The 144,179-nt window shown below is 41.5% G+C and overlaps 1 protein-coding gene across 1 annotated transcript; it reads left to right on the top strand.

Annotated features, from left to right (window-relative positions):
• The first annotated feature begins 40,686 nt into the window (after positions 1–40,686).
• On the top strand, positions 40,687–141,859 carry ZNF438 (zinc finger protein 438). The gene is made up of 6 exons (XM_065400143.1): positions 40,687–40,755; positions 44,242–44,326; positions 44,838–44,907; positions 110,863–110,919; positions 137,962–139,834; positions 141,250–141,859. Exons 4-6 carry the CDS (start codon positions 110,892–110,894, stop codon positions 141,857–141,859), a joined length of 2,511 nt encoding a protein of 836 aa, XP_065256215.1. The 5' UTR covers positions 40,687–40,755; positions 44,242–44,326; positions 44,838–44,907; positions 110,863–110,891.
• Positions 141,860–144,179: the final 2,320 nt, after the last annotated feature.

Below are 144,179 nucleotides of genomic sequence, written 5' to 3'. Positions count from 1 at the left end.
GAGTTGGAGTCCCTACATCATGTGACCAACTAGCCATCTGTGGACTGCTAACGAGTGAGCCCTGGACCATTGTTTGGGAACTGCTGAACTACAGTAAGGAGTAGAGAGATGCATGATATTCATAACTTATCATCTCTCAAGTTTAGAGGAGTTTGGATCTTGGGTTTAGCCTGCTTGCTCTAGATACAGGATCGTGCCTCAAAGTTTCCATCCAGCTTTCAACTTCTCCAAAGTTCAGAGGGCTATTCTGAGCCAGGGGAGTTTACAGCAAGGAAACTCAAAGTTGAGGCTGACACACTAGCCTTAAGCTACCACACTGGACCAGGGTATCTTACCAACCTGATACCATACACAGAAAAGTTCTCAGATCACTGTGTTATTTAGGAATAATGGCAGTTCAGTTTTAACTGCATTATCTTCTGCATGCAGAAAGTGAAACTGACGAGTGCTGTCCGGGATGGCTGACGGGGTGGGGGGGGGGGTAATCTAAATGACTGATCCAATGGAAAATCGTTCTTTGTTTTTGCAAAAAACTTTCCCTTGGAAAACTTCGATTTTGGGGGAGGAAAAGTGTATTTTTGTCAGGAAACAGACATTGTCAGAAAATCCCCCAGCCAACTCTGAGGACCTCCAGAAGGTAGGGATAGCTCTATAGGAAAGCCCATGGGAGCTAGGCTCTTGGCCTCAGGGGCAATGCTGAGGAAATAACTTTTGAATATACTGCCCTGGCTGCTAGTGGATCCCTTGTGATCCATAAGTACCATGGGGAGCAGTCAAACAAGAAAGTGAAAATATCAAAAACAGGGAGCTCCCGACCTTATTGCAGCTTTGGAGAGCCACTTCTCAAGGCCACAAACTATATTAGAATATATAATAATGCATGCTGTGATTTATCCTACTTCATAATTTTCTGTCTTCCTTCTTTGAACCAAGTCCATTTTGGAACTTGACTCTCTACCCAGATCAGCTGGAGCTTAGTGACTAACGCGCTATCTCCATGATGCTCCAAATTAACCATTGGTGTGAGGAATCAACATTTCAGGAATGAACTCCGGCTCAGCTCCTCACATGGCAGTAAAATGCATGACGACTAGGCTGCTGAGTCAGGCTTCCTTTCTGTTTTTAGAAAGAAAAATTCCCCAGAGAAGTTGATAGATGGACATGATAGAGCATTTGCGAATCTCAGTAACTGAGACATTTGAGCTGACAGTGCTCCAGGTTTCATCTGGAGGTCTGCTGGTACAGTGTTTTTGTTGTTGTTTTTGTTGGGTTTTTTTTGGGTGGGGGGGGGAAGGGCCCCTGGCCCGGGAACTTGCTTCATTGACTAACAGGCCAAGTCTGTTAACTTGCTTGTCACCCTGCAAGGCCTCATGCTTTTGAGAAAAGGGATGGGGCTAGGGAAGGTATATGTGAGGTATTTGTTCATTCCACTTCAGTGAGTGAGGAGAGTTCGTGATTTGTTACTGGAATAATTCATTGTCTGGAATACTTCCTAATGCTCATAATGTACATGCACATAGAAGGACAGGCACACACTTCTGGAAATTTAAATAAACAGACACTGATTGTGCATGGAGCACTCATACTGATTTCAGTGAGACTATTTGTGTGAAACAGGTGAGCATGATATACACTTTACATACACAAAAACTACATTAAAAGAATACTAGTAAGGTTGTTCAGTCAAGCAAGTTGAGCCTCTCACAGCTACTAGTGCTGAGCCAAGCAACTGAGCTTGCCCCACCCACAGCTATGGGGTGAAGCTGGACTTCCCCTGTAAAGCTTGCTCTGGACCAAAGTGGGGACAGGGAGCCTGTCTCTCCTGTGTTCCCAGTGACACCCCTGCTGGTGCCCAAGAAGCATGGAGGAGGAAGCCATCTAACTTGAATGCAGAGGGGAAAAAAATACATGGCTTATGTTATGCAGGAGGGCAGTTTAGACTATCTCAGTGGTTCCTTTTTAGCCTTAATGAAGGGTTAAGGATTAAGCCAGACTAGGGGAAAGGAGTAGATTGGGACAAAGAGTCTTGTGGAATGGGAGGGGATGGTCAGGGAGACTTAGACTGAAACCAGTGAAGGAAATAGGGGCTGGGAGCCAGTTGACGGAGGGAGTAACACTGAGATCAGAGAAGGAACTGAAGAGTTGGGGGGAGGGAGAACTGGGCCTGCCTGGGCAAAGAGACTGGGGGCAATGAGCAAGGGAAGGGGGAGACTAGGGCAAGGAGCTGAGGCTATGAAAAAAATAGTATGTGTTCCTAAAATTAGACTATCAAAATGCATATGCACAAGGGGGCCAAATTAAGGATCCACAGATAACCCTAATCTGGCATTCCTTAACTTCTGAGCGCTTGGTTTTGCAACCTTCATGTTCTTTTAACACAGTGGGGTGTGTGTGTGAGAGAGAGAGAGAGAGAGAGATTTTCTAGGTTTTAAAAAACCAAACTGAAAAAGTAGAAATGCTATCATGTAGCATCATATTACCACATACATGGCTTATCAGTGGGGTGGAGCCTTTAGATCTACCACCCAGCCCTCTGCTGCTTGAGCTAATGGAGTAACAAATTTCAGTAGTAGGTTTTCACCCTCTGTGTGGACCAGCACTACAGAGAATTAAGACACACATTTTGCCAGTGGGTTTCACAGATATTTGCTGACAGAATGGGAATGTTGAGACTCAGAATCCTGAGCTCTATTCCAGACTCTGGAGAGGAATGTGCTCTAGAGGGTACAAATTCTTCTGCCCATTTCCCCCAAGCATGACCCCATTCTGTCCCATCCCTGGTTACTTGTCCCAGGACCATTCTCCTTGTTCACCTAGTCCTAGGCTCCATTTCTCAGGCTTCTCACCCCAGTCTCCTTCCCTAGCTAGTCCCCATTTCCCCACTTCCAGTTCCTTCTCCTAGTCTTCCATCCAGTCTCACTCTCCCCGTGATTAGACTTTTGTCCCCTCTGCATTTAAATCAGACAGCTTCCTCCTCCACATTGCCTGGGTGCCAGCAGAGGCCCATTGAGAGCATGGGAGAGACAGGCTCCCTGTTTTCAGTTCTAGTGTCCTGAGCATGCCTGGCCCAGAGCAACTGGGAGCAGCCATTCCAGGAGAAGTCTGGCTTCAATCCTGCATCACTGGGCTAGAGCATTCTCAGTTGCTCTGTGAGGAATGGTGCATGCACAGTCCCATTCTATCACACATAGGTGCTGTAATAGGAAGGAGCATACTCAGCCATTCTGTGGGGATAGCACATGCATAGTCTGCTCAGCACAGCAGGAGGTGAGTAAGGACAGAAGCAAAATCAAAGCATGTGTGAATTAAAAATTTTCAAAGGTTTATAACTTGGCCAGATTTTTATTAGGATGGCAAAAGGCACATCTCTGACACAAAGGCCACACCCCAAATTTCAGGGCCCTGCTCAAAAACATGGAGGAGTAGGGGCGAGGGTTAGACCTTTGCTACTAAAGGTTACCAGAATTTTAACCTGGGCAAAGTAACATTTTTTCCTAGCCTTGTTTTTGGAAACCACTGAACCATTTTGGCTGAAATTGTCCAAAAAACTGCAGCCTAAGGCAGACACCTGGCATTTAAAATTTCAGCCTGGATAGTTAAATTTTGACAATGTTATAAGCAACTGAAAGAGTCTTGTAATAGGACTGGTAGTGCTATTTAACATTAAGGTTGCCCAACACTTCCTATCTATAATTATTTTTCCTATGCATAGCAAAAAGATTAATGTAAACTAGGATTTGCAGATGTAGTTACTATTTACCAACATGAAGTAGCTCAGTCATTATCACTTTTTTGACAATTACCAAGTGCAATTAGACCATGTTAGTAGAATAATCTCTTGAATAATTTAAATAAAAGCTTGTTTTGAATTATGCTAAAGGAAAATGCATCTTCAAATTAACTTATTTCCATTTTATTATCTAGATACTGGTTGGAAACAACTGAACTGACTTTTTATTTTTAATTGTGAAAAATTCACTCCCAGGCTGAGCTCTTCTGTGCCAAGTTACACTTCTGAGCACATTTTTACAGTCTAGTTATAAACCCTAGAAAAACATGTTTATAGGAAATGTTGACACAACCTTAACTAAAGTGGTGCTAGCTGACACCTCTATATTTCCAATATGGGGATTTCTACTGGGAAAATATAAATGCTAATGCACTAAAGGATGCCAACTATAATAAAAAGCATGTAGTATTCCTATTCACTACAAGGAGACCTACTTCAAAAAAGTACCAATTCAGACTAGAGATGAGTTGAAGTTAACTGTTTTCCTCTAAGGGCACTAAAAATCCCCTGCAGGTAGTTCAGTCTTGCAGTTACCTGCAAGACTTCAGTTTGGTCAAAATCAATGACTCCTTTGAATAGCTACTAAATTCCCCCCCAAAAGAAAGTGAGAGCATGTATGGTTTAGGGTGCTTGCCAACGTATATCCCTCCTAGCACAAAATTAAAAAAAGTGAGGGTGGGGTGGGGACAGGGGAGTAGGTTTTATAGAGTCTAGTGAAATAATTTTAAGAACAGACAGGGGACACATATAAAGATAGAGGGTGAAAGGCAAAACTGACTTTACTTGTATCTTTCAAGTTTGAATCTACCTAGAATGCATTCAAGCAGTTGTGTGTGTGGCCTCATCTCTTGTTCTTCAAAAAGTATAAAATAGAGACTAGTCCTAACAACAAGAAATGCATTTAACTAATTGCTACGCTATTTGGTTAGGAGATTGTATACATCCAGCATCCTCCTTCACAGAAAATGTAACAGAGCACTGAAACAACTACTGATACAGTGCTCTGCTCACTGAAACAAGTAGTTGCTCTGATAAGGAAAAATAACAGGAGTACTTGTGGCACCTTAGAGACTAACAAATTTATTAGAGCATAAGCTTTCGTGGGCTACAACCCACTTCTTCGGATGCATAAAGAGTGAACCATATATGCATCTTTATGCATCCGAAGAAGTGGGTTGTAGCCCACGAAAGCTTATGCTCTAATAAATTTGTTAGTCTCTAAGGTGCCACAAGTACTCCTGTTATTTTTGCGGATACAGACTAACACGGCTGCTACTCTGAAATCTGATAAGGAAGTAGCCCTGATTAGAAAGAGCTGTGCCTAATTGGTGGAATGGGATGGGCTGAGGAGAGCCCCAAAGGCTAATTAGTCCATTACCAAAGAGGTAGAAAAGGCACAGGAAGGAAGTGCTTAGGGTCAGAAAGAGATAGATTAGCAGGTTTTTTTTTTTCTTCCCAGCGTTAGGAAAGTACTTTCACTAGGAAGATGTCTTTTTCCTCTTTAGCTAAGAATTGCATGATGTTGTAAATACAGAGCTGTGAGAGTCTGTCTAGGTGGTAGGGAGAATACATTGAAATGAACCATGTGGTGTTTGGCTAAAAGAAGGTCTCCAAGAGGCTTGTTTCTTGAAAAGAGGGTGGGGTCCTACTCCTGTCTATCACAGATGGTATGTCTACACAGCAAGTAAACATGTGTGGTGAGCTCAGGCTTCAGGGCTGTAAAATTGCTGTGTAGATGTTTGGGCTCAGGCTGCAGCCTGAGCTCTGGGAGTCTGTGAGGGTCCAGGAGGCTGGGCTTCACTGAAGCCCAAACATCTACACAGCAATTTTTAGCCCTGTAAGCCTGAGCCAACTGACCTGGGTCAGCTGTGGCCATGCCATGGAGCTTTTATTCCAACATAGACTTACACAGAGGGATTAGCTTGGAGTCAAGGCTGTGGTTATGGATGGCTCCCTAAGCGAGTTTCTGAAGCCTGATGGGAGAGCCCTAAGAAAGTTTGGGGACAATGCCTATTGGGCCTGCCTCAAGAGTGAGAAAGCATCAGAGCAGTAGTACTGTTGGGGGGGAAAGCTGTTTTATTTATGTATGTATTAGATCAGCCCTAATCTTTCTTGCCAGACTACAGGTGGAAAATAGGTGTGTCACTGTTAGGCTGGGAGTGTGAGCTGATAAAACACTGCTTTGCAGATTGACTAACGGTACGTCTATACTTACCTCCGGGTCCGGCGGTAAGCAGTCGATCTTCTGGGATCGATCCCGGAAGTGCTCGCCATCGACACCGGTACTCCTGCTCCGCGAGAGGAGTACACGGAGTCGACGGGGGAGCCTGCCTGCCGCGTGTGGACCTGCAGTAAGTTCGAACTAAGATACTTCGACTTCAGCTACGTTATTCACGTATCTTAGTTTGAAGTGGGGGGTTAGTGTGGACCAGCCCTGAGTGGTGTTAGTGCTGAAAGGGGAGCAGAATAAGCTAGGCCACCCCAGGAGCTCTGAGAAGGAGCATTAAATAACAATAACTAGTTATGTGCTGTTAATCAATTACTCTGATTCAGCATTTCAGTAGCTGGGGGAACCAAGATTTCTGAACCTATTCTCCTTCTGTCACTTGCTTACGGAGGGGATAGGATGGTAGTGCTCAGATAATACTCTGAGTAGCTACATGTTGGGTTTTAGATGCCATTTAAATTATTGCCAATGTGAGTCATCTTGTTTGGAAATAATGAATTTGGTGGAAATGAAAGTGCTGAATACCCACCCACTATCTGAAAGTCAGGCCCCTTTAAGGTGTCTCAAGGAAGATGCCCAAAATCACTAGTGACTTCTGAAAAAATGTTGTCCAGGATTTTTCCTTCTTCAGCTCGTACCTATTCTGTACCTGTTTAGAGACCAAAATTAGTCAGCAGAGAACTACACCAATAATAACAATAATACTACTTAACTCTTCTACAGTAGATTTCAAAGTTCTTTAGAAAGGGAGGTATCTTTTAGTAAAGAGTTGCAAACCATTTTCACTTTGTTCTAAATCAGCAAATCGCTCCCTTATATATTTGTAACCCTCTTTATTTCAGGGAGCTTACAAACTTTAGAGCTCTGATTCAGTCAGGCATTGGCTGCCTGCACCATCACTTTTGTGTTTAAGTCCACCAGTCCATTAAGAAAGTCATTTATATTATACCCCTATTATTGTCAGATATACCTAACTTAAAGGTCCCTTGTGAATTGGAGAAGGTTAGGTATCTCTGTGAGCAGAAAGTGCTTTGAATTCTCCCCCACCCACCCCCGATTTTCAGCTTTGCTGGCAGCAATTTCTCATTTCCCCCTTCCCCCCCAAAACAAACAAACACAAAAAAAACCTTTCACAAGATATCTCTGTAATTCTGGCAAAAAATATCCAGTCTCCTTTAAGGTTAATGCTAAACTTCTGTAGGACATTATTTTTAAGGTTCAATAGAAAGCTAGTAACTTTCAGTATGTACCTGTCAGTACAAAATGATTGTTCATTTCCTGTGAAATGAGAATAAAGTAATAACATACATCTGGTGAACTAAGACATGTTGCTTATTGTTTTTCATCCATGAGTTGTATCCTTTACCAGCTGTGAAATGTTATCATACAAACTCTTTGAATAACTTTAAGGAAAATTAAAACATTGTAGATGTCAACAATAGATCTGGTGGTCTTATCTAAGCATGTTTGGGAGCATGTTTCATGAACAAAACTGCAAACGTGGGAGATCTTAATCAGCCCAGCGAATCAGGTACAGCCCAATCCCGGACCACATAAAACCCCAAGTCAATGGGTGTTTTGGTAAGGAATAGGGGATCAGGCATTTACTGCTGGATGAAGGTAATTTGATAATCCTTCTAAAATTAAATGTCCAAAGGCTCTAGATAATTACTAAAATTATGAAAATATCCTAACACTAGGGAAACTTTTTAAATTAATGCCACCATATATTAAAAATTGCTGTAATTCGGAAAGAACAAAATGCTAGGAACCAATCTTGCTCCCATTGAAGACAATAGGAATTTTACCATTAACTTCATTGGGAACAGGATTGGGCCCTTATGACCAAAATCAAGAGGGTGTTGAAACTGGTGTAACATAAAACCTTCAAGCTCCTACAATATGTAGGTTACACCAATATAGATTCTATTGTTAAATTGAATGTTGCCTACTCTCATGATTTTTATCATGTCTTAATATTTGATGGTTGTTGGTTTTTTTACAGCTCCAGCTCCAAGAGTGATGTGATTTTTTGACTCATCTTTCACTGAAAAGGTGGGGGGGGGGGGGAGGAAGAGGTAAGGGTGAAATCCAAACTCCTATTTACTTCAAAGGGGCCAGGATTTCGCCCTAAGTTTCTAGCCTTTGCAGTTGCAGAGAAGTTTGAAAATGTGAATCCAAAAACCAGAACGCAAATAAAAAGAAACCAAAATTATATTTTAAAAAATTATGATTTTTAACCAGATTTCATGATTTGAGGTCTGACTCGTTATTTTTGAATATTTAGTTGGCAATACTGCCGATTCTTCTTTGTTACACCAATGTACATCTAGCTGCAATAACTGATTTCCATGTAGTTACTCTGGTGTCATTTTATCCACTGTATATCAGAGTAGAATTTGGTATATTGGGCCTAATTCTCCATTGACTTGCACCTTGTGCACTCAATTAAACCCGCACAAAGCGAGTATAAAATGTTACCACTGATATGGCTGCATCCTACACCTACTTTGCACAGATGTAAATGACTGAACATGTTGCAAGAAGCAGAAAATCAGGGTACTTGGATTTCCGTTACATCTATTTACTGAGGGGTAACATGCACACCCTTATACAGCGCCTCTGAACTTGGCTGTTAGAGTGTAAATGAAAAATGTTGTCAGCCGAATCTAACTGCAATGTTTCACTGTAATTAAAAATCACATTTTATAACATTATGGGCTAGTTCTAAGCTGGTGTAAATCGCTATAACTCTATTGACTTTGATGAAGCTATGCCAGTTTACAACAGATTAAAAATCTGGCCCTATGTGTTTGTTGAGTTGGGGGGAAGCTGCTAATACTGGTTTGTCTATTTATTGGTGTTTTCTGATTTGCCGCCATTCCAAATTCATTTGGAAGAAGAAGAGAGGAAGAAGCATGCACATTTTTACCTTGTGTTCTCTTTCTTGAGTCTAATCTTGTTCTTAATGAAATTTTGCTGTTAACCCTCTTATGCCAGTGAACCATTCATTTGGCAACGTCCTTGGCCCCTACGCTTGGTGATCTGCACTGCTCTGGCAGCACAAAGCAGCTGAAAAGTGGTTTAACCTGCTACCTGGGGATTCCCAATTGTGTACAGCCTGCATAGGTAGCTCCTATGCCTCCCTTCTCCCTTGCCCTGCCGTAGGTGATGTGTGGGTGTGGCTGAGAGGAAAAAAGAGTGTTGCACTCTGGCTGCCATACTGGCCCCTCAATACCCATAGCCAGCTAGTATCAGTTAGGGCAATCTGAAGTTTTGAGAATAGTGGATGGAAAAGAGGGGATCCTGTGATGTTTCCCATCCAAGTTCATGGCAAAAGGGGATAAAGTTTGATTCTCCAGTTGGCTCAAGTTACCAATGCTATAGAGCTCATACTCTGCACCATGAGGTATTGGACTCAAACCACACTAGCATTTGAACAGGTCTGTGATGGACTGGCAACTCTCCATGAACCAGGAGCCCCATGCCATGGAACTGGACTTACTGGGGATAAGATTTTACCCAACGGCAAGTTTTGGTACATATACATTACCTATTGCTTTATTATTATTTGCTAGGCATCAACAATCTGCTCAGTGCTGCACCAAACAGAAGACGACATTCTAAATGGACAAACCATGTAAAATGCACAGGGTATTCAGAGGAAGATTCAATCACAGATTCCCCACCCCTCCCATTGCCTCCTTAATGTGATCATTTGAAAGGTTAGAGGCTTATGGGCTTTGCAGAACAGTTGGATCTTGATGATGGATTTTAAAGAGAGGATGGGGGCCTAGTGCACTAGATTAAAGAAGGAGGTTCAGGTATGGAGAGAACACCAATGGAAGCACAAAGACAGGAATGGAAGGGAAAAAAGAGAGGGGAGAAATAGGATTTATTGATGGAACAGAATGGATGTTAGGCAGGGCCGGTGCAAGGATATTTTGCGCCCTAGGCGAAACTTTCACCTTGCGCCCCCCCCCCCAATAAATCACATACATTATACACAATACACGGTCACAGAGAAACATGTTATAATTTAGAATTTATGTTTCCGCGCTTTAAGTTTAGCAAATTTAGAAACAAGTTCCTCCAAGTCAATGATGTGAGCAATGTCAAGTTCCAGGGCCTCCCAGAGGATTCAGGGGGCCTGTGGCAAAGCAATTTCGGGGGCCCCTTCCATAAAAAAAAGTTGCAATACTATAGTAACATGTATTTGGAAATGTAAAAAATAACTAGTGAAATACATTCAAAAATTAATTTGTAATAATTTGAAAATACACTAAATACATTATTTAAAAACATTAAAAGCTGTAATCGTATGTATACATTTGCAATTACATAATGGGCTGTTGCTGGGTGATGGTGATGGTTGGTACCAATGGGCTGTCGCTGCCTGGGGGTGGTGCTGCTGTTGCCCAGGGCTGGGTGGGGAGCTGGGCTCTGGGTTCGGGGGTGCCCGGCTCACAGGGGCTGGGCTTGGAGCTGGGGGTCAGGGCTGTGGGGGGGATGGGGTCGGGGGGTTTCCAGCTCAGAGGGGCTGGGCTCGGAGCTGGGGGTCAGGGCTGTGGGGAGGATGGGGTTGGGGGGGTTCCGGCTCAGAGGGGCTGGGCTCGGAGCTGGGGGTCAGGGCTGTGGGGGGGATGGGGTTGGGGGGGTTCCGGCTCAGAGGGGCTGGGCTCAGAGCTGGGGGTCAGGGCTGTGGGGGATGGTGTCGGGGGATGCCCGGCCCCAGCCCCTTACCATGCCGCTTACCCCCTCTCCCAGGAGCCTCCGACATACTCATGGGGCAGGGGGAGCCTCCGACATACTCGTGGGAGCCCTGAACTCAGATACTGGGCATGACAGAGGCTGGAGCAGAGAGAGGGGGGCACTGGGGCAGCTCAACTCTGCAGGCTGCCGTCCTCTCCAGCCGCCCATGCACAAGGGGAGCAGGAGCAGGGACCAGCCAAGGACCAAGGGGGCAGGAGCACAGGCACCTGAGGCCGAGCTGTGGGGAAGCGCTTACTTTGCCCAAGGCACGGGCGTCGGGGTCCTCTTTCTTCCTTTGCTCCACCAGACCGCCGCCCGAGGCTCTTTTCTTCTCCGTGCTCCCTGCTGGGGCTGAGCCAGGAGGCAGCCGCCCCTTTCCTCCAGAAGCCCTGCTGTCGCGCCCGTCACCGGGCTCGTGCCACGTGCACTAAGCAGAGCTGCGGAGCTCTGCCCAGCCGCCGGCGCCCCCGCCGGCAATGAGAAGAATTGCATGGGATGGAGCGGCCGCTGCGCTGGGAGGGAGAGGGAGTCTGAGCCTGCCGGCGGCTCAGACTCCCTCTCCCTCCCAGCGCAGCGGCCGCTCCATCCCATGCAATTCTTCTCATTGCCGGCGGGGGCGCCGGCGGCTGGGCAGAGCTGACATGGTGTGCGGCTCAGACTCCCTCTCCTTCCCAGCGCAGCGGCCGCTGGAACGCTGTAAAAAAAATTGGGGGGCGCCGCTTTTTGGTGCCCCCAAATCTTGGCGCCCTAGGCAACCGCCTAGTTGGCCTAAATGGTAGCACCGGCCCTGATGTTAGGGGAAATGATTAGTAATTATCCATTAAACTCACATCATATCTTGCTGTTCTCCAAGTAAGAAAAAGACACTATTAGGATAACACACATTATTTATATATATAACAAATGTCAACCTGTGGTATTGCTAATAATGCATTACATTTTAAAATTGCCAGGATGTTAAGTCTATTTTACTTTTCAACATTTGTACGGTTTTATTTTTTGCATGTCACTAAGTTAGGACAATGTAATTAGAATGGTTGGTGGAGAGAAGGGGGACTCTCGTACTCTCTTCCACACACACCCTTCTTCTCAGGTCAGGTATAATTTAATGTAAGTTTTAATTTTACATTCCCATTCTCCATATTTGAAGCTTGACCTGGATAAAGTGCTGGGTGGTGGGAGGAAACAAAACAAAGCAGCATATTGATTGAATGTTCCTGTGTGACATTTTATAGAATAGAGTTTAAAATGTCTACATTGCTTACAATATTAAATGTCAAATTTCTTCAGATTTTTGCAGTGGTTCAGAAAATAGGAGTCTCTCTGCAGGATTCCCGTTAGCACTGAGCTGTGTCTCGGTCTCATCATTGTCATTCATTAGCACTGCATGCCCAGTAAACATTATCATTTTTTTCTGGTAATAATGATTCTCGTGGGCAAGTAGTTCTTTCCCAGCCCCAGCATGTAATATTCGTAAGGACAAGATTGTAACTTGAATCATTAAATTAACATTAAGGTTGAACATTCAGAGAAAAGCGGAATGGGGATGGCTCTGCTGGAATAAATATAATGTTACTGTTGGACAAAATGGGAGACCTTGCAGGAGTATGGGAGGTTTTCGCACCTGCACAATAAATTCCCAAATGGAACAAGTGCTGGTTTGCTCATTTTGCTCTTTATAAAGAATGGCATGTTCATAATCATATTCCAGTGCAGTTATGTTAGCTAAGCCCTTAGTGCTCATTCTGCCTTTTGGAGTTCTTAAGCAAATGTAAGGTCTCTTTACTTGCAGATTTCTGTGGGTTTTTTGGATGTGTTTTTTCATCCACATTCTGCTGACTGTACTGATTAATGCCCAGATTCCCATGAACTTCAATGGGACTTAAGCCCATGTTAAAGTGCTTTCTTGAAGTAGGGTTGCCAACCCTCCCAGATTGGCCAGGAGTCTTCTGGAATCGGCCTCAATCTCCCAGTGGCTATTGAAAGCAATCCAGGAGATTTTAATAGGCTGCTAAAAGTCCAGTCAGCAGCACAGCAGGGCTAAGGCAGGCTCCCTACCTGCCCAGGCTTTGTGTGGCTCCCGGAAACAACCGGAATGATGGGCTCCTAGGTGCAGAGGCAGCTTAGGGATCTCTGCATGCTGCCTCCACCCCAAGCACCAACTCCACAGCTCCCATTGGCCGGGAACCATGGCCAATGGGAGCTGCAGGGGCGGTGGCTGCAGGCAGGGGCAGCGTGCAGAGCCGCCTGGCTGCCCCTGAGCCTAGGAGCTGGACATGCCGGTCGCTTCCAGGAGCTGCCTGAGGTAAGCACCGCCTAGCCAGAGTCCACACCCCTCCCTCCCTCCTGCACCCCTGCCCCAGGCCTCAGCCCCCTCCTGCACCCCAATCCCCTGTCCCAGGCTCAGCCTGGAGCCTCCTCCCACACTCCGAACCCCTTGGCCCCACGCCCTAGCCCTGAGACCTCTCCCGCACACAAACTCCCTCCCAGAACCCACACCCCCTCCTGCACCACAACCCCCTGCCCCAGCCCAGTGAAAGTGAGTGAAGGTGGGGGAGAGCAAGCGATGGATGGAGGGGGGATGGAGTGAGCAGGGGAGGGACCTCAGAGAAGGGGCAGGGAATGGCCTCAGGGAAGGGTCATGGCATGGGGTGGGGCAAGAGTGTTTGGGTTTGTGCAATTAGACAGTTGGCAATCCTATCTTGAAGTTGGGGCCTAAATGTGCTTACTTAAGGAGAGCGTCTAGAGATCCAAAAATTTGTCCAGTCAGTCCAGCGTAGTCAGTGAACACTGACAGCACTTTCCTCGATACTTTACTCATTTCATATTGTTAGGGGTTAATACCCAGGTGCAGTTTCAACCCTCATGCAAAAGAAGCTATGAATCTTGAACAGGACCTCCTTTTGGTGGAAAAATAGACCTAATGAAATTGGAATAGGGAAAGGAAGAGAGGGCAGGATACTGTACAGTAGGTTCATGTTTCCTGCCTGCCATGGAGTACAGTCCCTTGGGGTTCTCTGTGCCCCTGAGCTGAAAGGGTCTTGGGAGTGGACGAATGGATCCATGACCATGCAGACCTGCTGGCCAAATGTGCATGGGTTTGGGCAGGATGAGGAGGCACAACAGCAGCAGGGACCTCTGTAGTTTTCATGGGAAAATATATTAGTGTTCATGGGTGAATATTTAAATTACACACGCACACATTTTGTAATGGCCTGTATCAACCAAAGCCCTAGAAATGTCAGCACATACCTGAAGGAAGAATCAGAATTTCCACCATTGTTGTAGCTTGTGACACTTGATCTGTGGAGGAAGGATCCTTTTTTCTCTTATGTCCTTGATGTTTTTTCCCTCCCCTTATGACTAGGCGACTTCAGCTTAGAAAAATAGCATTGTTTTCTTTGGGAGAACTGGATCCCTTTTTCTTCTTCTGGGGTCCTGCACTTTGTTTTCCCTTCTCTGCCAGTTGCTCTCAGTGGTCTGGTCTGCAGCCTCAGCCTGAGAGGCCAAGAGAAGGCTATCTGGCTGCAGCCAAAGACCCAGCCCTAGCCCCACCTGCCTCCTACATTTTCTTCCTTACCTCAGCAAAATCACATTCATAGCTTTTCCTTACACATGTGCAGTAAGCAAAGTTAGGCAGAAAGTTTGAATTTCACATTTTCTACCGTGATTTTACAGCTTTCATAGCAAACAGTCAATTTAACATATTCAGTGAAATCCATGTGAGTCTGAAAGTAATACAGCCTTAACTATAGTAGATGGAAAAGACCTACTAGATCATTGAGTCTATCCCTTTGCATGTGCAGGATATGTATCCCAGAGATAGAATATTTCACTGGTACTTTAAAAAATATTGGTGATTAAAAGGATTAAGTAGATTAATGGAGAGTACATCTAAATTTTTTAAGGAGGCATGGGTGGTCCTTTAAGGTACTGTATGCAGAGGAGAGGAATGATTAGTGGAAAGAAAGACATAGGAGCACATGGCTTGAATGTAAATTAAAGCAATAGTAAATTTAATGCATCCTTGAAATTTTTACTACAGTAAATTGCAAGGTAGAAGAGGAGAATTGGAAGAACCTGATTATTGGGCCCAGTTCCTCTTCTTTCTTGTAATTTTTTTTTTTTTGTTGGTAGTCCATGTCTGTAGATTTTGACTTGTGCTTAGTTTTTCGTAGTGGCAGAGTTTTGCTCTCTTGTGTAAATTTACACAAGAGAGCAAATTTAACCATGAAAACCTAAGGTGAGAGCTTATCCGAGGGCAGAATAGGGTTCTTATTCACTTTGTACAAGTGTAGTCTTGAGAGTACAGTTTGATTAGCTCTAAACATGTCACGGTGATGTGTCAGCTTAATTCTAACAATTAAGAAGTGACCAAAAAAGGCATTCATTCCATTAACTGTTTATATTCTGCATGTATTCTTGTTAGATGGGGACATCACATAAACCACGCATGGTAAAACGTTTATTTTTTCCACAGTTTTTTAGTCCTCTGATACTTAGAAATGCTAGTAGCACATTTACATGATACATAATTATATTTAAGAGATAGAACAGATTGGATTTTGTCTGTATTAGGATAAAATATACATAGTAATGTTACATGTTGATTCTCTATTATTATCTACACTATAAGATTATTACTTGTTACTTATAGGCTCGTGCAAATATTGCTCAAGACACTGATGCTGTCTTTTTCATAGTATGAAGGTATCGGTACTGAAAATGGCCCATAACCATCTCAGTCAAGTTATTTGATAAGAAAAACTTAACATGTCTGTTTGGCATCAAATATTAAATTTGTATTGACATATGACTTGATTCTTCTCTCATACCTGTTCTACATCAGTGTAGCTCCAGTAACTGTATCAGGTTACTCATGATTTACTGCTGTGAGAGGAGCGTTAAGCCCTATAACAGGATGGCCTGCCCCTTTAAAGGCCAGGGGAGCAGTGGAGCAGCTGTTCCTGTTCTGGAGAGGAGCCCAGAAGGCAGGTGCTGGGAATCATCTGACCTAGCTGGGCAGCATTTAGTGATTGGGACAGATGAGTCCCAGGTTGGGGATATAAACGAGGGCCCCAAGAGCATTCAGCTAGCTAGAACCAAGAGAGGGCTGGGCGTGTACCCTCCTGGCTGCAGCAGTAGGCTGTAAGAGGGAAGACAAGCTGGTGAAGATCCTGTCCATTTTTCTATTGGAGGCAAGAGGACCCCACAATCTCAATTAACAAAAAAAGCAGCAGTTCTGTTGTCATTATTCTAGTTTTTTGTGGCAATGAATAATCAGAGCCCCCAGGAAAAGGCAACAAACTGAACTTAGTGTGGTTGTTTGTTTGTTTGTCCCAGGCTGGTGAATGGGTCCATCAGTCTACATACCCATAATTATTTCCTTTAGCCCAGGCCTTTGTAACTAATTCAAGTTTTCAGGACAGATCTCAGAAGGTGTAAATCAGCCTAGCTCTGTTAACTTCAGGGCAGTTATACTGATTTATGTCATGAGGAGCTGGTTCTTCATTTTTTAAAGTCCATTTTAATATAACATTTGTCATTATGTTTTTTTCTACTGTACCTACATTTCTGATTCCTTTCCAGGTCTAATGGACATCCACAAGATTTGCTGAAACTATTTCATTGATATTATGGGTCTGATTTTTCAAGGCAGGCCCTCAGAAAAATAAAGCACCCAAAACAACTTTCGGCCACTTTTGAGAAACTTTGGTTATTTGGTTTTTGTGATATGATGTGATGACTTACTGTAGTACTGATAGTTTATATTGATAGTTACCCAACAGGGTGGTAACACTGCTATATCATGCAGTGAGAAATCTGTTCTGTTATACCTCTCCACTAACTTGTGATTTAGGAAGACAGGAGAGCAGATTTTTGCCTGGCTCAGCCTTCAGCAATGTGGCAAACAGATCTCCAGGTGTGTGAGGAGAGTGATAAAGTGTGCAACTGTCACCATTTTACAATAGCTCACAATTTAAAGTTAGAGAGACAAGGTGGGTGAGGTAATATCTTTTATTGGACCAACTTCTGTTGGTGAGAGAGACAAGTTTTCGAGTTTGAACAGTTAGTCAGCAGCAGAGACAGGAAGAGACAGGTCACAAGAGGACAGAGTCCATTGCCAGCATCAGGTTTCAGAGTAAGGACTATAAGGGAGAAAATAAGGAACATTTGGAGCTAATTAGGCCACTAATCAGAAAATAAGGAACAGTTGGTTCCTGTAGATATTGGATGATGTAGGCAGATTTGGATCATTGTAATAGTGCTTTGTAATGGTTTCTGCTACTGAGAACAAGGAAGAAAGATGGTGGTAGAAAATGATTCTGTGGGTCCTGGGTCTAACCGATTGTTTTGCTATAGTAGCACCTCTAACCGAGCCTGGTGGCAGGGGTCAGGGGAGGATTTGCATTGCTGTTAGAGCTCTGCTTCTCTAAAGAGGGTGGGTTTTTTAATGATTTAAATACATATTTTACATATTTCTGTTGGAAATATCATTTTAGATTCCATGTAGAGTATTCAGCTGGGACAGGGAAGATGGTTTTGTAGTTAAAACCCAAAATGTAGCAGATGAATAATGTATGAGACGAGATAAAGTCACCAGATAAGAACATGTTTGCTAATGTCTATTTCCCAGAGATCAAATGTTGAGGAGGACCTGAATGCATGCACAAGATGCATGAAAGATCATCAGATGCTGGAGCACATTCAGTCCCCAAAGAGGCCACTTTTAAGGCTGGCCACACTACAGCTCTAACTATATCACTGCATGGGTGTCTGGTTTAATTATAGGTCTCTGTATTAGAACACTGTTTTTGTTACTAGCATGGATGGGACAACACAGCTATAGAATCAAGTTAGGGAAATATTTATAATCTATATCCAGGCCATATTTCAAACAGAAAAGCCATATTAGAACAACTACACTCCTTGCCATGCTGCAGAGCTGCTTAACATGGTGCTGTTTAACATGGCTGGATGAGATAGCATCTCTTATTAGAAGCTGACTGTATTGTATGCATGCATATGGGGTTACTGAATAAATAGGTGCCACAGCTAGATTTTGAAGGGATATACCACTATACTGTAAAAAAAAAACCTAGTGATTGTGTAATCCACGTACTTAAGATGCAGTGTTATTTATGTAAGCCCAAAAAGAGTGAAACAGGGGAGGAGACATGAACTTTAGCTGAATCCTCTGTCCGCACACCTGTGTGGAAAGCAGGGCAGCTTAGTTGGAAGGGCCTAGAGTAGTGGTGGGCAACCTGCAGCCCATGGAGGCCACTGGGAGCTGTGGGGGGCCATGCCTGCGGATGGTCAACATCAGCAAAATGTCTCCCAGCCTGCAATTGGATTACCCTGCTGGGCCGCATGTGGGCTGTGGGTTGCCCACCACTGGCCTAGAGACATCTAGGTGAGGTGTGTGGTAGATGAGATGTGCTCAGTAGCTGTTTCTGAAGATGTACAGAAAGTTTCTACTAAGGGGAATCAGTCCTCACATTCACTATCTGAGACCTGTGCCAACTGGAGATCAGGAGGGAAAAGTTACAAACATGGGAGTTGGAGACCTCCCTATGGGCTCGGTGGTTGGTTGATGCAGGACCAAGAGATGTGACTGCTGTAAAGGCTGCATCCCAATATCTGAAGCACTTTGGGAATCTGATGCCTGTATTCAATCTTGCTAGAAACCAAGGAAACAATCAGCTGTTAGTTCAGGGACTAAAATGTGCTGCTGGTTATAAGGATCTTTGGACTATATCTTTCCTGAGGAGATTATGAAGGGTTTGGAAGGGAATTAAGAGACTGCCATTCTCTTCAAGCTCTGGAGAATCCACGTGGCACTCATGTAAATTTTTAAGGTCAAACTATAAGGACTGAGGCCTGGATCCACAAAGGGACTCAGCATTACAATGCTCAGTGTTGCAGCACCTCACTTTTAGGTGCCTAGAAAATTACAGGAGCAACACTATGGTGCATAAAGCCTGAGTGAGGTTCTAGGCTCCCTGTACAATGCAGGGGGAGAGATAGGCACCTAAGTAGGCGATCCACAAAAGCCAGCGTGCTAGGCAGAGAGCAGCCTACACTAACCAATGGGAGATGCTAATAAGAGGGGTGTGTCCTGAGCCCTGCCCTTCTCATGGAGATAGGCTCCAGGGAGGTGCCTGGACTTAGTCACCTATCTCCGCTTGTTGTCCATAACCAGGAACCACTCTCCCGGAGTCAGGTGGCTTAGGCATCTAAGTTGTTTCTTGTAAGAAGGAGTGAGGTGCCTACCTCAGCTGCAAAAAGACAGTGGGGGTGCCCACCTTGTAACTTTTAGCCCAGTTGTTAGGGCACTCACCTGGGATGTGGAGACCCAGGTTCAATCCCCTTTCCCACGAGAGGGGGGAGAAAGGATTTGAACAGGTGTCTCCCACCTCTCCTACCACTGCTGAAATTTATAATGTGGGCACCACTACCACTTCCTTCTCTGGCCAGATTTTGAATGGGGCCTGATCTGGTAGGCATCCTTTCAACTAACTTGCCCCTTTCAATGTGGTAGTCATCTCTGAACATGCATCTCACCAGTTTCCCTTTGAGCAGGTAGGGATTGATATATTGGCCTTCTGGAGAAGAGCGCCTGAGGTCACAAGTTTATTTTGGTACTTGTGAACTATGCCACCTAATATCCAGAGACAATTCCCTTACAAAAGACCTTTGCCTCCACCCTCGTGTGAGAGCTACTCCAAGTGTTTTATGGGGTTGGCCCTCCATCAACAGTCATCACATATTTCATGTCCTGGATGCTCCAACAAGCGTAGGCACTGCTGAAAGTACAACCACTCCAGACCTCAGTCTACCATCCCCAGATGGATTGTCTGGTGGAGCAGTTCAATAAGACCCTCAAGAGTATGTTTAAAAAGTTTATGGGAACAGAGGCCAAAGACTGGGACCAGCTGCTTCCATATCTTTGTAGTGCAGGGTGTCCTGCAGGCCTCTGTGGACTCCTCCCCTTTCAAACTTCTTTATGGGAGATGGCCTCTAGGCATGTTATATTTGGTTAGGGAATTTTGGGAAGCTCACCTCACCCGCTCTACATCTCTACATCTTTCAATATGTCATTCAAATGAGGGAAATGTTAGAACACTTGGGCCACTTTGCCTGAAATAACCTCTCTCAGGACCAACAGACCCCCAGGCAACAATATAATAAAGGGGCAACTGGCAGACCAAGTGCTCCTACTCATTCCCAGCTCGGAGAGCAAGCAACTGGCCAAATGGCAGGGCCCATATGAAGTGCTCCATCAAGTGGGGCCAGTAGATTATGAAATTCAGTGCCTGGATCAGTGAAAATAAAAGCAGATTTATCATGTAAATCTGCTTAAAATGAAGGTACAGGAAAGCCTCTTCATCCACCCAGAGGAGAGAAAAGAGGATCTGGGGCCTCAGCCGGCCAAAGTTGGAATAGAAAAGATGCCACTTGGGGAGGGGCAGTCTAATAGGCAGAGAAGTCAAATAAACAACTGCTGAGAATTTACAAGGAGGGGGTCTCCCCACTACCAGGACAAACCTCCTTGGCGACTCACCACATCCTCACAGGGCCAAGCCCACCCAGAAGTGATATCAAAACCCCTGTTAGTTCAGGAAGTACAGGAAATGTTAAGATTGGGAGTAATCTAGGAATTCAGTAGCCCCTGATGTATTCCATTGGTTTTGGTACCAAAGCCAGATGGGACTGTCTGATTTTGTGTAGATTTCTATCAGATAATTGCCATTTCTGAATTTGATGCATATCTGATGCTCCAAGTCAATAATCTTCTGGATTGCCTCTGTCAAGCCTGCTTTATTACAACATTAGATCTAACTAAAGGCTATTGAAAAATTCCCCTTACTTCTGATGGGAACCCCTCCCCCCCCCCCCCCACAAACACACACCTTTTCTACTCCAGTGAGCCTATTCCAATTGTTACCATGCTTTTTGGATTGCATGAGACCTTGGCCACCTTTCAAAGGCTGATGGACCAGGTGTTATGGCGCCACCATCGCTATGCCACAGCCTATCTAGATGATGTAGTAGTCTACAGTGGGGACTGGCCCAAACCTTCAGAACCTAGCAGCCATCCTTCAAGCCCTACAAGAGGCCCATTTAACAGCAAAACCAAAGAAGCACAAAGTGGGAAAACGGGAAATGAAATATTTGGGGTATTTATTAGGGAATGGTAAGATACAACCCCTAGTGGACAAAGCTGAGGTCCTAGCAAAAAACCCCATACCAAAAACTAAAAAGCAGGTCCAGGCCTTCCTGTACCTAGCAGGGTACTATAGAAGATTTGTGCCCAATTTTGCCTTATTGGCTGCATTTTTTACTGACGTTAAAAAAAAATCAACCTCTTAACAAGTCACATGGTCATCCTTCACACCCCCACCACCCCAGTGTGATCAAGGATTTCAGAAAATTAAACAGATTATATGCAGTAAGCCATTACTGCACAGTCCTGAGTTCTCTCAAGAATTCATTCTACAGATGCCTTTCACCGTGCTGCGGTGCTATCCCAAACCGTCATGGACAAAAGCACCCTATCTTCTATATAGGTAGAAAATTCCTAGACTGGGAAACCTGATACTCTGTCCTCATGAAAGAATGCATGGCCATACACGAGGCCACAAAGGCACTGACCTACTATCTGTTTGATACACCCTTTGTCTAGGTCACTAGCCATGCAGCACTCTGGTGGCTCCAAACCATGAAGGGCTCAAATGCCCATGTGATATGTTGGTACTTAGCCTTACAGCCTTTTCGATTTTGAATAGAATATTAGCCCAGGAAGGACCATTGGAATGCAAACTTTCTTTCAAGAACCAAAGAAGATGGGACCCTGCAGTGAATGCCCTGACAGGCTCACTCAAGTTAGGGTGGTATGTGAAGATGTAAAGGATGCCATTCCTCTGAGGTCAGAGGCCAGCAGCTGCCAGAGTAGCCCTGCCCACTGCACCTGGGAAAAAGAGCTGGAACTTAACTGGCTGACCCTCATAAAAGAAGGCAGCAGGAAATTAAGGGGGGAAGACTGCAATACCCTCCAGAAAGCTGAGAGGCTAGTGGCTGTGTACCCAATGGACTGCTGCTAGAGCAACTGCAGAGAGGAATTATTCCAGAAACCAAATGGACAGAAGATAGTAATACCCTCCAGAAAGCTGAGGGGCCAGTGGCTGTGTGCCCTAGGGATTGCTGCTGGAGCAACTGCAGAGAGGAATTGCTCCAGAAACCAAATGGAGAGAAGTGTGGAGTCCTTTTATTACTGAGGCTCTGAGGTAAGAGCCAGGAAATTTTGGGTTGCTGAACTTACTCGTGTGAGGGACAGACTTGGGGAAGAGTCTCAATCAGCACAGACTTTGAGGGAAGAGTCTGTGAGGTTTTGATTTGTTTTGTTAAGAAGGCTTAAAATAAAAACAACTAACCTGCTTGAAACTGCTTCTCTGGATTCTGTGAGAGAGCTTCAGACAGAATTACCCCACGGAGTGAGCTGGCTCAGCAAGAGCAAAACCTGGTCTGGTAGAAGGAGTGCGCTATAAGATAGGCACCAATCCTTTCCCAGGCCAAATTCACAGGTATGCATAGGTGTGGGAACTAGGGGTGCTGCACAGTCCTGAGTTCTTCAGCCCTCTGGCTTGAAGTGGTTTCCATCATATACAGGATTTACACTTTGGTTCAATGGCTCTCAGCACCCCCACTCTACAAATTGTTCCAGCAGCCCTGCAGGTATGTGTAAAGGGATGTAAGCTACACATTGAAAAGAGGGTCTGAGTGTAAGGGAATTGGAGTCTAATTTACACACTGAGGGGCAGGGCTGCCCAGAGGGGGAGCAAGTGGGGCAATTTGCCCCAGGCCCCGGGCCCCACAGGGGCCCCCATGAGAATATAGTATTCTATAGTATTGCAACTTTTTTTATGGAAGGGGCCCCTGAAATTGCTTTGCCCCAGGCCCCCTGAATCCTCTGGTCGGACCTGCTGAGGGGGCCAGAAGACACTAGCTTAACATCCTCTGTAAGTTTGGTTCTGAATGTCACACAAGAGATATGTAAAACATCACTATTACTTGATATCGATACACTTTGCATGGATTTCAGGTCTTTAACTGGAAATGAAACTGGCATATTTTTATTGCGTTATACTGTGTTAATTTGGTAAATAAGCTGATTTTTATGAACAGACCAATAAAAAAAATTCAGCACATTGTGGCATCTTTTTCAATAAACGTGCTGTAGCACCTTCCAATAAAGGGGAAAGTGGCACAGATTTAATTGCCATGTTGCTTTCCGGGCCCTATTAAATACGAGGCTTTGAGAATTCACTAATGTTTCTGAAGCATGGAGATGACAGTAATGATTTTATGAACAATGTTATGTTTTAGACTTGGAAATATCTGCGTGATTGTACTGAACTTAAAGTACTTTAAAACTAGCTTTGGCTTCCTAACAGGATCCAAACATTGAAGTTTAGTAACTATAATTGATGATTATAAGTCTTGTGCTTCTGTGCATATGGTTCATGGAGCCAAACAAAGCTGCACAAGAAAAAACAGTCACTGGAATGGGAACATTAATTTAGGTGGATTGTCCTGCTCAACTGCAGCATATAACCAAATATAATATTTCCTCCTATGTGAAGAGGGCATATGTGTCTTGGAACTTATGAAAGTCAAAGTTGTAGATGTCAGGACATTCTGGTTCTGTATTGCACAAGTCAATTATTATATTTTTATTATAATAAAACCTTTTTCCTCAGTGACATACAATGTGGTGAAACACAGTTACTACAAGAGCCGCTCCAAAAGTAGGTAAACAGCTTGATGAGGAAAATGCTAGGTTAGCCATCACTTTTTTTTTTTAACTAAGGGCTTGTCTACATAGGAAGTTAGTACACTGAAATCTAGGATGTGAATTTACAATATACAGTCCTAGCTACTCCACACTAACTCCCCATGTAGACATGCTTACTGTGCATTAAAATTGCCCAAAGCAGATTGAATCGCCATGTTGCTTTTTGGGCCCTATTAAATATGAGGCATTTAGTGTGCACACATTTCCACATGGGGGAATTACTGTGGAGTAGCTTGTGTGCCATAAAGTTACATCCTAGATTCCTGCACACTAACTTACCCTGCAGACAAGCCTTGGAAGTAGTCAGAAAGAAGAATGAGAACAGCAGGAAACGGATGGAGGGAGGGATATGGGATTAGCACTTGGAGACTCCTGTAGGAAATTTAGGATTAAAGGATCTGGCACTTTCTTAGGTGACTCTTGCAATTACAGCTATGTTCTGTGGTCAGACTTGAAAATTTTCAAGACTTGCCTTAGATAACTAGATAAAGTTTTCTCTAGCTATATTCAGTATAAGGAAGTACTACATTGGGAATATTAATTAGTGTTATCTAAGGTAAAAAAAATTCAAGGGTAATCAGGTAAAACCAGCAATGGTTATTATGGAAGCATTTTCTATATTAATGGTGAAATCAGAGCACTGTATTTGTTCAGAGTACATATGCTGTGATGTGTTTGGGCATGGTCATAGGCATGATAATTATCTGGCACCTAACATTTGTAAGGCTTGTAAGGGTGCTGGGGAAAAGAGGGTAAAAGGAACTTTTCTTCATCCCTCTTGCATACGCATGCAGGCCCCAAGCAAACTGCTGCTGCTAGCACTTCAAGACCTAGGGTGGGGCAGCTAGCATGCCTGGTGGCATCCCAGGTGGGCATGGTATCTCGGTTAGTGGAGAGCCAGTCAGTGCCACATTCCTTCCCCTTCCTAGCATGACTTCTGGAAGTAGGCACGGGGTAAACATGTGGCCAATTCTAAAGTAGCAGCAAGAAAGACTGCTCCAGATCCTGCGCAGGCAGAATAGCTGAGAGCCTCCCATTGGCCATGATAGATCTATTCTTTCTCCCCACATCCTTACTCAGCTGTAAATAAGAATCTTCGGTTTCTAATTTTCTGCTTTAAGAGAGACATTGGTCCACATTCTGATCTCAGTTACACCAGTGTAAATCAGGAGTCTTCTTAATGGATGTGAAACTTGCCAAGCCAATTTGCAGCAGCCTCATCAGCAAAGTGCACAGCCCTCAGACCACCATAAAATTTGGTCAGAGGAAAGCCAGCACAGTGATGTGTGACATTCTGTCTTTGTCCACAACTGCATATCGGATCCTTTTGTTGGCCCAACATGTGAAGGCTGGCTGCACATTGACCCTGACCTGTTCAGAATTGGTTCAAAAGGGCATATGAATGGTGTGGCAAATCAAAGCTGGGTACATGCATGTAGTATCAGTTGTAAGAGACTGGTTTCTGACTAGGGTGACCAGATAGCAAGGGTGAAAAATCAGGATGGGGATGGGGGGGCGGGGGAAGGTAATACGTACCTATACAAGACAAAGCCCCAAATATTAGGACTGTCCCTATAAAATTGGGACTTCTGGTCACCCTATTTCTGACATCAGCTGAAGCCTATTCTTCACACCACATTGATGTCACAGAGAAATCTGGGGTAGGGCTAAGTGGGCCCACAATGGCTGCCTTCACGACAAGTGAGCTCTTGGGTGGTCAAAGTGGTCTGTGTACAGTGGTAACTCCTTTGAAATCAATGAGAGAAACCCTGGCCCTACTGAGTTAATCAGAGTTTTCTTAGTCGCTTCAATAGGACCAAGACGTCACAATATGGTGTTACACTCGTGTAAAACTGGTTTAAGGGTGATCAGCATCAGGCTCACCAACTTTCAGTGAACAGCAACAGTGTTCCTTTTAATGACAGGTTTTAGGCTGTAAGCACACCTGCCCGTTCTCCACTGAGGCTACCAGGGGCCTATTACAAAAGAGGAGGAGCATCAAGAGAAGGAAAAATATTTCAGTTCAAAAGAACAAAGCAGGGAAACGTTACTTTAAAAAAAAAAATCCTTGCATAAGTTTCCTTGCTTGGGAGTCGGTACTAACTTGGGGGATGTGGGATTTTCTTTTCTTACCACTGACAAACAGAATGACATAACAGCAACAACTGTACTATTTACCACACACCACAACCATTTTTAAAAGGGACAAACCACAAAAGTAACTTTTTAATAAGTTTATCAGTTAGATCTCTGCGTGTCGACATCAATTTCCTGTAGATGCATATGATTTTCTACCAACTATCAGACTGCTGTTCATTTTTCTGAGTACATAATTGATATGTAGCTCTTCTATAGCTCTTTCCATTCATAGCTCCCCAAGCACTTTCTTTTTAAATTTACTTACACTGTGTGTTAGGGAAGGGGGCATGACAAGGTCTTTGGTCAGATTCTGCACTGCCATGTCCTTGTGTAGTTATGTACACTTGGTGTATAAGGAACACCAGTAGATCTAGTGCCAAACAGTCAAAAGCATTCCAAATACTGTTTTCAAATGTTTATGTATTAAATGTTTGTTTTCTAGAAGAAAGTGTATGGTGCCCTCTCTGAGGCTAACTGACTGCTCTCACACTTCCCATTTTCCTGCACTTTAGCTTACCTCTCTGCTGAAGCACAGACCAGTGGATTTTGGGGGCCCTGTTCCTGGTGTGGAGGCCTGTGATAGAGGTAAAGTTTTGGTTGCTCAAGGCAGACCCATACTGCAACCGTTGCTGGGTTGGTAGGTTATTGTCTCTTGCTGCCACTCTAAGTGTGACTGGCCTTCCCACTCCTAGATAATTCAGCCTCCAGTTTCTTGACTGCCACTCAGGGCCGGCTCCAGGGTTTTGGCCGCCCCAAGCAGCCAAAAAAAAAAAAAAAAAAAAAAGCCGAGATCGCGATCTGCGGTGGCAATTCGGCGGCAGGTCCTTCGCTCCGAGGCGGAGTGAGGGACCGTCCGCCGAACTGCCGCCGAATACCTGGACGTGCCGCCCCTCTCCGGAGCGGCCGCCCCTCTCCGGAGCGGCCGCCCCAAGCACCTGCTTGACAAGCTGGTGCCTGGAGCCGGCCCTGCTGCCACTGCAGTGGCTGCAGGGCAACACTGTCAAACCTATGGCAGTGCAAACCTGGGGAGAATGTGTAGGTATTTTTCTAGGACAATATTGTCCATGAGCTCTACCACTGTCTTGGCCTCTAAGTTTAACCATCAGGTAGCCAAGTCCCAGAGCTGTTGAGCTACTGCCTAAGGGTGTGCCCCATTAGGGAATGGCTCCAAGTGAAATTTCTTACAATAAGCCTCTGTAGAAAGACTGAGGTGGTCCATGATGGCTGCCTTTAGTGTTGTAGAGGATTGAGCCTCATCCATCCTCAGACCCTGATAAGCTGCTTGGGCCTTTTGTTGAGGTACAGGGCCAGTTGCACCACCCAGGAACTTCTCCTCCAGCCTGTTGTGGTGGTGATGTGCTCAAAAGTTGTCAGGTAGGCCTCTGGGTTATCACTGCTGCCCATCTTGGAAAAAGTGAGACTGGGTGAAGCTCTGGGGCAGGCCTGGCCTCCGTGGCTGTTCCCATCTCTTGGCAACCACTGTGAGAGAAAGCAGGCCAGTTATACTTGGAACTGTCTATTCCACTCAGATGCAGCCAGCTGGACTTCCTGCAGGAGCTGCTGGGTGGCCTGGAGTGCCTGCTGAAATTGGCAGTTTCTGTTGTTCTTTGCCAGCTTTTCATTCACCATTAGTCAAATATCTCCTCTGTGGCTCTTCTTGATGAAGATGTTCAGGTCAGGGTCTCTGCTCAGGTGCCACATGTAAAGGATTAGGGCCTATCTTATAGCACCCTGGACTGTCTACTACTCTGTTCTACCTGAGGGCCAGAGTCCCTTATACTGTTTGGGTGCATCACCCTACTTGAGAGCTTGAGCTCTGATGACAGACTAATGCTTGGCCCAGCCCAGAGAGCTTTGGCTTTAGAGACAGCTAATTTCCCCCCTTTTTACAGGTTATCATTCTAAGTGCTTTATTTTGTGTGTTGTAAATACTGGCTAGATTATCTGAGGTAAGCAAAAGCATCTCTTCTATTCCTTTCCTACCTTAAGTTAAATTCTGACTAAGAGGCCCTATTGCTTTTGAAGATAGGATGTTGGTACTCCAGGTTAAGTGGAGGATGTCAAATCCCAACTGACTGTCACCAATAAAGCTATGCCAGTATTTATCAATTCAAATCCCTTTTCTCTTCACCACTGCTGCCTCATCAGTTGGTGTCCTGTATCAATCTTCTTCCTTAGCTTGTAGTTAGTAGAAGAACCTCAGATATTATCTAGGGCACCCCTGTCTTCTTTTTGTCCCATGTCCATTAAGTGATCAATGAACATATCAAGTTTTCCTTTCCTTTTTGTACTTTTATCATATGGACTGTAAATGGTAGGAATTCTTTAGGATATCCAGCATCCTTTTTGTGATATACTTTCCCTATAGCAAAACTATTTTGTTTCTTTTTATCCAGAACACAGATGTCTTGGCCAAAGTTCACTAGTCACCAATCAAGATTGCTAGTCTCTTCCTTCCTTTCAGTGCTCAACAACTCGTATCTAATAGCTGGGTTGGTGACCTGCCTTGGGCTCCTCTTTTTCCTCCGAGTCTCTTTTGTCAAGGACAGAATGTTGGTTGTGACTAGAAAGGTAAAATAATACTTTGTATTTATAGAGCAACTTCCATCTGAGGATCACTATGTACCGTACTAACAATCCATCAGCTTCACAACAACCCTCTGAGGTAAGCACAATCCCCATTTTACCAATGAGGAAATTGTGTAAATTGGCATAGCTGGCCCCATGTATTTAAAATAAAATTTCAGATTATTTTCCTTGCATGGACCAAGTACTCTATTGTTTGTTCAATGTGCATATGAATAACTAGTATAATATAACTTAGGTTAAATAAAATAATTTAACTATGAAATTTCTTTTCCTATTTCATTGTTTTAAAATTGTAATGAAAATGATTTTACGCACATTACTAATAAGAGAATTCTGAATTTTTTGAAACATTCTGATTTCTGAAGACATACTCTTGCTTAAAGGTGTTTTTTGGGCCAGTAACAGGTGCTCTCTGTTCCCTGGAGCTGAATTTATGGACGTCAGACTGAGAAACCTTACCTATCATAGAATCAGGCCCTGCATCTCTTACACTTTTAATTGTAACTGACACCCATTTTAAGGTCCTTCATACTGACAAAGTATCAATGAGAATCAGACCCTCAGAACATATTCATAAGAAAGATTAAGGTTAAAGTTCTGTTTAACTTCCCCTTGTTAACAATGTCTAAGGAAAAAGAGACTGCATATTTTAGCTGAAATCTGCTGTATGGATTTCCCCATCTCCCCCCCCCCCCCAGATTAAGGGTAAATTAGCAGGAGATGTGCATCAAGGACTCTTACGTATGTACCCATTTGCAACAAAGATACTTACTATTCAAATTTAAATTGGATTTCGATAGTTTTAGCTGTTGAGCTTGCAAGGCTCAACTCTGTAGACCCTTGTCTTGAATCAGATAACAAATATACTTCCCTATGAAATTTGAAGACTGATTTTTGCCAAAGGGTCTGTCATTTTACTGCACCCAGATCTTTACTCAATTTAGTTGGTTATGTGGCAATGTGGTGAGGTTTCAGCATATGATACTTCATTGTGACCAGAGTTTGTTCCTATAATTTTATATCCAATCTGGGAACAGAAACGTAATCTGAACATCCTGTTTCATGTGATTCTCCCCCTGCCCCCCACATGAAAACACTTAAGAGGAGCTTTGATTTCATGTTTCTATCTCCAAACCATACATGCACTCATGGGTATGGAATGTGAAACTATCAGCTTGACACTGATGTGATAAAATATCACTAATTAAATGGGGAGTTAGTGACTCTGAGACGAACCTTTTGGTAATATGCCTGACCACTGTGGGATGAGAGGTAATATCTCATGTGGCCCAGATTGACCGTGTGGCACTACTGTTGCAATGTGGGTTTGAGAGCCAGTTGGGAAGTCTGGTCTCTAGTTCAGTGACCTAATTTCAGTGGGAACTGTCTAAACAGTGAAGGCAACTGAAGACATCTAGATTTATTTATAGTGCTCTCATGCAGTGAAAACCAGGGAAGTAGAAATTACAGATAGTAATGGCAAACAAAAACAACAAACACAGTTTACATATATGCTGAAGATAAGCCAAAGTACTTTCCAAAGAGGGTTACCAGTAGCTCAGTGATTCTCAACATTTTTCCATACCAGGATGCCCCTCCTATCTACAGGATCTAATTAGATTCCTTCTTCCTATTTAGCAATCTGGGCAAGGCAGAGTGGTTGTGACCCTCCTGGTTGAGAATCCCTGCAACAACTCGTACCTCCAAGACTTCCTAGCTTCAACTCCCAACTGGAGAAGGAGAATGTGGCTTTCATGATCACTTGGTACCATAAAAATGATTAAAATTTAGTTTGAAAGAGAGGAAAAAATAACCAGGAATTAATATTTTTAAATTTCTTATTGTAGTTTAAAATAGGCACCCCATACATGGGTCTCAGCAGCCAATTGGGTGTTGCAAGTCAAGATGAGACAAAACAAAGAATTTACTACAGAAAAACAAAACAGACAGCAGTGTTTTCTTTCTTTTTCTTTTTTTTTTTTAAAAAGACCATGCCCCTGTCTTAAATACTAGAACCTGGTAACTGTGCAGTTCTGTATATAGGTGGAAATAATACCTTTTCAAACTTACAGAATATGACCTGGAGGACACGATTTCATTACCCCTATCATTATCTTGACTTGTATTGCTCAAACACTATGCTATTAGTGTTATTGTATAGCTCTTTAAAAATTGTCACCATTTCCTCCTATGAGAACTCTGTAAGGAAACTTGTTCAGCCCCAGTGCTCTTTCAGTCCTTTACTTTCATGATCACTAAGTTTATTCACAGATTTTTGACAAATGTAAAATAATCCAAGAAACTGGTCATATTAAGGCAATCCTGCTAGTCTTTGCGTGGAGTACAATGTGTGGTTGCACTCTGCAAGAAGTGCAAGCAGTGGCCTACAGGAGGGCACAGGAAATGTGCTGTGCTATGGTAGCTCTAGAAATCTGGGCTCTGGTGGCAAGTCTCAAACCTCTATACCTATTTCCTTACAAGTAGGCAAGATTAAAAAAAGAGACTGCAGGCAAATTATGGGTGAGTGTGAAGAAACATAGGCTTAAGCATGATTCTCATCGTGCTAATGAGGTGCTTAGAGACATGTTCTGCTATTAGGCCCCAGTCTTGCAATGTGATACACATAGGCAGCTCCTTGTGACCAAATGGAGCGCCATTGACTTCACTGAGGCTCTGCACAGTTGCAGGGGCCTGCCCCTACAACTCACATTGCAGGATTGAGGCCTCAGTCTCATCCCTGAGAGTAGGCTTTAAGGCACCTTTGTGCTCCCCCTGATTCTATGCTAGCTGTGTTCTGGACCAGTCCCCCAGCTGAAGTTACAGCAGCAAAGTATCAGGTCTTAAACCTCTTGTTATACTAAAGCAGTAGAGAGACTTGCTTAAGTATCACAGCACAGATGTATGACACAATCAGACTTAACCAATAACATTCAGCTTATTTTAGTTACTAACTTTGTAGTGGGGGGGGGGGAATATATATATATATATATATATATATAATCCCATTACTTGTAACTCTTTTACAGTAGAGGAGCTGGTACTGGGATCAATGATCATCTTTTCCCAGGACCTTCACACACTAGAAGGAGAAGCCTATAAATATAGGTTGCCTTCACCAGCACTTGGTGTGGTGTACTGCAGGCTGTCACTTTAATTTGTAAGGGGTTTACTGGTCCTGCTTGCAGGCTAGGGGCCTCTGTAAGGAAGAGTGTGATCAGTCATTTGCTAAGAGCCAGGCTACAGCACGATGAGTTGAGCCTCTCTGCCTTAGGGAGCAGCCTATTTTTCTCCCGTGTGTGTGTGTGTGGTGTTAAGGTTCTGGGTTTTAAGCAATAAAGTAATGTGTTGCATACTGAAAGAGTAATTTGTTTTGTATCTAACTTCTCTTTGTTTGCTGTGAACACAACACTTGGCTCAGTGTCTCTTTAATTTGTCTTCATTAGTCGTAGCTTGTTCTAAAGTATCATTTAACTGTAGACTTGACTGCTTGGATGAAATTATTCAAATGTTTAAAGTAAAAATCTTCACCTTTATAAGGGATGTCTGACATAGTGTTATCTATGCTCATATTTGATATCCAACACCTTTTTGGTTAAGGTATTTAATGCCCCCCAAAATATTTATTGGACTCTAATTGCAAGGGATTTTTTTTTTCCTTTGGAAACTGGTTCTACCTTTGCATTTTCCACCCCTCTGGTAGCTCTCCCCGCTATTCTCTAAGATTGTCAGCATTACAGGAAGTTTAACAAATTCCCTGTATGCCCTACCATGTGTAGCAGCTGGACTGGCTGACTTGTAATGCTTCACATTTTCCAAATGTTTTCCTACCTGTGTTTTAGCAACAGCAATTTTTACAAGCTTTTCATTACTTCGTAGTAGTCCAATCCCCTTTTTAAAGTTTCTAAAGGTAGATTTAAAAATTCTTTGGCCTGTGCAACCTTAATTCGGCCTCCTTGTGTGTATGCATTATGATACAGTCTTTAATTACATGATCATACTATTTTTCCCCAGGAATCCTGTCTCATTTAGTGTACATATGGAAAAACAAGGGGGCAAAATTAAAATTGCACAAGCACCCATAAAGTTGGCGTTTCCTAATTTCCAAGTGCTTAACTTTACAAACTAAACAATATTTTAACTAAGCTTTTTATGTATATAATATAATATACATGTTGAATGTAGCTGGTAATACTGCTAAAGCAACTTTAACTTTTAGAATTTCCTTATGCAGAGATGGATCTCACAACATTAATATCACATTAGTTTTCATTTATGATATTGCCTACAAAGAGACACACCATAGGACTCCATAAGAATGGCCATATTGGGTTGGACCAACGATCCGTCCAGCCCCAGTATCCTGTCTTCCGAGAGTGGCCAGTGCCAGATGCTTCAGAGGGAGTGAACAGAACAGGGCAGTTGATCGAGTGATCCATCCCCGTGTTATCCAGTCCCAGCTTCTAGCGTCAGAGATATAGGGATACCCAGAGTATAGGGTTGCATCCCTGACCAACTTGGCTAATAGCCATTAACAGACCAATCCTCTATGAACTTAGCTATTTTTTTTATTTATTTATTTTATTTTATTTTTTTTGAACCAGTAACATTTTGGCCATCACAACATCCATGTGCGTGGCTATGCAGCCACAAAAACTTTTGGAGCAGTAGTTGGCAATGAAGGGGGCATGTTCAACAGATCAAAGGTATTATGCCACATGTCACTTTTTCAGAAGCAGTGACCCCAAAAAAGATTTGGGGGTCATGGTGGATAATCATCTGAACAGTGTGGTGCTGTAGCCAAAAGAGCTAATGTGATCCTGGGATGCATAAACAGGGGAATCTTCAGTAGGTGCAGAGAGGTTATTTTTACCTCTGTATTTGTCATTACAACTTCTTCTGGAATACTGTATCCAGCTCTACTGCCCACAATTGAAGAGGGATGCTGATAAATTGGAGCGGTTCAGCGAAGAGTCACAAGAATGATTAAAGGATTAGAAAACATGCCTTATAGTGATAGACTCAAAGAACTCAATCTATTTAATTTAACAAAGAGAAGGTTAAAGGGTGACTTGATTAGTCTCTATGTATCTACATGGGGAACAAATATTTAATAATGGGCTCTTCAATCTATCAGACACAGCTATAACACAATCCAAGGGCTGGAAGTTGAAGCTAGACAAATTCAGACTGGAAATAATGGTGAGAGTAAATAATCATTTGAACAATTTACCGAGGGTTGTGGTGGATTCTCCATCATTGACAATTTTTTTTTAATCCAGATTGGATGTTTTTCCTAAAACATGTGCCAGAGACATTATTTTGGGAAAGTTCTATGGCCTATGTTAAACCAGGAGTTTAGACTAGATGATCAAAATGATCTGTTCTGACCTCTGAATCCATGAATCATCCCTTCTAACCAGTTCCTCTGTATCTGCCAGAGAGCAGTGGCTGAACAAGCCTCTCTTTATAGGTCTCAACCAGTACCCTAAACTGTCTTTGGAGACAAACAAGCAGCCAATGCAGATCCTGTAGGCGTGATAGCTGATTTATCAACTAGGATGCTGCATTCTGCATCAGTTTCCAATTATAGATAGCTTAATCAAAAATTGCCTGTTAATTTTAGTGCCATTGTCCCATTTTAGCCCCCATGTTCTTGGTGTTAGTGGTAGGTTTTCAGAATTTCGACTTCACACACACACATGCCGCTCTCTGAGCTCGTATATATTTTTTTATAACTATAATTTGGAAAGGGACAGTTCTAAATCATGGGGTGTTGTCCAGGGAAGACCTAACAAGAACTGTAATCCTATGGACTAGCATCTGAGAAAATAGAAAGGGATCAAGTTAGACAAGCCAATTTCACTCTCCTGGGAAGTCTCATATCTGTTACTATTTCTAATGATCTTGAAGGATTCTAGGAGTCCTCCAGGAACTAGTAAAGGATTTGGACTAAGAGAACCTTGGGTGAAAGAAGAGTGGCTAAAATCTAAGGAATGAATAAGGGAAATTAGAGATTGTAGGGATTGAAGATAGGAACAGAGGGAAAGGATAAGGTTACTTGTGTGTCTTAACTATGAATTTCTATACTTTAAAACAAATTTTGGGTTTCTTTTAAATGCAATCTTAACTCTGAATTCCCTTGTTTTCTAAGGCTTGCTATTTTGATAACTATAACATTCTTGTGAAGTTTTTAAAGTTACTGATATGTACTCTCAACCTTGAATCCAGTTTAATAAAGGTGAGTGTTATTTTTGAATATCAATAAGCCAGGCTCCCACAACATAAATTTTGTATATAGCATTACAAGAATATTTTTGTCACTTTGATTTTTTTTTAATTCAATAACTAGAGCAAAATTAAGACCAGACAAATTTCCATGTAATAGATGTTCTATTTAAACTAGTATGCATAAAACTGAAATGGGCTTATCAGAAGATGTGATGTCTAAATTAGAACAAGAATAATTCAGATAGGTTTTAGATATGTAAACTTACAGCACAAAATGGAAAGAGCAAAAATATGCCTCAGGATCTTTAGACTGCAGACATTTGAAAGTTTCTAATGTAACTAATACCACTTTCTTACTAACATTGTATTTGACAAGGAATTCATTAACTTTATATACCTATATCTAAATGTAGACTTATAAACTGCAAAAGCCCAAGGAGTATTATCATTACTTTTTATAATAGACGTCACCAGTGGTTGAGCGAAATCTAATTCCAAATCCATGATAGTAAAATTCATATTTAAAATGTTTGCAGTTCCTTTCTTATCACCATTAGTCTTGCCAACTGTATGAGCTATACTACTGTTTCAAAGGTACAAAGATTATCTTTAACAACTCCCCAATTATCTTTTTCTTGGGTATGAATCTGGTGATGCGTATGCAGTTTCATTTTGGGATGGTGAGGAGTAAGATCCCTTAAATTGTAAACTGGGAATAAGGATACTTGTCCTCTGTAAAGTGCTTTGAGATCTATGCATGAAAGTGCTAGGTGATATTGAAATTGGGGTATAGATTAGATGTTTTTTAAGTTTAACTTTGAAATTTATTGGCAGCATTTCTGTGTCTTTCTCTTTCCATCCATCCATCCTGTTCTTTGGTTCTCTACACTCATTCTCTTCTATCTGGACCTCCCCATCCTCATTGTTTTGGTTGGCATCTCCCTTTTCCTGACCCACTGTTTCAACATTTAATAATTCTTAGCAGTCATTACACTTTTCAATTTATTAATCTGTCTTCATAATATGTAGGTAAGAATTAGTATCCCTATTTTAAGGATCAAGTGAGGTAAAGAGATCAAAATCTAATTTTCTTAAATCTTTCACATGTACAAGTGGCCGCTTAGGCCAATCAATTGGATCCAGGGGAAGTTGGGCACCCCTGGGGCTTTTCAAAGCTGGTGTTTGATTTTTGCCCAAGTTCCCTAAGCATTCTGGGCTCCAAGGAGATGAATGTAGGGCATGGTTTTAGTGGCAAGGGCTCAATCAGTATTTTCAAAAGCGTTTATGATGCTCTAGACTTAGTTATCTCCTCTACAACTAAGCCAGGATATGCAGGTTAAGGTGGTCAAGCAACCCCTTTTTGGTGCCCTGAAACATATGCATTCTCTGAACACAATTTACACCCACCTACCCCAAATTATGGGTGAGCAGGATAGACAGCGCGAATTAATTTTCTAAGCTTTGTTAGGATCTGGATAGGGAAAGCAAGGGGAGAGTTTGGACCAGAACAGGCTATTGAAGACGAGGTTGGGTTGGCACAGATAGGAGCACATATAGCATGCAGGTGGAGAGCTCCCTGAGCACATTTCCCCTTATATGCCCAGTTCCAAGAACTGATTATCAAAATACAACCATCTGGCATGTTCTGTTTTTAAAATTCCCCTTATTCTCTGGGTTTCTAAAACCGGTTGGCCACATCCTCTGCAAAGTACCTACTGGAGGCCCTTTAGTGGGGAAGGAGAGCTACATGTGGGGTGAGGGCAGACATGTTGGAGGACAGGTATGTGATGTGCATTTGTCTCCACTGTAATCAGTGTAGAATCCACTCAGAAATCCGTGTCATGATTAGTATTTAGGGAGCCTTCTGGCTCATATACCTCTCCAAGTTACTTTCTCCAAAATGTCTTTTCTAAGGTACTCCACAACACATCAGAGCATCCCTTTGTTACCAAGTATTTGAAATTGCTGCTGGTATTAGTGTAATGAGGAAAGCACTACTGTGCTGGCTTCATTGCATTGATTTAATTCTCCAAATGTCCTTCCATTGCTAAACAAAAAAAGTGGGCTTTAGTATTGTGAGAGTCCTGAATTCATTTTAGTCCCTGAAGGATTTTTGACTAATTTTCTAATTATTTAAATAATATAGACCAGTGGTTCCCAAACTTTAACAACCTGTGAACCCCTTTCACTAAAATGTCAAGTCTCGCGAACCCCCTCCTAAAAACAAATATTTCCTGGGATTTTCTCCTTTACCTGAGTATAAATTATAAAAGCAGAGATCTTGGAAATATAAAATTTGTTTTTATGACATGCTTATTACACACTATTTATTCTTAATTATTTATAATTACATTATTTTTATTACATTATGAAAACAGCAACACCCTTCCAAGATCTCACTTCTGTAGCTTGTATCACTTTGAATAAGCCTGTTATAAGACAAGGTTCCTATGTTTCATCAAGGAGTATCAGATTTGAAACAGCAGGAAGGTATTTAAGAAGCCAACTCAGAGTTCCTCCTACATATGCATTCAGGTCTTGAGTAGTCCAGGCAAACAACGCACGTTACAACAAAGCTTAAACTTGTTCTTCATAATTTTAAAAACAATACTAGCTGCTGATTTAATTTTAAAAACAGCAAAAAAATCCACCTCCCTTTCCATTTCTTATAAGGAGTCTTGAAGTTTAAATCTCCTCAGTATGATAGATATGCTTGCTTTGATCTGCTTAGCTCTTGGAAGTCCAGGGGCTCCAGGCTGCTGGCCCTGTGCTGTCCGGGGTCCCTAGGGACAGCTCTGTCTGCCATTTGGGAATTTTTTTCCCAAGAACCCCCTGTTCATGAAATGTTACCCCCCCGGGGTTCACGAACCCCAGTTTGGGAACCACTGCTATAGACTGTTTTTTCATTCACAAAAATCATAATTGAAACTTAATTTTAAATAAGTCCACACAGTGTGACAGAGTTGTTTATTAATTTACAAGTGACCCATGGATGATGTGCTCCCTGATTTTACTTTATGATAACCCTGCATCTAAATTGTAACCAGCTAAGTCTCTAAGATCCCTTTAGTCTATAGAACAAGCAACAATAGAAAGTAATGTTTGCATCCAGTGCCTTGGCATTCATTGTTGCTGCTTTTGGTGAATCAATAAATCATTAACTGGTTACTAAGATTTGTCTGTCTTCAGTTCCAGTTATAATCATCCCTTCTACCACTTTGTTTTTAAGACCAATTCACTTACAAAAAACTTTAAAATATAATTGAAGTTACTGCTTCACTTTCATGACTTCTTGAACTCTTCCAAACTCAGAACCACAAACTCATAGAGAACCAAGAAGTGCTAATAAAGGACTTCTTACATAACACCAAAAAAAAGTGTTAGAAAAAAATACAACTTTACAACAAAAAAACCCAGAAAAGTCACTGTTGAAATACTGCTTCACAGAAACTTAGAGAAATCTAAGGAGTGCTAACTACAACTTGTTCAAATTATTCCTTCTACCACTTTAAGACAACTAATCCAAATTTAAATAATTTACTGTTCCAAATTTCTGCATTTATTCTTACCAGTGCAGAAAGATAACTGATAATACTTCCTATAAATGGTATATTAACCTTTTCTGTGGCTGCAGAATAATATTTTACAACTTAAGTTTACATCATTGCATTATTACAATCAGGCCCCTTGTCTCTTTAATTTAGGCAAGAACAGATTAAATCAATAATCTTTGTGTTTTAAAAAACAAAGAGCTGTTAAATGCAGAACTGAGCTTGCATGTCATAAGGAAATCTTTTTTTTTTTCTGGATGGCATCTAATAACTGTTTTATACTAATTAATTGTTCAGTCTGGTGATAATTTACCTGTATTATTGATTGCAGTAATGGTCTTGATTAAACAACTCTAACTGGATTTGTATGATTGATACAAAGAACTAAAAAAAAGTAGAATTTTTTTGGAACCTTATGATCATTCTTTTGAGAACTTAAAATCCAAAGTCCTATCTATTTGGCATGGATATTGAAGATTTTTTTTAACATTCATAAAGGTAAGGATTTGCTCTGCTCTTGTGCTCTAAAATTTGCTCTCCCTGCAGTGTAGTGTGTTAGTTGATTGCCACTCTTCACTACAAAATTAGTTGTATTTAAATGGTTCTGTAGTTGCAAAGCATTTTGGAATTATTGGGGAGGAAAGGTGCAAAATAAATACATTATTAAACACTAATCCTAGGTGACATTGATGCTGCATTTTAGATTAAGAATTTTGAAGCATAAAAATAATTATTTCAGTTAAGCCAAAGAATACTCTGGCAGAATAGACTAATGAAAGGGCTATATGACTCAATATCTTGTCATAACTTTGGTTTCAGAGATGAGTAAAAATGGCCTTGATGCCAGTGTACTGATGTTTTGGTCACCCCATGTTTATTCTGCCAAGATACAGGTACTTGTTGTATCAGCACTCAAAATAATGAATTCTGGTTCACATCATTCCCAATGCAAAGCTGAACACACAATTTTATATTTTTCCAGTAGGGAACATTCTAATATACCACCCTTCTCTTCCTTTTGATGGTTGGAAATAAGTGTTTCTCAGTATCCCCAAGCCTTCAAAAAGCTTGAGTCAGACACAAAAACTATCATAAGACTGGTTTAAAAATTCAGAGATTAAAATAGAGAGGCAAGGTGGGTGAGGTAATATCTTTTATTGGACCAACTTCTGTTGGTGAGAGAGAGAGAGAGAGAAGCTTTAGAGTTAGTTACATATAACTCTTCTTTAGGTTTGGGAAAGATATGAAATTAAAATAATCAAACTACAAATAAATAAAAATGTATTTGCCGTTTGGTTATTGGGGGGGAGGGATAGCTCAGTGGTTTGAGCATTGGCCTGCTAAACCCAGGGTTGTGAGTTCAATCCTTGAGGGGGCCACTTAGGGATCTGGGGCAAAAATCAGTACTTGGTCCTGCTAGTGAAGGCAGGGGGCTGGACTCAATGACCTTTCAAGGTCCCTTCCAGTTCTAGGAGATGGGATATCTCCATTAATTATTACTATTAAGCTTGCAGGGGAGCTTGCACCAGCTCTTGTCCATCCCTATCCCTTGCATATTTACGGCCTCTCTGCTGCTCTCCACCTTCCCTTCTCCCATCCACCAGACCAGACCAGCAGCCACCTTTGCTGAGTGTAGCTTGGCTTCAAGCTCACTAAAAATAATGGGTGCTGACCACCTTCATTGGTGGGGGTGGTCAGACTTCCTCAAACAAAGATCAGAGAGATATGATGGCAATCTAGCTTGCAGGAACGTTTGCTTGTCTCCTTAGGAAATGACGATGGCAAATTTTGTAAATTTAATGATGGTAACAGTGAGTCTTAAGGAACTCTAAAGAAACCCACCAGCAGCAGTGCTTACAATAAGCTCTGGGTTACATGTGTGGGGGGTCTGGCACTCCTGCCCTTGCTTTTTGTTACCTAGGCCATAACCTGGTACCAATGACCAAGCCCTGCGCTGGTGCCACTACACTGTCCAACCCAGCAGCAGTGCCCCCACCCACCCCTGTGCTAATGCCAAAGCCCTGGACTGGTGACACCATAGAGCCCAGCCCAGGTGATGCAGCCCTAGTGGCAGTGACGCAGCCCTGGACCAGTGGGGCTGTGCAGCATCAGGTCCGGCAAAGGCTAGCCTGGGTGTGCATGGTGGTAGCACGGAGCAGGTGAGTGACACACCCTGGATTTTAACCCAGTGACTGGGCGGGGTGGGAGAGGGGAGTGGCAGAGGGTGCAGTTAGGACCCAGTTCCTCCAGGGGCTGCCCCGGACATGGGGATGTAATGGGATCGGCTCCCTGTGGCACCAGGCTGCTTGCGCACGGGTAAGGGAGCGTGGCTGCAGGCTGCCTGCCGGCCCCGGCGGCGGGGAGGGGCGGGCCCTATTCCCAGTAGCCCTTTCCCCGCCGCTCCTCCCTCAGCGAGGGCGACGCAACACCCGCCCCGCCTTCCCGCCAACTCCGGGCCGGGCGAGAAAGGGCAGGCCGCGCCTGCGCACAAAGGTGCCGGAGAAGGGGGTGGCCGGTGGAGGACGGGAAAAGACAAGAGGTGGCCGCCGCGGGGCGGGGGCGGCGTGACGTCAAGGCGCGCCGTAGCTCGGGCGGCGTGACGCAGGCACGCAGAGGGAGAGCTGTAAGTTCCCTTCCCCCCGCTGTTGGTGTTACGGGTCCTGCTTGGGGGGTGGGACGTGGTGGCTTCTCACTGTTCCGGGCAGCCTCTCGCTACAGGCCTCGGGCTTCCCGCCTTCCTCCCCCGCATGGGGCGGCTCCTGGACGTGCGCGCTCGGACAACGCCCCGCCGGTCCTGTCCCGGAGGGTGGTGCTAGGGGAAGCGGCGCCCGTGAGCGGGGGCAGAGCTCCCGGGCGCATGAGGGGGATGGCGCCCTGTCGTGACCCGTTACTGAGCACCAGCCCCTCCCCACACACCCCGCCCCGAGAAGGGCCCTGCCCCGCCTCCCCACGGGGCCAGTCGCCTCCCTGGATTGCGCGGTTATTTAATTCCTGACGCGTGGCTGTAGCTTGCGGAGGTAGAGTCCGCGCGGCCGCTGCCAGGGCTGAGCGGTCTCCGGCAGATCCTGCGCCCGCCCAGCCGCTCTGTCTCGCGGCGGGACAACAGAGGGCCCCGCCTGGGTCACGTGCTGCCCTTGCTGTTGCCGCTCATTTTGGTTGTGGCGGTATCTTCCCGATTGCCCTCCCAGGGTTGGGTGCCGCCTCAGGCCTAGCTTCGGCCCCGTGTGGCGGTGCCAAGGAATGGGACTTTTAAGTCTGAGAAAGCAATTTTCAAATTTTTTCTCCTCTAATGGGTAGGGCGGTTGCGCTGTGGGAGGGTAAACGGGTCTCCCATGGAGACAGCAGCGTGACTTTAGAAGTGTTCCAGGCGATGCATGTGTTGCATATGGTCATTGTGACACTCCCTGGCAGTGACACTGAAATGCATCACATCTACAGCATGCTTGAGTTCTAGGGTATGTCTACACTTGTAACGCTACAGCGGCAGAGCTGTAGTGTAGATACTGGTGTGACAGAAGGGGTTTTTCTGGTCACTGTAGTAAATCCATCTCTCCCAGGGCCTGGTCCACACTAACCCCCCACTTCGAACTAAGGTACGCAAATTCAGCTACGTTAATAACGTAGCTGAATTCGAAGTACCTTAGTTCGAACTTACCGCGGGTCCAGACGCGGCAGGCAGGCTCCCCCGTCGATGCCGCGTACTCCTCTCGCCGAGCTGGAGTACCGGCGTCGACGGTGAGCACTTCCAGGATCCATCCCAGAAGATCGATTGCTTACGGCCGGACCAGGAAGTAAGTGTAGACTTGCCCCAAGAGGCAATAGGTCTGCAGAAGAATTTGTCAATAGTGCAGACTGTACTGGGGCTTCCGTCTGCTTAACACATCTCCCAGGGGATGTGACTTTTTCACGTCCTGAACAATATAGCTAGCTCTGCCGAAGTCTGAATAGGTGTAGAATAGGCCTTCATAGATTTGAGTTTCTAATGCTAAGAGTTGCTGAATTCTTGCTGTGCGCACCAAAGTGCTGATGCCAGCCATAATACAGCTATACAAAAACCTTGGTATAAGTTAGATTTTGAGTTGTGTTTAATGTGCAAATGTAAAAGAAACACGCTGTGCTCCAATATACTTATAGTGCCATCAGATGCAAGTTTATATTCAAGACATGCAAAAAAGGGTCCACTATGTTAGCGTTCAGTATTTAAAAGTTATAGTAATTGGGATTTGTACCGTGGCTTTCATTTGTGGATCTTAAAGTGCTTTACAAATGGTACTGAATTAAGTCTCATGTGAGAAGCAAGGATGCATTATATTTGGTGAAACAGGCACAGAGAGGGAATGTGCCCTGCATGAGGTTTCAGAGCTAGTCTGTGGCAAGACCCAGCTCTGTGCACTATCTACTAGACCAGTGGTCCCCAAACTAGGGTGTATTCCCTAGATGGGTGCGGAGGAACATTCAGGGTGTGTGTGGCAGGGCCCGGGCCAGCCCCCACAGGAGATGGGAAGGGAGTGCCACTCGGCTGTGCTCCACCTCAGCTCTGCCATGGCACTGGCTCCCAACTGTGGCCCCGCTCTCACCCCCAGCTGCGGCCACAGCCTTAGCCCCCTTATTCCTGTCCACATGCCTTCCCCCCCCCCCCCAGTTGCAGCCCTGGTTCCTGGGGGTGACACGGGCAGGGGTGGGGGGTGCCACCAGGAAAAGTTTGGGGACCACAGTACTAGACACTGACAGTTCTCCCATAAAGTATAAATATTATTTGTAAGCCACCAGATGGATGTGAGGCTTTTACAGCTTTATAAGGTTTCCTCTAAAGCCTCAGGATTTTCAGTGGGGCCATGCAATCAGAAGGGACATAGCATTCATGCATGTTGCAAAGCTCGATACCCACCAGTTTTTGAATTCACATAAAGGAGGGTACAGTATATAGTCTTTACCTCACTAAAAAATAAATGGGAGGGAATTCCAAGTATAATAGTTGCCATGGAGGAAGGCCTGAAGATGAAAATGGAAGAATAAAAAGGCAGTGTTGAAGAGGCAGTTTTGGAGAGATTGTAGTAGTGTATTTAGTGGGAGGGAAGTTGGAATTAAACACTTTTGAAAAGCAAACAATTTGGCTTTATTGTCTGAATGTTTTGCTTTGGTGGAAAAACTACACCAGTACCAGGCTTGAAGAAAAATTGTATACAACATCTTTTCTTGGAAGACTTTTATCCCTTATGTCAGTCATTTTGCTTTTCCCCCAGCTACTATCTTGCTCTCATTGTTAATGTTAACTGAATGTTTTCCATATAATACATCGATTTACATTAACCACCTAGCCTTTAAATACTATGGCACTATGGAGTTATACAATAATTGTGTGCAATGTCATAGGTTTTAAATTGGACCATTCAGTAGATAGAGTAGCTTGTCTCAGTATTTCCTTTTCAAACTCAAACACAGCTATACCTCATTGAGTGCTAGTCCTGTGTGAAGTTGAGAGTTCAGCCCTTTATTTGTATTCAGAATGAAATTTTACATTTCTTCTCAAAGCAGATGTGTATTTTTTTCCTACTGTGGTAACTTATTTTCTTCTGACTTAAAAAAACCCCAAAAGTCTTTTGGCCAACATCAAACATGGACATTTTTGGCCAGGAAAGAATGTTTCTGAAAGTTATGACTGAGCGGAAACGAGTTATGATGACAGTTATACAACTGTTATCATTAAGTTTGCAAGATAATATGTATGCTGATGTACTAAAATGTGCATTTGTAATATCTTTACATAGCGTTCTAGTTTAATTATTAAGACTTTTCTTGGGTGAGGATGATTTATGAGGTTAGAAAAAATAGTATTGCTACATGGCTGCAATTCAGATGTTAACTCTTCTCAGTGCTTGTCAGAATAATGGAATTTGAGGTACTTTGATATATTATATAATATAAAAATATTTTTTTCCAAACCTGTATGAAGAAAAATGTTGGTTTCTTGAGCAGCCTTTATATTTATTGTAGTTTTATTAAGGACATGAACACTGGCCGATTAAGCAAATACAGCATACTTCTGACTTTATTTTCATGTAGTTTTAGAAATATAGTTAATGTGACTTTTTTTTTTTTTAACATACAGGCATTATGATTATGCTACATTAAACTCGAACATTCTTTATATGCAACCTGAGCTGTTTCACGGATTTTTGTGTGTCGTTAAAGAGGTAATGTGTCATTTATGGAACTATTTTAATGTTTTAAATATGTAGGTCAAAACTCTTAGTTTTGTGTGTTCTTCGCTGGCAGGTGGGTGTAATGTCACATCACGTGTATGTGTGATTATCTTGCGAGAATGCCATGTTAATTTGAAAAGTTTTTAGCTGGAAACATTATTGAAGCTATAGTATTAGAAATTATGTATTGTTTTAAAATGAATAATAAAACTTGTGATGCTTTAGATTTTATTAACTTTTTAGCAATATTAATTCAAAGTACTTATTACTGTGATTTCTAGTCTAAAACTACTTTTAATGTACTTTAAGCCTTCTAGCAAAATTAATTATATCTGTTAGTACCATTCAGGAAAACAAATTGTAATGGGATTCTACTTTAGCAGTATTTACTGCTTTCTAAAATACGTGTCACAGTACCTTTGTACAATGCCCAGGAATTATTTTGTGCCTTTGTGAATAAACAGTAGACCAGAATACTTCAATATTCTATATTTTACTAAAGGTAATTGCTGGGATGCTTTTTGACGTGGATGGAATGTTTTATTGGCTGTAACGCAGCAGGATGAATAAAGGTAAGTACCTCAAAGTAAGAGAATCAATATCGTTACAAAACATTTTAACTTGCTAATTCTTAGGCCTGGTCTACACTTCAAATCTAGGACAGTGTAGCTGCAGCGTTCAGGGGTATGAAAAATCCACACTTCTGAGCACTGTAGCTATGCTCACCTAACCGCTGGTGTAGATGTGGCTATGTCAACAGAACAATGCTTCCACTGACTGAGCTTCTGTTGCTCAGGGAGTTGATGTTCCTACAATGATGGACAAACTCCTTCTGTCACTGTAGGTCGTATCTACACTACAGGATTATACCAGCAGAGCTGTGGCATGGTAGCAGTGCCATTATTGTCCCCATAGCATACACATGGCCTTCCTGTGAAAGACTGCAGGATTCATAGACTTTTTCTCTTTTTAAAAAGAGAGACTTAGAAAACATATCACAGAGTTTCCTTGAATCATAGAATATTAGGGGTGGGAGAGACCTCAGGAAGTCATCTAGTCCAATCCCCTGCTCAAAGCAGTACCAACACCAACTAAATCATCCCAGCCATGGTTTTGTCGAGCCGGGCCTCCATCCAACCTCTAAGGATGGAGATTCCACCACCTCCCTAGGTAACCCATTCCAGTTCTTCGTCACCCTCTTAGTGAAATAGTGTTTCCTAATATCCATCCTAGACCACCCCCACTGCAACTTGAGACCATTGCTTCTTGTTCTGTCATCTGCCACCACTGAGAACAGCCTAGCTCCATCCTCTTTGGAACCCCCCTTCAGGTAGTTGAAGGCTGCTATCAAATCCCCCCTCACTCTTTTCTTCTGCAGACTAAATAACCCCAGTTCCCTCAGCCTCTCCCCGTAAGTCATGTGCTCCTCGTAAGTCATGTCTTTGAAAGATTCACTGTGCATATATTTGACCCATTAATTTTTTTATTCAAATACACAGGTGGGGTTTTTTTTTTGGTGTCTAGCTTTTTAGTGTTCTTGGATATAGTAGGTAATGTTAAGAAAAACTTTCCTCCAGTCCACACTGTGAGGTCCTTGTATTCAGGAGTGAGGGTAGCCCCTATTCTCACAAAGTCCCCACCAGACCCTTCTTCAAGTTTCTTATAATGTCCTCCTTCAGTTCGTATCATATGAGGGGTTTTCTAAGCAAAACAAACAAAAGAAAGGCACTTTTCTCTTTCCCTTATGAGAGAGGGTAATTCAAGTGACAGAAAAGAAAGGTGAAGGTGGTCTGTCTCTTAGCCAGTCTTTCAGGAGGTGTTTCAGTGGGTCTGTTGCCTTTAATTAAGGGCTACCTCCAGCCTCTACTCTTAGGACATTCTTCTTTGCAACTGGTCCATGCAGCTCCAGGGGCAGTGAAGCTAGAGACTGTCTCCTTCTTGGCTGATCTCCATCTGAGGTCAGCAGTCTCTGAAGTATAGCAGTCCTCTCCCTGTGACAGGTTTTCCCTTTTTAAACTCCCTGCATTCAGGCAAAGCAGGCCTTACAGGTGTGCCTGGTTGGTGTTGGATGAGCCCAGAAGAGTTGGCTAGTCCCCTTGCCACCAGAGTAAGGTGGTGCCCCTTCACAAGAAGTCCATTCAAAAATGTTTACGGTTCAGCAGCAGTGAAAAGATTAGCACTGGTGTTTATTCTTGCTTGCACTCATGTTGGGCTTGTGCTGTTGCATGCCAGAACTAAATGCTGCATTATTGATTTTTTTAAAATGCTGAATAAGGGACCACTGTGTGTGTTGTTTTGTTTTTTGTTACTTTATTCTTATTAACATTTTAATGAGACATAATTAAAATGTTCCCCTATAATGGAGACCCAAACACAAATGTATTGGGTTAATACATGAGAACCACAGCAAGAAACATATTAGTATACTTTCATTACCTAGGCAGAGCGAAATGAAAACCTTTCCCAACAGAATAAAAGATACAAATCACACTTAAAAATAATTTTTATTTTGTAATGGTTTCTTTAAAATTTTGAAATTAAATACAAATGTCATTATTTCATGTTTTCCTCTCTGCCTTCCTTCTCTGTGTGGTCAGTATTACATGAGGTCTTTAGTGCTAATTTAATATATCGTGTTGGAGAATTCTACCTGGTTCTTTGCAGCTCTGCTATTGTAGTCTGGTCAAGTCTTTCTGAAAAGCAAGATAGTTTAGCCTCAGCTATTTTGTTTGCTCTCATAGATTCTAAGGCTAGAACGGACCATTGTGATAATCTAGTATGATGTCCTAGCACAGGCCATAGAAATTCTCCAGAACAATTCCTAGATCAATATCTTTTTTAGAAAAATATCCAATCTCGACTTAAAAATTGTCGGTCATGGAAAATCCACCGTGATCCCTGGTAAATCATTCCAGTGGTTAATTAATGTCACCATTAAAAATTTATGCTTTATTTCTAGTCTGGATTTGTCTAGATTCAGCTTCCAGCCGTGGGATTGTGTTATACCTTTCTCTGTTAGATTGAAGTGCCCATTATTAAATATTTGTTCCCCAGGTGTAGGTACTTATAGACTAATCAAGGTACTCCTGAACTTCTGTTTGTTAAGCTAAAGAGACTCAAGGAGTTCAGTCTATCACTATAAGGCATGTTTTCTAATCCTTTAAATCATTCTCGTGGCTCTTCTTGGACCCTCTCCAATTTATCAACACCCTTCTTGAATTGTGGATACCAGAACTGGACACAGTATTCCAGTAGTGGTTGTACCAGTACCAGATAACAGAGGTAAAATAACTACACCTACTCAAGATTCCCTGTTTATGCATCCCATGATCGTATTCGCTCTTTCGACTACAGTGTCACACTGGGACCTCAGGTTCAGCTGATTATCCACCAAGATCCCCAAATTGTTTTTAGAGTCAGTGCTTCCCAGGATAGAGTCCACCATCCTGCAAGTGTGGCCTACATTCTTTGTTCCCAGATGTACACCTTTACATTTAGCCATATTGTAAATATATCCTATGATGTCAGCTATAAGTGCATCTGTGATTTATGTTAATGCAATTGTGACATGCCCCAGGGTACAATCTGGACTATTGGACCGTTGTGCCCCCTTAACTCTCCAGTCTGGTATGTACTATGCCCTGCTTTGCTGTGTGCGTTGCCTCTCTGCCCACTCACCCCAACCATTCAGGTCACACCCAGACAACTACCAGAGTGCTATGCCCAGCCACTCTTGAATTACATATATTGTGACACCTGCATATCATTAGTCTCAGCCTTGCACCCCAGAAATGTACAGTCTTTTACTGTTCAGTTACTTGCTAAGCAATACAAGCTCATAAGTCCATCATTTTATCAAAGAAAATTAATATGTACCAGCCTTTGTTAACCTGAGAAGAGATTCCACAAGCCCTTCAGCCAAAAACACACAGGTTTAGATAAAACATCAAAATAAGTTTATTAACGAAAGAAAGATAAATTTTAAGTGATTATAATTGGTATAAGCATAAAAGGTCAGAATTGGTTGCAAAAAAAAAAAAAAAAAAGATAAAAACCACAGTCTAATTCCTAAACGTTACCAAGCAATGTCAAATCTGAAACAATAAGGTTTCTCTTACCCAAAAGCCTACAGCCGTCTGTGTTAACTGGAAAAAACTTTTTTTTCAGTTAGCAGTTTTTTCCAGTTAGGACCACTCCCCCAGTTCAGTGGTGTTTATGTCTTTCAAATGATCATGTTGCCTTCAGTATAGGTGGGAGAGGAGAGGTGGTCTGATAATGTCACTGTCTCTTATTTTATACTCTCCTCCAGCTGCTGGAATGATCCTTATTGTGTCATGAGGTTAGGCAACAACCCCCCCTCCCCCCCCTTTGCCTAGGTGCTCAGCACTCAGTCCTTCGTATGAATTGCAAATTCTTGCTTGCACTTTCTGTATACATGAGACTTGACATGTAAGGCTTGTGTTTACAGTTCCTTTGTTATTTCTAAGGATCTGGTCTGTGGCCTTTTCCCAGACTCTCAACTTGTTTCAGTAACAAACACATATTAAAATCTCATAACTTCATATACAGCAATGATGCATACATTTCAACAGAATATTAATGTTCAACGGATGATGACTTTTCCAATATCTCTCAAGGCATACTTCGTATAAAATATATCATAACTATATATAACTGGTGAATATGGGAGTGCAGAGTTTTATTTTGAGGTAGTGGGTGTTACAGCAGTATTTTGGGTGTTCTGAGTCCTCTCCTATAAGTGGCTTCAGCTGAGTCAACATTATAAATGTTTTGTTTTTTTTAAGAACTGATGTCATGGATACTTTTAGCATAGTTAAACCTTGTAGGAGGATGTTATCACATATTGTGGAGAAACATGATGAAAATCTTGCTAATAAATATTAAAAGTATAATCAAATTACACTAAAACACTAACTGTAGAACAATTAACCTGTGGTGCAATCGACTTATGTTCTTATTAAACAAAGATACAAAACTATGCAAATATTTAATTAACGAGAGATCATCTCATGTTTGCTTACTCTGTCTTTTAAACACTTTAGGAGAGAACTTTATTTCATCACTTAAATTGTAAAGTGCCCTTGGATCATTGGTTACCATCTGAAATCACTTATTATAAGGACACTATACCAAGATGCTTTCTTGGAGGGATGCTAGCTAATCTATGTAAATGACAACTTTTGTATTCAACTGTCAGTGTACTTTTAACCACTGCAGTAATGTAAAGGAAAATAGTAATAAGTAGGTTGATACATGATTCAGGGCTGCACCCTGTTGTGGTTTCCTCATTTCTGGTTGTGGCTCATGATGTGAAACACTTGTAATTTTCCTGGGAAACATTCTTTGCACTAGCATCTGGAAAGAGTTGAATTACTGATCTGTGGAATTATGTAAAAAAACAAACAGAATAGTTTCTGCAATATTTTGAGTTGTTACTGATTTAATTTTAAACCATTGTACGAAGCATGGCACTGCAATTGCAAGAAATGCGATGATTCTTCAATTGAATTGTTCAGCATGTATTATGGTATATATTTTCATGATTTCATTTCATAGCAGCTTCACCTTGATTTGTTATATCATCTAGTCCATTAACACTATTTTTATTCTGCAACAAATCTACAATTTCATTTTATAATTGAGGACTGTTTAAAAAGTTCAGAACCATCTGTTTTTCAAGAACAGTGTTGGCTTTTGAAAAAAAATAACAATGTAACAACTTATTGCCTGGAAGCATATATGTGCTGAGACATACTGGCAGTTTTTAAATCAACACTGGATGTTGTTCTCTACAAATTATGTTAGGGGAAGTTCTGTGTTATACAGGAGGTCAGACTAAATGATCACAGTGGTTCCTTCTGGTCTTGGAATCTATCCTTTGTCCTTCACTTTTCTGGCAGCACCTTCAACAGCACTCCCTTCTCTACCCAAGCCATTTGTGTGTATGTAGAGGTGATAATGCCCAGGGGCACTCATTAAAGTTGCAATCCCTTACAACCACAAACATCAGAGGAGAAAGGGAGGTGGAGGAGACCAAGGTATTCTTGTGGCTGACTTGGATACTTGACAAGGAGTAGCAGACATAAATGAGGTAGGAAGGCAGCTGGCAAGGTATATTTGGTTCAAAGAGATTTAAGAGTTGCAGAGGAAGTTAACCAAGTCTGGGAGACTTAGCAGGATCCATGAGTGAACTCATGGTGGGCACGTCTTCACTACCACCTTTGGTCAGCGAAAGTTACATCAGTGTACAGCTGCTGAAGTTTGTATATAGCTCATTCAGGTGCATGCTTGGCTGCTTGCTGTTAGGAATCAGTGCTTGCAGCAGAGTAACCTAAATGCGTGCAACTGGCCTGTAGTAGGCTGCATGATTGGCTTAAAGCCAGCAGCAACAGTTTGGTGGCTGCTCAAAGCATTTGCCCATGGCTGTGATGGCTTCTGTGCCTGCTTTTTCCTGCTTTGTTCCAGCCCCGCACCTGTCTTGGCCACAGCCATGCCGCTGCCTTGCCTTGTTCTGGTTCTGACCCTCAGCTCAGATTCGTGGCCTCTGACTCTGACCATTGGCTCTGGCACCTGGCCTGTGACTCTGGTTCAGATTCTGGGCTCCAACTCCTGGCTTCTGACTCTAGATCTGATCCCTGTCTCTGGTCTCTGACTCCGGTTTTGACCCTAGGCTCCGATTCCTGGCTACCAGCTCCTTTTCTAATCTCTTGGCCTGACTCCTGTTTTGACCATTGGGCATGACTTCTGCTCCAGTCACTAAGCATGACCACCCATGTCCTGGTCATGTAACACTTGCTTTGGCGCTGTACATAATTCAAGTATTTGTAGCACTGGGTTCCTGGGGCAAGGCATGCACATCCCTGTTTTGGCACTAGCTGTGGAGTATCAACAGAAAAGACTACTTTTCTATGGTTATGCAAGCGTTGGTGGATCATTAGGGATGCTTTACTGATATCAGTGTGGGCTGGTCAGGGAAGGTGTTTGATGCTTGGGGGATAATCTGCCGCCAGGGTGGTGGGCGGAGATGGAGTGGCTGACTTTGAGCAGCCAGACATAAGGGACATTACAAGAGCTCAACGTGGAGCTATGTGGTTGAAGGAGCCTTTGAAAGAGGACTTTAATGGTCAGCCACAGTAGTGTTCTGTGCTAGACTGTTCTCTGGGCCTGGAGCTTTGGGTGCTGCTGGGAATAGTGTAATGCTTTCTGTACGTTTAAAAATATGAGCAGATATTTTCCTGAAGGTATGAGTTTTATGGTGCTTGCTGTACATTTACAAGTAGTATGTGCTTCGAGTACTGCTGTGTATTCTGCAGTAAGTGTTGTGAACTAATGACGAGAATTATATTCCCCAAAATAGAAAGTTACATGGCAAAAGCAGTGCAGAAAAACAATGTGCAAAAAAGAAAAATTAATGGAATGGGACTTTGAAATTGGAAAGGCAGAAAACATTTCTGTCCATTTCAGTACACAAATGTACTCCATCATGGCTACACGTACAACAGCAGTTCTCACAGGTCAGTGTATGTGAAGTTGTAGTTTTCCTTGATGTGCCCTGGTTGATAAGAAGACATGGTTATTGACCTTTCAGCTGTGGACAGCACCACTCTCAAGCCCTAGCCATAGTGAGTGTGGTTCATCAAGTGCAAGAAACAGCGGGAAAAGAATTTCAGTTGCATGAAACGATAACGTTTTGATCCCTATTCCATGGGTACGAGTATAGGGCAGTGGCACTGGCACTGAATATTGGCACTATTTTCCATAGGTGGTGGTGGTTTTAGCTGATATCTCACTCTTGAGGATAACTAAGGCACAAAGAGCACAGCTGCTCCTGGCATCCCAAAGCTGTCTGGGCCCATATGCCGCTAGCCTGTTCCACTGCAATGGTGCCAGCCAAAAGTCATCACAGTGGCATGGGAAAGCAGCCTACCGAGGAGGAAGAAATAAGGTAGCCATCCCTAGAAACCTTCAGGAGAGGATTTTAGGGTATATCCATGTAAGTTTCATAGAGACCTCTCAGGAGGATACAAGGGACATCCCTATGAACATAATCTGCGCTGCATGGCATCTCCTTGCCTAACCCAACAGGAGAATGAAAAGCAGATGCCAACTCTGCCTCTCTTTGTTATACAAGAAGGGGTAACGGTACTAGTAAAACAGTGAAAAGTTGATACCTGTGTCTTGTTAACTTTGAGTTGGGCTGGGCACCATATTTAAATTTAAATGTGGTAAGGAAAAATGCATGTGCACATTTACTAGAGGTTTCTTCCCACTTCTTTGGGTTCATCCATGTTTGGCTGGCAGACTGGCTAAACAGCGGTGGAGTCTCGAGCAGGTCCTAGGTCATGGCCTCCTGCTTAGTCTTCCTCTCCTCTTCTTCACTGTTCATGGTTGAGGTCTTTTGTTTCAGGTTCTTCTGAAGCATCCATGGTGTTTTATGAGATGATGATGGGGTCTCTGTCAAGTATGGCATGCAGCTCATTACAAAAGTGGCAAGTCTGCGGCTCAGCAACAGATGGATTATTGCGCTTCCTGGCCTTGTGGTGTGCCTGGCACAGTTCTTTGCTTTCATGCCGCATTGCTGCTGCTCCCTTTTGTACCCCTTTGCCTGCGTTCCACATGCAGTCTGCTCATAGATGTCCACATTTCGGTGGCTGGTCTATAGCTGTGCTTGCACAGCCTCTTCTCCCCACAGGCCCAGGAGATCCAATACCTCCTGTCTACTCTAGGCAGGAGTTTGTCTAGTGCATGAAGCTAGCATAGTTATTTGGGCAGTTGGACTCAAAAAGGGATAGCTGCTACATGTGCTCATCAGGGTGGGCCATCAGGAAAAGGCCTCTTCAAAATTACTCATGAGGTTTTAAATAGGGATATAAAATGTTAACCGACATTAACAGTTAACCCCTGGCTACACGATGTGGCGCTGGCTGCACCCCTGCCACGCCACTCTGGCCCTTGGCCATGCCACACTGGATACTGTCCAGACCCCAACCCCACCCTGTCGGCTGGCCGGCCAACTGGTCCCAAGAGCAACCCCAACTCCTCTTCCTTTAATCGGTTAACTGTTTAAATGATCAAATTTTAATCATTTAAATGGTTAACTTTTAAAATATTTACATCCTTAGTTTTAAAGGGGAGGTGGCTTTCAGTCTCCGTGACCCCTGAGCAGTGGAGTTTAAAATTGTGACCAGAGAGGTCACTGCCACAGGGAGTGGGGCATTGTGGGAAAGGTGCCGGAGGACTAATAGGGTCAACTTCGTCAAGCAGTGTCTACACTGGCATGGTGTTGACATCAGTAGGTTGACAATGATTCCACACCATTTGGGGAGGTGGTTTTATTGCATTGCTGTAAGGGGGCATTTACGTCAGCCAGAGACCAATTTTGGTGTAGACGTGCACAGATATGTTGCAAGGTGACTTATGTCAACGTAACTGTGTAGCATATACCAGGCCCTTAAATGATCAGTGGAATCTGAGTTCAGTCTTTGGAGAGAATCTTTTTTCTCCAGGAGAAGTTTGAGTGGGGAAAAATTAGACCTCTCAAGTTGCCACAGCCCAAATAATGAGACTCAGTGTGTGACAAAGACCCAAAATGAGGGAAACAAAAACTATCCATTCAGCAAACTGAAAATCCTGTGGGCTCCTTTCTTTAGTGGAAAGAACTCTTTCTATAATCTCAGTTTCATGATACCTTTAATTTGAGGTAAATACTTTACACCACTAAAAGTGAGGGGAATATATAAAATTTGTGTGGAATATAGATAACTTGGATAAAAATGTGTGATATCCCTCAAAAACGAGATACATAGAAGTAGTATGGGAAAGAGTGCTTTTGGAATATTTGTGAGAGGAGAGAGGCTAGAAAAGTGTGTGAAGAAGGAGAGAAGGGATACTGCAGTCTACTGTCTGTTTCAGAATATGTCTACTTCCACAATATGAAGTCAAAGACATAAAAGACAACAAAAAAGATTAAATTTCCACAAATATTTATCTAATATATGGTGTTTTAAAATTTTAACTATTTTATTTTAATACATATTTATACATTGTTAAATCCCGGAGTTTTTCATCAAAAGCTTCTATTTCAACATACTTTGATGCTATCTATATACTCTTGAGTAGGGTAGTAAGGGATCCCTCTGAATCTCTATATGGCAAGTAATGAACAATGTTAACGACTGAAAAAGGGCTTGCTTTCTTTGTTCACATTCCTCTCTCATGGTATATACATAATAAATTTTGCTGTCCAGTTGCTTGAGTTGCTATGTCATTATTTTGTGTCCTGCAGTTTTGACAGGACATTGGATAAGAATGCATGTTCATTTATAGGATTTCTCTGCATAATTTCAGTTTCATAGCGTAACTCTATAACAAGGCCTTGGGCTTTGGGGCGTGTATCCCAGTGCGCCGGGGTGGCTATCGGGCCCTTTAAAACAGGAAGTGGTAGTCACAGTGCACATGATAGGAGCAACCATGTGGCTTGCAGTGAGTTAGATATAAACTAACTCCCCTCCTACACAGGGGCAGTAGGCTAGAGCAGTGCTTCTCAAAACCGGTCCTCCACTTGTTCAGGGAAAGCCCCAGGTGGTCCAGGCCGGTTTGTTTACCTGCTGTGTCCGCAGGTTCGGCCGATCGCGGCTCCCACTGGCCGTGGTTCGCCGCTCCAGGCCAATGGGGGCTGCGGGAAGCGGCGCGGGCTGAGGGATGTGCTGGCCACCCTTCCTGCAGCCCCCATTGGCCTGGAGCGGTGAACCGCAGCCTGTGGGAGCTGCGATCGGCCGAACCTGCAGATGCCGCAGGTAAACAAACTGGCCCGGACCGCCAGGGGCTTTCCCTAAACAAGCGGTGGCCCTAATTTGAGAAGCACTGGGTTAGAGAGATCCAGAGTTAAGGAAGCTCTAGTGGTGAGTCTTTCCCTACTAACCAGGAAAGGGCTACCTAATAAGGAAAGCTGTGTCCTTTCACTTCAGAAGGCGGGAAAGGTCTGTTAGTGTGTTTGCATTGTTTTGAGCATTTTTGCATCATGTATTTATTAATCACCTCCCTGAGTAGTTATAAGGACATCAAATTGAATTTGAGCACTGGGCTTTTTTGGACTGCTCCAGCTGGTTAACCTGTCAATCCACCGGTTTACGAACTGGTAGTATTGTACGACTGCTTGTTGGCTCAGATGTCTTATTAGCCTGCTATTTCCATGAATTAGAACTGGATGCCACAAGGGATGAGCCTCTATCATTCTTTAGCTTGGTGATCTCTCAATCTTTTTCAGCCCAGTCAGAACAAAGTGGATGGTCTGGAGACAGCGTGTATTCAGAATTAAGGGAATAGAGTTTAAAATATATATTTTCAACCCAGTGTTAATCTCTCTCCAATATTTGTTATTCCTTAAATGGTGAAAGTACATAAAGCAGAAAAATATTGTTATGAAAATACAAAGGCATATATTGCATAAAAATCACACAGATAAGATTGTGGGTGTAAGACGCTATGCGATGAATCGAGCAATCTCACACTACCAGTCTACTGGAAAAGTACCTACAATTAATAATATGTCTGGGTGTTCAATAGACTTTATAGTTGCTGTATTGAACACATTTTTCTGCTTTGTTGAAAGAGGAAAACAATTTGGTATTACCTTTGGAAAAAAGTACTCTTCCCTGCACCTAAATGCTTCAGCTGCCTTTTGTTATATTCAAAAATGGTTTATTCTGTCCAGCAAAGTGGAGGGGAAGAACTATTGGGCAAATCTTTATATTATATACACGGTATCCTTCTAAAACCCCCAACAAACTGCCTTTGACAATATTGTTCCTAATGTCCAGAGAAGAAAATGACCTTGAAAGCCTTTGATCTCCCCCCCCGCCATTTTCTGCTTCCAGCAAAGAAAATGGAGACTTTCCAGGAGTCACTTCCTGTTTAAGGTGTTCCCACCTGGAAATCCATTTACAGGTCAATCCCATCCATACAACTCTTGAGGATATTTTTCTTTAACTAAGGATTCATCTCAGGACTTTTGTTGTTTTCAGAGATCTTTGGCTTGTATATCAGCTAGTCAAGTTTCCATCAAGGGTGGAAAAGGTTATGGAAGAAGATGGCACTGGGTATCTTAATGAACTGAGTATTTATGATGAAATTTGTCAGCCAGCCAGTCTGCTTTTTTGGCATCTTCAAAATACTACGCTACATACAGACTGAAAGCAAATGAAATTAGAATAAAGATCCAAGTGGTAGACAAAAGCACTAAAAACAAATTGCAGCCGAGAGCCACTCTAACAGTACTCTGTCCTACAGAATTCTGCTCCCTCTCCTAATAATGTCTTTTTAACTGACATGCTCTCATGGATCCACAGGATAGGTGCTATGCCCCCAACTTGGAACAGTCTCTTGTAGGAACCCCTGATATGTGCCAGACCGCCAAGTGGTCTCACTCTTCCTTCAGGGTAGGCTATTTGGCCTCACCACCTGCTGAGATTGAACCTCTGGGGCTTCAGCACTCCCGCTTCACACCGTGAGCTCTTTTCAGCGAGTCCAACTGAAATAGACTCTTGGTAGACACTTGTATCGTCCTCAGGGATTAATGCACCTCATCATGTATTTACAGGGACACTCAAGCAGCGTTTTAAAAACAGTATGGTTTATTAGTCAACTGGAACACAGCATAAAAATTCCTTAGGTTAGCATAGAGAAATGAAAGTTAAAGCATAGTCCATGCTGGTCATTCCAGGGTAATCTACCAACCACACTGTAATGAACTTCATTTTCAGGCGCGCTCTCTCTGTGACATCCTTCTTTCTGAGTTCCACCAGGCTGTGAACACTCTTGACTTCTAGTTTAAACACTATGGCGACATCATTGCAGGAAAGCAAGGAATACAGGCTTAGCAAAGGAATTTCTTAATCAATGACTGTACTCCTTAAAGGCACTCCAGAGTTACAGATCTTTGAAAACAATAAAAGTCCTGAGATGCACCCTCCCCTTGTCTGAACTTATTGTGAATCCAAAGTCTTAGGGCAGGTCTTCACTACAGGGGGGGGGGTTGATTTAAGATACGCAAATTCAGCTACGCGAATAGCGTAGTTGAATTTGACGTATCCGAGCCGACTTACCCCGCTGTGAGGACGGCGGCAAAATAGACCTCCGCGGCTCCCCTTCGACGGCGCATACTCCCACCTCCGTTGGTGGAGTAAGAGCGTCGATTTGGGGATCGATTGTCGCGTCCCGACGAGATGCGATAATTCGATCCCCGAGAGATCGATTTCTACCCGCCGATTCAGGCGGGTAGTGTAGACCTAGCCTTAGTATTTCAGGCTGAGCAGGTCTCTTCTGTTGTCTTGTTCCTGTAAGCCCTTGTTGTCTGGCAGTGATCTGTCCCCTCCCTGTCATCCAGAGCAGAACCCTGTTGTTAAATAGAGACACTGTCTCCTTGACATATGCTGTGAGAGGTACCCAATCTTCCATGTAGAACTACTATTCCATGGTAGTGAGCCAGTCACAGAGAGATAATTAAGGCTGATGGCCCTAGATTAGTCATGATGGCTTCTCAGTGTTGGTCCTTCATAGGGTGGATTGATTTAAATTGAGATTTAAATATTGATTTCAGTCACCAAGTAGAAAGTCTACATTTAAATCATTATTTTAATTAACTTTTCCATTTGTACTTCAGTTTTTTTCTAAAGAAAAGTGCATTCTCATTGGCTGATATTACTATTAAAACATTGATTTACAACAAAATAGAGCCTTTACACTAGATTTGGTACGTCTTTAACTTTTTGCTCATGATTTGTGTCAAGCTGCATTAGGATGGTAATTGGAATTTAATTAAACACACAACACAGTATATAAAATATTTTTTGTTAGGCCAAACAGCCTTAAATGTTTTGGGTACATAAACTTCTCTTATCAAAATATGTTTCACATTTACAACTAAATGATAACATAAGAATGGCTATACTGGGTCAGATGAAAGGTCCATCTAGCCCTGTATCCTGTCTTCTGACAGTGGCCATTGCCAGGTGCCCTAAAGGAAGTGAACAGAACAGGTAATCATAAAGTGATCCACCCCCTGTTGCCCATTCCCAGCTTCTGGCAAACAGAGGGTAGGGACACCATCCCTGCCCATCCTGGTAATAGCCATTGATAGACCTGTCCTCCATGAATTTATCTAGTTCTTTTTTGAAGCTTGGTATAGTCTTGGCCTTCACAACATCCTCCGGCAAAGAGTTCCACAGGTTAACTGTGTTCTGTGAAGAAATACTTCCTTTTTTTTGTTTTAAAACTGCTGCCTATTTCATTTGGTGACCCCTACCTCTTGTGTTATGAGAAGGAGTAAATAACACTTCCTTATTTACTTTCTCCACACCAATCATCATTTTATAGACCTCTATCATATCCTCCCTTTGTCGTCTCTTTTCCAAGCTGAAAAGTCCCAATCTTATTAACCTCTCTTCATGTGGAAGCCGTTCCATATCCTGAATAATTTTTTTGCCCTTTTCTGAACCTTTTCCAATTCCAGTATAACTTTTATGAGATGGGGCGACCACATCTGCATGCAGTATTCAAGATGTGGGCATACCATGGATTTATATAGAGGCAATATGATATTTTCTATCTTATTATCTATCCCTTTCTTAATGATTCCCACCATTCTGTTAGCTTTCTTGACTACTGCTGTACATTGAGTGGATGTTTTCAGAGAACTATCCACAATGACTCCAAGATCTTTCTTGAGTGATAACAATTAATTTAGACCCCATCATTTTATATGTATATTTGGGATTATGTTTTCCAATGTGAATTACTTTGCATTTATCAACTTTGAATTTCATCTGCCATTTTGTTGCCCAATCACCCAGTTTTGTGAAATCCCTTTGTAGCTGTTCACAGTCTGCTTTGGACTTCACTATCTTGAGTAGTTTTGTATCATCTGCAAATTTTGCCACCTCACTGTTTACCCCTTTTTCCAGATCATTTATGAATAAGTTGAATAGTACTAGTCCCAGTACAGACCCCTGGGGGACACCACTATTTACCTCTCTCCATTCTGAGAACTGACCATTTATTCCTACCCTTTATTTCCTATCTTTTAACCACTTACCGATCCATGAGAAGACCTTCCCTCTTATCCCTTGACAGCTTACTTTGCTTAAGAGCCTTTGGTGAGGGACCTTGTCAAAGGCTTTCTGAAAATCTTAAGTACACTATATCCACTGGATCCCCCTTGTCCACATGTTTGTTGATCCCCTCAAAGAATTCTAGTAGAGATTGGTGATGCATGATTTCCCTTTTAGAAAAAACATGTTTACTCTTCCCCAGCAAATTATGTTAATCTATGTGTCTGACAATTTTGTTCTTTACCATAGTTTCAACCAGTTTGCCTGGTACTGAAGTCATGTTTACCCCCCTGTAATTGCCAGGATCACCTGTGAAGCCCTTTTTAAAAATTGGTGTCACATTAGCTATCCTTCAGTCATTTGGTACAGAAGCTGATTTAAATGTTAGTTTACAAACCACATTTAGTAGTTCTGCAATTTCACATTTGAGTTCCTTCAGAACTCTTGGGTGAATCCCATCTAGTTCTGGTGACTTATTACTGGTTAATTTATCAATTTGTTCCAAACCTCCTCTAATGACACCTCAGTCTGGGACAATTCCTCTAATTTGTCACCTAAAAAGAATGGCTCAAGTTTGGGAATCTCCTTCATAGGCTCAGCCATAAAGACCGATGCAAAGTATTCATTTATTTTCTCCGCAGTGGTCTTATCGTCCTTGAGTGCTCCTTTAGCATCTCGATCGTCCAGTGGCCTCCTGGTTGTTTAGCAGGCTTCCTGCTTCTAATGTACTTAAAAAAATGATCCATTAAAGAAACCGGGATTAACTGTAGTCAGTGAATGAAACTGATTATTTCAAATCAGTCTGGGAAAATTTTCAAATATGCCTAAGTGAAAGTGACTGGAGCTTAAATTCTTACCCTCCTAAGTCCCTTGAAAAGGAGACAGCAGTCTCCTAAGTTAGTTAGGTTGTCCTTTAAACTGTTAAAACTAGTAGATCTCATCCTTTCCGTCCTCATTTTTATTCATAGACTGGAAGAGAATAAGTTTCCTTGCTTTAACTACCAATTGATTTCTCAACTTTGAATTAATCAGACCTAATGAAGAAAATATTCTTTCTCGGTCTTCAGAAGAGGCCAGAGCTGTCAAAAAGCTAGGTTAGTACTTCAACAAACTCTCAAACTGTAGTTCCAGGGTCTTAGCTAGTGACTTCCACCATTTCAGTGGTGTGACTTTCTTTAAACCATCATCAGCAAACATATGCTGCTTGAATGGTTTACCTCCAACCATGAAGTTTATTATGGCTGGCATGATTATTAGATGCCCAAGTCAAGCATCTAGTCTGAAACTTTGGATTGAAAATATTGGCAAGAAAATGCTAGGCCATTTCCTTGAAGTGCCCACAACCATCCAGAAGCAAGGGCTGGTAGTTACTGGGCAGATCAGTGTTTTTTCATGAGCTGGAGAGTGTTTCTATGGTGGGTGGAGTCATAAATATTCATAATTTGAAAACTGAGTCAATCAGAGCCCAGATAGGGAGAAGCTATAAAACAGGAGTATGAGACCACCCAGGTTCACTCAGTGGATGATCCTACTGAGATACATGCATAGGCGGCAGGTTTGTATAATTTTTGGTGCTGTCCAGAATGGGTCTAATCCCCTTCCCGCCTTGTAAGCCGATATATATTTTATTAAATAGTGTAAAAATGGACTGGAAAGCGTAAGCGTTTAAGTTTCTCTTTATTGCACAATATCACTATCGTAAGAAAAAATTATTTAACTAAGAATATCAACATTATTAATACTTTTTTGAATACGGAAACGACGATACACTCTTTAATCAATAACCCTCAAAAGCAAATACTTTCTAAAATTAAAACAAATATAGCCCCTTCTTTTGTGATGTTCTTCAGGAGGCAGCAAACACTTTTTGTCATTGTTTGGTTCTTGAAATGAAGTCATCCAGGAGACTTGCAATGTCCAATTCAGAGGTAGAGTTCTTATGAACATGCAGAAATGCCAAGTGATTTAGATGTTCGTGGCCCATTGTCGTTCGAAAATAATTTTTCAGTTGGCGCAAGCAACTGAATGATCGCTCAGTGGTGCAGGTTGTAGTTGGAATTGTGTAGAATAATTTCAGAATTGTAACTTCTGACAACATGTCACTCAAGCCTTCGTTTTGTTTTAGAAATTGCTTCACTTCACTGACTGAATTAAGCTGGCAATTTCTCGAACTGCAAATATCACTTAACATTTCTAAATGAAGAAATAGCTTCTCCGTGTTAATGTCACCATGGAAAGCTTCACTTACTGGGACAATGTCCTGTTTCAATCCATTTGCTGCATCAGTTATAAGCTTCTCCAATTTTACTGCGAATGTAAAGCTTTCTGTTGAAAACCTCTGTTCAATGTCAACTTTGGAAGCATCAATGATCTCAACATATATTTGATGAAAATACTCTTTGGGGTCACTGAAGGTGTGAGGAAGCCTTCCATGGTCGAGCCATCTCGGTGGCTTGTGTTTTCTCGGGAGTGTAGGATCATTTAAATAAAGATTTCTTGCCTTCTCTACTGTTCTTTCCCAGAAGTGACTGTATGATGAGTCGGTGCGCATCCCACTCAACACATCTTGCAGCAGGCCAGCTTTCTTCATAACGCTTGTCAATGACATGTTTGGGCTTTGAATTTTTGCATTAGCTTCTTCTACAGGACCCATGGCTTCACAAGAACTGTTAGTGTAAAGTACGTTGAAAAAGATTGAAGTTGCTTCGAGAATCCACTACTTTTTAAGCCAAATTCATCGGAAGAGTAACTAAGTTCATCTAGGCAGTTCATCGTGGCCTTGTAGTTGTGGAGCAGTGATTTAATGCTACTGATCCTTAATGTCCATCTTGTTGGGCACAATGGTCGTAAAGAAGATTCCCCTTCACTCTGAAACTCTCTGAATGATGCCATACATTTTGGTGACTCCCTGAAGGCATTGATGAGATCTTTCACCATCGAAAACATATAACGACACTCTTGAATATTATGCAGGGCATCCTGCGTGGCAAGGTTAAGGGAGTGTGCAGCACAGTGCACAAATTCTGCTCTCGGCTCTCGATCCTCCACTCTGGCTTGGACCCCAGTAAATTTGCTGGACACATTGCTGGCTCCGTCGTAACACTGCCCCAGCAATCATCACACCTGAGAAGTGTGGGGAGGGATAGCTCAGTGGTTTGAGCATTGGCCTGCTAAACCCAGGGTTGTGAGTTCAATCCTTGAGGGGGCCACTTAGGGATCTGGGGCAAAAATCAGTACTTGGTCCTGCTAGTGAAGGCAGGGGGCTGGACTCGATGACCTTTCAAGGTCCCTTCCAGTTCTAGGAGATGGGATATCTCCATTAATTATTATAATTATATTATTATAAGTGTATCTTCCACAATTTTGAAAAGAGAAGCAGCATTCATTGCGTCAATTTGGTAAAACCCAATAAACTCCTCATAAATCTCCCAGTCTTCACTAGAAAAGAGCCTTAAAGAAAAACGTACTTGTTCTTTTCTTGCCAAATCGGTAGTCTCATCCATTACAGTGGCATAAAACGTAGAGGCCTTTATCTTTGGCACAATTTTTCTTAGCACCATCATTGCCATCATTTTGATTATTCTGTTAATAACTGCATGTGACAGCCACTTGTATTTTGTGCGATTAAGCCACTGTCTCAGTTCCTCAGAATCTGTACTGTGTAGCAACAAGAGCTGCCTCAAATTTGAATCACTCTCGTTATGTCCACGTAATGCTATTCCTTGTTGAGCTAGGTACTGAACACTGATAAAAATGTGCAGTGCAATCCTAGCTGATTGTGATTCTTTTCTGCAACTGGCTGACATTAGAGCAGAAACATTTACCTGTGATTGCAGAGCAGCATACATTATTACCGCTTCCTTGTGACAGGAAGATTTTTCGTGTGATGTAAAACCACGCAATGCGTGTCTCCAGTCTTGAAATCCAGACAAAATAAATGTTGGTTCGGCCTTCGTAGAAAATATTAAGATCTTTTCAGAACAGACTGAGCAAAAACCTCTGTTTAATTTGCTATTGTACTCCAATCACTTAAATCTTGATAGCCAAGATTGCTGAAAACTTTTTCTTATCTTTCTTTCTTTTGTATAACTTCAGTTTGAAAGCTGGGTGTCGAACTCAGGCCATCACTTGATGATTTACCCTTTTCTTCTTTTTCTCTGGGTAACTTTATTAAGAATTTATCCATTGTTGATTATTAGTGGTCCTACAAATCAAGAATTTGTTGCTGGGAGAAAATGAAGCTACAATGCGTCGGCGCCACAAGATTACAAGGGTCAATTAAAAGTGGAAAGTCAAAAGCAGCACTCGCCTGCTTCAATATATTATATTTTGTTGTACCTGTTGTGACGAAGTGGGAATGTTCTTAATGTTTTCTCTGAATACTGTGTGGGTGCCTGTTTCCACTGCAAGGTGCCAGCTGAAGGTGTTGGAGAACAAAGAGATCAGGTGGCCTCCTTGTCCGGAAAAGAGACAAAGGCCAGAGGAGGGGCTGAAGGGAGTGTTAGTTTGGAGCTGGCTGGGGCGACGGGGAGAGGCCCAGAATTTGGGTCTGGGCTCCCCACCCCCCAAAATGGACCTGGCTGAGGGGTCCTGTTTTCTATATCTACAAGCTTTTAGACTGTGTTCCTATCGTCTAATAAACCTTCTGTTTTACTGGCTGGCTGAGAGTCACGTCTGACTGTGGAGTTGGGGTGCAGGACCCTCTGGCTTCCCCAGGAGCCCCGCCTTTGTGGACTCGCTGCGGGAAGTGCACGGTGTGGAAAGGCATGCTGAATGCTCCGAGATCAGACCCAGGAAGGTGTAAGCTTCTTGCCCTGGAGACAGTATGCTCAGAGAGAGGAGGCATGCTCCCCCAGAGTCCTGACTGGCTTCGTATGGAGTGGTTCCAGAGCATCCCAGCATCCCCTTCTACACCATGCGCTTCCCGGGAGTCCGCACGGGCACTGACACTCCTTCTAGCCCCTCCTCTGGCCTTTGTCTCTTTTCTAGGCATTAGGAGGCCACCTGATCTTTGTTTTCCAACACCTTCAGTTGGCACCTTGCAGGAGAGCGGCCCAGGTCATCAGTTGCCAGGAGACAGGGTGTCGGCCATTCTCTGTGCAGACAGCATCACAGTGGCCCTCTAGGGCTCTACAACAATCACACCCCCTTATCCCACCATCTAGATCCTTAAGAAATGCATAGGGGAAACTGAGGCACCCACACAGTATTCAGAGAAAACATTAAGAACATTCCCACTTCGTAACACCTGTATACAACCAATTATATACTTTAAAGGGTGTAAAATAATCAAGTATTGTGCTAAACACAATGATACCCCAAACTGACCGCCAAATTTAAGTTGCGTGTTTTTCCCCTCAGGTAAGGGCTCTGGGGTGGGGCTGGGGATGAGGGGTTCACAGTGCAGGAGGGGGCTCAGAGCTGGGGCTTGGGGTTGGGGTGCTGGGGGCACAGGCTCTGGGGTGAGGCAGGGCTGGGGATGAGGAGCTTGGGGTGCAGAAAGGCTGCCCCAGGGCTAGTGCCAGAGAGGACTCCCCGCTACCCCCACCCTCTCCCCGCTGGCAGCAGCAAGCTCCGGGGGAGGGACCCCTCCTTCCCCCCCCCCCCCCCTCAGCACACTCACTCTGCACCACTGTCACTGCACATGCTCCTAGGGCCCCTCGCCTCCCCTATGGTGGGTACCGGGGCGGGGGTTGTTATCACGTGTGGCCTCCCGTACTGCTGCCCCTCACCATAGCCTCACTGGGGGTGGGGGATGGGGCTGCCCCTTGCCCAGCGTGGGGCAGGAGTTGGGGGCTGCGGGGTGGTGGTGGTGGTGGGGGGGGGGGGAAGGGCAGGTTGTCACAAAATTCACCCAAGCCCCAGCTGCTCAGGTCTAGGAAGCTCCCCTCCCCATCTTCCCTGTGGTGGGTGGGTGGGTGCTGGGGGGGAGAGGACTGCCATCACATGTGGCTTCCTTCCTCCCCTGCTGCAGCCTGCTGCCCCTCACTGTAGCCTCACTGGGGGTGGGGGATGGGGCTGCCCCATGCCCAGCGTTGGGCAGGAGTGGGGGCTGTGGGGGGTGGATCACAGGGTCAAACACTCACCGAAGCCCCAGCAGCTGCTCAGGTGAGTGAGGTCCACTCCAGATGTCTCCTGGCCAGAAGCCCCCTTGGCATCTATTCCAGGTGGGTGCCGGGGGAGGGGCAGGGGAGGGCTGCAAAGCATGTGTGTGCCTCCCCCTCCTAAGGTGCTGCAGCAGCCAGCTGCCTCAGCCTGCCGGTGCTGCTCTTGTGCGATGGCCCTTAAGCAGCAGCAGCTGGCAGCACAAGCAGGCAAGGGAGAGGCGTGTGCTGCTTTCTTTCAGGCAGGGAAGCTCCGGGGCGGGGGGGGGGGCGTGTGGCAGGCAGGGGCTGGGGCCTGCTCCAGGCAGGGCTGGCGGAGAGACCCAACTCCAAACATTGGTGGAGCAAGGCCCCTGGCCCTGAATATTCCTGGAACTTTGGCACCACGGGCCCATGTAACTCGCCGCCCATGGATACATGATGGTGTTTCCTGGAGTTAGAGGCCAGGTCCCAATACCTGTGGTGACTTTGCCAGTCTCTTGCACAAAAATCTTCAATTTTTATCCCACCTGGTCCTTCAATCAGGTGTCCAGCATCTTCCTGCACAGGGCAACAGTCTGGAATGCTGTTCAATAACCATGTCTTAGGCAAGTTTAGATGTGAGTTCAACATATATACAAAATGGGGGGCATAATTTGATGCACATATCCCACCCTGTCACTGATTGTACAGAACATTAGTAAAATCACTTGAAACAGCAAAACAGTGACTAAACTGTAATTTTAACTCTTTCAGGGGCAAGATGTTTTTTATGTTTAGGATTAATCACCAGGGTAATCTATCACTACAGCAGACAGGCTTGAGCCAATAATTTACACATTTTTCCCTATGGTCTGCAGGTAGCAGATAAAGGTTTCTGCAGGCTCTCCAATATCTACTTTATCATCACTTTGTAAATGGCAAATTATTGGCAAAATTCATGAATCTTCTGTTTTCATAGATAGTGATGGTCATAAGGCAAATCAACTGTGTTAATTATTTTAGTCACAGTTCCTTAGTGTGGTTGTGAGACCCAAGATTGCCTATTGTTTGTTCAGGGGAGAAGAGCAATTGCATTTTTCTTTGTTGGAAAAGTTAATGCCAGAAAACTGGGGATTTTTTAAATCAATTTAAAAGTCAGAGATCTTGTGGGGAAACTTTGAAATTCTCACATTCCTAAGTGATCATCTCTCTTGCCTATCCTCTTGGAATACATTGTGTGGTAACATAATAACTGTAAAAATGTTATTTCTTTGCATGTATCTCATTAATAATTTGTAATAATGATATCCCATTTATATTGACACTGTATAATAATCTAAAATGTAGTACAAATACAGTGATAGTTTCTACTCATCTGTGTATTAACATGGTAAAAGATCAATTTTCTGAGACCCGGTTTGAACTGTTGTCAATTGTAATTGGCTGTGTTCCTGTAAAATATTCTAAATTTACCTAATTTTCCACTTAATAACATGAAGGCACAGATATTCATGCATAATTCGAAGGCTCATCTTGATCCCTATAAATAAGCACTGGGTAAAACTTTTATAAATGTTAAGATTTGTAGCATACGAGTTATAGTTGAAAGTTGTCAGCCATGCTTCAATGAAGCATTAAAGCCCATTCCATTCAAAGAAATGGAACAAAGTATTATAGTAGTCATCTCATTTTAATTTTTTGTATTTTCTTGTATCTGTGATTCTTTCATGCTGCGCAGCATTTGAGTGTATAATCATCTGCTTCTATTTTTGTTCAAAGTTAATAGGGCAGAGGAAGGAAAAGAGCCCAGCACTGAATGTTTTGCATATGAATGGGGTAAAGTTAGGGTAAGAATCAAGCAAAGAGTAAGGCCACATCTTCAGGCAGCTTGCTATGTCAGCAGCTTTAGTCTTTTGTGTAATATGTAATTGCATATGTTTTAAATATATTTTATTTGCCACATAGCCTGTGCTTGCTTGTTTGGAATTACGATTTATTGTGATTGTTATGGCTTATTATGCCAAGAATTGTTTCAACATGTATGATTCAGTATGATGGTTTTAAAGGCTATTTGGTGCTCCAACCACGTGCATCAAATCTTATGTTTTTAAAAATCCTAAATTTGTTTAATTTTCAATAAAGTACCCTTATTTCCAATTTTAATGGCTTTATAAGGTTCTTATAAAAATTTGCTCTATACTCAAAACTGGAATAGTACTTCTTGAATTTGAAGCAAATTTCATTCTTTCCCCCCCAAAAATCTGCTTAACTGTTTTAAGTTAGAAACATATTAATGTTTTGAGCCCTTTTGCATTTCTGTAATTCAAGCATGGCTTCCTTTTAAAAAAAAAAAAAAAAAAAAAAAACCACACAGATTTTGTTCTGCATTAGTCCATAAAATGGGATTAAGCTTTTGGGTACCCAAAAAAAAAAAAAAAATTAAACAAATTTCATAAACATAGTTCACTACACATGAACATCAGTATTTTTGACCAATAACTGCCAAACCCTACTAGACTGAGATTAGCGGGTTGAAGATTGCACATTTTTCATTAAGGAATGGATTCAATTTTTAAAAAATCGTCATCTTTGCCACCTAAGTCTGTCCCTACAAGGCCACAAATGTGTTGGAAAATGAAGCTTTCTGGTAAAGCTTTGTATGGCCTCCAGAATTTGGAAGCCAGAAAGGTTTTTATGCACAGTGTGCGTGAATCCAGCCGTAAGAAATTGCAACATTCACATGTAATAGATTATCTCTGATTCAGTTAAATTATCCTGGAAATGTTTCTTGTTTTATAGCCAGGCTAGAGTCTGTGATGAAGTCAAAATAAAGCATGTTCTAGTTATGACTAAGACATTTAGAGCATTAAATCTCCTTTTGTTGGTATTTAATACTATGCAATCTCATCTCCCCCAAGTAGGCATTTGCAAAAGCTGGGTAGACCAGTTTTATTCTGAGCGCTTCGTGTGGTGCTCTCGTGCCTCTTTATTAGGCATTGACAATGTGCTTTACACTTAATAAGCACATGGACACATTCCCTACCCCTAGGCATTCGCAATCTGATTGATTGTATGAGAAAGTGTAAATCTGCTGTCTAATCCGAGGTAATCTAATGAAGACTGAAAAAAACTGCAATCATTAGAAGAAACTGTTAGTAAACCTAAATCTTTATTGCCATCTTCTGGCATTGTAACATGGCAGTGGCTTTGATTTAATCTATAGACATTCTTTGTTGTTTGTTTTCAGTGCTCTGGGATGTATGGGCAGAGGATGAAAATCCTAGTTTGTCCTCTGAAAACAGGAATGGTAAAAGTAATCTTTCTGCACAAGAGTGGTGAAAATGGGCAGTGTTGTTTCTCCCCCTTTGCAATATTCAGTCAACTGTAAAGAGTTTGCCTCTGATTATGTAGCATTTGTCATTGAGTGGTTGATGGGGTGGAGGAAGAGAGAGAGCATGAAATATTGCCCCAGGAAAGGGTATGTCTTTAGTACTTCTAGGTTTGGAAATAATCTCACTGAAGAGAGACATTTTATTGACCAACTTTTGAGAAGGGGAAAAATGCCAGTCTAGAAGTCTGCTGCGAACTCACGTCACACAAACTATTTACTATGGAATTGCTTGACTGTGCATATTTTTTCATCCTGTTTCATGAAACTCTTCATTTCAGAAAACAGAAATAAATTCATAAAAAAAAACCAAACACGGTTTAACTGTGTGTAGAACTGTACAAGGGGCTTTAATTAGAAATAATGAGATGAAATCAAAGTAGAGAAAATTTAGCTAAGTAACAAGAAAAGCTTCCTGACATAATCTCTTAGACTGTGGAGTAGACAGTCATTGCTTGGATCATTTCAAGCCAGATTGTATAGAGTGCTAGGGAACATTATTGTTGGCAACTGTCCTGCCATATCAGAGTAATGGAATGGAATGGACCAGGTAACCTAGAAGGTCTTTCCATCTCTAATTTCTGTTATATGAAGAGTAATAAGCTCAGACAATACAAAGCTTTTTCATTTAATGGGAATTATATTTAAAAATGTGTATTCATGTGTTCATCACTCATTATTAAAGACCTTTCACTCAAAATACATAATTATTATATAATAATTTGACATTAAACAGTAGAAAGACCATCCCCAAGATGTTAAAGCAGTAATAAGGATACTTATGGTAAAGATTAAAAAAAAAACCTATTAAAGTTCAATATTACTTGATGCTGCATGCCCAAACGCACATCCTTGGAGCGAGTTTCAGGGGGGAATGTTTTTAGGCTTTCTTTGGCAACTTCCCTTACTCTGTTCAGGCATCTCAGTTTACATGTCAAGATATCTGTTTTATTCAGTCTTTGGTGGTGGTTATATTTTACAGAGCTGTTGAGTATTGGGGTGTGGGGAAAAGCTTTTAACTTAAAGGCAAACTCCCCCCTTGCAGTACTGATCAGAATGCCGGAAAGTTGACATTCCAGAAAGGGTCGCTTTATGGATTTATACATTAAAAAAGAAATGATCTATAATGATATATGTTTGAAAATTTAGCAGCTTTTAAGTAAAGTAGTGTAATTCAAACCCTCTTTTAAAATATCTTAAGGTAGGTCATATTTGGGGCCCACTTTTCTTTACTTTCTTTTCAGTATTCAAAGACCATCTACCGTAGTTATCTTTCTTGATATAAAACAAAACCCTCCCTAATTCTTTTTCTAAATATTAAAAAAAATCAATATCAGCACTCCAGAACTCATTAACAAACCTTCAATAACAAATCAGTATATGTGAGTCATGGTAGAGGGAATAAAATAGTAAAGAACCAATTTTCATTTCAAAGCTTCTAAGGAGTTACCATAAGCAGTGAATACTATTTTTTTTAAAAAGTACTGTTGACTAGCTTAGGGATTTTATGGTTAATGCTCTGCACTACCAGATGAGAGACCTTGGTTCATTAGCCCTGTGATTCTATGATCCTGAGCAAGCAGAGTAGAGAATGACGTACAGGAGCGAATACTCAACTTCTGAGGTTGGCTACATTAGGGAAATTTAGGAAGAATTGCCAGTAGTGTGTCACTAATTTAGTTGACAACAACCCTAGTGGCTCCTAGCTTCCATTGTTTTTTCAATTCATCATTGAGCCATTGAAAAGGTTGGAGCCTTATGCACAGTAAGGCTCCCACTGGCACAACTAAACTGGTGGTGGTAGCATCAGAGGGAATTTTTTTTCTAGAGTTCCTTAATATAGACAAAAGCCTAAGAAGGGAAGGGTACCTTGCATAGATTCATAGCTACCCCTTTGATTGATCTAGGAACAGTGTTGATGTGTTGTGAATGAAGTCCCATTTAGTCCTTGATCAGTGAAAACTTGTTGAAGAGTAAGGGTTTGTCTATATGGGGAAATTGACTGTAATAGCAATTGCGGAATAAGCTACTTTGGAATAGCTCCTCAGGTGGACACTGTCCCACAATAAAAGTAATTTTATTCCAGAATAATTACTCCACTTTGGAAGTGTGTGAATTATTCTGGAATAAAGTTATTTATTTTGGAATAGAATGTCCACACGAGGTATTATTCTGGTCAGTTTTCCCATATAGACAAGCCCTAAGAGTTGGGGTTAGGTTATAACCTAGGGGAAATGGAGGCTTAAACATATAAGCCCTCCATCCAAAAAATGAATGTATGGTCAAGATAATTGGCTTTCTTCTGCCTGTGTCTCAACAAAGTAGTGGAAAATATAACAGTAAATTGTTTCAACTTTCCATTTTCTCCCAGAATTACTTGCATATAGTTATTTATTCAGGTCATAATGTCAGCAATGATCTTTTTGGCCATCTGGGGTGGTGGACCTTACCTGTACCACATCTGCCTTGTTTTTTTGCCTATCCTTTGTATTCTGCCATTGTATCTTGTGCTTCTATGGTATGTTTTTTGTTCAGTTTGTTTTACTTGAACATGCAACCGGGTAGACTTCAAAGTCATCTCCTATGTCACTGAATATGAGGCTGGGAAGTGGAAACATTCCAAGGGACACAGGAGGGGCAAGGAGGAGGAAACAAGGAGGAGGAGGAGGTGGGAAACAGAGGAAGGAGGTTTTGACAGAGGAATACATGGGAAAGGGTAGTGAGGGAAAAGTGTAGGCCACAAGATAGGGATAGAAAAGGGCAAGAGATGTTACAATGCTGGCACCTACATGCTACCACGGTGAGTTCATTATAAATGCATGACAAGAGGGTGATGGTGTTCTGTCCTGTAATTTTAAAGAAATGGAAAAGAATATTCATTTCAAAGAGACAAAAAATTAATAACAATTTGAAGAAATAAAAAATAATTTTATTTGAATATAAATGTATACTTCAAATGAGAATTTTGGCAACACTTTGTGCTTCCCTGCAGTCCTTTCCTCCCTGTGCTTGCTTGTCCTGAAGTGTTAGATTTGGTGCGCTTTTATTGGAAAAAAACAACAACACTGTGTGCTTCACTTATTGGGAGAATCAAAGTTGTAAGCTAATTAGTGTACTTTTTAAAAAAATATTTATTTCAAGGGGGCACAGTCTTTTTGTTTAATATGACCCCTAGAAGAGCCTCTCAATAGATAATTCTAACAGCAAATCCATACAAAATCTTTTAATACTTGACTCTTATCTCTCATGTTTTATCCCCTTAGGGTTTTTTGTTAATCTCTTACAGTGTCACCTGCCGGTGGATACAGAGAAATGCATTTTTTCTGCAGTAGAAAGCTTTAAAAAAAATCATTTAGTAGCATCTTGCTTGATTAGAATTGTTCTCAGTTGTGTACTCCTAACTCTGAAAGTACAGAAACTCCAGCATCAAATTCACAAGGGGGATCTGACAGTCAGGGTCCAGACACCCCAAGGGGAGAACAGCGGGTATGAACCACAAAGAGTAGCAATTGAAGCAACTGGTTGTATATGATGTTATTTTGTATAAAAATATGTCAACAAAGATATTTTATGAAAGCTTGCAATGTTTTGAACTTAATGGTCATTAGATATGTGTACAGATAGGGTTATGAATGTATGTATAAAGAATACAATAGTGCTTGTCCCAGCCACGCCTCCACTCAGCTGCTGCTTAGTGGCCAGAACTGCAGTACCTGCGTTGGCTGATAGGGCGGCTCTTGCCAAGTCCTTCAACAAAGTACAGGAACGGAATTCCTGCCCACTACCAGTCCGATTGTTCTCAGGGGCATAATGAAGAGTATCTATGGTCTAACACCCTCTACCCCCAAAACATTGGCACTGGAGGACTTTGTAACTTGGTGCAGCCATAGTTAGACTGTTCAGATTTCCTTGTGATTCCAGGAAATTGAAGCTTTTCTCTTCTGAAGTCAATACATAAGGCAGCTTGAACCCATTCTTATGAGCTACATGGTTTATTTTTGAGTTTGGGAGAAAAATTTGTATAGAATAGATAAATAAGAGAGTTAGCATTTTTGCTTGGGTAATTTACTATTTATTTTGGAAGGAAAATGTCCCTGATTGAATAAGAACAAGATGTTTAACTACCTTCTAGGGCAGAGACTGTTTGGTCAGCATAAAATGAAAAACTTCTAAAAATACTACTGACCTCTCAGTCCCTTCTAATATGGTGTTTGAAAGGTTGTCATGTTTCTTCTGGACTCTTAATGGTACAACATATATATGGTAACAAGAAAGATCAAAGGTTCTGTTCTGTTCTTGGAAGTACACTTTTATCACATCATTATGAATTTATAGTCTAGTAATATATAATGTTTTTTCCATTCCTGCATTTTGCAGTTGGTTTGTATAGTGTCATAGGTTGGCAGCAGAAAAATTCAGTTTTTCATGATTTTTTTTTTTGGCATGAAAGGGTTACTGTTCACATTTCCTGTGTAATTCCTTCTGATCTTGCTGGGCTGTAATTACTTTCTTGATGTTAAACATTCCCAGGCTCCTATAACCTTCTAGCCTGCTTGCACTGGCCAAGTTTGTCCCAGGTGATCATGTGGGCGAACCTCCTGTTTTTAAGGATAAAAATCTCTCCTCCTTCCTGTGTAAGATGGGCTAATGCTCATTCCTTTGCTGTGCAATCCCAGAAGAAATCCCTTTTAAAAGTAATAATAAGGTAGCACATTAGTCTTTTAAAGTAAAATTTTGCAACCAAGTAGTTGACAAATCAACTGTAGGGGTTTAGAATTTTTTGAATCCTGTTTGAATGATTTCTGGTTCACGTTAAAGATTATCTTTTCTTCTTAAACAAGTTTGGAAAACAGGTTGTGATGCCAAAAGAAGGCAGATTTTAACTGTAGCATTTCACTTTTGCCCATATAATTGGCAAATCATTTTAAGATGCCTAGAATATAAATGTGCTTAGTTGAAACTGTGGGATTTTCATTTCTTTTGTATTCTTTGCAGAAGCTGTATAGTTTTCAGAAAAAGGGGGGATATTACTTATTTCTACCTTTCTTCATGTAGTTCAGCTAGTCCACAGTGCCCCTAATTTTTCATGTTACACATTACGAGCTGTAAGCATTCAATCATTTTTTCTTTTTAATTTTTTTAAATGAGTGTAGTACTGCTGAAGGATGCTAGGTTCCGAGTCTTGGAGACTGAAATCCTCTGTTTGTCCACAGAACTGGTGCAGAAAGGTCAATGGTATTACAAGCTTCCCTAGACTATCTCACAACTGCTCCGCAACCCTGATCTAGAGAGACTGCCTGTAGGGGTGAGAATGAGTTCACTCTCCATGCCCTTCGTTCAGTTTGTGAGGCTGCCAATAAGGGCATGAAGAGTGGTGGTGTTTTTTTGTGATGTGAACGCTCGTTCACTGAGAACTGAATTCAGACTACCAGCTCATTATTTTTATGTCACTAAATAGCTGTCAGACAGTAGCAACTTTGTCTTTGGGGTCATGTTTGAATCAGTAAACGAAGAAATAAAGAAGCCCACTTTGTTAGTAGCATTTTTTCACAGTAAGTTCTTTACTTCCCCTTTTTATACCCTGAGTTATAGATAGACGATCACTGGTTTAAATATCAATAAAGTTATATAATAGATTATGGACACAACTTTCATGTCTCATGTTTATCTGTTCATGTTTTGTACATCTATAGCTTGTTATCCATTTAATTGACTGCTGCTGTTTTTGTTTTTACGTAATTCATATTCATAGATTTGAAGACCAGAAGGGACCATTGTGATCATCTGGTCTGACCTCCTGGCCATAGAACTTCCCCAAATTAATTCATAGAACATATCTTTCAGAGAAACATCCAATCTTGATTTAAAAATTGTCTCCAGTGCAAAGAGGCAAATGCACAATGGAGAACTTGGTCTTATGTTTTCTAGAAAATCAGTTGCACAAAAAGTAGAAGTAAACTCAAAGCAGCTACCTTTGCATTGTGAGTAAAGGTAGCTTCTTTGAGTAGAAGATGTATTGGGTAGGAAATGGTCGAGGTAATGGTCTGTTCTGCTGATCCTTTGTTAGTTTAAGTTAAAGCAGCCTCTAACTGCCCTAGGCTTCTCTAACTCATGCAGATCCAGGGAGTTCCAGGGAAGAATTGAGCCCATCATTTTCAGTATTCGTTGAAGGAAGCAAGTTTAATTTGTTTGAAAACATTTAACAACTATTCTCAAGTTAAAAAATAATTTGTGTTGTGTGTTTTTTCAAGCTTTTACACAAATGTAATTAATTGAGTTTCGCGCATAAAGGGTACAAGACCTCCACTTAAGCAGACATGTAAATTACTGTTATGACAATGTGCATAAATATACCTAAAATAAAACAGCAACAGTGATTAAGTCATTTCACTTATCTAAGGCAAAGGTGCCTCACTTACTTTTTTATAGCTCTTTTGAAACTAACATTTAAACCGTTTTACACATATACATCAGGTGTAATAGCACTTTTTGTAGAACTGCCTACATTTTGCTTGTAGGTACGGTGGGTTCTCACTTTCAAGTTCAGTGAAACCCACAAAAATTTAGTCACATTCAGGTAGCTTCTTTAGATTAGATTTTTAAAAGGCCATTTTTATGTTACTTCGACTTTTCTGAGAGACTTAATCATTTTTACCATGGAAATTAGTTACTATCCAACTATTGATTATTACTCTGAGTTATGCTTTTTATTATCAGGACTCGAAAAAGGAAACGATAAAACAGTTTGGCATCATACTTACTCCATTTTCTCTGGTTTGGGGGGAAACTATACTGTCAGTGGCTCTGATGCTGTCAAAATCATGGAACTTGTGTTGGGAATCTTTGCTGATGGACACTCCAAGTGTTATGTTACAATAGACATCTTGTCATGTTTATTTGAGTCATAATACTAAACAAATTCTTCACAACAGCATTTGATGATAGAAGTGTGGCTACAGTTTTAACCGACATGAAAAATATTTCAACATGGCACCTTTCAGGGTATGCAAGTGATTTCTTTCACATTTCATTGTAACATTTCACATCCATACCCATATCAGTTTTAACATACAATTTTAATTTGTTCCATTCACTTTCTTTTTAAAAAAAAAAAAAAAAAAAAAAAAAAAAAGCCTGAACTTTGACTAAATCTGGAGAGTTGTTCTTACCTGTGACAAAACAGATAGGTAGGAAGAAAAAATACTCAAGCATCATTGATGAAAATGCAGACTGATGCATACTAAAACTGAGAGTCAGTTTGTAACCTAGGAGTATTTTTGACTCCTAGATCAGTGGTCTCCAACCTTTTTACGCACATGATCACTTTTTGAACTTAAGATCAATCCAGGGTCTTCCTCGCCCCTTCCCCGAGGCCCCGCCCCACCCACTCCATTCACCTCTCCCTCTGTCGCTCACTCTCCCCCACCCTCCCTCACTTTCATCGGGCTGGGGCAGGGGGTTGGGGTGTGGGAGGGGTGCAGGCTCTGGGCTGGGGCCAAGGGGTTTGGAGTGTGGCAGGGGGCTCTGGGCTGAGCCTGGGGCAGGGGTGCAGGAGTGAGGGGTGCAAGCTCTGGGAGGGAGTTTGGGTGCAGGGTGTCATATGGTCACACAGCACCTAATCTCATAGAATCCACTGGACATTTAATGAGTTTTACTTTTTATTAGTGTCATTTGTGGTTTATAGAACCAAAATCCTTCAGAGATTGTCACAAATCAGTGTAACATTCTCAACTGTGGAGTTTGCATTGGCTTAGCCTGCGGCAGGGGGTTGGGGTGCAGGAGTGAGGGGTGCAAGCTCTGGGAGGGAGTTTGGGTGCAGGAGGGGGCTCCAGGCTGGTGCAGTGTGTTAGGGTGCAGGAGAGGGTGAGGAGTGTGGGCTCTGGGTGGGAGTTTGGGTGCAGGAGGGGGCTCTGGGCTGGGGCAGGAGGTTGGGATGTGGGAGGGGGTGCAGGGTCTGGGAGGGAGCTTTAGACTGGGAGTTGGGGTGCAGGAGGGGGTGTGAGGTGCAGGCTCCAGCCGGAAGGTGCTTACCGTCGGCACAGCGGGGCTGAGGCAGGCTGCCTGCCTGCCGTAGCCCCACTCTGCTCCAGGAAGCAGCTGGCTGCTGGCACGTCTCTGCGTGCGGCCCCTGTGGGGGGCAGGGAGGGGAGCGGGTCTCTGTGCACGGCCCGTGCCTGCAAGTGCCGCTCCCGCAGCTCCCATTGGCCAATGGAGCGGCATGGGGCCACGTCAGGCAGGCAGCCTCTGAGCCCTGCTGCACTGCCGGAGTTTTAGTGGCCCGGAGATTGCAATCGACTGGCCGTGGCTCCAGGATTGATCAGTCAATTGTGATTGACAAGTTGGTGACCACTGTCCTAGACGATGATGGAAAATGATGATGGAAAGCCAAATAACATGGTGGCAAGAATGCCCAGTTCCATCACAGCAACCCAGACATTTGCTTCCATCAGACTCAGACCTGCCATGATGATCCACGTGTACAGGATTGGCTGTCTTTTGTCTTCTGGGTGGAGTTTATGGTGTTGGTTTTGATTTATAAAGCCTTATGTGGCCTGGGACCTTCATATTTGAGATACCATTGCTCTCATTTCTGTACTGCTACATTTGAGGTTAATGGGCAGTGTTGAGTAGGATCCCCTTGACTGTAAAAAAGAAGATGCAGAATGTTTTTCTCATATAGTCTCAGAGCTACTGAGGTACATTTTTTCCCCTTAGTATTAAAGGGTGTAAAGAAGGTTGCCCTTTTACAGCCTGCTTCTTCCACTTTCACCCCATGCAATGGAAATCTAGCCTTTCTGCTGTACTTGAGACACTCCATACCAGTGGAGGGAGGCAGGTCTTTGCCCTTTATCCTTAAATAATTTAATCTTGTGCATGAGTTCATTTTTGTTTCACATTTCAGACTGCAATGTTTTATTTTACAATGTGAAGCTAAAAGAAAGGCTGTGCCATCAGTGTCATGGGTCTGCCATTGATCCTCAGGATGCTGACAGCTCTGTTTTTTTCTGTTTCTGAACAGTTTTTGTGAAGTTTGCACACTCCAGTAGACATGTTTCCAGCCTCACAAAATCTGCTTTCTGCTTACTGCTTCTCTGGATTTTAACGAAGAAAAAATGTTGAACAAGATACTAGGTGGGCAGTGTCTTACCTCTTTTAAAAACTAGTCTGTAAACACCCTTGCTCTCCATTATCTCATCAATATATCCAGTGTATTTTGTTTATTAACGTTCACATCAGTTTAACTGTCAAGACCCCAAGCAACTCTTATTTCTAACTAGACTCCAAACACTGACAGCAAGCAAATAACAAAATGATTCTACTATATCTGTAACATCATCTCATGCAGAATCAGGAACCTCATACTCTTACTTGCTTCCTTCATACTCATTTCTCAAGGGAATCACTCACTGATCATTACTGAGTTTTTGCTACCAGAATCCAGATTCTCTAATTGAAGAAGAGGGCATGCGAACTTCAGTAGTGGTCAGGTTAATAATTTACATTAGTTCAATTTCAGAAACTGCAGAAAAAATGCCAGTGTACTGATTAAAATAGCTCCTTCACAGTCTTAGTTTTCTATTGTCCAGTTGGGAAATTTTCTGTGTACTGAGACTTGGCATGTTATTGGGAATCAAGGATTTCAGATGGACTTAGCTGCCAGCAATAATTAGAGCAGGGATGGGCAAAGTACGGCCCGCGGGACCGTCCTGCCTGGCCCCTGGCCCCTTCCCTGCTGTTTCCCCTTGCCCGCATCCTCAGCTCGCTTGCTCCGCTGCTGGCACAATGCTGTGGGCGGCGGGGCTGCGAGCTCCTGGGGCAGCGCAGCTGCAGAGCCTGGCCTGACCCGGTGCTCTGTGCTGCGTGGCGGCGGCAGCATGGCCCAGCTGTAGCGCCACCAGTGCTCCAGGCAGCACGGTAAGGTGGGAAGGGACTGGGGTGGGGGTTGGATAGAGGGCAGGGGAGTTCGGGGTGGTGGTCGGGAGTGGGAGTGTGGATGGTGGTCGGGGGGGGAAACGGGGTTGAATGGGGGCAGGGATCCCGGGGGGCAGTCAGGAAGGAGGGGGGGTTGGATGGGGCGGCAGGGGGCAGTCGGGCAGGGATCCCGGGGGCTGTCAGGAGACAGGGAGAAAGGATGGTTGGATGGGGCAGGGATCCCAGGGGGGCTGTCAGGAATGAGAGGAGGGGTTGGATGGGGCGGCGGAGGTCCGGGGGCAGTCAAGGGACAGGGAGCGGGGGTGTGTGGATGGAGCAGGGGTCCCAGGGGGCCCGTTAGGGAACGGGGAGGGTTGGATGGGGCAGGAGTCCGGGGCAGGGGGGCAGATAGGAAGTGGGGGCTGGGTCACAACCCCCTCCTCTAACCGGCCCTCCATACAATTTACGAAACCCGATGTGGCCCTCAGGCCAAAAAGTTTGCCCGCCTCTGAATTAGAGGGTATGCCTTAAAAATAAAAAAATTAAAAAAAAAGTTAGAGGCTAAATAAAAAGATAAGCACAATGTTAGTCTTGAGTGTCCAGGCGTTCTTCTGTGCCAAAGAAAAATAAATCTTGTGTTCTTTTTGACATTTGAGAAGACAAAATAGTTTCAGAAATTTTACAGTTATCTGGTTCTTTTTATTTTGCCTATCTATTTAATTTGTACTTTTTAAAATTGTGTGTGTGTGTGTTTACAAAATACAAATCTCTACAAATACTTGCTGCCTGGAATGTTGTACTTATAAAAAGTATTTTGCTATGTGAAAGGAGTGCAGGAGGTAATGGTAAACTGAAAGGACTATGTAGAAAAAAACTCAGATCCTTTATAAACTGTCTTCTGAGAAATCCTTAGAATGAAACTCACTTTTTCTCATTAAAAATATATTTAGTTTGTCCTACTCCTGAATTTTTTCTTGACTTTTATTAATATCTTTCTAATTTTTCCTCTCTCAATCACTTACTTTCCTTTTTCCATATTGTATAGTTCTTGAGCTTTAGTACTAGTTTGTCTTTTTAGGGAGCCTACTCTAAAACAATTTAAAGAGTTTATTAATTGTTTCATGATTTATATGCTATGAAATCCATATGGTACATATTTATGGCTGCTTTCTGGAGGGAGAGTTTCATTTTTGATGTCTAGTGTGGTATTGAATTTAGTAAGTATTGTGCTTTCTATAGAATATTTTCAATTTAAAATAAAAGGGTTAAATTTGTAAATGTTGTTCCTCAACTACTTATAAAATTGATCTGTACAAAAGTTTGCATTACAGAAACAATTATAAAGAAGTTCAGCCATTTAACCTTATAAATGAATTTGGTCTTTCTTCTGTAGGTTTTCAGATACTGTACTTTTGACTTAGTGTAATATCTGAAGAAAGCAGCTCATTCTGAAATCCTTATAAATAATACATTTATCTGGCACAAAATAGTCAAAATGTGGAAACTTATTTTTGGGAGGTTTTACCTATTCAGCCTCTATAAAGACAGTTGTCATTCATGCAACTAAGCATTCGCCAAGAGGAAAACCAACATTAACTTAAGGACAGTGGAATTGAGAGTGGAGCTTTGTCATCAGCACTGAAGCAGGTTAACCTTAAATAGAAATATGCAAGATTCTAGCATGATTGCTGACATTTACCCCATGCTATGTATCAAGAGGCTTCCATAAATTAAGCAAATTTATACAGGTAAAAAAAATCCACAAGAGAGAGGTGATAAATGTCTTTGGCACTTATGAGCCACTGTGGCCCCCTTCCTTCATTCCTCCTCCCCCCTCAAAAACCCCCAAAAAGGGATGGGGGGTGAATTTTTGGCACATAAAACAGGACTAAATCTTATTTTCTCTTGCACAAGATGATAGCAAAGATTGGGAGCAAGCCAACCATCAATATCAATATAGATCCTAAAAACTGGGATCAACTTTACAAAATATATCTTAAATTCTTTTTTTTATATATATATTATTGAAAAGGGCAACGAAGTTTTCATAGAAGAAAATGTGCTTCAAAGGAAACATTTTTTTTTTTTTTTTTTTTAAATGAAGACTTTCAATAGTATTACATTTCATTTCAGGACTTTTTTTCTAGATCTAAACTGTTTGTAGCGTGCTAGTGCAATCATTTTCTTGAACTGGAAATTATACTTCTTGCTTGAAGTGTAGACGAACCCTTAGGAGGTGCTGAAAATTCAGAAGAACAGGACCTAGAATGCATACGGATCAATGTGCTAACTGATAAATCACAAGTCAGAGTACTGGTGAGGATCTGCTATCGATGTCCACATGACACAGTGGAAGAGGATGAGCAGCTACTTAAACATCTATTTGTAATGTATAGGAAGAAAAAACGTGTTATGCGGATTTCAGTATGGGAAACACATGCTAGAGGTCGCATGCTGCCAGTGGTGAAACGTCCATAGATTTTCTAAAAATCACACAACTTTCTAATACAAAAATATTATACTCCACTAGGGGTAATTCTGCATTGTTCTGATGGATAAAGATTAATTGATCACTGAACTAACAACTGATGGTTGCATAGGTGCAAGTGATCATAATCTAATTTCATTTGCTATGTGCAAACAGAATATAGTCTTAACTAGTAATGGCCTAATTTTCCAAAGCTGAAAACAATTCAGAGCAAAATTAAGTGTCAGGAAATGTTTAAACATACAAATGTGAATGATAATTGGAAATTAGTGAAGAATGCTTTATTAGAAACCCTGAAAAGGTACGCTTACTTTGTGCTCTTTTGACCAGGAGGTCGACAGTTGACATTCACTTACTGGTTTGATGACATTAGTTGTGGTTTCCCACTTAACAGGGTAGACTGTGTGAAGGTTGTCCTCTTCCACCCCGCACCCATCTTGTGGCTAGGCAACTGAATCAGACCACGTGAATCATCATGGGAACTTTAAAATCAACAACTTTAGCGTGGCTTTTTGTATTAGCAAACATTGAACATACAGCTGTCAGCTGAAATATAGCCAGAGCATGAGAACTTAAACACACTGAAGACTGTGCAGAACTTTCCATCCGGCTACATTCCCAACAATGCCTGAAATCACAAAAACCACTATGCCATTACATGCAGCCGACAAAGTGGGCATTCACCCACGAAAGCTTATGCTCCAATACATCTATTAGTCTTAAAGGTGCCACAGGACCCTCTGTTGCTTTTTACAGATCCAGACTAACACGGCTACCCCTGTGATCCTAAAAACCACTGTGTTCCACAAGTGACCACCTCATGTCTCTGGATCTGGCCAGGGAATGGCAAAGTGTCGACTTCATCTACCATTCCAAACAAGCACGTTATTACTAACCCAAGAAGCTGCCCTCCTGGTTTCAGCTGGTCACACAGACGTTGGACTTCATTGAACCACATCTGAACAAACCATGAACAATGTGGCTACTTGAGCCAGAAGTGGAAAATCAAAGAACTCCCCTTCGTGTAACTGCGGTGAGAGCATCCAGATCATTGAGCACATAATGCAGTGCCCCAAATTTAGATTCAAATGTGAATTGGAAAATGTCAAGTGTCACAAGGGAGGCCTTGGAAATGTCTTATGGAGCTACAACTGCATGCATAGAATGTTACTCTGCAGATGCGCAAGAGAGATTAGATACCCCCAAAAATATGCTCTTTGAGTTATGAAAGAAGGCTTCTTTGGTTAAAAAAACATTCTGGTTAAGAGGTGTGGTGAAAGGTACCAATACAAAATAAAATAAATAATTTTGAAAAATGGAAAAACTGGAGAAGCGGATAGCAATGCATACAAAGCAGTTAGGAAATAATCGGTAAGGGAAGCTAAAGGTGTCAATAAAAATCTATGATCCTTAGAATTAAGGACAATAAGGACTGTGTGTGTGTGTGTCAGTAAGACAAAATCCTGTCTGTTATAGGTCCGATATTAGACAAGGATGGTATAATTATCAATCATGATACAGAAAAGGCATAAGTATTCAATAAATATTTGTTTTTATTCAGAAAGAGGTAGGATGGTGTATTATATTTTACAGTGATGATGAAATACTTTCAATCCCATCAGTAATGAGGAAGGATGTTAATCAGCAGCTATTAAACATTTTTAAATCTGCAGGAGTGGCAACCATGGCTAGTAAGACAGTTGACCAAGGAGTTCTCTGAATCATTAATGTTGATTTTTAAACCGTCTTGGAACACTGGGAAAGGTCCAGAGGACTGTAAAAAGGCTAATGTGCCAATATTCAAAAAGTCTAAAAGGGATGACTCGGGTAACTATAGGCCAAATAGCCTGTCATTGATCTGCAGGAAAATCATGGAATCATGGAATCTTACTGAGAAGCTGAAAAATGTGTGTATATGCTTTAAAAATTTGTTGAAGCGCCTCAGGGTTTGTGAGGCATATTTTAAAAATCTAATAAATGAAAATAAAATAAATAAACCAGGAACAGCCTCTTCTGTTGACATCAAGGAGTTTCTATTTAGTCTCATGTTTTGAAGACCAAACTAACTGGGTGGTGATAGGATCTTGTGAGAAGAGAATAGCCAACTTCTAAAGTGATCAATCTGAGACTCTTCTGCAATAATTAGATGTTTTGTGTGAGTGCCCTGTGAGAGAGTTGAAACACGTGGTGGGAGAAGAAACAGATCTAGAGGAGTATTGATTCATCTATATACCATATTCCATAGAACTATAGTGTAAAGAACAGGACCCTGTCTGGGATTCTAAGAGGGACTGTTATCTATGGATTACTTGACAGGTGCCGTATTGTTTTTGGAGGAAATTACTGCTTTGAGAATTGAATCAAATCCAAATAAACTCAAAGGTGCCATTTTTCTTTCTGAATCTTCATTTCCTAATATTTGATGCCATTGGCCACTTTTAGGATGAACTGAGATTATGAAGACTATATTGGACATCTGTCCACATTAATAGTGCTTTTAGAACTGGGTCTTCTCTGAAAGCAAATAGCATAATAATCTCATACGTTTCTGCAAATCTTTAAATCTTGAAGGATCATGATGTGCTTTACAAATTAAACTAGATATGAGCTATTTACTATCTCATGTGAAATGTGGTAACAATTTATGACAATAGTGAATCATATTATATCTAACTGAAACTACCGGGGGAATTTATGAAGTCTGAACATAATTGCTAAAGTTTTAGTTTGGCCAAAATGGAGGGTCTAATACCATTAGTGGGAAGTAGAGTTACCTGGGAGACTTAATCACTAGAAGTGGCACTTTGCTTTTATCTATCAGCTGATCGTGGTGAGGGTGGTCTAGTTTAGTGGTCAGAGCAGGCATCAGGCTTAGTGGTTGGAGCTGGCGTCATGAGCCAGGGACTAGTGTCAGTAGTTGAAAGCTGGAGCCAAGGGTCAAGCTGGAGATCAGAAGCTAGATCCCAGAGCCAGCGGTCAAGCCAGAGTCAGTAGTCAGAAGCTGGAGCCAGTGGTCAAACTGGAGGTCAGGAACTGGAATGAGCAGGGGAGCAGGCAAGAGAGTTCAAGGCTGAGGCAGGACAGAGGCAAGGCTGGGTGCAAGGCTGGAGCAAAGTAACACAGAAGCAGGAAAAGCAGTGGGCATGAGCATTGAGCAGCCTGTGAGCTGCTGGTCCCTCTAACGAACCATGGAGCTTGACCAGTCATGTAGCCTGCAGCAGACCAGCTGTACTGATGAGACTGTTTGGAGATTAGCTGTGCTGCAGACCCTTATTCCTGACATTATCTGTCTGAAAGATGGAATTTGTAACTAGCAAGTTGTCTCCTAACATAGTTCTCAGGACTTGGAGGTAAAGGTCCTGTCTATCAAATCATGAGCACCTAGCATTTTCAGCACCTTGGACATCCTTAGTTATTTTTTTATCAAAGTACTAATTTGGTCCAGTTGTGTTCAGCTTGAGATCTTGCTGAATGAATTAGCAAGATACATATTCTTTAACAAATCGAAAGAAAAGTTGGAGGCCTGCAGAGCAAGAAAAACGTTCCCAGGGATAACTTTGTCTGAGCATCACAGCTGGTCCTGGAGAATAGCCAGAGATAATTTTGACATGTTTATTTCATATTTTTTTGCAGTGAAAATGATTTGAGGATACTTATATTATGTCTGTTGTTCTTTGAAACTCAGTGTCCTTGACACATTTAAAACAACAAAATGGGTGAAAATTCAGATGTGGAAGTTATGTTGGCAGGGATGATTTGTACAATAAAAATAACACAGTAATACAAAGAAGAAATGCAGTGCACAAGGATAAAGTTATAATTTGATTTATTCTTTACACGTTTATCTGAAAGAATATTCTTCATAGTAAAAATGTGTATTTGTCAGTAATGCTGTGCTGTCAGGGATTCATTTCTAAAGAACAGTGTGGCAGGGCAGACTCAGTCCTACCTATTTCTATCCCCCAAAACGGTTCAGAGACTTTCGGGTAAAACACTTGGTTCGACATGTTTACAGTGTTCTTTTCCACCACCTTTTCATTCTGTCACCTCATACCAACAATAACATGGAGCCCTCAGCTCTTGAGCCAAGAAGGGGAGAAATCTCTCATGGCTTTGTCTACAAGCCTAGCTCTCTTTCTCTCTCACTCAACTCTCACTTTCCTCCTCCTGGTCGCACTTCCTGTGACTTTTGCACCATCTGTGCTAATGAGTTAATTAGCCTTTTAACTCCATCCAGCCTATCCCAATCTATCAATTGGGATCAGTTCCCATGGTCAGATGTGCTCTGGGGCAACTACCTGGAGTTGCAGTGATCAGAGTGTTGGATCAGGTGCTGTTGCCCAGCACTCAATCACAAATATTTATCAAATATTAAATATTTTTATTTAAATCTTAGCAGTATATCCATTCTGTCTCTCATTGGTTGTCATATGTCAAATGGCTTACCAGCTTTAATAATGAGTTAAAGTGGTTTCATGGATACAAACCATTCAGGCAGTGTCACTCTCTTTTATCCAATTTTAAGATTGGTATTAAGAAGTAAAAGAAATGTGTGTTATTAAACATTGCATGTAGAGATATACCATAGCTGATTATTTTTAATTGGTCTTAAAATAAATAGTTGAACTTTTAGAGCATAATTTTGACTAAATGAGTTGTGTTTAGGGTTTTTTATTTACAGTGATGTTTGTACAATAATACTGAATATTTAAACCACTATTACTATAATCTGTGGGTAAAACATAGCATTCTGAATTCATCATTATTTTAAATACAATACACCCTCGCTATAACAAACCCCTGGGGATCTAAGCCATTTGGTTGTTATAGCCAGGGGTTTGTTATAGGGAAAGAGCTCTGCTGCAGTGTGGCAGGGCTGGAGATAGAATTGAGGGACCAGGTTCGCTATTGTGAAGGGCATTATAGCGAGGGTATACTGCAGGGGTGGCCAACCTGAGCCTGAGAAGGAGCCAGAATTTACCAATGTACATTGCCAAAGAGCCACAGTAATATGTCAGCAGGCCCCCCCCCGCTCCCAGTGCCTCCCGCCCACCAGCAGCTGATCAGCGCTTCCCCCTTCCTCCTCACAACTCCTGATCAGTGGTTTCGTAGTTTGCAGGAGGCTCTGGGGTGTAGGAGGGAGGGCACAGCATGTTCAGGGGAAGGGGCGGGGGCGTTGGGGGAAAGGGTGGAGTGGGGGCAAGGCCTGTGGCAGAGTCAGGGGTTGAGCAGTGAGCACCCCCCGGCACATTGGAAAGTTGGCGCCTGTAGCTCCAGTCCCAGAGTCGGTGCCTATACAAAGAGCCACACATTAACTTCTGAAGAGCCACATGTGGCTCCGGAGCCACAGGTTGGCCACCCCGGTATACTGTATAGCAGGGGTAGGCAACCTATGGCACGCGAGCTGATTTTCAGTGGCACTCACACTGCCCAGGTGCTGCTCACCAGTCTGGGGGGCTCTGCATTTTAATTTAATTTTAAATTAAACTTCTTAAACATTTTGAAACCTTATTTACTTTACATACAACAATAGTTTAGTTATATATTATAGACTTACAGAAAGAGACCTTCTAAAAAGGTTAAAATGTATTACTGGCACGCGAAACCTTAAATTAAAGTGAATAAATGAAGACTCGGCACACCACTTCTGAAAGGTTGCCGACCCCTGCTGTATAGTATGAATTTGCTACTCTGAATTTTAAGATGACATTCTAGTTATATAGTCCTCTAACAGCTAATATTTGAGGTTTCTAGTTCTTTCAGAGCTCAGTTTATCTGATGAGACTGTTAGGAGTGGTGAGGCTGTAGCAAAGGCAACAAATTTTCTTTGCAAGCCATTGTATGAATTAGTGTAATGAGGTCTATGAAGTCTTAGTCGTAAGTGTATAAAAAAAACAAAAGGTTATAATTCATAATTTGAATCTTGTTGAGTTTTTTTTGGTACCCAACATCACAAAGGGGAATTAACCTATTATATTTACATCACTGGTTCTGTTATAGGAAACAAATTATTTTAATGTGTTTTCATGCACAATCTGCGCTAAGCATGTAACCATCCAGAAAAAAAGATCTCTTGCCATGAAGAGCTTACAATCTAAGTAGGCAAAATACAGACACAAGATGGAGGAAAGAGACTCAACATGAACCAAAATAATAATGGTGATTTTTATCACGACTTATAGTTCTGTGCTTTCCCCCCCCGTACATTACAATGTAAGGAAGAGCCATGCCATATGTAAACATGATTGCCATTGGCTGAATTAGGAGAGTTGTTGGTGAGCAGTTCACAGGTGAGTCCCATCCACTTCTCAGAATGACAGCAAATAGAAGTTGAGGGGTTTAGTTGAAGAAAATTGGGGTGAATTTTCATTTTGAGAAGGAGGGAAATCAAAGGTATTGGAATGTAGCTGCACTTAGATTTGCTTATGCATTAGAAAATATTACTGGTTTCTTAGATATGGCCAGGTTTGATACGATTATTTCTTTCATACCTCCTTCCCCTTCATGCTATCCATTAATGACACAGCCAGGTACTTGTTGAACTTGTACTTGATCTATTCAGGATTCAATAAGCTTTGTAAAAGTCTACCATCAATACCACTCTTTGGGTTGGTAGCCATGGAAGCAACACAACTCACATTTTGGAGTCTTGTTTAGCAGTCATGAATTTGCCTTCCAGCCTGGATCTTCTACATAGTGTAGCAGAGAGCTCCTTCTACCTAAATTATCAGTACCTGAATTATTGTTTTATTTGTTCATGAATACTAATAGATACTTTGAAGTTATATCTTTTGATATGTGCTATTGAGTTTCATATGTGGTATCCTTATCTATCCTATCTATCTCATTTGAAAACAGCTGGACCACTGTTGCTCAAACTTTCTAAATACTGTACATTTTTAGGCACAGGTCAGACCTAGAAAATTTCAGTCAGAAAGGTGAAAGTTGATAAATTGGCAAAATCTATTAGGATATTCAGCTTTGTAGCTCTAAAGTGGACAAGAATTCCATGTTTTGAGTCAAGGGTCTTGCACAAGGAAATTCACCTTTCCAAGTTTTCAAACATCTTTTTGGATTGTTAGATAGCCAGCACATGATGATTTGCCTACTTGTAGAAGGGCCTTAAAAATGTCCAAACTCATTGCTCACTTTGTCAAAAAGATAATTAAACCCTGCACATAATCTCACACAACTGGCCTACAATATTTTATCATTTTGTTTGTAAGAATTGAAGTTAGTGTCCTGGTAAAATGGCCTTTGTAGTTCCTTTTATGAATGGCCCAGGATGATTAAGTCCAAGCAGAAGAACTGACTGGTTCATGTTTTTTCATGGTTCATTTGCTTTTCAGAGAATTTTGGCGTCATCTTTGAAACTGTTAACACTTTAGGGTTACACTATTTATCTGGAGTATTGTCAATTGCATCAACCAGAGGAATAGGTGAAGTTCATGCCTTAATTGTGGAATCTGACCTTTTTTTTGCAATGGCAAAGGAGTTTGTTTTTTCTTAGGCTATTAATGGTCTTTTATGCTGGCATGAGCTCAGATCTCAAATATACCTTTAAGTCTTTACACCCAAACTCACAAATGTGATATAAATAGTCCCTGTCATAATGTCAAAGTCCTTTAAAATGTTATGTTCAGAGGAACCTGTTAATTAGGAAAACAGATAAGCTTTTAGGCCCAGATTTTTAAAGGTATTTAGGCATTCCTGTGCTAAGCAATGCAAAATCTAACTGATTTAGGAGACTCTCTCATTTTCAGAATTCCTAAATGCTTAAATCCTATCAACTGTCCATGGGATTTTGGGCTCCTAAATGCCTAAATCCCTTTTGAAAATGATTTAGCCTCCTAAATCAGTTGGGCAAAGCAATATTGAGCATGGCAACACCTAAATACCTTTAAAAATCTGGGCCTTAGTGTCCTTTCAGCTGTATGGTCTGGGTCAGTCTGTCTCATCACAAACAACATCCAGATGGATAAGTCAGCAGTATCCTTAAAACATATTTCCACCAGAAATATGTCTTTCTATCTCTTAATAATAGCTATTTCAGCTGGTAAAGATGGAGAAGATGCCAACAGCAGATAAATGCAAGACCGCTTCTCGGTCTTTTTCCAACAGATAGCTAGTCTTTGTTTAATTCTTTCTTCTCCTTAGCAGTTTTGCTTTTTGTTCTCTGAGGTATCTCTGCTATCCTTCCTAAACTTTAGTTCCTCTGTTATATCTATAATAAAGGTGCAAGTGAAAAATGGATGCGTAATGTAGCAAGTGAGCATAAGTTGTTTCTTCCTCTTGCAACTTCTCTTCATGTCAACCTTCCTTAACATTTAACTCCTCTCCCACAAGAAAGCACCTACAATTTAGTTTTATTCCGAGTAGTTTTGGGGCTGAGGACGTGTGAGATTGAATTCATGCTACATTGACCTGGTTATTTCTTTTGCCTGTTTGACTTCAGTGCTATGACAGTTTGCACCAGATGAGGATCTAGCCCAATGTGTTTACAGCATAAAAGACTCTACAGTATAAAGCAAGTTGAAAATACGTTTGGAATAGTAACTGAGTAACAAATGGAATGTTGTTATATTATCAAAATCAGCATTGCAAGCTAACTTTACGTAAAGCAGGTTTTGAAATATTTCACTCCAAAATATATAGTGTAGAAAGTTTCCTTTTAAATGTTGCGTTAACTCAAGTTTTATTTTTTTCATGGTGTAAAGATGGCTTTCCTGCAGGAGTGATGTGAATTAGAACAAAATTTAGAGAAAGTCTTGAAATCTTCTTAAAAAGTACTTGAAATCATTTCCAAGCTATGGCAAATACAGTTTAGCCAAAAACAACCCCCCAAAAAAGTGATATGTTTGTTTGCTCCTGGATGATGTATTTTCCCCCCTACCAGCTTAAAACTTGGGCGGTCTTATTATGTTTCATTCAACTACTATTTATAATCTAATCCAAATTTATTGTGTGTTAAAACAGTTGTAGATATTTTGCAATATGGTGTACTTCTGGCAATATTAGGCCTGATCCTGTAAAGTGGTGAAAATATACTATCAGTGGGTGCTGAGGGTGTTCAGAATCTTGTAGGTTCATGCCCAAAGTTATTCCCATGATGTAACTTAACTTTTCCTTGCTTTATTATTCAAGCAATGTGAATGCTTGGTTATGGGAAACATTATTTATTATTTGTATTGCTGTGTGCAAGTTCAGGTACTGATGGATCCAGAAAATGGCATTGGTATTAGTTATGAAGGAATATACTTATATTATCTTGCATGTATATGCAGTATGAGTTGATGACTGCTGTTCATTAGGATAAGGAGAAAATAGAAGAATTAGGGAATGAAAATGTGTGAAAGGTGGAGGTAATTTTCAAAGCTAAACTTTTTACAAAAATTGCTTTAACATATAAGTGTGTGTCATATTTAACATTATAAATTATTCTTATAACTAATGAATTAACCATATATTGATATCTGAAAATGTTTTTATCCTTTGAAAAACTAATTTATTATAATGTTTGTTTACAGATATATGGCAGAAAGGTCAACAAATTCTGTAGTCTGTACTAATTTTAACAAATAGGAAATGCATACAAGAATAATAAAAAGATGTCATTAGAAAATTTCCTTGTACTTTTTCCCAGTATAGGCATATTATATTTTAAATATGTGTTGGACAAAATATAACTACTGCTTTGAATGCTACTTTCCAAATTCTGTTTTGGTGGTAGCATTTATTTTTGAAAATAGAAGAAGAAGGTGTGTGAGGTAGAGAGAAGAGGTAGAGTAGGGTAGATTTTGAGTGACTGAGAAGACATGGTAAAGAATTTGGATATGGAATGAATGAATGAATGAATGAAAGGGTAAGCTAGTATGAGAAAAAGGGGAAACATGGTAGTGTGTTCAGATGATTTCAGACTAGACCTTATGTAGTCATTCATTTTGCAGACATAAAAAATTAGAAGGAACATTGATGTGAGGCAATGTGAGATTGTGGGTCAAGAACATTAGCTTGATGTTTCTGTTAAGTTGATCATAATTGAATCTGTTAAGTATTGTCGTGATTGTCATTGTAGATTCCGTGAACCTACTGAGAGTAATGAGCAGTTTACATTTTTCAGAGCTATTGTTTCAGGCTGTCTGCAGACTAAGGAAGAAAACAATGGATTGGTTTACACTTGATTTGTGGTTTCAAGGTTATCTTCACAACTGTAAAAGCTAGATGTATTTTTTAAATGTAAGATGAGTTTTTGTAACACAATTTAGTGGTAAGGATGGATTTCACTGCTGCAGAATTGCAACAATCACAGGGCTAAAGCCAATGATGTTAAAACCAGCACTACTGAGGTAGCTTTTGCAAAGGAAACAGATGAAATGCTAGTCTATGAAAACATGAAGAAAATGATGTAGTTTATTGACATTCATATTGTTGCCATTATAGGCATAACAACAACCTTGGTGTTCTCAAACCTTCCCTTTTAACTTTTTAGAATAGTTTCAGTTTTCATTCACAGATTGAAATTAGAGTCTAATGTTTCTAGTTGCAAAAAATGTTCTAGTTCATGTAAATGTTTTGGAGTGACATAGACCATCACAAAATGGGGGAGCACTGGGTTTTTTCCCCTAAACCCAGAAGAACACACCCCGACTGACATAAGTTTCACTGACAAAAGTGCCGGCGTGGATGGTGCTGTGTCAGCAGGAGAGCATCTCCTGCCAACATAGCTACCACCACTTGTTGGGGGTGGTTTAATTATGCCAGTGGGAGAGCTCTCTCCTGCCAGCATATAGCAGCTACACCCGAGACCTTACAGTGGTGCAGCTGCAGCGGTATGGCTGTGCTGCTGTAAGGTCTGTAGTTTAGACATACCCTAAGTGTTTCTGAATCTCATGGAGTCAGAGGCAAAAGTTAGACTGCCTTACCCCCACCATTTTCAAATCGTATATCAAATTGGTCACAAAGATGAATTTATTCCTAAATTGGTTGTGTTGTGTGCAAAAAGTACAAATTAACAAAGCATTAAAGAAATTAAAACAAAACATACAACTCCAAGAATGTGTCTTTCTCCATTTAACTTTATCTGTTCGGTTCTGCATCTATGTTGCCAATAGCACTTTATTTTTAAATAAACAATTTTTTACTAATGTGTTTATAAATTGGGGATAAAATTACTTTATTTTTCATATCAGCTTTTTCTTTAAATGATCAGAACTAAATTTCATGCCCAAAAGAGAGCCATCGAAATTCCCTCTAGGTAGGGATTTATTTGCCTTATTTCCTTAGTTTTTTTTATCTGAAACCAACTTTCAATGGCCTCCTGTCAGAGTCCTCTCATTTGCCAAATATGGCTTGCTACCTCTTAATACCCTAAGTTCCACCTGCCTTGTGGATTTCCTCAACTGGGAAAAGGAAGAACCTGCAGTTGCAGACTGTGTGGTTTGATCTCTCTGACAACTTTACTGAAAGCTTGGAAGTTGAGACCGTCTCAGCTCCACCAGACAGCTCTCCAGGCACATTGCTCCTCTGTCTTCAACAAGCCGTAAGTGTGCATCATATGAGCTGCTGAAAATGTAATAATGAGGGAAATCTGAAGAACTTCACCTGTAATTTATTCAGTCTAAGGAACATTTATCCTTTTCTAACTGGTATTAAACTAGACCTTTTTTACTAGTAACTTCAGAGCTGTTGTGTAAAGTTTGTGATCATCTATTCTGTAAACTTAAGAAGGCTAACAAATGGCAGTGAAGAGAACACAAAACAGGATGCCAAATCGGGCTAATAAAGGGGTAAACATAATGAGCATTGCAGGAGTTATTACAGTGTACACTGTAAACTTATTCTGTGACTTATCTTCAGAAAGGATTACAATCTGAATTTCAGCAGGCTTTCATCAGTAAATATTTGATTGAACTGAAAAATGTAACATGGAGTTCAGATATTAATATCAATTAATTAACATCATGTTAACCTAGACTTAACATCAATTAATAATTGTTTTTCGAGTAGTATTCCCATGGTTGCTCCACTGTAGGTGTGCTTCCATCCCTGTGCTCCTGATCGGGGACCTTCGGTAGCAGTGTCTGCTAGGCCCGCACATGCGCCGTCTCTCCTCAAAAGAGGCAATCGCTGTCAGAGACAAGCACTCCAAGTGCATTCACTGTCTCGGGGAAGGCCACATTCAACAAAAGTGTGGTCTTTGCCAGCAATTCAGGCCCCAGTCTTGTAAGGATAGGGAGATTAGGCAGAAGATCATCTTCATAGAGACTGCTCTCTACCCTCTCTGGACCTGTGTCATGAGTCACCTGGCAGACGTGAGTCTTCCCCACAGCCCTCAACATCTAAAGGCAGTAAGTTGAAGAAACAAGCCACTAATGCCTCTCACAAATCATAGAAAAAGAGAGTGGGAAGTCCCCACAGTGAGTCCCAAGATAGCCATAGACATTCTCCAGCACACGTACCGAGACCCCTTCAGTCCGGTACCCATGGCTCACAGAAATCCTCAGCAGCAGATAGCATTGAAAAGACCTAAGGATCCAATGGGCATGGGCACCGAGTCAACAGACAAAGACAGGTGCAAGTACTCCTCTAAGAAGGCACCAGTACGCGATCCCACGTCAGTACCGCCCTTGACGTTTCACCCGGCACTGGAGTGACCTGTGCAGGCAAGGTCCCCCACCCAACCCCCCTGACACCAGGACAATCTGTACCGGCGGAATCCTGCCACTCCAGAGACCTCCGCATTCTGGATGCACCAGAGACCCCATCTCTCGGTACCAGGACCTCTGCACTGAGCCTCTACCAAGCATGGGAAGTATCCCTGCTGCCATGCCCCTCTGCTCTCTAGCGAGGGTTCAGACAGTGAGCCAGATGACGTAGTGTCATTCCTCCTAAGCTCCATATGGTACTTATTATGAACAGAGCCCAAGGATACACCTGCAGATGGCCCCACCACCACTATCTTGGTACTGCCACTCCTGGGCACCACCACCGGGCTCTATGCTACCACCACCCCACTGGCCATATTGGCGCACTGCCAGCAAGCCTCGGGCTTTGAGCCTTGTCCGGGAACCCTCAAGGCACATCCCCTTGGCCGCAGCATCCAAGGCTTCAGTACCGCCTCGAGACATAGAGGAAAAAGAAGCTGGTACTGAGGAGGCAGTGATACCGAGGGCCATATCCTCCCCCTCTCCAGACAAAGCCGTCATGCCTCCTCCACTGTCTTTGGCAGATGACTTCCATCTCTTCCATGAGCTGGTGAAGAGGGCGGCAGACACCCTCCAGATACCATTGGTGGGTATCCTTCGCTTTCTCCATCAACTTCTTGATATCCCCCACTCTTTGTCCTCTTTGAAAATCACCTTTCCGATTAATGAGGCCATTTTAGACCCGGCAAAGACAGTGTGGCAAACCCCAGCATCAGTGGAACCAACCTGCAAGCGGGCAGACAAAAAATACTATGTCCCCGCCAGGTATCTGAATTCCTGTTATTCCATCTGCCACCCAACTCCATCATGGTGGATGCCATCAACTCCTATGGCCAACAACACTAGTCAAGGGCTACTCCTTATGATCAGGATTGAAAGTGCCTTGACCATTTGGGTACAAAAGCATACTCTTTAGCTGCTCTACAATTCCATATCAATTATCAGGCCCTCATGGCAAAATATGATTATATACATTACTCAAAAGTAATGACTTTTATTTGAAAAAAAAAAAATGCCAGAAGCACATTGCGACTTGTTCAATGCCATTATCCAGAAGGGTCAACTAATGGCGAAGACATCACTGCAGTCTGCCCTCGAAGCAGGCAACACGGTTGCTAGGTCCATCTCCATGACTGTGGTGATGTGACTAGCATCATAGCTCCGTTTGTCGGACTTCCCGAAAGAGGTAAAGTCCACAGTTGAGGACCTTCCATTTGAGGGCACGAAGCTCTTCACCAAGAAGACTGACGCCCTGAAGGACTCCAGAGCTACCCTCCAGTCACTTAGTATCTATACAAGACAAAAGATGATTTAGTCCCCAATCCCAGCGTAGACCACATGCGCATCAGTACCAACCTCAGTGCCACTACGAGCTGCAAAAAAAGAAAGGGAAATTCCTTAAATACAAACCATCTGGCCCTCAGTCTTCATTGTTAGGTCACTCCTGATTTACACAGCTGAAAATTGTTCCACACCCATTTGACTACTGATTGGTGTTCTGCAGTGCATGGGAACACATAACATCGGACAGATGGTTCCTAGAGATCGTTCGAACCGGGTACTCCATCCATTTTACTTCCCTACCCCCTCCACAACACCCTTCCCCATCCCTCTTCAGGGATCCTTCTCACAAGAGTTTACTATGACTAGAGATAGATCACCTCCTCTAGAACCAGTACCTCAAAATCTACCAGGCAAAGAGTTCTACATTCGTTATTTCCTAATACCTAAACGGAAGGGAAGTTGGAGATCCATCCTAGATCTCAGAGCTCTCAACAAGTTTGTCAAGCCTCAAAAGTTCAAGCTAGTCACCTTATCAACGACCATTCCAACATTAAGAACAGGGAGACTGGTTTTTGGTTCTTGATCTCCAGGATGCCTATTTTCATATCTCAATCTTACCGATTGTACAGACAATTTCTCAGATTCTCTCTGGGACACAACCACTACCACTATAGCGTGCTCCCTTTTGGGCTATCATCAGCCCCAAAAGTATTTTCCAAGATTCTCTTAGTGGTGGCTGCTCATTTACATTCTCAAGGGATAATGATCTACCCTTACCTCGATGATTGCCTCCTCAGAGCCTGATCTCTCCGAGAGGCTCACCAAGTCACTGATGCTACGATATACTTGTTTATGGAACTGGATCTACAGATCAACACCCAGAAGTCAATTCACACCAGTGCAATGTCTGGAATTCATAGGGGCCAACTTCGATTCATTACAGGACAAAGCCTCCTTACCGCAATACAGGTTCCTATGCTTAATCACTCTCATAGACACCATTCAAAATATCCCACAAATATCAATCAGGCTTTGCTTCCAACTCTTGTGGCATATGACAGCGGGCACAGCAGTAATACCACATGCCAGGCTTCACATGCAGTGCCTCCAAATGTGGTTCAGCTCGGTTTACAGACCAAACAAGGACAGGCTGGACAAATCCCAGTCACCACCACTAGGATCAAAAACTCCTTAGACTATTGAATGGAACGTTTGCAAAGAAGTCCTCTTCTCACAAACAACACCGTTGTTGATCTTCACCACCAGTTCATCACTCAGAGTGGGGCATGCATCTAAATGGCCTCACGACACAAGGCAAATGCCTACCTGCAGAGATATCCCTTCACATCAATCTCCTCAAGTTAAGAGCGGTCAGGAATGCCTGTGCCCATTTCCTCCCGCTGATCACAGGATCACACACAAAGATCCTAACAGACAATATAGCCTGTATGTACTACATCAATCAGTAGGGGTGAGCCAGGTCACCCTCCTTATGTGCAGAAGCGATGAGGCCATGGAATTGGTGGATCTCCCACAACGTTATGCTGTTTGCAGTTTACCTCCTGGGCACACAAAACTCAATAGTGGACAGTCTCAGTCACAAATTCCCACACAACCACGAGTGGAAAGTACACCCAACAGTGCCTCACAACTTATTCAGACGATGGGGGGGGACAGTCCACAGACCTTTTTCACCACTCACCTGAACAAGAAATGTCCACGCTACTGCTCCAGAGTGGGGATCGGACAATATTCCTTGGGCGATGCTTTCCTCCTACCCTGGGACAAGGACCTTCTCTACACCTTTTGTCCTTTTTCCCCTACTGTCGAAGGTCCTGCTGAAAATAAAAAGGGATGGGGCTCACATCATTTTGATTGCTCCTACTTAGCGGAGACAGACCTGGTACCCTTACCTGGCACAGCTCCCAACATGCCTGCCATTCCTTCTCCCAGCGATCCTGCACCTCCTCTCAGAACAGCGAACCTGTGCCTCATACTGAGAAAGCAGGACAATCAGTGAGTTATCTTAAGTGCCTATACACAAATGCAAGAAGCCTGGGAAACAAGCAGGGAGAACTGGAAGTCCTGGCACAGTCAAGGAATTATAATGTGATTGGAATAACGGAGACTTGGAGGGATAACTCACATGACTGGAGTATTGTCATGGATGGATATAAACTGTTCAGGAAGGACAGGCAGGGCAGAAAAGGTGGGGGAGTTGCATTGTATGTAAGAGAGCAGTATGACTGCTCAGAGCTCCAATATGAAACTGCAGAAAAACCTGAGAGTCTCTGGATTAAGATTAGAAGTGTGAGCAACAAGGGTGATATCGTGGTGGGAGTCTGCTATAGACCACCAGACCAGAGGGATGAGGTGGATGAGGCTTTCTTCAGGCAACTAACGGAAGTTACTAGATCACAGGCCCTAGTTCTCATGGGGGACTTCAATCACCCCGATATCTGCTGGGAGAGCAATACAGCAGTGCACAGACAATCCAGGAAGTTTTTGGAATGTGTAGGGGACAATTTCCTAGTGCAAGTTCTGGAGGAACCAACTAGGGGCAGAGCACTTCTTGACCTGCTGCTCACAAACAGGGAAGAATTCGTAGGAGAAGCAAAAGTGGATGGGAATCTGGGAGGCAGTGACCATGAGATGGTCAAGTTCAGGATCCTGACAAAAGGAAGAAAGGAGAGCAGCAGAATACGGTCCCTGGACTTCAGAAAAGCAGACTTTGACTCCCTTAGGGAACTGATGGGCAGGATCCCCTGGGAAAATGACCTTAGGGGGAAAGGAGTCCAGGAGAGCTGGCTGTATTTTAAAGAATCCTTATTGAGGTTGCAGGAACAAACCATTCCGATGTGTAGAAAGAATAGTAAATATGGCAGGCGACCAGCTTGGCTTAACAGTGAAATCCTTGCTGATCTTAAACACAAAAAAGAAGTTTACAAGAAGTGGAAGCTTGGACAAATGACCAGGGAGGAGTATAAAAATATTGCTCAGGCATGCAGGAGTGAAGTCAGGAAGGCCAAATCACAATTGGAGTTGCAGCTAGCAAGGGATGTTAAGAGTAACAAGAAGGGTTTCTACAGATATGTTAGCAACAAGAAGGTGGTCAGGGAAAGTGTGGGCCCCTTACTGAATGGGGGAGGCAACCTAGTGACAGAGGATGTGGAAAAAGCTAATGTACTTAATGCTTTTTTTTTTTTTGCCTCTATCTTCACGAACAAGGTCAGCTCCCAGACTACTGCACTGGGCAGCACAGTATGGGGAGGAGGTGACCAGCCCTCTGTGGAGAAAGAGGTGGTTTAGGACTATTTAGAAAAGCTGGACGAGCACAAGTCCATGGGGCCGGATGCACTGCATCCAAGGGTGCTAAAGGAGCTGGCTGATGTGATTGCAGAGCCATTGGCCATTATCTTTGAAAACTCATGGCAATAGGGGGAGGTCCTAGATGACTGGAAAAAGGCTAATGTAATGCCCATCTTTAAAAAAGGGAAGGAGGAGGATCCGGGGAACTACAGGCCGGTCAGCCTCACCTCAGTCCCTGGAAAAATCATGGAGCAGGTCCTCAAGAAATCAATTTTGAAGCACTTCGAGGAGAGGAAAGTGATCAGGAACAGTCAGCATGGATTCACCAAGGACTAGTCATGCCTGACTAACCTAATTGCCTTCTATGATGAGATAACTTGCTCTGTGGATGAGGGGAAAGCAGTGGATGTGTTATTCCTTGACTTTAGCAAAGCTTTTGCTACGGTCTCCCACAGAATTCTTGCAAGTTAAAGCAGTATGGGCTGGATGAATGGACTATAAGGTGGATAGAAAGCTGGCTTGATCATCGGGCTCAACAGGTAGTGACCAATGGCTTCATGTCTAGTTGGCAGCCGGTATCAAGCAGAGTGCCCCAAGGGTCGGTCCTGGGGCCAGTTTTGTTCAATATCTTCATTAATGATCTGGAGGATGGCGTGGATTGCACCCTCAGCAAGTTTACAGATGACACTAAACTGGGAGGAGTGGTAGATACGCTGGAGGGTAGGGACAAGTGCAGAGTCCTGCACTTAGGACGGAAGAATCCCATGCACTGCTAAAGAATATGGACCGAGTGGCTAGATAGCAGTTCTGCAGAAAAGGACCTAGGGGTTACCAGTGGACGAGAAGCTGGATATGAGTCAACAGTGTGCCCTTGTTGCCAAGAAGGCTAACGGCATTTTGGGCTGTATAAGTAGGAGAATTGCCAGTAGATCGAGGGACGTGATCATTCCCCTCTATTCGGCATTAGTGAGGCTTCATCTGGAGTACTGTGTCCAGTTTTGGGCCCCACACTACAAGAAGGATGTGGAAAAATTGGAGAGAGTGCAGCAGCGGGCAGCAAAAATGATTAGGGGGCTGGATCACATGACTTATGAGGAGAGGCTGAGGGAACTGGGATTATTTAGTCTACAGAAGAGAAGACTGAGTGGGGATTTGATAGCTGAATTTCAACTTCCTGAAAGGGAGTTCCAAAGAGGATGGATCTAGACTGTTCTCAGTGGTAGCAGATGACAGAACAAGGAGTAATGGTCTCAAGTTGCAGTGGGGGAGGTTTAGGTTGGATATTAGGAAAAACTTTTTCACTAGGAGGGTGGTGAAGCACTGGAATGGGTTACCTAGGGAGGTGGTGGAATCTCCTTCCTTAGAGATTTTTAAGGCCCTGCTTGACAGTGCCCTGGCTGGGATGATTTAGTTGCGGATTGATCCTGCTTTGAGCAGGGGGTTGGACGAGATAACCTCCTGAGGTCCCTTCCAACCCTGATATTCTATGATTCTATGACGTACACTACATCCGAACTTGGGTATTCTCTGCCTCAAGGCATGGCTCCTGCTTGGTTCCAAGGGAGTCAAAAGAGGTACTATTACACACACACACACACACACTCTCTCTCTCTCTCTCTCTCTCCCTCTCTCCCTCTCCTGGACAAGGTTACTCTCAGGCCGCATACAACATTCATCCCTACGATAACCTTTCCATTGCACATGAATCAACTGATTCACCTTCCAATCTTCTACCCAAGCCTCACCAAGACAACAGGGAGGTTATATTACATATTGTAGATGTCAAAAGAACCCTGGCCTTCTACCTGGACAGGACAAAGGCCTTCAGGAAGTCCCCTAGGCTTTTCCTCTCCATTGTGGAAAGATCCAAGGGCTCAGCAATATCAGCCCAAAGGCGCTCCAAGTGGGTCTCAGATTCCATCAGACAGAATTACCAAGTTCACAACATGACCCTTCCAGACTCTTTTTGTACATTCTCCACAAGGTCAATCTCTTCTTCAAGAATGTTCCTATCTCAGAGATCTGTAGAGCGGTGACATGGGTGTCAGTCCTCATTTTCACAGAACACTATGCGATCACTGGGGACTCTGCCTCTGATGCCATTTTAGGCTCCATGGTGTGTCATCTGTAACTGACCAGCCTCTGAAGTCCCAGCCCTGCTGAAGGGATACTGCTCAGAAGTCACCTACAGTGGAGCATCGATAGGGACACTACTCGAAGAAGAAGTTATTCATCTTGTGCAGTAATAATGGTTCTTCGAGATGTGTCCCCCTAAGGGTGCTACACAACCCTCCCTCCTCCCCTCTACTTTAGAGCTCTTGTCTATGACTCTGTGGGAGAGAAGGAACAGAGGGGGGTTAGCTCGCGCGCGCTGGCTAGCCTCGTGGCACAGTACAAGGAGAGAGAGCACATGTGCAGGCCTAACAGACACTGCTACCAACATTCTCCGATCAGCAGTGCAGGGACGCAGACGCACCTACAGTGGAGCACCCACAGGGGGACACATCTCGAAGAACCATCGTTACTGCACAAGGTGAGTAACTTCCTGTGAAATACTTTTCTGATAACTGTCCGGCAAATGGCAAAATTACATTTAAAAAATGTGTTCAACCTAACCTCAGGTTTTCTGCATTGTTAGGTTACTGCAATAGGGAAACTAGATGAAGTGTCGTCTGTTGTTGTTGTTATGAGAAAGTAATAAAAATCCATCTTCAGTTTTGTTATAGTCTATTGTTTCAAGATCTGCATATCTGATGAGAATGCAGTTACTTTGGTGTGCTTTAAGTGGTTATTAAAAACTATGGGCTTTGCCTGATAGGGAATTTAATTATGGATCCCTTTCTTCATGCACATATGCACAAGTCACTTTTTCAGCTGAAAGGTTTTTTTCAGCTTCTTTATGAACAAAATACAGAAAAGGAGATTATGAAAGTGTTGCCTGCTGTAGCTTTTTTCACTTGTGTAAGCCTCCCTCTCCCCCCCCCAAAATGCTCTTTCTTCACTTCTAGATGTTATAAAAATCAGTTTTGAGAAACATATTTAATCAAATATTTTTAAAAAGCTTTCAGGATGAGATCCATAATTACCAATTCATCTGTGTCCTGATAGGCATCTTAATATGGGACAGTTACCAAGAATGAGTGGACACAAGAAGCGTAAAGTTAAAAGCAGCAGTTCCAGTCACTGATTTCAGTTGCAGCTCATAGTTATAACTGAGATCAGAAGTTTGCTCAATATCTTTACATAATATAGATTGAAGTGGCTAATAGACAATCTAGTCACCTATTATAGAATCTGAAATTGAAACTCTAGTTTGGGGATCCTTAGGCAAAAGCCTCTGTTTTCTCATAACAGTAATAAAAGGCAATTTAAAAAAAAAAAAAAAAAAGCATCATTACAAAATCCTGTGTAATGGTGAAGTGACGCTATTAAGATAAGACATACTTATTTCATTATTAGCTAGTGATCATTATTCCAGTAACTGTTGATTGGATTAGACCCTGCTCACTGGCTGATACTTAGAATTGATCTGCTTCTCCTATGGGACATCTGAGGGAGAGTTTATATTATTTTGAAGTCTCAACACATCAGTGATGAACGATTGAAAAGACATGAGCCTGCGGAATTATTAATCTGTAAATTTACTGCAGACTTGATCATCCTTTGAGCAGCAACAGTAGTTTAATCTTTACTATTGTATTTTAATAAATTAAGGCCAGATATTATAATTGCTCCACACATGTGATGTCTCTTGACTTCAGTCTCAATCTTTGCAAAATGGTAAAAGAATTGTGTCCATAGAGAGGTGTAAGCGTGGCACAAATAAGGCTACCTTTTTCCCCCAAGCCAATAATCAGTGCAAACAGTTTTGCGATAATAGTTCCAACTATTACATAAAATCCTAATCTGTGAGATGACACAGTACTTGAAAGAAAACAATTAAGAAAAATAAAATGACTGAAATTACTTCTTAAAGTATTAATGAACACCTCATTGACTGTAGTTAATATAAACCATTTTCTAAACTGCACTCAGTCTTAAATTTCCCTTTTCGTTTGAATTTTGTACTTCTGAAGTGAAATTATGCAATAAATACATTAGCTCGTAATTTTTTATATGCCTACTTTTAAATTGTTTGATAATTAAACTTAATCTGAGTGAAATTGCAAGGTTTGATTAACTACTTCCTTTCAGGAGTCTGAACTGATGATGTTCTCTGTATTAGAAGTTACAGCCATCTTATTTGAGAAGCTTTGTTCTTTTAACAAAAGACACCAAGAATAAATTCAGTTAGGGTCATAGTGGCTTAATTTAATAATATTATGATAATAAGTACCATAATTAGTTTCAGATTCTTCTTCCTTCCCAAAGGACAAGGTTTTGAGTTTTGATGCCTACTTAAAGCATGAGAATGACAGCAAAATTAATGTCATAACCTTTACAGCCTGTTTATGGTTTTCTGTGTAGTACCCTAAAGGATTTTGTGGAATAGTGTAACAACTAAAGTAACCATTTAGTATGGACAAGAAAAAATTAGGTTAATTGGGTTCACCTGATATTCAGATGTTAGAGCATCTGTCAGGACACCCGTTTCATACTTAGAAAAAGAGTTGCTGGGATTTTTTTTTTTTTCATTAAATGATCTTTTAAATTATGGTGTGCATACACTCTACTTCCTTGGGACTACTGCCTCTTAAAGACTAATTTATGATGTAGTTTGCGATTTTTTCAGTTTGGTTAATCTAGTTTGTCATTTTCAGTAATGAAATCAATTTGTCTTTTCATTTTTGTGGAAACTACAAAGCAACACCCATTGATGGAACATGTTCTGTGACACTGATGTAAATTTTTCTTCTAGTAGAGTCCTGTCAAAGATTGCTGTGACTCTAGTTTAGTTGAACTTTTAATGATAGATTTCTTCTTTCCTTCTGTAACCAGTCAATAATAAGCTTACAGGGGAGCCATCCTAAGTTCTTGAGGCCCAGATCTTGATCCTTTTTATTTAATGTTTTTTTTTAAAGGTGAGCAAAACAGAATCAAGACTGTATCAAATTTTAAAAGCTTCAGCAATGGTATGGGCCCTTTACTACATGGTGGTGATAAAACTTAATGATGCAGAAAAATGTCCAATAAATATTTCTGTTCTGTTTGAAGAGAAGCAGAATATGTTATATGAGGATGAAGAAATACTTTCTAGTCCATAAGTAACCGAGGAGGATGTCGGACAAAATCTACTAGGGATAAACATTTTTATGTCAGCAAGCCTAGATAACTTGCTCCCAACAGTCCTCAAAGAGTTGGCTGATGAGATCCTGGCCTGCTGATGTACATTTTTAATAAATCTTGGAATGCTGGAGAAAGTATAGAAGACTGGAAGAGTGCTAATGTTGTGCCAATATTCAGAAAGGGCAAGTGGAATGACCTGGCTTGACATCAGTCCTGGATAAGATAATGGAAAAAGCTGATACAAGATTCAGTTGACAAAGAATTAGAGGATACAAGTATAATTAATGCCAGTCAAGATGGCTTAATGGAAAATAGGCCTTGTGAAACAAACCTATTTTAATTCTTTGAGACTACAAGTTTGGTTGATTAAAGGTAACTGTATAGAGGTGATATACGTAGACTTTTGTAGGGCATTTGACTTACTACCACATGATATTCTTATTAACAAGTTAGCACAATATACAATATTAATGAGATCACATGTTAAATGGACTAGGAATTTGCTAACTAAAAGATTTCAAAAAGTAGTCAGTGGGAAATCATCATCTAGTAGTGTGTTTCTAGTGTGGCTTCATAGGGATTGGTACCAGGCCTGATGCTATTCAACTTTTTCATCCATGACCTGGAAGTAAATGTAAAATCACTGCTGATAAAATTTATGTATGAGGCAAAGATTGGCATAATGGTAAATGAAGAGAATATAGCAGCCATACAAAGCAACATGGAATGTTTGGTGAAATGAGCCCATTCAAACAAAATGTGTTTTAATTTGGCCAGATGCAAAATTATACATCTAGGACAGGGATCGGCAACCTGCGGCCCGCCAGGGTAAGCACCCTGGCAGGCCGGTTTGTTTACCTGCCATGTCCGCAGGTTCGGCCAATCGTGGCTCCCACTGGCCGTGGTTTGCCGCTCCAGGCCAATGGGGGCTGCAGGAAGTGGCAGCCAGCACATCCCTCGGCCCGCACCGCTTCCCGCAGCCCCCATTGGCCTGGAGCAGCGAACGGCGGCCAGTGGGAGCCGCGTTCGGCCAAACCTGCGGACGTGACAGGTAAACAAACTGGCCCGGCCCACCAGAGTGCTTACCCTGGCAGGCCGCGTGCCAAAGGTTACCGATCCCTGATCTAGGAACAAGCAATGCAAGTTATACCTACATCCTGGAAAGCAGTAACTCTGAAAAGGATGTAGGGGTCATAGTGGACAAGCAACATGAGCTCACAGTGCAACTCTGTGGCAAAAACAGCTAAGGTGTGCATTGGATATATAAGGAGAGTAGTGAGTAGGAGTAGGAAAATGATTTTACCTGTGTATATGGCATTGGTGAGACTGATATTGGAATACTGAGTCCAGTGCTAGTGTCCACATTTTAAGAAAAGATGTTGAAAAATTGGAGATGCAGAAAAGAGCCACAAAAATGTTTTGAGGACTAGAGAAAATCCATTAGTGTGAGAGACTTAAAGTGTATTTGTATTGGTTAAGTCTCTTCATACATACAACTGAGTTAACATTCATGCTCTTAAGGTTTTTAATTTAGTAAAATACAAAGTGAATTATCAATGAATAATAATGGTAAAGCAAAGCACAGAGTAAAACAAGACTAAGCATTATAATAACCCTTAGAATATATCAAGAATGAACAATTTTGTTGTTTTAATCTTATAAAGTACTTACAGCTTTTTGTGCCAAGGCTTCTAAAAAATTACCTATTGGTTACATATAGTAAAGGCATGTATTCAAGACTTACATTGAGTAAGTATCACAGTATTTGTCCCTAAATATTTCAAATCAATCCAAGTATGTCTGTGAAACATTTTGATACTGAACAGCTCTTTGCACCCTGTTGGTGCTTTCTATAGTGTAGATTAAAAATTCTCAGATCTTTTTCTCTCATTGCAGGGCAATACTTGGTGTTTGCAAGAGCTCTTTAACCTCTAAATGGGCAGAACTCTGCTTCAATAAAGATGTTGATAAATTGGAGAGGGTTCAGAGAAGAGTCACAAGAATGATTATAAGATTAGAATAACGCTATCTATAGTGATAGACTTAAAGAGCTCAATCTATTTAGCTTAACAAAGAGAAGATTAAGGGGTGACTTAATTACAGTCTATATGTACCTATAAGGGGAACAAATATTTAATAATAGGCTCTTCAGTTTAACAGAGAAAGGTATAACCTGATCCAGTGTCTGGAAGTTGAAGCTAGATAAATTCAGTCAGAAAATAAGGTATAATTTTTCGACAGTAAGGGTAATTAACCATTGGAACAATTTATCAAGAGTCACAGTGGATTCACCATCACTGACCATTTTTAAGTCACGATTGGATATTTTTCTAAAAGTTATGCTAGGAATTATTTTGGGGAAGTTCTATGGCAGGGGTGGGCAAACTACAGCCTGGGGGCTGCATCTGGCCTTCCAGGCATTTTAATTCGCCCTCGAGCTCCCACCAGGGAGCAGGGTCCTGGGCTTGCCCTGCTCTGGTACTCCAACTGGGGGTCGGGGGCCTGCCCTGCTCCCCGCAGCTCCCAGAAGCAGTGACATGTCCCCCCTCCGGCTCCTACATGTATGGGCAGCCAAGGGGCTCTGCATGCTGACCCCGCCCCAGGTGCCGCCCCTGCAGCTCCTATTGTCCTGGAACCGCAGCCAATGTGAGCTTAAGGGACAGTGCCTGCGGACAGGGCAGCGCGCAGAGCCGCCTGGCTGTGCCTCCGCGTAGGAGCCAGAGGGGGAACGTGCCACTGATTCTGGAGCTGCTTGAGGTAAGTGCTGCGCCGAGCCTGCACCCCTGAGTTTGCCAAGCCCATTTGCAACAGCCTCATCAGCAAAGTGCAGAGCCTTCAGACCACCATCAAATGTGGTCAGAGGGCAGTCATCAGTAATGTGTGATATTGTCTGTTTTTGGCCACAGCTGTGTGTGGGATCCTCTCGTTGGCCTCAGGTGTGAAGGCTAGTTGCACATTGACCCTGGCTGCTTAAAAATCAGTTCAGAAGGATCCATGAGAGGTGTGGCAAATCAAAACTGGGTACATGCATGGTTGGGTCAGTTATAAGAGACTGGTTTCTGATGTCAGCTGCAGACCATTCTTCACACCACTTCATCGTTGCAGAGAAATCTGGGCAGGGCAAGTGGGCCACTGTGACGGGATCCCCCCGGAGTGCAGCCTGGAACTGTGGGACCGCTGTGCCCCCTTAACTCTCTCCAGCCTGAGCTCTTTCTCACAATGCCTTGCTAGTGACCAGCAGCAAAGCCCTCCAGGAGCTGTGATCACTCAGCACAACAGCATGTGGAGCCCCACACCCAGCTATATTGCATAAATGCTCCCAGAGCCACTCATGAATCACACAGAGAAAGGCACCAGAGCCAAATACCCCCAGCTTCTAGCACTTCAACAATGGAAAGTGGACATACACCAGACTTTGCAAAACCTGAGCAGATTTGCCCCATACGTCATACAAACTCACTGGTAAAATTAAACAAATTTATTGACTATAAAAGTAGATATTAAGTGATAAGCAAAAAGTCAGAGTTAGTCACCAAAAGAAATAAAATATAAGCATGCAGTCTAAACTCTCAACCCTATTAGACTGGGCAACGTCTAGATTAAACAGTTTTCTCACCCCACTGGATATTGCAGTCCTTAATATACAGGTTTGTTCCTTAAACATGGGCCAATCTCTTCTGTTGGAGTCTTGTCTTCTTCTTAGTGTCTTAGTTGCTTGCAGCGTAGGTGGGAGCAGAAGACGGGCCCAATATGTCTCCACTCTGTCTGTTTTATACCCTCAGTCCATGTGCTTGGAAAACACAAGTCCAGGCATGTCTGGGGGCATTGCTAAGTCTCCAGGCAAGGTTGAGCAATTCCTGTGGTGTGGCTTCATGCAGGTGAATCATTGAATTGTAGCTCCCTTGTTGATGGGTTGTTTGAAACCCCACCCGGGTGTTGGTTACTTTCCTTGCTGTTTGCCTCTGGGGAGCTAATATCTGGTTAATTCCCCAATTTACAGCATGTTTTAGTGACAACCATATAACACAATTCTCATAACTTCATATGCATTAATGATATACATACGGTATATACTCGTTCATTAGCCCGTTCGTTTATAAGCCGACCCCCCAAGATGGTTAGGTAAAAATAGCAAAAACTGTATGACCCTTTCATAAGCCGACCCTATATTTCAGGGGTTGGCAGACTTTGGCTCCTGGCCTGTTAGGATAAGCCACTAGCAGGCCTGAACGTTTTGTTTACCTGGAGCATTCACAGGCACGGAGCACCTCAGCTCCCAGTGTTCGCGGTTTGCCATTCCCAGCCAATGGGAGCTGCGAACCGCGGCCACAGGGAGCCGAGGGGCTCCATGCCTGCAGACGCTCCAGGTAAACAAAATGGCAATGTATTAGATATTCAATTCAATGATTCCATAGAGTTTAAAATCATCAAATTTTGGTGTAGACCCGTTTATAAGCCAACCCCCACTCTTTGATGCGTCACTTTTTTACCAAAAATATTTGGCTTATGAACGAGTATATACGGTATATGGATGGAGAAATGACTTTCAGCAGATCATAACCTTTCCCCTGATACCTTACAAGGCATGCTTTATATGTAAGATCACAATTATATACAAATGAGAAATATGGGGTTTCCAGGATGCTCCCCAAGGTATAGACTGTCACACCCACAATAGGTGCCTTTACAACAGGTATGCTTTTGGGTGGTCAAAGAGGTCTGTGTATAGTGGTAGGCTGGCTGTAGCAACCTCACAACAAATGTGTGAAGGAATGATGTTGCTTAATACAGGAAGCGATGGTACTGGTGTGGGCCGAACTGTCCCAGTTACAATGAGGTTGGGTGAGTGTAGTTGTGTGTCAGCCAACTTGATGTATGATAAATGGAGCACAGTATTCTCCTGCAGAATAATAGAGGACATCAGAGGAAAGAATGATCAGAGAGTTTGAGCATTTGCTGCCCATGAAATGCTGGCCAATTTGCTTAGGAGGTTGTTACGCAACCTCACCTGAGCCCCAGTTTTTCTCTGGTGGTTATGTGAGAGATATGTCTAGGGTTATTCGGAGATAGACTGGGTGGGATTTGTGTTTCAAGTGATGTGCATTGAGAAGGATATTCGGTTCTTGGACTGCTCTGGTGGTGTTAAGATGGAACACACTCAAAACCGTCTTGGTCACAGTTGCAAATGCTATCGATTACAGTATTCGGACATTTTAGTCAAGTCAGCATTTAGGGTGTCTTCAAGTTCTGGGAATGAGTGTGCTTGGATGCTTAAGCAAATGTAATCTGCCTACGTGAACTTACAGTACTGGGTAAGTGGGAAGTTGTTTGTGTATAGATTAAAAAGTGTCAGTGCCAGCAGAGAGCGTTGAGGTACACCATTGTTTTCTCTTTTTTGTGTGCTAACTCTGTCTCCCATGTGCACTCGGAAACGTCTGTTGCAGAGGAGGAGGTCAACAATGTAGACTACCTATGCTAGGACTGCTATTGACAATTTTACTAAGAGCCCCTTTGTATTTTACTAAATTAAAAACCTTAAGAGCATGAATGCTAACTCGGTTGTATGTATGAAGGACTTAACCAATACAAATACACTTTGAAAATAAAATTGAAGACTGAATATATGCATAACCACTGAGCTTGATGACATTGGGGGAGTTGGATAATTCAGAGGATTAGTAGGGTAATGAGATTCAAAGCTTTTTAAACTTACTGTAGGACATAGGAAGTTAATGACCAAAAGTGACCACCATCTAAGCAGGATTCCCACATTGTTAAATGTTTATCCTTCAGGGTAAACATGTGGCATCATAACTTGTTGGCATTTTTGTGATGCAGTTATATTTGCATCGTGATGCAATATCACCACGGTATGACAGTTAGTTGGTTGGAAAACTTTTCAGTAGAGTCCCATCAGAAACTTCGACAGTCACACATAAATCAGGACTGGGGTCAACACTCTTGAGTACTGTTCCGTGACCTTATGCAAATTTTCTGTAGTGTCTCTACTTAGTACATGGGTGTCTACATGCTATATAAGTGTTAAGTATAATACTACACTTGGCACCCTTGTTGAAAGTCTCACTAGAGAAGTAAGTGACTAAATGGGCCATAACAACTGAACTATTATTTCTAGAGGTAGCTCCTGCAGGTCAAGATTGGAGCATGGCATGACTGGGAAATGTAAGGAAGCTTTCACCGTTGTTACTGTTATACAAAGGATATCAGCTTCCATAGTTGTTACTCTGGCACTTCTTGCAAGCACCAAATTAAGTTAAAATAGCAATCTATCCATTTAAAATATTAACAGAAAAATAAGCAGTAAAAGTAATGTATAAATCATATTATGTTAGTTCTTTAGAGCCTGGTCCAAAGTCTTCTGAAAAAATGGAATGCTTTCAATTTGCTTCGATGGGCTTTTGGGTCATGCCCTTAATGTATACTGTGGTATGATTTACTGACAGATTCTTTCGCTTTGTATAGCTGCTTCTTTATGTGGATGCTTAGTGTTTTGATTCCTTATGCCTTGGAATTTTTGGAAAATTACTAGCAAGAAAAATCACAGTGAGGCTTTTATGTTACATTGTGGAACACAGTGTCAGCTTCATTGGCCTTAAAGATAGTTGTGCTTAAAGTGGCAGCTTGTTTGCACAGTGTTCACAAAATGCTTTCGTAGCTCTCAAGATGAAAGGTATCCTGTGAAAGTTCACTCACGTATCTATCTACCTGTACAAGTAGTTAGGTTTGGTAAGATGAAGGGTATGGGGGAAAATAAGTTGACTTTTACATTCAGAACTAAATAGCCTGTATTTTGGCTAATTCTGTTGACCCTTTCATTTATAAACAAGATCTTAAGAAAGATAGACAAGTGGTCCTCCCAAAAATCAATGACTTTTTGTAAATCTGTTCATAATCTTATATTTGAGTGTGTTGTATTGATGCTTTTTTTTTTTTTTTTTTTTTTAAGAATCTGAGAAATAGCATCAAGAATTTTAAATACTTGTATTTGTTTCTCTTCTTCAGGAAAGTTACTGTGACTATCAGAGGGCACAATGCAGAATCCTTTAACTCTTTCTGAAGGTACAGTATAAGTTCTAAGCAATTTTCTGAGAAACTATAGTTTTGTGATTTGGAATGTGGTGGAAAATTAGTAGAACTACACAAAAATGAGCTCAGATTTAGATTATTCTACCTTTATTTTGTGCATAAGTACTAGAATCAGGATTACAACTGGAATAGTTGAGAATTTTTTGTTATTGAAGAGAATTGGTACTTTATATACATTCACTAGCTATGATGGGAAATGGAAGCTAATAACTGCTTGTTCAGCAAGGCTGAACACTGTACTTTCCTATACTATGAAAATAATTCTGATCTTATTTTGTTCTACATTATTTAAAGATTATTAAACTTATTAGAATTTTTTTTCTTTGAACTTTTATAGTGGAATTTGGAAAGAAAAATTTTACAAAACCTTCTCCGCACTATTAACTATTATAGTAATTTTAAAGTTACTAGACATAACTAGTACAAACAAGAAAATGTAAACTTGTATTCAAGTATGCTGAGATCAATGCTTGGTGTTACTGTATGTGCCTTTTGTTGCACTTAGGAGGGACAGTCCCTGTATTTATTTTATTGTATTTCTATTTTGTCCCTTCAAAAGTCTTTTCTTGTCAATTTGTATTTCAGTAGGGTTAAAAAGTGTGTCCGTTTTGACTCTCCCAATATCGGTAGGTGTATATATATGTGCTGTAATGCATCTTTGCTATATTGAGAATTTTGAATGCATTTTCATCTTTAACTTCAATTCCTTTTCTATGTAAATTTGAACATAAAACTAACATTTAAAGATTGTTTTTAACTTCTGAATTTCATTCTTGTTAACAGTAATATTAAAACCTGAGAGAAGTGTCATGTATGTGACATGATAGGCCATAATAGTCTGCAGTGGCTTAGAAGGGACTTGTTAAATATGCATTGTAGTGCTCATGCTAATTTAAAAAAAATACTTTTCTTATTTAACTGGAAGTACAGAGCTATTACTGTCATGTTTGTATTTTAACATTTTTTAAAGAGTGCATATTTTATGCAATGCTGTAAAGATTCTGAAGATGCCATTATGGTAGTCCTGTAAATTCCTCTCCATTGGCAGATCCTAGGCCTGATGGAACCATTATTCCTTTGGAGATGTATTTTATTGTTGAATAAATCCATCTGTTTTGCATACGCTCTTGGTCCTTAAATTGAAAAGTCTTTGCTATAGTTTTTTTAAAATAATAAAAAGGATTTGAGCATATTGGAAATCACATATTTGAGTAATAGGAAAAAAAATTAAACTGGTGAAGCTGCTATTTTTTTAATACTTGGAAACTGCAGAACCATTTTGAAAAAATGTTTTTAAAAGAAAAATTCATCCCAGGCTGATGGTGTGTGCCACGTTTCAGCCCAGAGTGAAGTATAACAGCCTAGGTATAAAACTCGGAAATGAAGAGTTATGGTGGAAATGCTGACAGGACTCTGACTAAAGTTACATCAGTGTGAAACTGTAATATTCTAAAAATGTATTAGTCTTGGTGTGACATATTGTATTTTGCCATCAATAGCATTTTGTCCTTTTTAATCAAAAATCAGATTTGTTTCTTAAACACGCTGTTGCACTGTGAAAATTCTATGATTACATTAACAGTTCATAATGATTTATGTGCAATGATAAGCAGATACATTTCTTTTGAATAACTGGTAAGAAAACAAATGATATTGGAAGTGGAACCTCTCAGTCAATTACACACACAATATACTATTGTTTTATCAGCCTATAAATCTACTCATTGAAAGTGCCCATTATTTTTCAACTATAGAAAGTCACAGCAATAACTGTTAGTGCAAGTTCCTTGACTGACTACTGAAACCCCTCACTCCTACGTTTGTGTTATAATACTAGTAGTACTACTGTAATTTGATAGGTATTCCTGCCTGGCACATATATACTGGTCAGGAAAACACTATTTTATGAACAGAACTTTTCAAAAGGAGTCTGCTCATGTGACAAAGGAATTGTCTTTGTGGTAAATATTTAAACTTGCTAGATTTTGATTTTTTTCCTATAATTTTGAAATCCCTACTGAAACATCATAGGCTAGTAAATTGTTAAACCATAATATATTTTGATCTTACATTATACACACAATTTCACTTGCAAGTGTATTATTTGTCCCCTTAACTTTGGAAACTGAGATTTTTCTAATGCTTAATAGCCATGCAAAATACCATTGTGGATTATCAGCCTGTTGGAGGGCTAACAAAGCTTCAGATGGGGAAACGCGTGATTTATAAATCTTGTCCTCTAAACAAGGCTAATATGAACTGGTCTTACAACATGAAACAGCTCAGGTAGATTCTGGAATGTATTATCATATGTTTTTCTATTATTTTTATAATATACTATGCATAAAATCTTACTAATGGTAAACTGGAATCACAGGTTTCCTGCTGGGCATGGCCTTATCAATTCATTCATGTTAAAAAAAAATCATTTGTACAATTTAGTTCAGTGTATATCAATGTCAGTATAGTCATTTGGAGCTTGAAGCTCTCAAACTTCAATTAACCATGTAAATGTATTTCATAGCACTTTGTCAGAACCCCCACTGCCTTTATATCATTAGTATAAATGCAGGTGCAAATAGCATTTATGTACTTTGATAGAAAGCAGTTGGAGATGTTTCACTGTGGGACACATCACTTTCAGATTGTGTACATCTGTTCAAATAATGTATCCAAGCCCAGTGACATGAATGCAAGGATAAAAACATCTGCCCCTGAGACCACTTGCCATATAACAGATGCTTACATCTTTATTTATGCAGATGGCTTGTGTGATGAGCTGAGCAATGATGAAAGCAGGAAAGTTTAACAAAGATTTCTTGAGTGTTGGCCAAACATCTATATTTTGTTTTCAAATATCTACCACAAACAAGAATAGAAATCCATATAAACATACTAATGCTTTTCATAAAACAAAGCACATTGTTTTTCATATTAAGTGTATTGGCACAAAACCCATAAACACTACAAAAATGTCCCACTTCAGAATAATTCCAGTTTATTTACAAAAGATCCTAAATAGATTACTTTTACTTTTAACCGGCAAGTTTGACTGTCATGCTTTAAAATATACATATACGCACTCAAAGTTATGCAAAATACTTGACTGATTTGGAAAAGTTTCAAATATGCAAAGATTGAATATTAACATACATTTTGAAAGAGATAAATTAATTAAAATAAATTAATGTTTGAAAGTAAAGTATGATTTGTCATAAATTGTTCAAGGTAGATCGTATTTCTCAGCAAAAACACAGCATTACAAAGTTACTAGACTTGTAGTTTAGAATTTCAGTTGTTTCTGGCATATTGTAGGATCGTCCATTTGCACAGCTGTACTTAGTTGAGGTGGCACATTGATTATAAACCCATTCTTTTCATTAATGAGCATTGGTCTGGACTTCTTTGCTGAGCTGGGACTGCCCATTTCATACCAACAAAGGGAGCTTAAATAGGAGCTTTATTTTAGTTCAGACTCCCCCTGCTGGACTGCTGCAACATAGTATTCTGACCACAGTTTACTTGCTTTGTCTGAGAGAGAGCAGCTTCAAGCTCACTGCTCTCCAAAACGTGCTTGGGAGTGAGAGAATATCCTGTCACAAAGTGTTGGATACGCCAAATAAATACAATATTTGACCTCTCTGCTTAGAGCAGCTTGAGAAGGCTGCCTGCTGACTCTGCATTCCTACTGGTTCCTGTAGATCAGGTCTGCACAACATGCGGCCCGTGTGGGCTCACTGTGCAGCCCACGGGGGGGGGTGAGTAGGCAAGCGGTGGGTGAAGGAGGGGAGCTGACGAGGCGAGCGGGGGGTGAGGAGGCGAGCCGGGGGGCTGAGGAGGCGGGGGGGGGCAGGTGAGCCGGCAGCGGGGGTGGGGGGCTGAGGAGGCGAGCCGGGGGTGGGCTGAGGAGGCGAGCGGGTGGGCAGTGGCGGGCGGTGAGGAGGCAAGCCGGGGGAGGGGGGCTGAGGAGGCGAGCGGCGAGTCAGTGGCTGACCTGTTCTACTGATCTGGTCTGGCTCCCATCCCCTCTCCAAGGGTTGCAGCTGTCTGGAGGTGCTTGTGTTCCACGCCTTCCTCATTCACACCTCATTCATTCAACAGGGCAATTTATTACAAAGTGGGGGGAAGATCTTATTCTACTTCTAGCAAAAAGACATTTTTCTTTTATCTTAATTATACTACCTTAGGGGCCCGCTATAACACATTACCAAGGTTCAATACCGCTGGGGAAGGAGGGTTTGTTTCCGCGGGGCGGGCGGCGCTGGGGGTGTGTGTTTCGGGGGACCTGGGGGGGTTGTTTCCGCGGGGCGGGCGGTGCTGGGGGGGGTGTTTTGGGGGAAGTTGGGCGGCGCTGGGGGGGTGTTTTGGCGGCGCTGGGGGGGGGGTTGTTTCCGTGGGGTGGGCAGCACTGGGTGTGTGTGTTGTGTTTGGGGGGGGCTGGGCGGCGCTGGGGGGGGGGGGGTTCGGCGGGGCTGGGCGGTTTTGGCCCTGAGCTGTTTTCTTTGGAGTAATATGGCCCTCACCGCTTTGAGTTGTGCAGGCCTGCTGTAGATTTAGCTAAAGCTTCTATGTTGTATGGTAAATTAGCACTTATCACCACAGTATGTATGCACCTTCCTCAAAGTGTATCCTAGAGCAGCCCCAGCCTCCCATTTTACCATACCTGTCAGTGACATCCTTCATTAGTGCAGCTATTGGTCTGGCAGCTTCCACTGGTCTACCAATGTCAGCAAACCTTCCAAATAGGTGGAATCATGCAGGAAGAGGTAAACATGGAGATGCTGTAGTCTGATTTCTTTTCTACTGGATCCTTCAGTACATGTGCCAGAGAGACCCAGCCAAGTTCAGATTCAACAGAAAGTGGGAACTTTCATATGTTCTGAAAACTTCAGATCTTCTCTTAACCAGAACCGCAATCATTCCAGAGAGATTTTAATTCTAATATATGGTGCAGGTGCTCTGAAGGTCTTTGTCTGGAAAGGAAAATGACATGCCTGTATAGAATACAGTGAAGCTTCTTTGAACTTTAATTTTTTGTGTCACAGCCAAATTGTCTATAGGTGTCAGTGTCTTGTATCATCTCAGCCAGAACTATATGTTTTTACTGCAAATAAATTGCTCATCATAAAAGAAGGAAAGGGAAGGGAATAGATCCAAGAGAAGTATAAAAATCCTAGCTGTAGTTACCACATTCAGAAGTTAAATCATCTAGGCCATGTTCAGTGGAACTGAGTTTATTTACAAAAACCCTAAGTAAAGGTTCTCCCCCAAATCATCCAGATTTAGCAGTCTGTTTTGCAGTCTAGTCCTTCCATTAGGAATAATAAATTACCGTACAAGAACAACAGGAAAATTCCCAACATTTTTCAGGCCAAGTCTCAACGGTCAATCTTACAGCTCTCTTGTTTATCTGGAACCAGAAAGCATTTTTCCAGGTTTGCCATATGGAAGTCAACACACACACTTTTTCAGCAACTTAAATAACACCATACAATGTATATTTGCTGCCGCAGGAGGCCTTAAGCCTAACTGGTAAATTAAAAATTTTCTGTTCTCCTCTGAACTGGTTCCACTCTAGACAGAAGGGTTTTAAATGTCGTATAAAAAGGTGTACTTTATAAAATGTCAAGATATCTTCCCTATTGTCTTCATTTTGTCTATTCCAGCGCTTCTATGTTAAAAATATATTTTGGAATTAAGAGACCTTATCCCCCTACTACACTTGAAGTATCATCCAGGTGTATTTTGGGGGGTCTTTTTAGTCAATACAAAGACAGAAAGATTTTATCCTCAGCTTATTTTTAAGGGAAGCAAGATTCAGCACAAAGAACATTCCATGACTTATTCATGAAATGGCGCCACTTGACCTTTTTGTGCTCCACAGTTCTCAAGAATTCTACCTTCATTTATCCCTCAGACCTGGTCACTGTCATTTCCTGCAGGTCAGGGAGCACATTGTTTATTAATTACCACATTATTCAGCAAAGAGTCCTGTGGCACCTTATAGACTAACAGACGTATTGGAGCATGAGCTTTCGTGGGTGAATACCCACTTCGTCGGATGCACATCGGATGCATCCAACGAAGTGGGTATTCACCCACGAAAGCTCATGCTCCAGTACGTCTGTTAGTCTATGGCTTTGTCTTCACTACCCGCCGATGCGGCGGGTAGCAATCGGTTTTTCGGGGATCGACTTACCGCGTCTAGTGAAGACGCGGTAAAATCGATCCCTGATCGCTCTGCCGTCGACTCCGGAAATCCACCTCGGCAGGAGGCGGCAGCGGAGTCGGCGGCAGCGGTCGACTTTCCCGCGTCCTCACCGCTAGGTAAGCCGACCTAAAATACGCAACTTCAGCTACGGTATTCACGTAGCTGAAGTTGCGTATCTTAGGTCGGACCCCCGCTGCAGTGTAGACCTAGCCTATAAGGTGCCACAGGACTATTTGCTGCTTTTACAGATCCAGACTAACACGGCTACCCCTCTGATACTTGAAACATTATTCAGTATATCTTCTACTCCCAGAATGTTGTCCAAGTTGATGTGACCTTGATAGTCCTTTTTAAAAAGGCATTTACAGCTGCTTCACAAGGAATGAACTGCTAGTTGGGGTCTTATCCCTCTTGGAACTCATTTTAAGAAATCTCAACTGGCAGTTCTTCCAGAAGAGAGAACTTTAACTTTCAGTTTCAACCTTTCCTTTCAAACGTTCTGCTCAATAGCCACCTTCCTGTGTGTCTAGTTCACATTCATGTTGGTGTCATGCTTGTATGAATTCAGTGGCCGGTGCTGCATCTCCATCCCTTAAGTTAGTTCTTCTGGACAATTAGAACTTTTGATAGTCTGTCCAAAGCAGTTTTGCCATTCACTAATCCCCAGGGATGACCTTCTGCATTGTGTGACAACTGAACAGAAGCAAGAGGAAGAAAGATGAAAAAAATTGAATTGTAATGCTATCACAATCATTCCCTTCCTGCACAGTTGGGGCCCATGTATTGGAACAGCATATTATTAGGGTAAGACTATCTTTAAGGTTGACAGAGTCAGTTGCTGCAAACTGGCAGAGGCATGTGGAAGCAGAACTATATATCTTTGAATATATCTTTGATAATGTATCCACCAAACAGTTTCTCCCTCAGGTAGACTGTTTTCAAACAGGAAAATACCAATATTTTCCCTTTGATATCAGCATCCCTGGATGTGGAAGATAGACACCAGCTCCTGTTCATGATTTGAATTGAACATATATAGTTTCCTCCCGACTCTCTTATTGTCAGAGTGGTATGAAAAATAAGGGCTGAATAGCTGTATGTTGCTCATATCTTATTGGTTACACAGACTGTTTTCCCAAGCTGATACAGATGGCAATGATATTAATAACACTGGTCTACAATTTTTGAGAAGTCGTCTGCTTCAGAGATAAAATGTGCTATTTATTATGTATTTTGATGTGCTGAATTCAAATATGACAATTAAAACAACTGATTGGCTACTGTTTCTAAGATATTTAAGTTTTTACATTTTATGTCTATGTATATTGTGTAGATAGTAGAGTTTTAATCATAAATTGTAAACCTAGGTCTTTTCATGTGTTTATGGTTGCTTTACATGATAATATTTCACCTGTCCTGTTTATGTAACACTTTAAAAATCAGCCAAAGGGTTATATAAATAAAATTTATTATGAAACAAAAGGCAAAACACTATTCTGTACATAGTTTAGTCCTATTCAGTGTCTACTCGGCGCTTCTTGACTGGTCTCTTGTATTCATTAAATGGAGCATCTCTTGTCACTGTCCATCAATAGTCTGCAAGCATTGATGGGCTCCATTTGCCCTGATAGTGTTTCTCCATTGTTGCAATGTCCTGGTGAAATCGCTCGCCATGCTCGTCGCTCACTGCTCCGCAGTTTGGTGGAAAAAAATCTAGATGAGAGTGCAAAAAATGTATCTTTAGTGACATGTTGCAACCAAGGCTTTTGTATGCCTTGAGGAGGTTTTCCACCAACAACCTGTAGTTGTCTGCCTTGTTGTTTCCGAGAAAATTTATTGCCACTAACTGGAAGGCTTTCCATGCCGTCTTTTCCTTGCCACGCAGTGCATGGTCAAATGCATCGTCTCGAAGAAGTTCACGAATCTGAGGACCAACAAAGACACCTTCCTTTATCTTAGCTTCACTTAACCTTGGAAATTTTCCACGGAGGTACTTGAAAGCTGCTTGTGTTTTGTCAATGGCCTTGACAAAGTTCTTCATCAGACCCAGCTTGATGTGTAAGGGTGGTAACAAAATCTTCCTTGATTCAACAAGTGGTGGATGCTGAACACTTTTCCTCCCAGGCTCCAGTGACTGTCGGAGTGGCCAATCTTTCTTGATGTAGTGGGAATCTCTTGCACGACTATCCCATTCGCAGAGAAAACAGCAGTACTTTGTGTATCCAGTCTGCAGACCAAACAAGAGAGCAACAACCTTCAAATCGCCACAAAGCTGCCACTGATGTTGGTCATAGTTTATGCACCTCAAAAGTTGTTTCATGTTGTCATAGGTTTCCTTCATATGGACTGCATGACCAACTGGAATTGATGGCAAAACATTGCCATTATGCAGTAAAACAGCTTTCAGACTCGTCTTCGATGAATCAATGAACAGTCTCCACTCATCTGGATCGTGAACGATGTTGAGGGCTGCCATCACACCATCGATGTTGTTGCAGGCTACAAGATCACCTTCCATGAAGAAGAATGGGACAAGATCCTTTTGACGGTCACGGAACATGGAAACCCTAACATCACCTGCCAGGAGATTCCACTGCTGTAGTCTGGAGCCCAACAGCTCTGCCTTACTCTTGGGTAGTTCCAAATCCCTGACAAGGTCATTCAGTTCACCTTGTGTTATGAGGTGTGGTTCAGAGGAGGAGGATGGGAGAAAATGTGGGTCCTGTGACATTGATGGTTCAGGACCAGAAGTTTCATCCTCTTCCTCTTCTTCGTCTGGCTCAAGTGAGAATGATTCTGGTGCATCAGGAACCGGCAGTCCTTCTCCGTGGGGTACTGGGCGTATAGCTGATGGAATGTTTGGATAATGCACAGTCCACTTTTTCTTCTTTGACACACCTTTCCCAACTGGAGGCACCATGCAGAAGTAACAATTGCTGGTATGATCTGTTGGCTCTCTCCAAATCATTGGCACTGCAAAAGGCATAGATTTCCTTTTCCTGTTCAACCATTGGCGGGCGAAGATTTGTTGCATAAGTGTTGCAGCATATGTGTGGGGCCCACCTCTTGTCCCGATCTCCAATTTTGCAGCCAAAATAAAGATGATAGGCTTTCTTAACCATAGTGGTTATACTGCGCTTTTGTGATGCAAAAGTCACTTCACCACAAACATAGCAGAAGTTATCTGCACTGTTCACACAAGTACGAGGCATCTCTGCTCACTTTGGCTAAACAGAAATGTGTCCCTTTGCAAAATCAAACACTGACAAATAAGAGAGCACGACACTGTATGATTTCTAGAGCTGATATAGGGCAATTTGTTCAGCAGAGTGATGTAAGCTTCATTATGATTGCATCATCCATGACGTCTAGGAATAACATGTAATTCATATCATGTATGACGCAATACCAGCTTCAGATTGCATCATTCATTGTTTTGCCTAAAAAGCAAGTACTGTCCAAACCCAGTCATAGATTTATTCATAGACCCAGTCAAAGATGTATTTTAGTCATTTCTGTTTTAAATTGAGATCCCTTCCCTTTATAACTCACTTATCCTCCGCCATTCCCAAGTCAAGGGTCGTATATACTGACCCAATAGCATATCTTGAAAACTAGAGCCAATCAACAATTTTAAGCATCATTTTTGTTCTCAGTGACCCAGAATTAGTAAAGTTTGACTACATTTATTTCAGAAGCATTTTGGCTGTAGAGCAGTATTTTGTATCTAGCACTCTTAAAGTGGTTTTCAGCAGTTGATTTGAAGGCATTTAAATTTCATCTGAAACTTCTCAATTATTTTAACCATTAGAGATTGAAATTAATAGTTTAGAGTATGAGAGGCTGAGCCTTCAACAAAAGGGAACTCTTTCTTTTTAAATCTCAAAATCGTCTCTGACCAAATGATATAAGAGGATTTGGTGCCTTATACCTTTTCTTTAATCCACTGCAAATGGTTGTTTAAAAACCCAAGCTCAAATTTCTAGATTTGGGTTTCTGCCCTCTGGATAATTAATCAAGAAACCAGGCAAGAGAAACATCTACTAAAACTCACAGTGATACTTTTACCTGGTTCTATAGGCCCTCTACTTTTTGAACTTCTAGTAGAAAAAGAAGTTAATTTTTCTATAGTTTATCATAACGTAACATCCTCTGTCTGAACACTTTCCCTGTACATAAGAATGGTTTTGATAAAATTAAGTTTGTACAAGTTATAGATTTCTTTTTTATTAATAGTGTTATCTATAATGTTATTAGCAGTGTTTCTACTAAGTTTATGTAATTTTCAGCTTTGGAAATCTTCAGCAGGGTTTAGGACTGTTGTTGTAGTCCAGTAGGGATGAGGAGGAAATCAACTCTGCCATCCCCTTACTCCAAAAGTACATTCCAAGTTCTTTCTGTTGCTCTGACTTGAGTAGCACTCTCCCAGCATTCATGTCCAGGCAATGGATCCTTCCATTCTTAGAAGCAAAGGTATTTTAGAGAAGGAACTGATTTTTCCTGTCAGGGACTTCAGACTTACTTCTCTATTCAGTAGCTCAAAGATGGCTTTGTTTGGCTTTGACCAAATTTAACTCTAATTGATTTGCCTATTTTATATATGTATAAAATGTGTTGTTTTAAAATTTTGATTTGCTAATATGTGATGCAATATTTTAATGTTTATTTTCATGCCAGACCCCCAAAATGTTTGTCCAAACGGTTGGCAATTAATAAGTACCCCAAGAGGTAGCATTTAATGTGTTTTTAAAATGTTTGAGTTTGAACAATACACAGATATGAATTTTCAAATTAAATACAAAGCATTTAGATATTTAAAATCTAGTGCAAGGCTTTGTTTCTCTGAGGGACACATTCAGAATGATGGCTTGGGTTCATTATTTTTGATAACAATATGACCAAAAGATCTTATGAATGTTTATCCCCACTTGATGTGTTAACTTTTGGCAAAAGATTCTGTCCTTTGCCAGTCTTTCTCTGGTAGCAAAGCTCTGGAGGTTTTGGGGGCTGGATAACTTGGTATTTTCAGAAGGAGTCTTTGCCTAGAGAAAGAAACTGCAAATAGGGAACAGAATCCATTGGGCACTTTCTAACAAAAGAGGAACGCAACAAGAAAGGCAGGGTTAGCCTTAATTGAGAATTCACCTTTTTTGTACTTTTCATGTGTAAATTAAGTTGGGCATAAATTTTGTAGCTCATGTTATATGCTCAGATCTGCTTGGCAGTGCAAGGAGGATATATGTCATGAAAAAGGAACTGGGTTGGACAGGAAATAGGAGAAACTTGCCCAAAGTATTTAAGTAGTGCTGGACGATACTATGAGTTACCCTTCCAAAGTGACTTCCATAAATAGATTGTGCCAAAAGCAGATTTAATTTATTCCCAACCTAAACATTTCCATAAAAATAGTTAAGGTTGAAAGTGTGTTTCACTGGAGTCCAGTTACTACACAAAAAATAAATTTTCTTTGTAAAATTTTACCCATTAAGAAGAAAGGTATGGAAATGAATACTCGAGATACAGGAAGTTCCCCACTGTCATATCATTCCTTGTAATTCACTATCACTCCATTCCCCTATGGGGAAAAAAAAAACCCTACCTCATTCAGACTTAAACCGGGGACAGTCCTTGCTATTCTCAGTGGTAAAATATTGAGCAGCTTAAAAATACCTCAGCCTGGAGAGCACCTTGATGCTTAAATCAGAGATAACTGATGTAACTCTAAAAGAGCTCTCTTTTCGACTTGTGGAATTCTAACATTATTTAAAGCTTGTTCCCTCTATGACCCTAAGTGCGTGCTGTTTTCTGTACATATTTGTATTCTGCACCCCTGAAATTCCATGCTAATGACACATCTTTGTACTCTGTCCCTGTATTATAACAATAGTTTAAATGTTGTGCTCAGTTTATTTTTCAAACCTATGTTGAATTACGTACCACAAACAAAAAGAACCCCTATGTTAAAAGAACATTATTAAGGTTGCAAAGTTAAGAACTCAGAACTTAGGAAATACCAGAACTAAGGTTGCCTGAACAACCTTAATTCACCCCATACATATGCAGGATGTATGCGTTACTATATATTTTTTTTTCACACAGGACTGCTGCCTCATTCAGTGCACAGAATAGGTGGCACTCACTTAATGAGCAGCTATTCAGTATTTTGTTTCTTCCTCATTGTTCTGTGTGTGGTCTCATGCCTTATTTACTGAAGACTATTCATACTTCAGACTAATTTCCAAATGGGCTTTTTTATGGCCTTGATCACTTTAGTATGAGTGCGTCACAAATATTAATGAATTTGTTTTCACAACACTCCTATTGTCAGAAACCAGGACGTGGGCAATCATGCCTAGTGGTTAGAGCAGGAGTTGGTAGCCAGGAATAGGAGCCTAGGGACAGAGGCATATTCAGAGCCACAGTCCTGAGTCTGAGTCGGGGTCAGAGCTGGAGTTAGAGGCCAGAAGTCAGAGCCACGGTACAGAGCTGGGTTACCTGGAATGAGGTAAGACAAGGCCAAGACTTGGGCCAAGTTAGGAGCAGGACTGGGAACAAGCAGGCACAGGAGCTAATGCATCTGTGAGCAAATGCTTTGAGCAGCCACCGAACTGCTGCTGGGTTTAAGAGCTGGTCTGCTGATTCTTTCCACCAGTTAGGTGGCATAGCAATTTAGAGAAGGGGAGCTGAAGCACAGAGATTAAGGTTTCCTAGTTTTCTAGAGTTCAAGGTCAGAAGGGACCATTAGATTATGTAAGAATATAAGAATGGCCATATTGGGTCACACCAATGGTCCATCTAGACTAGTATCCTGTCTTCCAACAAAAACAGTGAGGAGTCCTTGTGGCACCTTAGAGACTAACAAATTTATTTGGGATAAGGTGCCACAAAGACTCCTTGTTTTTGCTGATACAGACTAACATGGCTACCCCTCTGAAATCTGTCTTCCAACGGTGGCTAATGCCAGATGTTTCACAGGGAATGAAAAGAACAGGGCAATTATCAAGTGATCTATCTCCTGTCGTCCAGTCCCAACATCTGGCAATCAGAGGCCTAGGGACACCCAGAATATGGGGTTGCATACCTGACCATCTTGGCTAATAGCCATTGATGCATCTGTCCTCCATGAACTTAGTTGATTCCTTTCAGAATCTTGTTATGGTTTTGACCTTCACAATATCCTTTGGCAACAAGTGCTGCAGGTTGATTGTGTGTTGTGTTAAGAAGTGCTTCATTTTGTTTGTTTTTAAACCTGCTGCATATTAATTTAATTGGGTGACCCCTGGTTCTTGTGATATGTGAGGGGGTAAATAACACTTCCTTATTCACTTGCTCTACACCATTCATGATTTTATAAACCTCTCTCATATGCCCCCTTAGTCATCTCTTTTCTAAGATGAACAGTTCCAGTCTTTTTAATCGCTCCTCATAGGGAAGCTCTTACGTACTCTTAATCGTTTTTGTTGCCCTTCTCTGTACGTTTTCCATTTCTAATGTATCTTTTTTGAGATGGGCCAATCAGACCTGCACGCAGTATTCAAGGTGTGGGTGTACTATGGAGCCTTTTTTAAAAATTGGTGTCACATTAGCTATCCACCAGTCATCTGGTACAGAAGGTGATTTAAGTGATAGGTTATATACCATAGCTAGTAGTTAAATTTGGGTTCCTTCTGAACTCTTGGGTGAATACCGTCTGGGTCTGGTGACTTAATACCGTTTAATTTATCAATTTATTCCAAATCCTCCTCTGTTGACACACTAATCTGGGACAGTTCCTCAGATTTGTCACCTAAAAAGAATGGCAAAGATTTGGAAATCTCCCTCACATCCTCTTCAGTAAACTTCTCTGTAATGGCCTTGTCTTCCTTGAGTGCTCCTTTAGTACCTTGATTGTCCATTGCCCCCACTGATTGTTTGGCAGGCTTTTATGCTTCTAATGTACTTAAAAAAAATATTGCTGTTAGTTTTGCATCTTTTTTGTCCTGACTAATTATACTTTTACACTTTACTTGCTAGAGTTTATGTTCCTTTCTATTTTCCTCCGTAGGATTTGACTTCCATTTTTTAAAGGATGCATTTTTGCTTTTAACCGCCTCTTTTACTCTGTTTTGCCATTGTGGCATTTTTTTGGTCCCCTTACTAATTTTTTTAAAATTTGGGGTATACATTTAATTTGAGCCTCTATTATGGTGTTTTTAAAAAGTTTCCCTGCAGCTTGAAGGCATTTCACTTTTGTGATTGTTCCTTTTAATTTCCGTTTAACTAACTTTCTCATTTCTGTGTAGCCCTCTTTCTGAAGTTGAATGCTATTGTGGTGGGCTTCTTTGGTATTTCCCCTGCACTCCCACAAGGATGTTAAATTTAATTGTATTAAGGTCACTATTTCCAAGCGGTTCAGGACTGACTTAGGACTAAATCAAGATTTGCCTCTCTCCTTGTGGGTTCCAGGACTAGCTGCTCCAAAAAGCTAGTCATTAATGGTGTCAAGGCTGATTTCCCCACTCTGACACTTTGAGTGCAGAAGGTGGTGGCCCTCAAGGATTCCAAAAATTAATACTGGCCACTCCAGGCTTGTATTAAACTCCCAAGGTTACAGCTTTTCTCTGCCACCACCCAAGTGCAAAAAACCCAAAAAGGCACACTTGGGAATTTCTTCATGTGGGGGTACCCTCAAGCCCTTACACACACACACTCTCTCTCTCTCTCTCTCTCTCTCTCTCTCTCTCTCTCTAAAGGAAATCAACCTATGCACAAACCTCTTAGGACACAAAAATCCAATCCTGTGCTTACTAAAAGGTAAATTTTATTAAAAACAAAAAGAAAGGGAATACATTTGGAACTTAAGCTTTTTGCTAGGTTTTAAAAAAAAACAATTACAGGGATTAAGCATCAATATAGCTTCTTGAGGTCCAGTTTAAAGGTTACAAGCAAAACAAAAGCACCTGGGGTTAACACAGAGGAGTTCCCAAGCCATAAAGAAGTAAAAGAGATAAACCTAATCGCGTCTTCCTAGACAATCTACTTACATATCTGGGGTTTCAAATGAGTAGTTCTAGGTATGATCTGATGATTTTCATACTGGGCTCAAGCTTTTACCGCATAGCTCCAGTCCTGTCCTGCTCTCCAGGAGAACAACACAGACAGACAAAGGGAAAGTTTTTTCCCAATTTTAAAAAAGTCTAGTCTTCCCATTGACTCTTTTGGGCAGGTGCCCACTCCCTTCCTTTTACCTATAGACTTTTTAACCCCTCACACGTAAAGCAAGTAGAGAACAGCTACTAACAGGGATTTTATAGTTAACTGGCTGGCTGGGTGTCCATAAAAGGGAGCCACCTCCCTCCCCTTCATTTATCACAAATGGTGTCTAGAAAGTTTATCTCTGCATCCCATCCTGAGGTGACATGTACTCAGTCAATATGGGCATAGTTTAAATCCTCCATTATTGAGTTTTCTAGCCTCTCTAATCTCCTTGAGCATTTCACAATCACCATCACTATCCTGGTCTAGTTGTCAGTTGTATATTCCTCCTGCCCTACTCTTACTATTCGACCATGGAATTTCTCTCCATAGAGATTCTGTGGTACAATTTGATTCATTTAAGATTTTTACTATGTTTGACTCTATGCTTTCTTTCACATAAAGTGCCACTCCCCCACCACCATGACCTACTCTGTCATTCCTACATATTTTATACCCTACTCTAGCCTGTATATCACATGCCATTTCATTTTATCCAGTTATCTCTGTATAAAACCCAGTAACTTCTGTTTTGCTAAAGCATAATTTATATGTATTAAGCATATCGTCCAAAAAAGGCATCTAGTCTTGATTTAAAGACATCAAGAGATGCAGAATCTACCACTGATTTCTCATTTGAATTTGACTTCCTTCATTTTCCAGCTATTGGTTCTTGTGCTAGAAGAAAGGGTCCTTTCGTACCTGGTATTTTCTCCCCTTGAAGATACTTCTGCATTGTAATCAAGTCATCTCTGTCTTCTTTTTGATAAACTAAACAGATTGAGCTCTTTACGACTCCTGTAAAACATTTTCTCCAACTCTCAAATCTTTTTACTGTCAAAAATATCCACTAATTTTGGGTACCCAATTTAAGATATCTAGAACCTGATTTATCAGAGTACTTAGCATTGTATAACACTTCATATATGCAAAGCACAGCTCCCATTGACCTCAGTTGCAGTTGAGAGTGCTCAGCACTTCAAATGAGACCCCAGGTTCTCAAATCAGGCACCCAGAAAATGAGGAATGCACAATTAATGACCACCTGTGAAAAGTCTGGTTTAAGTGGCTTGTCCAGAATCACACAGGAATTCTGGTAGAGCCAGGGATTGAGACTGCCTTTTCTCATGCAATTCCCTGGCTCGTTCACAGCAGACTTACCACCAGATGAAGCAAGGATCCTACAGATAACAGCCGCCTTTAATACACATCCCTGATTTATCCCCAGATTAGGTCCATCTTGTGCATTGAATAAAGTTAGGGGTCTATGAAATAAATAGTCTTTAATTACATGATCATATATTATCATAATGCACAAGGGGATTGAATTAAGGTTGGACAGGCAACCTTAATTCTGGCATTTCCTAACTTTTAAATGCTTGAAATGCAACCTTAATAATGTTCTTTTAACATAGTTTTTGTGTGTGTATATGTTTTTTAAAAAGCAACCAGAAATTCCATTATATGGCATCCTGTTGCCATCAATATGGGTCATTAGCCACTGGGTTTCACAGATGTTTATCGGAAGAAGAATGGTGAGACTCAAGCTCTAGAAGGGAATGTGCTGTGGTGGGCACAAATGCTTCTGCCTCATTCCCTGTAACCTGTCCTTGTCCCAGTCATGTTTCTTTCCCACTCCTTGTCCTAGTCCCTCTCCTTGCCTACCCAGTCCCAATCTCCACTCTTTTTAAATTAAATTAATGGAGATATCCTATCTCCTAGAACTGGAAGGGACCTTGAAAGGTCATTGAGTCCAGCCCCCTGCCTTCACTAGCAGGACCAAGTACTGATTTTGCCCCAGATCCCTAAGTGGCCCCCTCAAGGATTGAACTCACAACCCTGGGTTTAGCAGGCCAATGCTCAAACCATTGTGCTATCCCTCCCCCCCACTCTTTAGGTGTTTCATGCCAGTCTTAGTCTCACTTCTCTTTACTTCCGGTCTTAGTCTCCTAGCTAAGGCATTCCTAGTTTTTCCCCAGATCTTTGTCCCCAGTCAATCCCAGTTTCCTCTCCCACATCATGACTCATCATCTGATCTGTCTCTCTGCCACTCACTGGAGTCCAGTTGCCCCACTGGCTCCTAATCCCAATCTCTGTCCTTGGGCTTTTTGTCAAATTTTAGTGTCCCCACCCCTGGCTCCTCGACCCAATCTCTTTGCCTAGCTAATCCCAATTCTTCACCCTGAGTCCTCATCAGATTGATCTCCCTTCTTTTTTTCTGTCCACCCAACTTTTTTCAATCCCAGCCCCATACCTGGCTCCTACTCAAAATCTCTTTGCTCAGCCAGTCCCAGTCTCTGCAATGGCTTCCTGTATCAGTCTCCGTCCACCCAAACTACTCGTTCCATTTTCCCTCTCACCATCCTTCCCAGCTTCCAGTCATGATTTCTGCCCACCCTCCCCTCCCCTAGCTCCCTCTCCCAGTGGACCCTTCCCACAGGTCTGGCTCTTGTCCCATCTGCATTTGGATCACTGCCCAGGAGAGAGTCTCCCTGCTTTCTGTTCGGTTGCCTGGACCGGCATGGTTTACAGCATACAGCTGCAATTGCAGGGCAAGTCATGCTTAACCATTTGCTGAAGAATGCCCAGTGCAGATGGATTCTCCAGGAAATTTAGCTACTAAAAATCTAAGTCTACTGAGCATATACAAACAGCTCCCCATCCTCACTGCAAATTTCAAGTCTCTGCTACAGAACATGGGGTCTCTAGAGCTTTTAAAAAGACAAGGTTGGCAGGAATTGTTTTACATTGACAAAACAACATATTTTCCCGTAGTCTCATTCTTGAAAAAAGTTGAACCATTTCAACTGAAAATGTCCAAAAAAATTCGGTATGAGTCAAACACCTAGCATGAAAAACTTCAGTCCAAACAGTTAAAGTATGGTAACATTATCTTATAATGGTCATTGTTGGGCAAACTTAATAGGTGCTGCTATGAGCCTCGCCTGTAATAGTGTGCATCAGAATCGGTTTTCAAGATATTCTGTGCTGAATTTACTTAGCTTGTGCAGTCCCATTGATGTCAGTGGGATTGTGTGAAGTGTAAATCAGCACTGCCTTCAGCCCTCTGAATTTAAGAGCTGTTGGAACTTCAGTTTTCTTTGAGCTTTTTTTGTTTTGGTATTGTTGACTGCATGCCATGACACTGAAACTAAATCATCCTGTCTATCACATTAACCAGCGTTAGTCATTTATTAAACTATCACCTTGTCTTTAGCATTTAATATATAAGTTTTTAAAGTGCTATTTGATTGGAGGTAAAATGACAGAGTAGGAAGCTGTAGCTTTTTTAATGCATTAACTGGAAGATAAAGCTGTATATTGTCTCTTTTCTCAATTTCTTATCTTGGGACCTGTTTATAAGTGACTGAAGCGCTTTTGCAGATGGTGACTTTTTTGCATGCTAATCCTGCAGAGAAACATTGTGTGCAACAAACTATGCTGTGTCAACAAACACAAGAAACTTATGCTGCAGCGAAAGACAGTAACCACAGGTATTTTGTGGGTATGGAGATTTGGTAAAATGTAATAGCTGGCTAGTGTTGACACACATTTAATATCGACTCTGTTACAACAATTTTCTTCTGTATTTCAACCATTTGTACTTCCCTTTAGAAATGATTAGTTCTTTTGAAATCGTCAAACTGGGAATATCATGACACATTCAATAGGGCTTCATATAATTATTTTATTAATCTAAAGTCTGCATTTTCCATGTACAGCAAGATGATCGTTCTCTTGTTTCATGTTTGTCTGTTATTGGTCCAGTCATACGCTCACTTAGGTAATTACTGTGAGATGGTCTTTTTTTGTTGTTTACTATTTTCCAAATGAATTAATTGATGAATTGAAATGGACAACAGTACCAAGGAAATAAGTGTTGATTATTCTCCGTCTGTAATGTCTTCTAAGAGTATAGTGGTTTAAAGGTATTTTTGCCGCCTTGATTTCATGCAGACATCGAAAACTCATATTCTTCTATAAAATTTATAGATAGTAGGGCCAGAAGAGATCATCTTGAGTCATCCAGTTTCCTTGATGTTGACCTACATTATCACCACTCATGTCCTACCAAGTAGCCGTAGGGACAGGACGGGATTGTTCTATTACGACTGTAGTAAGAGGTAACAAATCCTGGATCAAATTTACTCTGAGAGTCACGGTCTGATGCTTCTTCCTTGTTTCATGGGGGAAGTCCAATTTGCATGAGCTGGAATCTAAGGAGCCCAGTGACAGTGGTGATCTCCTGTATAGCCCATACAGAAGAGAGAGGGCAGTCCTAAATCCCCTTACTCTTCTGTGTGGATAGGAAGAGGGCTTATGATTGAGCCCTGAGAAAACTGTCCCAATGCCCAATTTCTCCAGCTTTACAAAAAACATACCAAATGATAGTCTAAAAGTTTTTTTTTTTTTTTTTTTTTTTTTTTTAATTTTAGGCCTTTTCTCCCTGTACTACCTTTTTGTGAATAATGTTTTTTCACATCTTATTTCCTTTAGTGTGTCTATATACAGCAATCATGTCCCCCTTGAGTTTTTAAATATTGTATACATTGATTTCTTTTCTCGTATGTTATCTTCTAATCTTTGTACATGTACATAATAATAGCTAGCTCTTATATATTTGTTTTTCTCTGTATTTTCTCTTGCTTTTCAATATCCTTCATAAACTTTGAGGACCAGAATAACAGTATTTTAGATATTGGTAATTTGTAACAGAGCTACCGATAGCATTATCACCTTATTATAGCATTATACAAGATATCTGTCTGTTTAGTTCATATGAATAAAAAATAATGTTGGATTTATTTTTTCAAGGACAAATCCTTGCAATTTCTTACTTATTGTCACCCATAAGTATTTCTGTTTTCCTGCTATCTATATGATTTCTCTTCCAATTAGTATCTGTTTGCATCTTTATTCCAAGAAGGTGACATTATGTTTGTAAGTGTTAAATCTTATTTAATCCCATGTATCCATTGTGCTACTCTCTCCAGATCACTTTAGCACTTTGCTCTGTCCTCCTGTGTGTTTGCTGGGCCTCTGCTTTTGGTAACAACAAGGAGTCTGGTGGCACCTTAAAGACTAACAGATTTATTTGGGCATAAGCTTTCGTGGGTAAAAACCTCACTTCTTCAGATGCCCCTGCTTTTGGTGTGGATCAAGTGTATTCTGTATTGATTTTAAGCCTTCCTCTAATTCCTTAATGCGAATAGTGAACATTATGGTTTCTAATACGGACTCCTGTAGTACCTTACCTGATACAGTTGCCTCTAACATGCATACAGTCACACAGTTTTGAATCCATACTCTGTTATGTACTGTATCTAAGGGTTATGTGGCATTTTTTTTAAAGCTGTAAGCAATTCAGTGCAAGCACTGCATTTTCTTGTGTTTATATAGTGCCTAGTACAATGATGCCCCGATCCTGATTAGGACCTTCAGGGACAACTATAATACAAATATATTTAAAAGTTAAAAACGTTATTTAGATTGCAAAGTCAAGCACATGAAAGTTAGGAATTGCTAGAATTAAGGCTGCTTATACAATTTAATTCAGCCCCCTAGTGCATATCCATTATGATACAGCCTTTAATTATACGATCACATATTATTTTCTCCACAGAACTCCTCCATCATTCAGAACCTCTGTGTGGCCACAGTGCTTGCCATGCTTTCTTTATCACTAAATGCAATTAAAAAAACTGTCACACCTGACATGTTGAGCGCTATACTCTTTGCATTACCTGTCAATCTACATATAGCTACCTCTTATAATACCTCTTATATAATACTTCCATAATACAGTTGTTGCCATTAAAAATTAACATTTGTCAATAAACAGTGTTTCTGACATCTTGAAGCTTTCTGCCATACGTAAAATAGCAAGTTTCAGGTATTCCTTGGTTAAATTACAAAAAATAATAAGTGGTGGTATTCATACAATCTCCACCCACAGCACTACCTATGAATAGTTCCTACTGGTGTCACCTGTGTGTCTTCCTAGCCATCCCCTTGCCATTCCATCTTTCTGTTGCCACCATCACCAGCACTAATGGAAAAGGAGGAAGAAGAGGAGGAAGCCAAGGGAGGAGAGAGAGCATCCAGCATTCTCCCTTTTACCTGGAAGAGGTAGAATGGCCCATGATGGGGGGTGAAGGGAGCCATGGAGAAGCAGCAGCTCCCCTGGCAGTGGGTCACATCTCTTCTCTAGCAGGCTACCCATATCTCCCCCTGTTGTCCCATGTGCTGCTGTGGCTACCTGAGACAGGCTTTGATGCCCCAGTCTCTCTATTATTAGATAAGAATCTTAATTACACTAGCTGTTGGATGAGAGGGAAATATAAAGCTGGGTATCCTCTGCATACCTGTGCAGACCCCGCACTGGGCCCAAAGGGGTGCAGCACTGGGCCCAGGTAATCTCACCCCTCCAGACGTGCAGGGTATGCTCCAACTGGAGAGGAAGCTTAAAAGGAGACCACTCAGTTCAGAAGGAGAAGCTGGGAGGAAGACAGACATATCCTGATGGCTCCTGGGGAAGGGTCTTGGACTTGGAGCCCTGGGAAGGGACAGATAATAGGAAGTGACTCAGGGAAGGTTGCGAGGGCACTCCAGGGTGCCGTGCCTTGGATCAGTGTCTGGTGGCATCAGAGGGCCCAGGCTCCCATACCAACTGGCCCAGCTGCAGGAGGGGCATAAGCCTCGTTCCAATCCCACTCCCACTCTGAAAAGGGGCAAAGACATTGCAAACCTGAGGTGAAGCTAAACCCATCCTCGGGTGGGGAACTGGACTGAAAGGCATTCCCACTGGGAGGCGATATAAGTGTGTGGTTCTCTGAAGGCTCTATTACAATACCAAAGACACCGCAACCCACACTTCTTCACTAGACTATCTAATGCAAGCTTGGCAAAAAAATCAGCACTCAGTACTGAGACCAAACATGGGATGGTTCAGCTTGGAAGGAATATTTATGATAAAATTATGACCAGTTGAAAAAAGTGTTTGTATAGAAACTCTGTCTCAAACTCAGCTAAATCATTGCTTAACATTACAATATACTGCATAATATGAAAAGTTGATTAAAAAAATCCATTATTTTAAAGGCAGTTTCATGAATTATTATTCTGTTGGCTAAGAACTTCATGAGACTGTCACTTCAGAATGATGAATTGTATAGAAAATTCCTTTTAATAAATACCATTTTACTGAGTTTGCAATAAAGAAAATACATGAGTTTCACAAAAGGACAATATGTAAAAATATCCACTATCTAATGCATCTGTTTCCACAAACGGTGCCTCATACCCCAAAATTAATAGTTCTTGTGGGTGCCTGACATTTCTGGACTCCTGGGTCCTAGAGTGTTCAGGGCCACTCCACCTGTATTTCCCCTCGATGATCCAGAAAGGGCACCCAATTCAGCTTCCAGATCTCCAGCCATTGCCTTTCTGGTTGGAGACCCACATCTCACTCCCTTCAAACCAGGGTGTGTCCAGGTTGCCTTCACTGTGTATTTCCCAACAAAGGCAGTCTGCCTAAACAGACCTGCTTGCTTTCCCTTCAGAGACTGATAATAGAGTGATTCCTATAGATATAAGTTACCACTTGGAGTTTTCTAGGCAAGCCTACTTTATTCTTAAGGTAAAAAGCATTACAGAGAAAACATAAATTTTTTTTTTTTAAACGTACACGCATCCTAATAAGCTTACCAGAGTTCTTCCCAACTTTCACATGGGCTCTGGCCAGAACATTTGTTCAGCACCCCACCTTAGGGGCTTCCTTGTGATTATAAGTTCATCAGAACTTCAGCTCAGAACAAGCACACTCAAATGATAAGTTTAGTCCACCCTTTTATACAGATCAAAGCTCTTTGATCTGGAGTTCCCAGAAGCAGATAATTAATGTGCAATGGGTCTCTCTCTCCCAAGGGGGAGGCTTCAAAGGGTTGATAAAAAGAGGAATTATATTAGCATATACCCTCTCCTCCTAGAGAAACCCCCTTAATCTTAAAAATTCACATTCACATCACTCTGAAGATACAGTCCTTTCTGGTAGTGCATTAATCTTGACTTCCTACTAAAGAGGTTCCATGCAATCCCACAATAGTTCATAAATATTTGCATTTGTAATACAGTGAACTCCAAAGATGCTAAACTTAATTCAGTAAAGTTTAATTTGATTCAATAAGGTTTGTTCAGGATATTGTCAGTCTGTCACAAGGAGTTACTGGGATTTTTGTGTCAGATATGTCATCTTCTTTAGACAAAAGGTAAAGTTCTTATTTGGTAGAGCTCTGTGTAAGCTCAAAACTTGTCTCTTTCACCAACAGAAGTTGGTCCAATAAAAGATATTGGCTTGGCCACCTTGTCTTTCTAATAACCTGGGATCAACAAGGCTATAGCATCACTGCAAACAGAAAGCTAGTTGTCATCCATCTCAGAATGTGCACTTCGTTGAATGGGACTTTGGCATAGTAAGACGGAGTCCACAGAGGAAGCCAAAATTGAAGGGAGAATGGAAACCACCTCATTTGGAATACTGTAATAAACTAAAAAACTGCCTGTTGTATAGAAACTCTTTGACATCCACACATGGTGAAAAGTATCAGGGGGTAGCCGTGTTAGTCTGTATCCACAAAAACAACAAGGAGTCTGGTGGCACTTCAAAGACTAACAGATTTATTTGGGCATAAGCTTTTGTGGGTAAAAAACCTCACTTCTTCAGATGCATCAGTGTTGCTATAGCCTTGTTGTTGATGCATCATTTCAAATTTAGAATCTAGCCTACAGCTCAGAATTATGTGCCTGGGCTAATGATTACATTAATCCACATAGTCATGTTGTACTTCTTCTCAAAATCCACATAAAATCTTACCTTAAAAACAATTGTGTGTAAGAAGCAAAAAGCCTGAATACTACCAATAATATTAACAGCTGAGAGCTTAGGGTTTAAGAGCTAAGAATAGATTTTTTACTTTGATTTTGTGCCCAGGGACTCTGGCCGAGCAGTGGGTTCTCATGAAAACCCCTCTGTATTACTGCCTTTAGGGGGAGATTAAAATGAAATGTCTTTTTAAAAATAATGTATGTAACTTGTAATATGAATTGGTAAGGTGTTCAACATATGTGGTGAATATGCTATATAAGGATAAAAGTGTTAAGTTGTCAGTACACCTCTACCCCGATATAACGTGACCCGATATAACACGAATTCTGATATAACGCGGTAAAGCAGTGCTCCGGGGGGCGGGGGGGGGGGCTGCGCGCTCCGACGGATCAAAGCAAGTTCGATATAACGTGATTTCACCTATAATGCGGTAAGATTTTTTGGCTCCCGAGGACAGCATTATATTGGGGTAGAGGTGTATTAGAAGAAAGGTACACTCCGTCTTTGTACATTTGTAATGCTGTACGTATAACAGAAACTTCTCTACTAAATAACTTCATGGTAATTCACTGTGAACATTTTTGGTGTCTTGTAGCCTTCAGTATTACCTTATTTTTTACATTTTCTGTTTGACATCCTTCTGTTTAAGACTGAATTTTCCTAATATCAAGTAATATTGGAAAAAGAGCAAAGTGTGAAGGCCTAGGACCTTACAGGTAATGGACCTGACCAGATTGTATTTCTGGAACCTGAGCATCTAGTGATCTGGATGAGAGCTATCCCAAGTTACATGATGGATTGATTTAAACCAAAGTGACTTCAAGCAGGAAATCTAGAGCAACATGTGGTTCATCCTCCTTCCTAGAAAGTGAGAGGAGTTTTTCTGCAATAACCTCAGGCTGTGCTAATTTGAGGTGGCAGAGAATGAGTTTGTTTATTGATAGGCAATGAGGCTGTAATGTGAAAATGGCAATGGTGCAGTGCAACGCACGTTTAATGTCTTTCCACATACTACCTGAAAGGTAGGCTTATGCCTCTGCTGATCCATGTCCATTGCCTTTTGTATATTTTAACTTTCTTCTGTTGTTTATTAGCTTTATTCTTTATCAACATGTTTTTCTTTGTTCCTCTATTAACACTTACAAAAGGAGTTGACTCACTTTTAAAATGTCTGTGATTTAATTGTAAAAACATGTAAAAACATTATAAAAGTCTGAGGAAAGCTTTTTAAAAAAGAGTCCCACAAGGGAATAGAACTACAACCATAGCTTTAAATGGAACTCTGGTGCTATGCAGCCAAAGTGCATATCATTTCAACAGGCAGAAATAAGAGTGATTATAAGTTTTTGCTGGCAGTACATTTTTATCCCAAGTTACATTTACATGTTTTGTAGCAGTAATCTTTGAAATATCAGATGAGTTCTGTCTATATCTAAAAACCCCACAAGTGTTAAAAAGGAATTGAAAGATAGCATGGCAGGTAGAAAGGCATGCTCAACATGGGTGTGTTTGCATTAAAAATTTTTTTACTCTTATTGTAGTCCGAGTCCACAACAATTGGAACGGCTCTGAGCACATTTTCATGCCACGGTACCAAAAATACCTGAGCCCTGTCTACACAAGCATTTACACCATTCCTAATACCAGTGCAGCAGTATTATTGCTGGAATATTAATACCATTTTTTCTAGTGTAGAAGAGGCTGATGAAGATAAGTGCTGGAAATGAAGAGAGTGTATGATGTAGAGTGGAAAATGTTTTAGAATTATTGATCAGATGAAGAGAAACTAACATTTTTGTTTGCAGGTGTTAAGTATAGCTAGGGCCCTTTGTTTTCAGTTGTTGTTTTATTTAATTTTTCCTCGGGATTTATCAGTGTTTATTATATCCCTAATCCCCAAATAAAACTTTTCATTTGAATAAACAGTTTACTATTGTAGACTTACACTTAGAAATATTTACATTTAATAATTGGGCAACACAATTTTTATTGCATACAGTCAACTTCATCCTTTTCTCCTGTTTTGTTCCTTGTGTTCTGAAACGTATTCTGATATAGATTTTCATTTTCTTCCCATTTTAGTGTGTCAAATCTTTATACCATTATCTGCTAACAGCTTGAAATGTGTACGTGGTGGGCGTGAGATTTGTCAGCACTCAGATGCGCACGCACTTCAGAGCTTGCGTGCCTGTTTGTTTGTGTGTATTTTCTAGACTAATACATAGCCTTACTTCAACAGGCAGCTTTGCATATACACGCAGACTAATGTATTATCATAATACATATATTTCATGCAATGTATTGTATTTTCCTAATAAAACAAGTTATTTTTAATATATTTGAATGATACAAAAGTAGGGTAAAAATCAGAAAAAAATTAATAATACTTTTTGTAAAACCCGGGAATTTTTGGGTAAAAATCTTTTAAAACTGAAAACGAAGGGGCTTAAGTGTAGCCAAACACATTACTTGAAACTTCTCAGGTTTATTCGCCTTTCAGTTTGTCTCTGAAAAGCCAACAGTTCCATACATAAGCGAGTGGTGGTTTACATACCCAGATATTTCTAGTAAGCTTTTGTGAAATGGAAACCCTCCTAAACAAGTTCCTTTTTGATAAAGTAATTAAAAAAAAAAAGTTTGTTATACATCATATTACATGTTTGTGTGTTTTATTTCATTATTTCAGATAAATGGAAATCCTCTTCTGGGATAATAAGAAGTGGAAAAGGTTTTCAGAATAAAAGTCAGTTTAGGACAATTGCACCAAAGATGGTACCTAAAGTTATAACATCAGGGGTGGTGTCGTGTCTTCCACCTGTTCTTCCTGAACAAACTAATCCTATTTCATCTGCAAGCTCTAAACCACTTATAATGCCAACACAAAACTATACTCTAATGCAAGTTGCTGGTCGTGAGGGAACTTTTTCTCTTGTAGCTTTACCACATATCACCCCTGCACTGGCAGCACAACGAATCCAACAATCAAATGTGCCCCCTCCTGAAAACCTCAAGCTACCTATTCCTAGGTATCAAGCTGTAAAAAATAAATTGTTGATTGACAAAAAAACAATTCAAACCTCTTCTTCAAGTGCACATGACAAGATTCCCAGCAAGGTACAAATTTCATCACAGACACCAGCAATGACTACTTCAACTGGAGATCTTCCTGAAGCTCATTCTACTACAGATTCATCTGAACAAGTTATTTTAATTGATCATGGTTCTACTGAAATTACAGTTGCTACTTTACTCCGTGAAAACAACTGTGTAGAATCTGGATCTCCTTTATTAAACAAAACCGAAACTGCTGAAGATAGTATTTCGGGACCATCTGTCATTAAGGAATGTTTGTCCAAGCCAATGAATCCAAGTAATCCTGTGAAAATAAATCTACATTCCATGAAATCAACTATTGAAGCCACAAAAGGCTCAGTCATAACATCTGAGAAACTTAAAGAAAAACTGGTGAATTCTACAAATTCTGTCACGGTCCTGTCACCGGCAATATTTGGCAATGAAGTTCAATTGACTCAGTCCGCACCAAAAGGAAAACTTCCTATTTTGCCATATTCAAGAATGAAAAATGCAGTGTTCTGTAAATCTAAACAAAATTCTAACACTGTGGCTGCATCTACTCCTGGGCGAAGACCTGAATGTGAAAAAATACCACCTTTGGTAAAAACCTTTAATGTTTCTACCAGAGTTTATGATAAACTACTAGCGATATCTTTTGCACAAATCTCCAAACAAGCCCCCCGTGAAAATACCTTCAGTCCAGCCACTAAACTGGATGTTGATAATCTAAAGAAATTGAATTGTGTCGCCTCTAAGAGAAGAGGCAGAAAACGAAGAACCCCAGATGATATATTGGCATTTCAGACCAAAAGAAGAAAGTGCATCATTAGTAAATTTAGAGAGGGTAAAGAGAGAGTAAAAGTTGATCCCCATGAATCAAAAAACAGTAGGGCTGAGTCAGTTAAAAAATACCGTAGTATCAGACCAAAACCTGTAGTTATGCAGGCTTTAGCTCCACTGACTTCTGCGGCTATAATAGAGACTCAGACTCCTGACTGCATAGAACAAGACATTTTCTTAAATGATACACTTCCAAATAAATATTTAAGCTATAAGCAGAGTGATGTCACTTCTGCTAAACAAAGTGATCTGTGTAGAAATTTATTTTCTGCTGTACCTAAGCCATGGCATAAGTGCCATGTCTGTAACCACAACTTTCAATTTAAACACCATCTTCAGGACCACATGAACACACACACAAATAGACGGCCTTATAGCTGTCGAATTTGCCAGAAAGCATATGTTCATTCAGGAAGCCTAAGCACTCACATGAAGCTTCATCACAATGAAGGTAGACTCAAGAAACTTGTGTGTTGTGAGTTTTGTGCCAAAGTATTTGGCCATGCAAGAGTATACTTTGGCCATCTGAAGGAAGTACACAGGGTTGTTATCAGCACCGAGCACTCCACAGGTGAACAGCAACTGCAAGATGCTTTAAAGAATAGAGACATAAATATAAAAGGAGCAGAAGAAACAATAGAGAGGTGAGTGCATATACAAGTTAAATGGCAATAAGAAAATGATTTCATTATTTCAGTGTCATTTATGGACTTCTATTTACTATAAAAGTTTTTTATTTTTATTAACTTTTTCTTCCAAGATGAGATTCAGAGCTGCTTGCAAATTTTGTTAGACCTCTCTAGTCAGTCATCTAGTCCATCCCTTTCCTCCTATAGTCCATCAGGATTTATTAATCCTAAATTATCATTGACTGATTGGTGTCTAGTCTAGTCCTGAATATTTCCTGTTAAAATAATACCACAACCGATAGTGGAGCTGGGCTTTTTTTTTCATTCCCTGACTTCTTACAGTTAAAAAGTATTTCCTAATATTTAGTCTTACTTTTTAGCCTTGTTCTCATCTGTATTCTTTCCAATTTGTATTTTTAAAAAGAATGGTACACCTCTACCCCGATATAACGCGGTCCTCGGGAGACAAAAAATCTCACCGTGTTATAGGTGAGACCGCGTTGTATCAAACTTGCTTTGGCCCCCCTGTTCCTTGTTCCCTGACTACCCCCTCCAGAGTCCCTAATCATCGCTCCTCAGCTACAGGGGGAGGGATCCCTGTACAGGGAGCTGCTCCCCCATCTGCCCAACCCCCGGGCATCCAGACCCCCTCATACTCAGACCCTCCTGCCGAGCCTCCTCCCCCCCCACACTCCGAACCCCCTTCTCCCCCGATGAGCCCCACTCCCCCTGCACCTGGACCGCCCTGGCGAACCACCCGTACCCCCACCCCACTGAGCCCCAACCAGCTGCACCTGGATCCCCAGCCCACTGAACCCCACTCCCCTGGCATCTGGACCCCCCAGACCCAGACCCTCCTGCTGAGCTCTATCCCCCCCCCACCAACACTCCCCTGTCTCCCTTCCCCCCCTCTCCCCGCTGAGCCCCAACCACCTTCATCTGGACCCCCCTGCAGAGTCCCATTACTGTTGCACCCAGAACCCACAACAAGCTCCTGTGCATCCAGATTGCACCTAGATTCCCACTGAGCCACCCGCACCCAGATTGCCCCACACAGAACCCTCTCAACCCACACCTGGTTCCTCCCACAGTAAGCTCCCCCACATTTGGATCCTGCCTTGCTGAGCCTGCCTGCCCATACAGAGGGGCAGGCCGGGACCTTGCACTGTGTCAGAGTTCGGTGCAGCCTGACTGCTGAGTCCGTGTCCCGGAGAAATATTATTTGCAGAATTTTAAAATATTGTGTGCAGAATTTTAAATTTTTTGGTGCAGTAAAAATGTCTGGTTTTAATAAAGTAAATATAATGTTCCATAAATTCCTCCTCCTTTTCCACTTCTTAAAATTTAGAAGATTAGAAATTTCCATTCTAATTCCAAACATGGCTAGTATTGAAGTAGCATACATATTCCTTTTTTTCTTCCTATTTTAGGGGAAATAAATGCAATTTTGAAGATTTATTTCAGAGTCAAACAGAAGTCAAATTACAGATCAAATGTGCCAGATGCCAGTTTACTGCACAGTCTTTTGCTGAGATGAAGTTTCATTTGTTGTGTTTTCATGGCGAGGAGCTCCCAGGAAGAATAAAAGAAGGAATTCTACAGGGAGGCAAGGGAGCTCAGGAAGAACTGATCAAACATGCAGCTCATTTCTGGAAGCAGCGCAAAGAGAGACGAAATCCAATCAAACATGGCACTTGTGAGGAAGAGTTCTATGCTTTTCCAAAACTGAAAAGAGAAATATATCTTCATCAAAATAATTTTGATACTTTAACTAAAAGTGAGGTTATTCCATCAGGTAACAGTGAACCAGGAAAGGAGTTGCAAAATTTTGGCTGTGCCACACAAAATAAAAAAATTCAAATTTGGTGTAAAGCTGATTATAACTGCATCTTATGCAAGCAGGTATTTGGAAGAAAAGAGGGGCTTTTCAGTCATTGGCAGAATCATCATAATTGTGAAGACCCCTCTGTTCTTTGGACTATTTTTAATTCATTCTCCAAACAGGGAGTTATTGAACTTTCTAATAACGCTGAAAAATGAAGCAGTGGCAAAATTCAGCTAGAAAAGTATTCCGTTTCCAAGGTTACTGATTTATTTGTGTCTGATTTGCAATGTCACAAAAATTTACAATTAATTCACTCATTCTCTTTGGTGATCAGTTGCAGTGGTTTTACATGTAGTTTAGGTTTGTTTGCTGAATACAAAACTCTTAATTCTCACCATAGGCCTTTTCAGAGAGATATATATATATATACACATACACACACGTACACACAAGCCTGTTATATAATGCCATACTTAATATTGATGCACAAGGACCTTCACAGAAACAAGTATGCAGAATGTTAGAGGTTGAAATTAAGAAGAAAAAGGGAGGAACGGATATTATATTATGTTGTGCTCAGAGACATTAATGTTGCCCTTTGTAAAGTAATGGCGTACAAATGTTCTTCTTGTACAGAATGACAAACCAGATTGAAAATATAATTTTCAGTCTTAACTGTGCCTCCAGATTTTATGGGAAATGTATATATGCATGCAGTTTTCTGGGTGCATGTTAAGATTTAATGTACATGCTTTTTTATGCTTATAGATATGGAGCACAGTTGTACACTGGGACAATAGAAAACCACAAGAAAAAGTATTAACTCCAAGGAGTTCCTATGGATTTCTTTAGAAGTCTTCAGAACTTAAGCTTTCTTTAATTAAAAAAAAAAAAAAAAGTTTGATATTCTTCACACTGCTGGCTCTTTGATTCCTTCTGCACTAACAATCAAGGTTATAAGCCTTGTTTAAAGTCTGTTGTGACCAAATGGGGTTCCCATATTGTTTGGCCAGCCAATGTAGACACTGCCTAAAAGTTGTGTTTATGCTACTATGAGCTAAAACCTTGTTTACACCTAGACTCTTTTGGGAACACTAATGTAGATGGCTTAGGTACTATGTTGTCTAACAGTGCTCAAAGGAGGTAAGATGACACAATGATAAAAATTCTGGTGCTCCTTTTACCCTATTGCTTCCTCCATTTCTACCATCTGTCGAGCTGTACCTGTGGTAGTGCAGTCATGGAAGAATTATCCATAGAAAGTCTGACGTAGGCACATACTACTTTGCTAAAACTCTGAAAAGTCCAAGACTTTAGCCTGGTTATGGGAACATAGATAGGGCCTAAAAAGTGTTGGATTCTCATAGTGAGATCCTGGAAGATATTACATGATTTTTCTGTGTTTTCTGTAACATCAGTAAAAGTTTGATAAGCCGATAACTTTTGAATGACATTCCTTATCCTATAACGCTGTTTGGTGTTTAAGTATGAGACTGGAGCCAAATAAAATAGAAAACAAAAAGGAAAAATCTCACAGAAACGGCATTGTTTGAGGAGGGGGAAAAGTCCCTGTAGAATTTGACAACTTCCCTACAAATTCCCATTGATTCAAATGCTTGGTGGTTTCATTACTTTAACTTTTATCAGAAAGATACTATTTTCATATGCCAAACTAGTTCTGAAATACTTTATTTTATGTTCTGGTGGGTGGTTTTGATGACTTGTAAATCTCTACTGCCTGGAGATATAAAAACTGTTCATACTCTGATGCTAACGTGTATCCATATTGTACTTTCACATGTACTCTTACTGAATAGGTGAAGTAAACATGTGCAGAACATGTAGAAAGGAATACTTTTAAAGTTGAATGTTTCTTTTCAAACAAGGAGTATATTTCATTTAGTACAGTGTATTTACACTAAGAAGTATTCTTTCCTGAATTAGCATGTTTTCATTGAGAAGGACACTTCTGAATTAGCCTTTGCTAATTTTCAAATTCAAACTGTTTAGACTGGTGTCTTTGAGACTAAATTCTAGAATATAAGAATAATTCCTCCTCTAGTTATATAGTTAAAACACATCAAAGGAAATTGTGTAACACTCACTTTTTGTTTTCATTAAATAATAATTTAAAGATGTTACAACCGTCATGTTTAAAAGGACATGGGTTTTAATTTTTTTGTCCTCCCTTTGTTTTAAGATCTAGCCAAAACCTTGCAAATAAAAAAATCTTCCTTTCTGTTCTGCTCATGGTTTTTTTATTGCAAATATTAATTCCGCCCTCCCAAAAAAAAAAATCCCCTTTCCTTCCAATGTATTTTTAAAGGAGCTTAAATAGATACAGCTTTATTCTCTTCCTTCTGTTCAGGAGTAGCATTAGTGATGTCAGAGCAGTTCTTGAAAAAATCCTAAGAAAATATTTGACAAAATGCTGCTGCAACAGAGCCAGCAAGATGGAAGGGCAAGCACACACATTTACCCTTTTTGTTTGTTCACCAAACAATAACAAATACTAATTTTCATTTTTATATATAT

The sequence above is a fragment of the Emys orbicularis genome, chromosome 2, assembly GCF_028017835.1.
Source record: "Emys orbicularis isolate rEmyOrb1 chromosome 2, rEmyOrb1.hap1, whole genome shotgun sequence".
Lineage (NCBI taxonomy): Eukaryota > Metazoa > Chordata > Testudines > Emydidae > Emys > Emys orbicularis.
The sequence above is the reverse complement of the archived record's forward strand: the minus strand, read 5'-3'. Positions and strand labels throughout refer to the sequence as shown.

Coding starts and splice junctions, on each gene's coding strand:
- ZNF438 (XM_065400143.1), top strand. CDS start 110,892: ATGCAGAATCCTTTAACTCTTTCTGAAG. Junction 110,920..137,961: donor TCCTTTAACTCTTTCTGAAG/GTACAGTATAAG, acceptor TCATTATTTCAG/ATAAATGGAAATCCTCTTCT. Junction 139,835..141,249: donor GCAGAAGAAACAATAGAGAG/GTGAGTGCATAT, acceptor TTCCTATTTTAG/GGGAAATAAATGCAATTTTG.